Source organism: Motacilla alba, chromosome 3, assembly GCF_015832195.1.
Source record: "Motacilla alba alba isolate MOTALB_02 chromosome 3, Motacilla_alba_V1.0_pri, whole genome shotgun sequence".
NCBI classification, from domain to species: domain Eukaryota; kingdom Metazoa; phylum Chordata; class Aves; order Passeriformes; family Motacillidae; genus Motacilla; species Motacilla alba.
The window spans coordinates 1219513-1325999 of record NC_052018.1 but is presented as its reverse complement, the minus strand read 5'-3'; the positions used below and the strand labels follow the sequence as shown (position 1 = coordinate 1325999).

Sequence of the window (106487 nt, the reverse complement as noted above, 5' to 3'; positions counted from 1 at the left end):
TGGGAATCAATCTGGGAATCTGGGAATCTGCTCTTGTGCCTGGCAAATTTTACCGTGAAAGAGACAAATCCCTCGGGAATTCTGCTCTGGCTTTCCTTGGAAACTTCCTTGGAAATTATAATTTATGGTAATTAGAGCTTATTGCATATTCATGAACCTTTACGGGAATCCCGTCCCATCCCGAGGATCGGCATTCCCACCTGGGAATCCATGGGATTTGGGATTGTTTGGATATCCCTGGGCATTCCCAGCTGTGAATTTTTGGGATTTGGGCTTTTTTAGGAATTGTGCCCCATCCCAGGACACACCTGGGTATTCCCAGCTGTGAATCCATGGGATTTGTGTCTTTTTTGGGAATTCCTCCCCATTCCACATTCCCACCTGTGAATCCATGGGATTTGGGCTTTTTTGGGAATTCCAGGACACAAGTGGGCATTCCCAGCTGTGAATCCATGGGATTTGTGTCTTTTTTGGGAATTCCTCCCCATTCCACATTCCCACTTTTGAATCCATGGGATTTGGGCTTTTTAGGGAATTCCGGGACACAAGTGGGCATTCCCAGCTGTGAATCCATGGGATTTTTTGGGAATTCCTCCCCATCTCATGTTCCTACCTGTGAATCCGCGGGATTTGGGATTTTTTGGGAATCCTGGGACACACCTGGGCATTCCCACCTGTGAATCTATGAGATTTAGGATTTTTCAGGAATCCCAGCCCCCCAAAAATGAGGTCAAATGCCAAAAGAAAACCCCAAAATCAGGAAAATTCCCCCCAAAATCACCCCCAATTTGGGGTCCATCCAAAGTTCCCCCCCCCCGGATGTGCTGGGAAACAGCAGGAAAAAATGAGGAAAAAGGGGAAAATTGAGGGAAAGGGGGGAAAGTGGGAGGGAAAAGCAGGAAAATGGGGGAAAAACAAGGAAAAGGGGAGAAGGGGGAGAAAAGAAGGGAAAGTTGGGGTGAAAAGGCAACAAAACGGGAAAAACCGGAAAATTAAAATTTTAAAAAGGAAGAAAAACTTGGGAAAAAAAGCAGGGGGGAGGAGGAAAAGAAAGGAAAACGCAGGATCTGGAATTCTTTGGGATCCTCAATGGGCATGGTGGGATCTCAGGGCTTCCCTTGCACCCGGAAATGATCCCGAGGCTCCTTCTCGGCTTCGGGGATGTTCCCACCTGGAATGGGCGATCCCAAATCCTCCTTTGGGCCTGGACCCACTCCCAGTTCAAATCTGAGGCTCCGAGGGAGGAATTTTTCCCGCTTTTCCATGGATTTTCCCCCTGCCGGGATCGCTCCGCGGCTCCTCCCGATCCAGTCCTTTAGAGGGCACCAAGAGCTCGGGAATCGCATCCCTGGGAGCTCCAGAGGGAGGAATTCCTGCCCTAAATCCCACCCGGCCCTGCCCGCTGGCGCGGGGCTCCATTCCCGGCGTGCCGGCATTCCAGGATTCCTCGCTCGGGTGGGATTTGAGATCCCGGGGAAAGGGCGAGGCTGGAATGTCGGGATGGAGCGGGGATTGTGGGGGGGAAATCATGGAAAGGAGGTGTTTTAAAGGGAAAAGTTTGGGATTTTGGGAAGGAATTCCTGGCTGGGCTGGAATTCCCAGAGAATCCCTGGCAGTGTCCATGGAAAATTTCCCTCCCGCCTCCCTGGGATGGTGGGAGAGGTCCCCCCCGCCCATGGAATGGGGGTGGAGCTGGAAGATCCTGGAATCCTCTTCCCACAAAAACCATCCCTGGATCTTTGGATCATCCTGCGATCACCCTACAAGGAACGTCCCCCCCATTCCTGTTCCCTGGATCCTCCCGTTCCTTCCGTTCCTGGGAGACTCCCATTGTCCATGAAATCATGGAATTGTGGAGCCCGGAAAAGCCCCCGGAGCCCTCGGATCCAACCATTCCCAGCCCTGATCCCCGTTCCCCCAAATCCGAGGGATTCCAATCCCTCCAGGAATGGGAACTCCACCCTGCCCCGGGCAGGGGAAAGGCTGGAAAACCTTTCCAGGTGGGAATTGTTCCCAAAATCCAACGGAACCTCCCTCGGTGCAACAGCCAGGGCCCGAATTCCACCTGGAAATTCCACCTGGAAATTCCACCTGGAAATTCCACCAGGAAATTCCACCTGGAAATTCCTGGGAATGCCGGCGCAGCGCCTGCCTGGAGGCTTTCCATAAAAATTCCAGCCCGGAGGCAGGATTGAGCTCAGAGAGCGATTTCCTGAAGGAAAACGCCACTGGGAAAACCTTGGAAAGGGAAATTCCTCATGGAAATTCCTCATGGAATTGTCTCCACGGGTGGGAATGAGGAAATCCAACCCCATCCCAAGGGCTGGGATCCTTCCCTGATCCCAGGCTGATCCAGCCCGGCCTGGGACATTCCAGGGATCCTGGGATCGGGAGGATTTGGGATTTGCTCCCAGGTCTGATCCAGCTTCTCCCGCCTGGGATCCGGAGGGTTCGGGATCAGCTCTGGGGCTCTGGGTGTCTTTTCCCGCCCCACATTCCCGAATAAACGGCTCGGATCCACCGCTGCTCCCACGTGGTTGGAGCTCCTCGGCTCCGAGGGCTTTTCCCACCTCGGCCATTCCAGAATTCCATGGAATGGTTTGAGCTGCGATGACACCAAAAGCATTCCCAGCCCCGGAGCAGTTTTTATTCCATATTAATCGTTTAAAATCCTTTTTTTCCTCCCTTATCCCATTTTTCCAGCAGAACCCAGAGGAGCAAGGCTGGAATCCAACCTGGAGCCACTGTGGGACAAATCCAGGGATGGAAAACAAGGAATTCCACCGGAATCTCCCAAAATCCAGGGAAACGTTCCCAAATTCAGCCTTTCCTGGAGAAAATATTTCCCTTCATCCCAGATTGTCATTCCCTGCTCCCACAGAGCCAAGGCCGAAAGGTTTGGGATCATCCCAGACATTCCCCTCTGGCGCTCCGTGCCTCAGTTTCCCTGGGGATGCAGCGGGGTTTTGGGATTTCCTGCTGGCCGGGAATAGGGAATGGAAGGATGGAAATCCCCTGGAGCTGGGACACGGATCCGCCTCCTTCCCTCCGGGCAGGAATTCCAGGGAAAACTCCGCCCTTTTCCAAGGAGAGAATTTGAGGGGACGCTCCTGGGGACATCCCAGCCCCAGCTTCCCTCGGGAATATTCTAGCCCTGATTCCCCTCTCTCCATTTCCCGGGAATATTCCAGCCCCAATTCCTCCCTCTCTCCATTTCCCGGGAATATTCCAGCCCCAATTCCTCCTCTCTCCATTTCCCGGGAATATTCCAGCCCCAATTCCTCCTCTCTCCATTTCCCGGGAATATTCCAGCCCCAATTCCTCCTCTCTCCATTTCCCGGGAATATTCCAGCCCTGATTCCCTCTCTCCATTTCCCGGGAATATTCCAGCCCCGATTCCGCTTATCCATGACCGGATTTCCCGGGGGATGCTCCTGTCCCGGTTCCCCCTGTCCTGTTTTTCCCGGGAGATGCTCCCATCCAGGTTTTCCCTATCCCGGTACCCCTGGGAGATGCTTCTGTCCCGGTTCCCCCCTGTCCCGGTCCCCCTGTCCCGGTATCACCGGGAAATTCTCCTGTCCCCGTTCCCCCTGTCCCGGCTCCCCCTGTCCTGGTATCACCGGGAGTTTCTCCTGTCCCGGTCCCCTTATCCCGGTCCCACCGGGAGTTGTTCCAGCCCCGTTTTTCCCGGAGGACGCTCCACTCCCAGTTCCCTCCTCCCCTGCCCGTTTTTCCCGGTCCGCTTGTCCCGATTCCCTTGTCCCGGTCCCACCGGGGGATTCTCCTGTCCCGGTCCCCCTGTCCCGGTCCCCCCCCTGTCCTGGTTCCCCTGTCCCGCTACCCTCATGAGATTCTCCTGTCCCGGTTCCTCCTGTCCCGGTCCCACAGGGAGATTCCCCTGTCCCGGTCCCCCCGTCCCGGTCCCACCGGGAGATTCCTCTGTCCCGGTCCCCCTGTCCCGGTTCCTCCTGTCCCGGTCCCCCCAGGAGATTCCCCTGTCCCGGTCCCCCTGTCCCGGTCCCACCGGGAGATTCCCCTGTCCCGGTCCCCCTGTCCCGGTCCCACCGGGAGTTTTCCAGCCCCGTTGTTCCCGGAGGACGCTCCGCTTCCCGTTCCCTCCCGCCCAGCCCCTCTCCCGGCCCGGGGCGGGCTCGGAGCGGCGGGGGCGGCCCCGGTGGGCGGGAGGGGGCGCGGGGAGCCCGGCCCCGCTCCCGTTCCGCCTACAAAAGGCTCCGGCCGGGCGGGCCCCGCTCACAGCCCCGGGACCCCGCACCCATGGGCGGCTGCCGGGCCCCGCCGCGGCCCGGGGGGGCCCCTCGCCGTCCTCGGCCCCCGGTACCGGCCAGCGCCGGCGGGGCACAGCCCGGGGACTGAGGGAAATCCCGGGAAGAGGCCACGGGAAGCTCGGGAGATCCCGCGGGTGAGCGGGGACGGGGGGGACGCCGAGCACCGGGAGGGGAGCGGGGTGGGGGAGCCCCCGAGCGCCGGGGCGGCGGAGAGGGAGAAGCTCCGGTTCTCCGGGGATGCTCCAGTCCCGAATTCCTGTCCCGGTTCCCCCGGGATGCTCCAGTCCCGAATCCCTCTGTCCCAGTTCCCCCTGTCCCAGTGGCCCCGGTTCCTATCCCGGTTCTCCCTGTCCCCATTTCCCTGGGGGAAGTTCCTGCCCCAAATCCCTGCGGGGGATTTTTGCCCCGGCATTCCCAGGGGATGCTCTGGTCCCGGTTCCTATCCCAGTTTCTGTCTCGGATCCCCCTGTCCCGGATCCCCTATCCCGGTTCCTGTCCTGTATCCCCTGTCCTGGATCCCCTGTCCTGGTTCCTATCCCGGTTCCTGTCCTGGTTCCTATCCCAGATCCCCTATCACAGTTCCTATCCTGGATCCCCCTGTCCTGGTTCCTGTCCTGGATCCCCTATCCCGGTTCCTGTCCCGGATCCCCTATCCCAGTTCCTATCCCAGAACCCCCTGTCCCGGTTCCTGTCCTGGATCCCCTATCCCGGTTCCTATCCCAGATCCCCTATCCCAGTTCCTATCCTGGATCCCCCTGTCCCGGTTCCTGTCCTGGATCCCCTATCCCGGTTCCTATCCCAGATCCCCTATCCCAGTTCCTATCCCAGATCCCCCTGTCCCAGTTCCTGTCCTGGATCCCCTATCCCGGCTCCTATCCCAGATCCCCTATCCAGTTCCTATCCCAGATCCCCCTGTCCCAGTTCCTGTCCTGGATCCCCTATCCCGGCTCCTATCCCAGTTCCCATCCCGGTTCCTATCCCGGTTCTCCCTATCCCGGTTCCTATCCCGGATCCCCTATCCCGGTTCCTATCCCAGATCCCCTATCCTGGTTCCTATCCCAGATCCCCTATCCCAGTTCCCATCCCGGTTCCTATCCCGGATCTCCTATCCCAGTTCCTATCCCAGATCCCCTATCCCACTTCCTATCCCGGATCCTCCTGTCCCAGTTCCTGTCCTGGATCCCCTATCCTGGCTCCTAACCCAGTTCCTATCCCGGTTCCTATCCCGGATCCTCCTGTCCCGGTTCCTGTCCTGGATCCCCTATCCCGGTTCCTGTCCCGGGTCGCCTGTCCCAGTGTCCCGGGTCAATCTGCACCTGGAGTTTCTCCGTATCCCGCTTCCCCCGGGATGCTCCTGCCCCCACTCCCCATTCCCGTTCCTGCAGGGATCTGAGACACCCCTCTGGAATTCCTGGATGGATTTTCCCCCTTGGAAGTGGGACTGGAGCTGGGAGCGCTGCTGGGCTGTACCTGGGGTGGGGGTGACAAAGTCCCAGTGGCACCAAATTCCCAGGGAAAGCAGAATCCCTGGATCTGTGCCTGCCCCAAACCCCGTCCAGCCAGCCTTGGACACTGCCAGGGATCCAGGGATTCTCTGGGAATTCCAGCCCAGCCGGGAATTCCTTCCCAAGATCCCAAAATCCCAAGCTCCCCTTTCCCACTGGAAGCCATTCCCTGCCTCCTGGCCCTCCAGCCCTTCCCCAAATTCCACCTCTCTCCTTTCCCTCTGGAAAAGGCTCCAAGGATTCCCTGGATCCTTCCCTGATCCAGCTGCACATTCCCAGCTCCCCCAGCCCTGGAGCAGCTCTGTGCTCTCCTCTCCAGCTCCGTGTCCCGCTGATTTTGGGATCCTGGAGCTGCAGGTGGGCTCTCACCTGCCCCATCCCAATGCCGGAGCCGGGATTGGGATTGGGATTGGGACTGGGATGTGCCGAGGCCCAGCCCCGTGGGACATTCCCGCTTTTCTCCAGCAGGATGGAGAACAAGGCCGTGGATCTCCACACCTTCTCCGAGCGGGAGAACGGATCCGTCCTGGAGGAGCCCTTCGAGGGACGGAGCCTTTCCAAGCTGAACCTCTGCGAGGATGGTGAGGGCGGATCCGCCTCCGGATCCACTCGGGATCCACCTCGGGATCCACTCCTGCATCAGCCTCTGGCTCTGCCCCGGGATCCGCCTCTGGATCCACCTCCAGATCCCCCCCTCCACCCCAGGATCTATCTCCGGATCCACCTCAGGATCTACCTCGGGATCCATCCCTGGATCTGCCTCCAGATCCCACCGATCCACCTCGGGATCCACCCTTGGATCCACCTTGGGACCCACCCCTGGATCCACTTTTGGATCCACCTCTGGATCTGCCTCCAGATCCACCCCAGGATCCACCCCAGGATCCACCCCTGGATCCACCCTGAGAGATTTTGATGGAATTTGGGGATGGAAAAGGGAAGGGAGACCCTTCCTGGAGTCCCGAACTCCCAGGGAAAACCCCTGGATCCCGAAATTCCTTCTCCAGGAGGAGTCAGGATGGGGCTGGATCTGATGGCAGGCTGGGAGAGCTGGGAATGTGCAGCTGGAGCAGGGAAGGGTCCAGGGAATCCTTGGAGCCGCTTCCCCATCCCAAAGGGGCTCCGGGAGAGCTGGGATTTGGGGAAGGGCTGGAGGGCCAGGAGGCAGGGAATGGCTTCCAGTGGGGAAGGGGAGCTTGGGATTGTGGGATCTTGGGAAGGAATTCCCAGCTGGGAGTGTGGGAAGGGCCTGGCTGAGCTGGGAATATCCAGCTCCAGATAAATTCCTCCTGGGAATGCTGGAAGGGGCTCGTGGAGCTGATTCCAAGGGGGCCTGTGGGGGTAGGGACAGCTTTGGATCCGGAGGGAGAATTCCCCATCCAGGAGATCCTTGAGTGTTGATCCCATTCCCAAAATCCCTGCTCCTGCCTCTTCCCAGCTTCCCGATCCCACTGTTCCCATCCCTTCCCACCGGGAAACAGCTGGAAAAGCCAGAGCCCCCCAGGACTGATCCCGGAATTCCTGGCAATCCCTTGCCCTGGGAAAGGCTGGGAGTGCCTCCCTGGCTTCAGGGTTTTGATGGAACTCCACCTGGAATTCTCGGGGCTCATCCCAAGGCGGGGCTGGCCCTCCAGGGAACCCCATTCCCACGGGAGAGGTCTCTGGAGCGGGATTTCTGGGAAGGGGCAGGAGCAAAGTCACCCCTGAGGGTGCGACCACCCGGATCCCGCCCGAATTCATGGAAAACTCCCGCCGGGGGTGCCGAGGATCCATCGGGAGCGGGATCCAAACCTTCTGCCGGCCCAGGAACAGCATCCCCGGATCTTTTCCAGGGTTTCAGGGACCCCAAATCCCCGAATCCCGGTTGTTTTCCTCCGCCCGCTCCCTGGAGCCTGGGCAGGGGCAGGAAATGCTCGCTTTTCCTTGGATGCCGGCCCTTTCCACGGGCAAACGCTGCCGGCCGCGCTTCCAAGGGCCGGGAATGGGAGTGGGTGGATCGGGGCGCGCCGCCAGCTCCTCCCGGGGTGTCCCGGGAGCCGCTGGAAGTGCGAAATGTCAGGAAAACATCGGCGCCCTCCTCATGCCGCGGCTCCATCCCAGGAATTCTGGGCGGGGGGCGGGGGATGGGATCCAGCTGGAGCATCCCGGGTCCCACCTGAGCCGCGTTCCCCCGGGATCGCCCCTGGATCCGCGCCGGGGCTCAGTCCCGAGCTCCCAAAGCCGGGCTGAGTTTCGGGATCCGCCCTCCGTAACCCTTTCCCGGCCGGAGGCTTTTCCAGCCATCCCTGTTTTCCCGGGAGGGACACACGGGGACAAGGACGAGGATGCCGTGGGGAAGAGTCCCTGGAATTCTGGGATGCCCCCACCCATGGGTTCCGTCGCCGGAATTCCAGGGAGCAGCAAGATCCCACTGGGACGGGGCAAGATCCCACCTGGGCATTGCCCGGCACGGATGGGCCGGGATGGAGATGGGAATTGCCGTGGGATGGGATCCCAAATCCCAGAAGGAATGGGATCCCAAATCCCAGTGGGAATGTCCCCGATTGGAGCTGGGAATTGTTCCTGGCCATGGGATGGGATCCCAAATCCCAGCGGGGATGGGATCCTGAATCCCTGCAGGAATGGGCCAGGCTGGAGGTGGGAATTGCCATGGGATGGGATCACCAGGGATGGGATCCCAAATCCCAGCAGGAATGGGACCCCAAATCCCACCAGGGATGAGATCCCAAATCCCACCAGGGATGGGATCCCAAATCCCAGAAGGGATGGCCAAGGTGGAAGTGGGAATCACTCTGACAGGGAATAAGATCCCAAATCCCAGCAGGGATAGGCCAGGCTGGAGCTGGGAACTGCCATGGGATGGGATCCCAAATCCCAGCAGGAATGGCCCAGGCTGGAGCTGGGAATTGTTCCTGGCCATGGGATGGGATCCCAAATCCCAGCAGGAATTGCCCGGGCTGGATCCGGCCATGGATCAGTGCTGTCTCCATCCAGGCGATCTGGATTTGGGGTTCCCCTCTCCTGTGGGATGAGGGGCTCTGGATCGGAGCCCCGGATCTCGGAGTAGCACAAAACACCCGGATGGAGGCTCCAGGTGGGAATTCTGGGCTTTTCCTCCATCTTCTGTTGGTGTCTCCTCGGGGAAACTCAGATCTGGGAAAGGGCGGATCCGGGCGGTGCTGCTGGAGCGGGAATGGGAGTGCTGGGAAAAGCTGCTCCCAGAAACCCGGTGTTCCTGCCAGGATCCTACAGGGAATGCTTTGGGTGGGAAGAGACCTTCAAGCTCATCCCGTTCCATGGGCAGGGACACTTCCCACCATCCCGGGGTGATCCAAGCCCATCCAAACTTTCCTTGGACACTGCCAGAGATCCAGGGATTCTCTGGGAATTCCAGCCCAGCCGGGAATTCCTTCCCAAGATCCCACAATCCCAAGCTCCCCTTTCCCACTGGAAGCCATTCCCTGCCTCCTGGCCCTCCAGCCCTTCCCCAAATCCCAGCTCTCCTGGAGCCCCTTTGGGCTCGGGAAGCGGCTCCAAGGATTCCCTGGAGCTCAGGGATTTCCTTGGAGCTGCATCCCACGGGATTTGCCTGCTGGGAACCCCAGCCTGGATCCATCCCAGCAGCTCCAGGGAATCCTGGAATGGTTTGGGTGGGAAGGGACCTCCAATCCCACCCCATCCCAACCTCCCCCTATCCCAGGTGGTTCCAATCCCATCCAACCTTTCCTTGGACACCTCCAGGGATGGAGCCCCTTGCTGCTCCTCGGGGATGATCCCAACCGTTCCCGCGGCATTCCAAGGCCCCCGCGAACCCCGTGTCCCGCTCCATCCCGCAGATCCCGGCCGGAGGATGAGGCCCCCGGGGTGCTGCGGCCGGATGGGCTCCGTGGCGGCGCTGAAATATTCCGTGGTGGGACTTTACCTCCTGGTGCTCCTCATCCTGGTGGGAATCTTCATCCTGGCAGGTGAGGCTGGCCCGGATCCTCCCGGGGTGATCCCGGGACTTCCAGGATCTTCCATGGCCTTGGAATCCTTGCCCGGGAGGGGTTTTTGGGTCGTCCAGGGGAGGGGAGGTTGGGATGCAGCAGAAAAATAAAAGAAAAAAAACAAAGGAACAACAAAAAAAACCACCCCAAACCCAGAAACCCATGGAAAAAACCCATTAAAAATCCCAAAGGACTAAAAAAAAAAATCCCCAAAGAAGAAAAAAATAACAAAAACCCATAAAAGACCCCAAAGAATTTGAAAAAAATCCCCCCAAAAACTCATACAAAACCCTAAAGAATTCTTTAAAAATCGCCCCCCAAAAAACCTCAAAAAACCCCAAAACCCCATGAAAAACCATTAAAAACCCCAAAGAATTCCAAAAATATTCCACAAAAACCCCCAAAGAACCCCAAAAACCCATTAAAAACGCCAAAGAATTCAAAAAAATCCCCAAAAATCCCAAAGAAATTGAAAAAAAAAAAAACAAAAACTCATACAAAACCCTAAAGAATTCCTAAAAATCCCCTCAAAAAAACCTCAAAGAACCCCAAAACCCCATAAAAAAACCATAAAAACCCCAAAGAATTATAAAAATATCCCACAGAAAAACCCCAAAGAATCCCAAAAATCTCATAAAAACACCAAGGAACTCCAAAAAATCCCCCCAAAAATTCCCAAAAAACCCAAAAAACCCCAAAGAATTTGAAAAAAAATCCCCCCAAAAATCCAAAAAACCCCAAAAACCGATGAAAAAATCCCAAAGAGTTTTTTAAAAATCCTCCAAAAAAACCCCAAAAAATATTAAAAACCCAAAAAACACCTCCAAGAATTAAAAAAAAACCCCCCACAAAAAAAACCCCAAAACCCCCAAACCCCATCACTCCCGCCCAGCTGGGTTTTCCTGGGATGAGGACGATGGGATGCAGGCAGGGCGTTATCCCGGCACATTCCAGGGCTCCTGGAGGAAATTTGGGAAATTCCTGCTTTAATCCCCAATCCCAGGAAACACCCCCTCCATGGATCCGTCCCTCCTTCCCGGAGTTGATCCCGTTTTTCATGGTGGGAAGGGATGTGAGCCCCGCCTTTTCCATCCCCGAGTCCCCCCCAGCTGCTCTCCAAGGGCTGGGAAAGGCCGGAGAAGATTTTCCCGGAATTTCGGGGCCTCTCCCGCCGAGCGTTGTTTGGATGTTGCTGTTGGCCGGCGGATCCCGGAGCGAGGGATGCGATGGATCCGGGACAAGCTCCGGTCCAGGAATAACAACAACAACAACCTCCGGCACCGGGAGTCTCCCGATTCCCACCTCCCGGAGCGGCGGGACTGGCGGGATTCCAGGAAAACCCCGGGAAAACCATTCCAGGTTGTCACCCGGAATCTTGGAACAGGGGAGCAGAGGGAAATCAGGGAAATCGTCTCCGTGGCGGTGGCCTTCAAATTCTAAATTCAGATTTCTTTCCAAGTTTTAAGATTTTGGGATTTTAAGCCGAGCCTCTGGATTTGGACACGGCCAAGTGCTGGAATTTTGAGCTGGGGATGTCCAGAGGGTTTATCCCAGCTGGGAAACCACGGGATGGGGTGGGATAAAGGGGTCACATCCAGCCATGGGGAGATGGGGAGACAGCCCCAGCTCCGGGGGCTGGAGCTGCTGGAAAACCGGGAATGTTCATGGACGCCTCTCATGCCGGAGGGCTCGGCTTTCCCGTGGAAAATCCCTTCCCGGGCTCCTGGAGACAGGAATTCCTCTCCAGCTCCATCTCCCATCTGAGGGGAAGGGGAATGGAGAAATGTGCGGAATCACGGAATGGTTCTGGTGGGAAGGGACGTGGAAGGGTCTCAAATTCCATAGGGAAAATTCCCAAGCTGCTCCCAGCCCCGTCCAACTTGTGCTGGAATGTTTTGGGGTGGGTTTGGCCGGGAATTGTTTGGGATCCAGCTGGGCCACGTGACTTTCCTTGGAAAAGAGGTTGGGAAGAGGGTCAGCGGCACAAATCCAAGGAAACGCCTCAGGATCCAGCAGGAAAAACAAAACAAAACAAAACAAAAACCCATTAAAAATTCATTAAAAACCCACTAAAAACCCCAAATAATTAAAAAAATCCCCCCCAAAAACCCATAAAAAACCCCAAATAATTTTTTAAAAAATCCCCAGCGGGAATGGGATATTTTCCTCTCCGGAGCTGGAGTTTCCCATGTGGATCTCGGGCAGTTTGGTGGCCCCTGGGAATTCCCATTCCCAGTATCCCTACCCCCGGTCCCCCAAATCCACTAAAAAGCCTCTGAGCCTGCGGCTGAGGCTCCGATCTCCGACTTTTTCATGGAATCGTGGAATCGTTGAGGTTGGAAAACTTCTTGGACGCCCTGGAGTCCAACCACTGCCCTGATCCATGTCCCCCGGTGCCGCCCCCACACGGATTTAAATCCCTACAGGAATTATCCCAAATTACCCAAAATTTGGTGATGGCAAAGCCCCTTGGGAATGCCTGGAATTCCCACCCAACCCCTGCACAACCTTTTCCGTGAGGGAATCGTTCCTAATTCCAACCTGAACTTTCCCCGGCAAAACTTGGGGCTGTTCCACTCTGGCGACTCATGAATCGCAACAGAATCCCAAATATCCCCAAGTTTTTCCTCGGGGAATGCTTTTTCCCTGCAGTTTTCCATCCTCCCTATGGGATCTGCTCCACCTGAGTCCCCCCAATCCCTCAGGTCCTTCCCAGGGGTGCCAGGGCCAAACTGGGATGAGCGGAGGGGACCGAACCTCACCCTGTCCCGGGAGGAGAATCCCGGTCGGAATTCCGGGACAAACTGTGGGATTCGGGAACAGGGATTGGGAAGATGCCTGGAAGAGCCTGATTCCAGCTTGGAGAGGGCTTGGAGGGACGCGGGAGGTGTCGGGGTTGGAATGGGATGGGATTGAAGGTCCCTTCCCACCCAAAGCGTTCCAGGATTCCCTGGAGCTGCCGGGATGGATCCAGGCTGGGGTTGTGTGTCCCAGCAGGCAAATCCTGTGGGATGCAGCTCCGAGGGATCCAAGGAAAGTCCTGAGCCCCAGGGAATCCTTAGAGCCGCTTCCCGACCCCAAAGGGTCTCTGGGAGAGTTGGGATTTGGGAAAGGGCTGGAGGGCCAGGAGGCAGGGAATGGCTTCCAGTGGGAAAGGGGAGCTTGGGATTGTGGGATCTTGGGAAGGAATTCCTGGCTGGGCTGGAATTCCCAGAGAATCCCTGGATCCCTGGCAGTGTCCCAGGAAATGTTGGATGGGCTTGGAGCAGCCTGGGACTGTGGGGGGTGTTGGGGATTCTGTGATCAAGGACACTCAGGATCCATCCCGAGGGATTTTGATGGAATGTGGGGATGGAAAAGGGAAGGGAGACCCTTCCTGGAGTCCCAAATTCCCAGGGAAGCCCCTGGATCCTGAAATTCCTTCTCCAGAGAGGAGTCGGGATGGGGCTGGATCCAATGGCAGGCTGGGAGAGCTGGGAATGTGCAGCTGGAGTAGGGAAGGATCCAGGGAATCCTTGGAGCCGCTTCCCCATCCCAAAGGGGCTCCGGGAGAGCTGGGATTTGGGAAAGGGCTGGAGGGCCAGGAGGCAGGGAATGGCTTCCAGTGGGAAAGGGGAGCTTGGGATTGTGGGATCTTGGGCAGGAATTCCCAGCTGGGCTGGAATTCCCAGAGAATCCCTGGATCCCCGGCAGTGTCCCAGGGTGGCTTGGAGCACCCTGGGATGGTGGGAAGTGTCCCTGTCCAGGTGGAACGGGATGAGCTTTACGGTTCCTCCCCACCCAAACCATTCCGGGATCCTCCAGCCCTTCTCCAGCACCCAACCTCCTTCTCCAGCCTTGGATTCCAGGAGGGGCTGATGGAGGGAACCCTCTGGGCTGGGAATTTCCTCTCCATCCAGGCACCGAGGAACCGGGAATGTCCCCGGGAGGACACCCCAGGGTTCCTCCTGACCTCCCGCCGCTCTCCTCCACCGCAGCGTCCCGGCCCCAGGCGTCCCCCGAGGACCTGAAGGCGCTGCTGGGGAACGTCCAGCGGCTCAACGAGACCTTCCGCGACCTGCAGCTGCAGCTGCTGCGCCCCCCGCCCCAGGGCGACCTCCTGGAGCACATCTGGAGGCTGCAGGACCTCCTGCAGAACCACTCGGACTCGCTGTTCCTGCTGTCGGGCTCGCTCCGGAGGCTGCAGGGGCTCCTGTGGAGCCTGCAGAGCCAGGCCGGCCAGACGGAGCGATCGGTGGCCCGGCTGCGGGACTCGCTGGGCCAGCAGAGCGACGCGGCCCAGCTGGAGCTGTCGCGGCTCTCCGTGGACGCCAACAGCAGCCGGCTGCTCCTGGAGCACCACCAGCACCTCCTGGGCCACCTGGGCGGGCGGCTGGAGGCCCTGGGCGAGCAGGTGGCCCAGCTGGGCGGGGCGGTGGATTCCATGAACCGCAGCTTCTCCTACGACGTCCGCGTGCAGCATTCCCGGCTCCGGGACCTGCAGGGGCTCCTGGGCAACGCCAGCGCGGACGCGCGGGGGATGCGGGCGGCGCACGCGGCCATGGAGCGGCAGCTGAGGCTGGAGCTGGCCCTGCTCAACAACGTCACCGAGGAGCTGCGCATGAAGGACTGGGAGCATTCCGTGGCGCTCCGGAACATCTCCGTGATCCGGGGTGAGTGGTGGGAGCGGGAATGGACCCCGCGGTCCTGTGGGGGGGTCAGTCCGTCAGGGATTGGAGAATCCCTGGATTCTCCAGCTGGAGAACAGCTCCAGCGGAGTTGTTGAGGTTGGAAAAGCTCTCTGAGGTCATGGAGTCCGGCTGATCGCCACCATTGATCCATGTCCCCCCAAATCCATGTGGGTTTTAATCCTGCCAGGGATGGGGACTCCAAACCACCCCGGGCCTGTTCCAAGCCTTCACAGCGCTTTCCATGAAGGAATTGTTCCCAATATCCAACCAAAGCTTCCCTGGCGCAGCCTGAGGCCGTTTCCTCATCCTGTTTCGTGTTTCCCAGGAGCAGGTCACAGCTCCCACCTGGCTCCAACTTTTCATGGAGTTCTGGAAAGGGGAAAGGTCCCCCCTGGGGCTCCTTTTCTCCAGGCTGAGCCCCTTCCCAGCTCCCTCAGCCCCTCCTGGGGCTCCATTCCCTCCCCAGCTCCGTTCCCTTCCCTGGACACGCTCCAGCCCCTCCAGGTCTCTCCAGTCGGGAAGGTCCCAGATCCATCCCCACTCAGGTGTCTCCATCCCCTTGGACTCTCCAAATATTCCCCATCCATGGTTCGGAACCCAGCTGCCAAGGTTCCCTCAAAGCTGCCAGGAAAAACCAACCTCCCCCATCCCATCTTCTCCTCCTTTTCCAACCTCAGCCCTTCCCAAATCCTGGAATTGTTTGGGTGAGAAGGGCCCTTAAATCCCATCCTGTTCCAACTCCAACACCTTCCCCTGTCCCACCTGCTCCCAGCCCTGCCCAGCCTGGCCTTGGGCGCTTCCAGGGATCCAGGGGCAGCCATGGCTGCTCTGGGAATGCTGTGCCAGGGAGAGGAAACCAGGAGAGCCCGGTGGGAGCTCCAGGGTGGAGCAGGAGGTTGGGAGCCACTCCTGTCCCATTTTCCGCCTGTTGCACCTGCGGAGACCCCACGGGCTGTCGCTCATTCCCGATGCTTCCAGCTGGAATTCCAAGGTCCCACTCTGGATCCTACTCCGGATCCTACTCCAGATCCTACTCCAGATCCCACTCTGGATCCCACGGATTCCTACAGAGCATTCCTAGATCCCGATTCCCGATCCATTAAAACACATCCCTGCTCTCCCTGCCCCTTTTCCAGCACCCCGAGCCCTGGCTGGATCTTCCCGAGTTCCCGGCTTTTAGGATTTCTCGGCAAACAGTTCCCAATCCTGGCCCTGGATGGGTGGGAATGACCCTTCCCGGCCTCTCCCTGCCCTGTTTTCTCTCATCCCAAAAATATTTTTTCCCTCCCTATTATTTTTCTCTTCAAATTCCTTCCTCGCATTTGTCTCCCGAATATTTTCAGCTTTTGGGATTTGACCCTTTGCAGCATGAGGGATACATTTTGCCGGAATTCCAGCTGGAATTCCAAGGCCGGGGCTGGTGCCAAGGCACTTGTTCCCCTTTTCCAGCTGCTGAGCTGGAGGGCACAGGTGGTCCCCAGGAGATCCAGGAGATCCATCCCCCTGGAATAGCAGCAGCTCCTGGGGTGCTTTCCCTCATCCCTGGGGGACCTTGGCTCCCGATCCCTGTTTTTGGGATGCTGGGATCACCCTGCCCCAATTGCTTTGATATTTCCCTATTTCCCCATCCTCGGATCCCTCTCTTCCCTCCCCATCCATGGGAATGACGTCACCCTCTCTGGGATGAAGCCACCGAGGGTGGGACCCGTCACTGAGCCCTGGAATCGCGTTATCCCAAAACAAACCCCTTCCCAAGGGCCGGCACTGGATTTATCAGCCCTGACACATTCCTGGCATCCCAAACTTCCCTCTCCTCCCATCCCATGGATAATTCCTGGGGCCTCGTGCCCAGCTGGATTCATCCCAGCTCCAGATGTCCTTGGGTGAGTCCCTCCTGTTCCCGGCTGGATTTGGCCGAGCCATTCCCTGCCTGCCTGGGGGGGTCCTTTTCCTTCTCCCCAAATCCTCGGCTATCCCGAGCTCCGGATCCTGGATCCTGGATCCTGGAATTGGGCGGTGGCGGCTTGGGAAGGTCCCCAGGCTCCTCTGCAGCATCCAAGGATCGCTCCGAGCACCTCCCGTGGCTCAGGAAGGACAACACGGAGGAGTTTTGGGTCTCGGGAGTCGCCATGAGGGAGAATTCCCGGGATCCGCTCTGTGGATCCCTGGGTGGGATGTGCTGGATCCCAGCAGGTCCCAAAGGTGACGGGACGGTACCATCCCTCAGGAAATGCCTCATTCCTCTGGGATTGGAGGGTGGGAAGCAGGAATGGGATTTCCCAGGTGCGACCCTCAGGAACTGTGGGGTGGGAAGAGATGGGAATGCTCCGGACTCTCTCCCAGCCGGCATTCCCGGTTTTCTTCCAGCCCAGGTGCTCCGTGTCCTGTCCCAAGGGCTGCTCCTGGCATGGGACCGTCCACGGGAGCATTCCAGAAAATCTGTGGCTGCCCCATCCCTGGAAGTGCCCTTCCCAAGGGTCTGGGATCCATTCCAAGGATCCAGAGTCCATCCCCAGGATCCAGGGTCCATCCCTGGGATCCAGAGTCCATTCCCAGGATCCAGGGTCCATCCCTGAGATCCAGAGTGCATCCTTGTGATCTGGAGTGTATTCCCAGGATCCAGGGTCCATTCCCAGGATCCGGGGTCCATCCCTGGGATCTGAGGTCCATTCCCAGGATCTGGAGTCCATTCCTCATCCCCTCAGCCCCCGGAGCTGTTCATTCCCTGGGGAAGAGCCAGCCAGGGCCAGTAATTCCCTATTTCCCATCATCCTTTCCGATCCCAAAACGTCTCCAGCTTGGGATGTTTCCCAACCTTGACGTGGTTCAGGATCTCAATCAGGACCCCACTCTGGATCCCACTCCAGATCCCACTCCAGATCCCTCTCCGGATCCCACGGATTCCTACAGAGCATTCCCAGATCCCGATTCCTGATCCATTAAAACACATCCCTGCTCTCCCTGCCCCTTTTCCAGCACCCCGAGCCCTGGCTGGATCTCAGCTTCCCGAGTTCCCAGCTTTTAGGATTTCTCAGCAAACAGTTCCCAATCCTGGCCCTGGATGGGTGGGAATGACCCTTCCCGGCCTCTCCCTGCCCTGTTTTCTCTCATCCCAGGAATATTTTTTTCCCCCGTTATTTTTCTCTTCAAATCCCTTCTTCCCGTTTTTTTTTGTCTCCTGATTATTTTCAGCTTTTGGGATTTGACCCTTTGCAGGATAAGGGATAAATCCTGGGATTGGGATTTTCTGCGTGTTCCTGGGATTTTACCAAAATCCTGCTGCCAATCCTCTCCTCAAGGATCATCCCCAGAATTCCCAGAGGATCATCCCAGCTGGACAAATGGAAAGTGTCCCTGCCCCTGGATGATCCTTAAAATCCTTTCCAACCCCCAAAATTCCAGGGTTCTATGAACATTCCCAAAATGCGTATTTTCCCTGATTTCTTGCAATGGTTTCACTGGGAATGTCCCAGCTTTTGGTCCAAAGGAAAATTCCCAGAGTCACGCTCAAGCTGGAGCTTCCAGGTGAATTCTCCTGGCACTTGGAGCAGGTTGGTAGAATCCAGCTTGGAATTCAAAATCATGGAAAACTGCTTTGTCCCGGCTTTGTTCCCATGTTTCTCGGTGATCCCGGATCTCCTGGAGCTCCTTCTGCACATTCCCGACTCCAGGACGTGATTCCCGCCCTCCCGTTGTGTTCCAGGGCCACCGGGACCCAAAGGAGACCGAGGCACGGAAGGAATGGAGGGAGAGCCCGGCCTTCCCGGCCTTCCCGGGCTCCGAGGTAAGGAAAACATTCCCGGTGTCCCCAAAGCCCCCCCAGATCCCATCCGGAAATAACCCGGCTGATCCAAGCCCAGTTGGACGACTCCCGGTGATTCACCACCCACCCCTTGGCGTGTCCCGGCTCCTGACAGACACGAGGATGGATCTGCTCTCCCAGATCCTGGAACACCCATCCTGGGGGGAAAAGCGTCATGGCCCGCCGGCTCCAGGAAATCCATGCTGATATTCCCAGATTTCCAGGGTGTCCCAGCCAGGCTGGAGCAGGAATTGGCCATCCCATTCCCAAACGGAGCCTTCCCAGGCGCCAGGGCTGGAATTGCTGCTGGATCCCTCCGGCAAATCCCGGGAACCCGGCAGAGGGGCCTTGGCTCCGAGATTTTCCAGAATTTTCTTTTTCCAATGTCAGCAATGCCAATTTTCCCACACCCCCCTTCCTAATTCCATTGTTTTTGGGAGGAATTCCATTGGAAACCACCCGAGGACATTCCCACCCTGAGGAAGACTTGGCTCCAGCTGTTTCTGATTTGAAGGAAACCTGGGAATGCTGGCTCTGCTTCCAAGGGCTGGGAATGGCACGGAGCTGGGGCAGGGGACAGCTCTGTCCCGTGGAGGTGACAGGATCCATCCTGCTGGGAGCAGGGATCCACCGGGATCCCGCAGGATGGAGCTCCAGCGCCAGGACCAGGACCAGATCCAGGTTTGGAGTCATATCCAGGTCCAGGAGCAGGTCCAGGTCCAGATCCAGATGTGGATCCAGACCCAGGTCAAGGTCCAGGTCCTGATCCAGATCCAGATCTGTACTCATACCCAGGTTAAAGTCTGGGTCCAGGTTCAGCTCCAGGTCTAAGCCCAGGTTCAGGTCCAAGTCCAGGCCCAGATGTCAATCCAGATCCGTGTCAAGTTCAATGTCCAGGACCTGGTCAAGATCCAGAACAGAATCAGGTCCCGATTCAGATCTGGATCCACATCCAGGTTCAAGACCAGGTCCACATCCAGGACCAGTCTCAGGATCAGGCCCAGGTCCAGGATCAGGTCCAGGCCCAGGTCCAGGATCAGGTCCAGACCAATCCCTGTTATCTCCCGCTCCAAACCCACCCCGCAGGACTCTGGATGTCAGAGGCAGGTCCAGACCCAGATCCAGACCCAGACCCGGATCTGGATCCAGACCCAGACCCAGATCCAGATCCAGATCCAGACCCAGCCTCAGGTCCAGACCCAGATCCAGATCCAGATCTGGATCCAGACCCAGATCCAGACCCAGACCCAAACCCAGATCTGGACCCAGACCCAGATCCAGACTGAGACTCTGACACAGACCCAGACCCAGATCCAGACCCAGACCCAAACCCAGATCTGGACCCAGACCCAGATCCAGACTGAGACTCTGACACAGACCCAGACCCAGATCCAGACCCAGACCCAAACCCAGATCTGGACCCAGACCCAGATCCAGACCGAGACTCTGACCCAGACCCAAACCCAGATCCACATCTAGATCCAGACCCAGACCCAGATCCAGACTGAGACTCTGACACAGACCCAGACCCAGATACAGATCCAGATCTGGATCCAGACCCAGATCCAGACCCAGACCCAAACCCAGATCTGGACCCAGACCCAGACCCAGATCCAGATCCAGATCCAGATCCAGACTGAGACTCTGACACAGACCCAGGTTCAGGTCCAGATCCAGATCCAGATCCAGATCGAGACTCTGACCCAGATCCAGACCCAGATCCACATCTAGATCCAGACCCAGATCCAGATCCAGATCCAGTCTGAGATTCTGACCGAGATCCAGACCCAGACCCAGATCCAGATCTGGATCCAGACCCGGATCCAGATCCAGATCCAGACCGAGACTCTGACCCAGATCCAGACCCAGATCTACATCTAGATCCAGACCCAGACCCAGATCCAGATCCAGACTGAGACTCTGACACAGACCCAGACCCAGACTCAGATCCACATCTAGATCCAGACCCAGACCCAGACTCAGATCCACATCTAGATCCAGACCCAGACCCAGATCCAGATCCAGTCTGAGATTCTGACCGAGATCCAGACCCAGACCCAGATCCAGACCCAGATCCAGACCCAGACCCAGACCCAGATCCACATCTAGATCCAGACCCAGACCCAGATCCAGATCCAGATCCAGTCTGAGATTCTGACCGAGATCCAGACCCAGACCCAGATCCAGATCCAGTTCCAGCTCCAGATCCATGCCTGGAATCCTCTGCTCCAAGGATTCTTGGAGGCACCGTGGCCTTTGCTGGGACTGCTTTGGGCTGAAACCCTGGGATTTTGGGATCGCTCCTTCCCAGGCCCAGCCCAGCGAGGCAGAGCCAGCCTGGAAATCCGATCTCCCTCAGCCAGGCCCTCCAGCTGCCCGTGTTCCTTCTCCCTCCAGCTGGAATTTCTGGCACTGACGGACTCGTGGCTGTTTTTCTTGGGTGTAACAACCCTCGGAATTATATTGGCTCTTTTCCTTGGTTTTCCTTTTTTCCCCCCATTTTTTTCCTTGTTCAAACAGAAAAACAAAGCAATCCCAGGGGGGGTCACCTTCAGGAAGAGTTGTGGGAAGAGCCACGATTTTTTAGGTCTTTTCCAGGAGTTTTTTGGGATGCAGGCACCACCCTTTGGATCTGAGAAGGTCGGGTTCAGGTGTATCCCTGGAAAAATCCCCTTTTCCATGGAAAATCCACCCTCCTGCCCCCGCCCCGCAGGAAGCCAGGTCCTGATCCCTCCTCGGGATGGACACAGACGGGAAAGATCGGAGCTGGGGACAATCCCCGCTGGAGCTGGGGCTGGAATTCCCCCTGGAGGATTTTTATCCCCGTAAACCGGAGGAAAATCGTGACTAAGTTTGGAGAAGCCCGGCCCAGGAAGGGCGGGAGCAGCGGTGCCCGGGGAATCCAGGGCTCCCTCCACACGGACAGAGCCAGGCTTAAATCCTGGTGGATCTTCGGATCCGAGCCCGGCTCAGGCTCGGGATGAGTCCCAGCTGGATTGATCCCGTGGGATCATCCCAGATGAGTCCCAGCTGGATTGATCCCGTGGGATCATCCCAGGGTCCCCGCAGATCCCGTCTCCAGCACAGGGTCCCTCCCTCCACCCCGGAGCCAGAGCTGGATCCAGGTCCAGATCCCAGCTGGAATCCCGGACCAGATGCAGACCCAGGTCCAGATCCAAGCCCAGATGCAGACCAGGTCCAGACCCAGACCAAGGTCCAGACCCAAATTCAGGACCAGAACCAGGTCCAGGACCAGATCCACAACTGGATTCAGGTCCCGGTCAAGGGTCAAGATCAGGAGTAGATCCAGTTCCAGGACCAGGATCACGTCCATGACCAGATCCAGGTCCAGGCCCAGGTCCAGGCCCAGGAGCAGATCCTGATCCAGATCCAGGTCCAGGTGCAGGTGCAGGTCCAGGCCCAGGCCCAGGAGCAGATCTAGATCCAGGTCCAGATCCCGGAGCAGGACCAGGAGCAGATCCAGATCTGGGTCCAGGCCTAGGTCCAGGACCAGGAGCAAATCCAGGAGCAGGTCCAGGTCCAGGTCCAGGTCCAGGTCCAGGTCCTGGCCCAGGTCCAGGCCCAGGAGCAGATCCTGATCCAGATCCAGGCCCAGGTCCAGGCCCAGGAGCAGATCCTGATCCAGATCCAGGCCCAGGTCCAGGCCCAGGAGCAGATCCTGATCCAGATCCAGGCCCAGGTCCAGGCACAGGAGCAGATCCTGATCCAGATCCAGGTCCAGGTCCAGGTCCTGGCCCAGGTCCAGGCCCAGGATCAGATCCTGATCCAGATCCAGGGCCAGGTCCAGGCCCAGGTCCAGGCCCAGGAGCAGATCCTGATCCAGATCCAGGGCCAGGTCCAGGTGCAGGTCCCACATGGACGGATGTCACCTCCAAGGTTCGGATGTGTCCCTTCTGAGGGAATTCCCAAACTCCAGCCCCTATTCCCACCTTTGGAGGTGGGGAATGCTCACACCAGGGCGTTCCATCCCCCTCCTTCTCCAGCCTGGAGACCTGGGGCTCCCGGGGGACACATCCCGATTCCTTGGGATGGATCCTGGTTTTCCTTCCTTGATCTCCAGCCTTGGAGCCCAATTTAGGGTCCATCCCAGCCTAAGGATGCTCGGGAATTCCTTAGCACACGGATAAATCCATCCTGGATCCCAGGGAAGCACAGGGGAAGGATGGGCCGGACTCTCTGGGAGCTCCCGGTGTTCCCAGGCACGTCGGGATTGTGGAATTCTGCCGGAACCGGCTCATTTTGTGTCCTGGTCCTCATTCCAGGGTTTCCCGGGGAGCGGGGACTGCCCGGCCCGCGCGGATTGAAGGGGGACCAGGGAGAGCTCGGCCCTCGCGGCCCCGCGGGAATGCGCGGATTCAAAGGTACGGACGCGGATCCCGGCGGGGATCCGGGAGCAGATGGGCTCTGGAGATCCCGGGATGAGGGGCGGAGCCCTGGAAGGGAGACTGGGGGATCCTCTGGCTCGGGATCTCCTGGAGGAACGGGAATCCCAACAATTCCTGCACCAACGCCGCTCCACCGCGGAGGGAATGGATGGATTTGGGATATGCTCCCATTCCATGGCGTTCCGTGAGGGCCTCCAGAGCTGTGCTCCCGCTCCTGGCTCCGGCAGGGATTTGGGAATAATCTCCCGGGGTTTTCTGTTTGCTGCCGTCCCGGGAAAACTGTGGGAGTAGGAAGTCAGAGTTTAGCGGGACACGGCTGTCCCTGGACACCTGGGATGGGAAATTCCCAGCTGCAACCAAAACCAGGATGGAAAACCCAAAAATGCCCTTTGTGTCCCAAAATTCCTGCTGGGGAGGAGGGAAGGGAAAACACCCCGGGAAGAGCTGGGAGTTGTAGGGAACAGAAACATGCAGGGGTTTGGGATTGGGACTGGGATTGAGATTGGGATTGGGATTGGGATTGGGACTGGGACTGGGATTGGGATTGGGATTGGGATTGGGATTGGGATTGGGATTGGGATTGGGATTGGGACTGCGACTGGGATTGGGATTGGGACTGGGATTGGGTGGGAAAGGATCTTAAAGATCCTTGAATTCCACGCCCTTCCATATCTTCCACTATCCCAGGTTGCTCCAGGAGGTTGGGAAACCCCTGGATACATCCCCAGAGCACCAGGAAGGTCAGGATTTTCTCACTGGCTCATGCCGAAAGCTCCCTAAATCCAGAAAATTATCCCAAAATTCCCCGGCTGGTTGGGTTGGGATTCACCGGCCCGATGCCGGATTTGCTCAGCAAGGAATCATGGAATTGTTGAGGCTGGAAAAGTTCTCAGAGTCCAACCATTCCCACTCCGATCCACATCTCCGACCGCCACATTCCCATGGATTTGGATCCCTCGGGAATGGGGGCTCCACCTCTGGTCTCGATGGTCCCTGAGGGCTTTTCCAACCTCAACAATTCCATGAAAACCCCAAAGCCGTTCCCAGATCCCGTCCCCGTCCCAGGGATCCCTGGTGTCCCACATGGATGGGGGTCACTCCCCGGGCTCCGATGTGTCCCCCCAAAAATCCATCCCCACCTCCCTCCCCCTGGAGTTCGGGAATGTCGGATCCGGGGGTTCATCTGACCCCTTTTCCAGCAGAATTCCAGCCCCTCTGGCAGCGCTCTGGCAGTTTATGGGATTCTCTGGAATTTATGGGAACCAGAGCCGGGCCCGGGCACGGATCCAAAGCCAGGCTTTGCCCTAAACCCCGGATTTCTGCAGGACCCTTCTCCAGGGACTTCCTGCCGAGCACAGGAGCCCTCGGTTCCTCGGGAATTGCATCCCAGGAATCCTGGCGTGGGGGCTTTAGGCGTGGAGGAGCCTCCTCATGGAAAATTCCAGGTTTAAACCTCTCCCCAAGTGGCTCTGGCCTGGCAGAGGAAAGGCAAATTCCCGAGTCCTTTTCCTCGTCGGTATTGTCCTGTTTTCGATGGATTCTTCCTCAAAATGACCCCAGTGGAGGATTTTTTTCCCTCACTTCCAAATGGGAATAATTATCCTGGGAAGCGAGGACAGGTCCGCCCTCCCCACTTTTCCGTGGAAAAGGTCGTGAGGGGAATAGTCTCAGGAGGAAAAAGCAGGAAAAATCCAAGCTGGGATCGGGATTTAGGGATAAATTCAGGGGGATAAGAGAAAATTCCCTCCGGAACATGCCGAGGGTGGAGTTTTTGGGAATGTTCCTGGAGGCAGAACCTGATTCTACCCAGAAAAATGGGATTGGCGGATTCTCCTGGGGCTTTTCCGAAGATTTTGGGATCCATCCATCCCAGCAGATCCGTGGGAAGAGCTGAGGGTCTCTGTCACCGTGTCTGGGCCCACATTTTGTGCCCAATCCCAAAAAAAAAAAAGCTGGGAAAACGGCCTGGAATGCTTTGATGGTGGCTGGGGGAAGGCACCGGGCAGGATGGAACGGGAGAGGCTTCTCCCAAATTCCCGGCTCTGTCCCAGCCCCGAGGCTCCATCCAGGCTCTCAGGGGATTGGATCCCATTTTCGGGATCTTCTCCAGCCCCAACACCTCAGGAGCTGCAGTCACCGAGTTATTCCCACCAGAAAATTCCTGGGAAGAGAGGAGAGGTGGGAAAAGGGGGAGAGAGGGAGACAGAGAAGCCGTGGCAGCCCCTGGATCCCTGGGAGTGTCCCAGGAAAGGTTGGAGCACCCTGGGAAGAGCAGGAGGTGTCAGGGTTGGAATGGGATGGGATTGAAGGTCCCTTCCCACCCAAACCGTTCCGGGATTCCCGGATTGCTGCTGCTCTCGGAGCGGTGATGGAAACCGGGACAAGCTGGGGATTTGGGATTTTAGGATGGGAATCCTCTTCCACATTGCACCATCCCAGGGATGATCCAAATCCACCCTTGGACACTGCCAGGGATCCAGGAGCTTCCCTGGGAATTCGGGACTCCAGGAAGGGTCTCCCTTCCCTTCTCCATCCCCACATTCCATCAAAATCCCTCGGGATGGATCCTGAGTGTCCTTGATCCCAGAATCCCGGAATGGTTTGGGATGGGATCCATGGACCTTCAATCCCATCCCAGGGACACTTCCCGTGATCCCAGGGTGCTCCAAATCCACCCTGGGACACTGCCAGGGATCCAGGGATTCTCTGGGAATTCCAGCCCAGCCGGGAATTCCTTCCCAAGATCCCACAATCCCAAGCTCCCCTTCAACACTGGAAGCCATTCCCTGCCTAGCTCCAGCCCTTCCCCAAATTCCAGCTCTCCCGGAGCCCCTTTGGGATGGGGAAGCGGCTCCAAGGATTCCCTGGATCCTTCCCTGCTCCAGCTGCACATTCCCAGCTCTCCCAGCCTGGCTCCAGGACATCTCCATGGGCTCCTCTGGAATTTCTCCTTCCGGAGTCTCACCTGCGTGGGTCCATCCCCCTTCTCCTGCCACCTTAATTTCGGGATCATCCCAGGACGAGTCCGTTTCCCGGGATCACTCCAACCTCTCCTCAGCCCCGTTTTGGGAATGAACCCACCAAGCGCGGAACTGTCGCTTCCCAATCCCGATTTCTGGGCGTGCGGAGCAGGGGCTGCATCCCTGGCCCCATTCCCGGGAGTTTCCATCTGGATCCCATCAGCTCCATCCCTTTCCCCCATCCCACACAGCCCGCGGGACCAATCCCGCTCTCCCGCAGCCTCCCAGGGAAAGGGCCGGAATTTCCTGCCCAGCTCGGCCTTTTTTGGGATTGGTTCACATCCGATGTTTTCCTTTCTCCCGGATTTTCGGGGGTTGTTTGTTGTTTCTGGAGGCCGGAGCATCCCCGAGCCTTTCCTTGGGATCGGGCCAGGCTTGGCCGAGCCGGGATCAGCAAATCAGGGCCGGGAAAAGCTGGGAATGAGGGAGGAGGAGGCTCCGGGAGAGCCAAGGAATGTCCGAGCTCGTTAGTGAGCTCATTAACGGAGTACTGAAAAATAATTGGGATATGGAATCATTCCCGGGATATGGAATCATTCCCAGGATATGGAATCGTTCCCGGGATATTAAACCATGATTGGGATATGGAATCATTCCCGGGATATGGAATCATTCCCGGGATATGGAATCGTTCCCGGGATATTAAACCATGATTGGGATATGGAATCATTCCCGGGATATGGAATCATTCCCGGGATATTAAACCACGATTGGGATATGGAATCATTCCCAGGATATTAAACTACAATTGGGATATGGAATCATTCCCGGGATATTAAACCATGATTGGGATATGGAATCATTCCCGGGATATGGAATCATTCCCGGGATATTAAACCACGATTGGGATATGGAATCATTCCCAGGATATTAAACTACAATTGGGATATGGAATCATTCCCGGGATATTAAACCATGATTGGGATATGGAATCATTCCCGGGATATGGAATCATTCCCGGGATATTAAACCATGATTGGGATATGGAATCATTCCCGGGATATGGAATCATTCCCGGGATATTAAACCACGATTGGGATATGGAATCATTCCCAGGATATTAAACTACAATTGGGATATGGAATCATTCCCGGGATATTAAACCATGATTGGGATATGGAATCATTCCCGGGATATGGAATCATTCCCGGGATATTAAACCACGATTGGGATATGGAATCATTCCCAGGATATTAAACTACAATTGGGATATGGAATCATTCCCGGGATATTAAACCATGATTGGGATATGGAATCATTCCCGGGATATGGAATCATTCCCGGGATATCAAACCATGATTGGGATATGGAATCATTCCCGGGATATTAAACCATGATTGGGATATGGAATCATTCCCGGGATATTAAGCCATGATTGCGATATGGAATATGGAATCATTCCCAGGATATGGAGTCATTCCCGGGATATTAAACCATGATTGGGATATGGAATCATTCCCGGGATATGGAATCATTCTTGGGATATTAAACCATGATTGGGATATGGAATCATGACTGGGATATGGAATCATTCCCAGGATATGGAATCATTCCCGGGATATCAAACCATGATTGGGATATTGAATATGGAATCATTCCTGGGATTTTAAACCACGATTGGGATACGGAATCATTCCCAGGATATGGAATAATTCCCAGGATATTAAACCACGATTGGGATATGGAATCATTCCCAGGATATGGAATCATTCCCGGGATATCAAACCACGATTGGGATATGGAATCATTCCCGGGTTACGGAATCATTCCCGGGATATCAAACGGGTGGGAATGTTTATCCAGCTGCTCCGACCCCCTGGCATGGCCCTTTCCCACAGATAGCATTCCATGATTTCCTGGCGCTTCCTCAGGGATTGGGGAATCCCCACCCCTGACCCCCAGATGAGGCGTTTTTAGCCCCAAGCGGAGTTTCCCACCCCCAAGTCGGGAATTTCATCCCAAAATCCAGCGGATTTGTTGCCCTTTACGGGATCTGCAGCCAGGAATTCCAGGAGCGCCCGGCCTTCGTCCTCCCTCCGCCCCGGGACGCGTTCCCGGAGGGGTTTTGGGATTTCCCATTTCTGGGGGCAGGGATGGGGATTGGGATATTAGGAGCGATGGTGGCTCGGGGGGTCAAGGGGGGATGGGGATTTCTGGGAATTTCTGGGAATTTCTGGGAATTTCTGGGAATTTCTGGGAATTTCTGGGAATTTATGGGGATTTCTGGGGGTCCAGGGACATCATAGAGGGATGGGGATTTCTGGGAATTTCTGGGAATTTCTGGGAATTTCTGGGGATTTCTGGGGATTTCTGGGAATTTCTGGGGATTTCTGGGAATTTCTGGGAATGTCTGGGGGTCCAGGGGCATCAAAGAGGGACAGGGATTTCTGGGAATTTCTGGGGATTTCTGGGAATGTCTGGGGGTCCAGGGCCATCAAAGAGGAATGGGGATTTCTGGGAATTTCTGGGGATTTCTGGGAATTCCTGGGGATTTCTGGGAATTTCTGGGGATTTCTGGGGGTCCAGGGCCATCAAAGAGGGACAGGGATTCCTGGGGATTTCTGGGAATTTCTGGGAATTTCTGGGAATTTCTGGGAATTTCTGGGGATTTCTGGGAATGTCTGGGGGTCCAGGGCCATCAAAGAGGGATGGGAATTTCTGGGGATTTCTGGGAATTTCTGGGGATTTCTGGGAATTTCTGGGGATTTCTGGGAATGTCTGGGGGTCCAGGGCTGTCAAAGAGGGATGGGGATTTCTGGGGATTTCTGGGAATTTCTGGGAATGTCTGGGGGTCCAGGGGCGTCAAAGAGGGACGGGGATTCCTGGGGTCTGGGGGCTGTGGGGGGCTCAACGATCCCCAAAAATTCCGTCTCCTCTCTTCCCAGGCGAGCGCGGCCCCAAGGGGGACAAGGGGGACAAGGGGGACCGAGGAGCCGCTGGTGGCACCGGTGAGTTCCCGGCGCGCCCCACGGAGATCCCGGCGCGGAATTTGGGGAGATTTTTGGGAATTGGGAGCCCGGGGAGGGGAAACCCCCGATGAAAAGAGGAATTCCCGATGCTGGGAAAACCATCCCGGGGTTCTCCTGCCCGGGCGAGGAGGAGCCGGAGCCGGGGGAGGTGGGAGGGGAAGGGAAAGGACCAGGAATGCCGGAGGGGGGAGGTTGGGAATGCCGGCGGTGTCCTCCAGGTGTGGGACACCCTTCCTGCCACCCCAAGGACATCCCAGCCTGGGGACATTCCCCCTGGAATCCCAGGGACATCCCATGGAATTCCAGGGATGTCGCTCCTTGGGGACATTCCCCATGGAATTTCAGGGACCTCCCATCCTGGGGACATTCCCCATGGAATTCCAGGGACATCCCAGCCTGGGGACATTCCCCCCGGAATTCCAGGGACATCCCAGCCTGGAGACATTCCCCATGAAACTCCAGGGATGTCGCTCCTTGGGGACATTCCCCATGGAATTCCAGGGATGTCGCTCCTTGGGGACATTCCCCATGGAATTTCAGGGACATCCCAGCCTGGGGACATTCCCCCTGGAATCCCAGGGACATCCCAGCCTGGGGACACCAACCCTGGAGATGCCACCATGGATGACGTCGCCATGGATGACATCCCAATGGCTGCTGTCCCCACGGCTGGTGACTCCATGGATGACATCCACATGGACACTGTCCCCATGACTACGTCCCCATGGCTGCTGTCCCCATGGCCGTGGCTGCTGTCCCCACCATGGCTACTGTCCCCACGGCTGCTGTGCCCACGGCCACTGTCCCCATGGATTACATCCCCATGGTTAATGTCCCCACGGCCGCTGTCCCCACGGCCGCTGTCCCCGTGTGCGGTGTCCCCGTGTCTGGTGTCCCCGTGGCCGCTGTCCCCGTGTCCGGTGTCCCTGTGTTCGCTGTCCCCGTGGCCGCTGTCCCCGTGTCCGGTGTCCCCACGGCCGCTGTCCCCGTGTGCGCTGTCCCCGTGTCCGCTGTCCCCATGGTTAATGTCCCCGTGTCCGGTGTCCCTGTGTTCGCTGTCCCTGTGGCCGCTGTCCCCGTGTCCGCTGTCCCCGTGGCCGCTGTCCCCGTGTGCGGTGTCCCCACGTCCGCTGTCCCCGTGTGCGGTGTCCCCGTGTCCGGTGTCCCCATGGTTAATGTCCCCGTGTCCGGTGTCCCTGTGTTCGCTGTCCCCGTGGCCGCTGTCCCCGTGTCCGCTGTCCCTGTGGCCGCTGTCCCCGTGTGCGGTGTCCCCGTGTCCGGTGTCCCTGTGTTCGCTGTCCCCGTGGCCGCTGTCCCCGTGTCCGGTGTCCCCACGGCCGCTGTCCCCGTGTGCGGTGTCCCCGTGTCCGCTGTCCCCGTGTCCGGTGTCCCCACGGCCGCTGTCCCCGTGTCCGGTGTCCCCACGGCCGCTGTCCCCGTGTCCGGTGTCCCCGTGTCCACTGTCCCCATGGTTAATGTCCCCGTGGCCGCTGTCCCCGTGTGCGGTGTCCCCGTGTCCGGTGTCGGCGGTGTCTGACGGCGGTGGCGCAGCTCCGGCCGAGGGCGCGGTGCGGCTGGTGAACGGCTCCGGGGCGCACGAGGGGCGCCTGGAGATCTTCCACGAGCGCCGCTGGGGCTCGGTCTGCGACGACGGCTGGGACGGGCGCGACGGCGACGTGGCGTGCCGCATGCTGGGCTTCCCCGGCGCCGCCGACGTCTTCCGCATGGCGCGCTTCGGACAAGGTGCGCCGCCCCGGGATCCGGAACGGGACTCGGGATTGGGGACGGGATTCGGGATTGGGAACGCGATTCGGGATTGGGAACGGGATTCGGGATTGGGAACGGGATTCGGGATTGGGAACGGGATTTGGGATTGGGAATGGCTCCTCGGGATTGGGAACGGGATTCGGGATCCGGAACAGCTCCTCAGGATTGGGAACGGCTCCTCAGGATTGAGAACGGGATTCAGGATCGGGAACGGGATTCGGGATTTGGGAACGGGATTCGGGATTGGGAACGGGATTCGGGATTGGGAACGGGATTCGGGATTGGGAATGGCTCCTCAGGATTGGGAACGGGATTCGGGATCCGGAACGGGATTCGGGATCCGGAACGGCTCCTCAGGATTGGGAACGGGATTCAGAATCAGGAATGGTTCCTTGGGATTTGGAATGGTATTTGGGATCCGGAACGGGATTGGGGAACGGGATTTGGGATTGGGAATGGCTCCTTGGGATTGGGAACGTGATTCGGGATCTGGAACACGATTCGGGATTTGGGAATGGGTCCTCAGGATTGGGAACGGGATTCGGAATCCGGAACGGCGCCTCGGGATTTGGGAATGCAATTCGGGATCAGGAACGGGATTCAGGATCCAGAACGCAATTCAGGATTTGGGAACAGCATTTGGGATCGGAAATGGTTCCTTGGGATTGGGAACGGGATTCGGGATTGGGAATGGGATTCAGGATTTAGGAACGGGATTCAGGATCGGGAATGGTTCCTTGGGATTGGGAACGGGATTCGGGATCCAGAACGGCTCCTCAGGATTGAGAACGGCTCCTCAGGACTGAGAACGGGATTCAGGATCGAGAACAGGATTTGGGATTGGGAACGCGATTTGGGATCCCGAATGCGATTTGGGATTTGGGAATGGGATTTGGGATCAGGAACAGGATTCGGGATCCGGAACGGCTCCTCGGGATTGGGAACGGCTCCTCAGGACTGAGAACGGGATTCAGGATCGAGAACGGGATTTGGGATTGGGAACGTGATTCGGGATCCAGAATGCGATTCGGGATTTGGGAATGGGATTTGGGATCGGGAACGAGATTCGGAATCTGGAACGGCTCCTCAGGATTTGGGAACCGGATTTGGGATTTGGGAATGGGATTCGGGATTGGGAACGGGATTCAGGATTTGGGAATGGCTCCTCGGGATTTGGGAACGGAATTTGGGATTAGGAATGGGATTTGGGATTGGGAACGGGATTCGGGATTGGGAACGGGATTCGGGATTTGGGACTGGGATTCGGGATCCGGAATGGCTCTTTGGGATTGGGAACAGGATTTGGGATTGGGAATGGCTCCTGTGGGATCGAGAACGGGATTCGGGATTGGGAACGAGATTTGGGTTTGGGAATGGCTCCTCGGGATTGGGAACGGCTCCTGTGGGATCGGGAATGGGATTTGGGATTGGGAACAGCTCCTTGGGATTGGGAATGGCTCCTCAAGATTGGGAACAGGTCGTTGGGATTGGGAACAGGATTTGGGATTGGGAACGGCTCCTTGGGATCCCAGGGAACACTCCTGTGGAATTTGGGAACCGCTCCTCGGGATTGGGAACAGCTCCTGTGGGATTCAGGAATGGCTCCTGTGGGATTCAGGAACGGCTCCTCAGGATTCTGGATCGGCTCCTCGGGGAACCACAACCTTCCTGGCCCCGCTGGAGCTCCAGGATCCTTTGGGAGATGTTCCCTAGGACAGGGATTTGGGGGATCTGGGATCTGGGGGATCTGGGATTTGGGCTTTGGGAGATCTCGGATATGGGATTTGGGATCTGGGTGGGATTCAGAGTGAGATCGATGATCCTGGGGATCCCTTCCCGGGCTGGAGATTCCCTAATTCCTTTGGGCTCCCTGAGCGGCCTCTGCAGGCTCTCGGAGCCGGTGGATCCGGGAAAAGCCGCTCCGGGAGCGCAGCCGGAACCTTCCGGAGCTGCTGCCCCTCATTCCCGCCCCAGGAGACCTCGGGATGTCTCCTCCCACCATGGCTCCATCCATCCCACCTTTCCGGGGACACTGCCAGGGATCCAGGGATTCTCTGGGAATTCCAGCCCAGCCGAGAATTCCTGCCCAAGATCCCACAATCCCAAGTTCCCCTTTCTCAGGGAATTCCCCCCATTCCCAGCTCTCCCAGCCTGCCATTGGATCCAGCCCCATCCCGATTCCTCCTGGAGAGGGAATTTCAGGATCCAGGGGCTTCCCTGGGAATTCGGGACTCCAGGAAGGGTCTCCCTTCCCTTCTCCATCCCCACATTCCATCAAAATCCCTCGGGATGGATCCTGAGCGTCCTTGATCCCAGAATCCCAGAATGGTTTGGGATGGGATCCATGGACCTTCAATCCCATCCCAGGGACCTTTCCCATGATCCCAGGCTGATCCAAATCCACCCTGGGACACTGCCAGGGATCCAGGGATTCTCTGGGAATTCCAGCCCAGCCGGGAATTCCTTCCCAAGATCCCACAATCCCAAGCTCCCCTTTCCCACTGGAAGCCATTCCCTGCCTCCTGGCCCTCCAGCCCATTCCCAAATCCCAAATCCCAGCTCTCCCGGAGCCCCTTTGGGACCGGGAAGTGGCTCCAAGGATTCCCTGGATCCTTCCCTGCTCCAGCTGCAGATTCCCAGCTCTCCCAGCCCTGGAGCAGCTCCGGGGTGTCCAGGGCCGGATGGATCTGTGGATATTCTGTGGATATTCCATCCTTGTGGGATCCCCGGAACTTGTCCTTCATGGATGCCTGGAGTTCTGTCCCTGGAGGATCCCCGGAATTCGATCCTTGAGGGATCCCCAGATCCCCAGCTGTGTGGGATCCATGGAATTCCGGCCCTGTGGGATCCCTGTAGTTCCGTCCTTGAGGATCCCTGGAATTCCATCCTTGTGGGATCCCCAGAATTCCATCCTTGGGGGATCCCTGGAATTCCAGCCGTGAGGAATTCATGGAGTTCCATCCTTGAGGGATCCCCGGAATTCCAGCTGTGAGGGATCCATGGAGTTCCATCCTTGGGGGATCCCCAGAATTCCAGCTGTGAGGGATCCCTGGAATTCCAGCCGTGAGGAATCCATGGAGTTCCATCCTTGGGGGATCCCCAGAATTCCAGCTGTGAGGGATCCCTGGAATTCCAGCCGTGAGGGATCCCTGGAGTTCCATCCTTGGGGGATCCCCGGAATTCCAGCCGTGAGGGATCCCTGGAGTTCCATCCTTGGGGGATCTCCGGAATTCTGTCCATGAGGGTTCCCCGGAATTCCGTCCCTGGGGGATCCCCGGCATCCCGCGGTGTCCGTGTGTCTGCAGGCTCGGGGAAGATCTGGATGGACGACGTGTCCTGCACGGGCACCGAGGAGTCCCTGGAGCTCTGCAGCTTCTCGGGATGGGGCCGGACCAACTGCGGCCACGCCGAGGACGCCGGCGTGCGCTGCCGGACAGACTGACCCCGGACACACGGCTGACCCCAAACACATCCCACGGGAATGACCCCGGACACATCCCACGGGACTGACCCCGGACACACGGCTGACCCCGGACACATCCCACGGGACTGACCCCGGAGCCACACGACTGACCCCAAACACATCCCACGGGACTGACCCCGGACACATCCCATGGGACTGACCCCAAACACATCCCACGGGACTGACCCCGGACACATCCCATGGGACTGACCCCAAACACATCCCATGGGACTGACCCCGGACACATCCCATGGGACTGACCCCAAACACATCCCATGGGACTGACCCCGGACACACGCCACGGGACTGACCCCGGACACATCCCATGGGACTGACCCCAAACACATCCCATGGGACTGACCCCGGACACATCCCATGGGACTGACCCCAAACAGATCCCATGGGACTGACCCCGGACACACGCCACGACTGACCCCGGACACACACCACGACTGACCCCAAACACATCCCACGGGACTGACCCCGGACACATCCCACGGGACTGACCCCAGACCCACACCAAGGGACTGACCCCGGACACATCCCACGGGACTGACCCCGGACACATCCCATGGGACTGACCCCGGACACACGGCTGACCCCGGACACATCCCATGGGACTGACCCCGGACACATCCCGTGGGACTGACCCCGGACACACGCCACGGGACTGACCCCGGACACATCCCACGGGACTGACCCCAAACACATCCCATGGGACTGACCCCGGACACATCCCATGGGACTGACCCCGGACACATCCCATGGGACTGACCCCGGACACACGCCACGACTGACCCCAAACACATCCCATGGGACTGACCCCAAACACATCCCATGGGACTGACCCTGGACACACGGCTGACCCCAAACACATCCCGTGGGACTGACCCCGGACACATCCCGTGGGACTGACCCCGGACACATCCCGTGGGACTGACCCTGGACACACGCCACGGGACTGACCCCAAAGACATCCCATGGGATTGACCCCGGAGCCACAGGACTGACCCCAAAGACATCCCATGGGACTGACCCCGGACACACGGCTGACCCTAAACACATCCCATGGGACTGACCCCGGACACACGACTGACCCCGGACACATCCCATGGGACTGACCCCGGACACACGCCACGACTGACCCCAAACACATCCCATGGGACTGACCCTGCACACACGACTGACCCCGGACACATCCCATGGGACTGACCCCGGAGCCACACGACTGACCCCGGACACACAGCTGACCCTAAACACATCCCATGGGACTGACCCCGGACACATGGCTGACCCCAAACACATCCCGTGGGACTGACCCCGGAGCCACACAACTGACCCCAAACCCATCCCATGGGACTGACCCCAAACCCATCCCATGGGACTGACCCCAGACCCATCCCATAGAGGGACTGACCCCGGACACATCCCACGACTGACCCCAAACCCATCCCATGGGACTGACCCCAGACCCACACCAAGGGACTGACCCCAAACCTGCCCTATAGAGGGACTGACCCCAAAGACATCCCATGGGACTGACCCTGAATCTGGCCACACGGGGAATGACCCCAAACCCATCCCAAAGGGACTGACCCCAAACCCATCCCACAGAGGGACTGACCCCAAACCCGCCCCACACAGGGACTGACCCCAAATCCATCCCAAAGCGAAACCCCAAAGACATCCCGAAGGACCGACTCCAAGCCCTCCTCAAGGGAGTGACCCCAAATCCACCCCAAAGGGCCAGGAAATGACCCCAAACCCGCCCCAAAAGGAAACCCCAAACGTATCCCGAAGGAGAAATCCCAAACCCGCCCCGAGGGACTGAGCCCAAATCCATCCCAAAGGAAAAATCCCAAATGCATCCCAAAGGGGAAAGCCCCAAACGCATCCCAATGAGACCGGGGTGAAAACCCCAAATCCGTCCCAAAGGAGAAATCCCAAATCCGTCCCAAAGGGGCTGGGGATGATCCCAAAAGGGACGACCCCAAATCCACCCCAAATCCCCAGCCCAGCCCGGATCCCAGGGAATGGGATCGTTCCCAGAGAAATAAAGGATTTGTTCTTCTCCGGGGGGGTTTTATGGGATTTTATGAGGTTTATGGGGTTTATGGGATTTTATGGGGTTTATGCGGTTTATGGGATTTTATGCGGTTTATGGGGTTTATGGGATTTTATGGGGTTTATGGGATTTTATGCAGTTTATGGGGTTTATGGGATTTTATGCAGTTTATGGGATTTTATGCAGTTTATGGGGTTTATGGGATTTTATGGGGTTTATGGGGTTTATGGTGTTTAATGGAGGCTTATGGGTTTATGGAGTTCAATGGAGGTTTATGGGGTTTTATGGGATTTATGGGATTTATGGGATTTATGGGGCTTATGGGGTTTTTATAGGGTTTATGGGATTTATGGGGTTTATGGGGTTTTATGGGGTTATGAGGTTTATGGGATTTATGGGGTTTATGGGGTTTTATGGGGTTATGAGGTTTATGGGGATTATGGGGTTATGGGGTTTATGGGATTTTATGGAGTTTATGGGATTTATGAGGTTTATGGGATTTATGGGGTTTATGGTGTTTATGGGGTTTTACGGGGTTTATGAGGTTAATAGGATTTATGGGGTTTATGGGATTTTATGGGGTTTTATGGGATTTATGAAGTTTATGGGATTTATGGGGTTCATGGGGTTTTATGGTGTTTTATGGGATTCTATGGGGTTATGAGGTTCATGGGGTTTTATGGGATTTATGTGGCTTATGGGCTTTTTATAGGGTTTATGGGATTTATGGTGTTTATGGGGTTTTATGGGGTTTATGGGGTTATGGGGTTCATAGTGTTTTATGGGATTTATGGGGTTTATGGGGTTTTTATAGGGTTTATGGGGTTATGGGGTTCATAGTGTTTTATGGGATTTATGGGGTTTATGGGATTTATGGGGTTTATGGGGTTATGGGGTTTATGGTGTTTATGGGGTTTTAAGGAGTTTATGGAGGTTTATGGGGTTATGGAAGTTGATGGGGTTTATGGGATTTATGGGGTTGATGGGGTTTATGGGGTTGATGAATTTTATGGGGTTCATCAAGATTTGTGGGGGTTTATGGGGTTTATGGGGTTTATGGGATTTATGGGATTTACGGAGCTTATGGGGTTTGATAGAATTTATGGGGTATATGGGGTTATGAGGTTTATGGGTTTTTTTTGTTTTATGGAGGTTTATGGGGTTTTATGTGGATTTTTTGGGGGGTTTATGGGATTTTTGAGGATTTTATGGGGGTTTATGAGCATCGGGGGTTTATGTGGGTATATGGGGGTTTTGGGTTTTTATGGGGTTTTATAGGACATATGGGGTTTAGGGGGTTTATAGGGGTTTTATAGGGTTTATTTGGATTGTGGCATTTTATGGGGGTTTATGGGGTTTTTATGGTTTGTGGAGTTTAGGGGGTTTATGGGGTTTATGGGGTTTATGGGGTTTGTGGGGTCTATGGGGTTTTATGGGGTTTATGGGGTTTGTGGGGTTTTATGGGGTTTTATGGGGGTTTTATGGGGTTTATGGGGGTTTTAGGGAGATTTATTAGGTTTTATGTGGGTTTTGGGGGTTTTATGGGAGTTTATTTGGTTTGGGGGGATTTTTGGGGTTTTATGGGGGTTCAGGGCATTTATGGCTTTCCACGGACCCCACAGCGTCTCCCCAAATTCCTGGGGACCCCTTCCCGCCTCCGTAACCCTTCCGAGCCCCCCAAATCCGCCCCCGGGGCGCCCCAAATCCGCCCCCGCTGTTTTTGGGGCCGCCCCAAAACCCCGGGATCGCCCCAGGCCACGCCCACTCCGCCTTGGCCACGCCCCTACACACCGCGTGCCGCTTACGTCACCCCGCCAGCGCTAGGCCACGCCCCCTGGAAGTGACCACGCCCCCGCGCCTTCCCGCGCGGCGCTGGCCACGCCCATGTCTCCGCCCCCACTCGCCATATTTGGCGCTTTGGCCACGCCCCCTGGAAGGGGCGGGGCCGGCGCGCGCGCGCGCGCGGGATTCGAACGCGGCGCCCGAAAACGGCCGGAAAAGGCGGGAAAAGGATCCCGAGGTTCCCCGGGAATACCCCGGGATCGGCACCGGGAAAAGCATCCCGAGATTCCCCGGGAATACCCCGGGATCGGCACCGGGAAAAGCATCCCGAGGTTCCCCGGGAATACCCCGGGATCGGCACCGGGAAAAGCATCCCGAGATTCCCCGGGAGTTCCCTGGGATCGGCACCGGGAAAAGGATCCCGAGATTCCCGGGATCGGCACCGGGAAAAGGATCCCGAAATTCCGTGGGATCGGCACCGGGACCGGGAAAAGTATCCCGAGATTCCCCGGGAGTTCCCCGGGATCGGCGCCGGGAAGGGGATCCCGGAGCTCGCCGTGACCGGCGCCCGCAGCCAGCGGACCGCGGACCGAGGTGGGACCTGCCGCTCTTCCTGGGAACCCCCGGAGCTGGGATCGCCCCCCCGAATCCTGGGATTCCCCCCCAATTCCCGAATCCCAGCCCTGGATCCCCATCCCGCGTCTGGGATCCTCCCCCGCTCCACAATTCCCAAACCTGGGACCAGCCCAGTTCCCGGGTCCGGGATTTTGGGGATCCCCCCGCCCCAGTTCCCGGGGCTGGGACTCCCCCATTCCCTGGTTTGGGATTTCCTCCCTCCCCCCCCGGGATCCCCTCCTCCATCCTTCAGTTTGGGATCCCTCCACTCCGGAACCCCCAAATTCCCGAATCTGGGACCTCCCAAATCACGGGACTCCCCAGATTCCCAAACCTGGGAGCACCCCCCCCCCCCCCAAAATTCCCAAATTTGGGACTTCCCCAATTCCCCAGTTTGGGACACCCCCCCCCCCCAGTTCCCAAATAAAGGCCCTCCCAATTCCCAAATCCAGGATATTCCCAATCCCTGACATTTCCCCCAATTCCCAAATCCAGGCCCCCCCAGTTCCCAAATCCAAGCTCCCCCAATCCCCAAATTCCTAAAATTTCCCCCAATTCCCAAATCCAGGGCCCCCCCAATTCCCAAATCCGGGATTTCCCCAGTCCCCAAATCCAGGATTTCCCTAATTCCCAGAATTTCCCCCAGTTCCCAAATCCAGGACCCCCCCCCCCCCCCCAGTTCCCATATCCGGGATTTCCCCAATTCCCAGAATTTCCCCCAGTTCCCAAATCTGGGATTTCCCCAATTCCCAAATCCAGGCTTTCTCCAGTTCCCAAATCCAGCGCTCCCCAGTTCCCAAATCCAGGACCCCCCCCCCCAGTTCCCATATCTGGGATTTCCCCATTCCCCAACATTTCCCCCAATTCCCAAATCCAGGATTTCCCCAATTCCCCAATCTGGGATTTTTCCAATCCCCAAATCCAGGATTTCCCCATTCCCCAACATTTCCCCCGGTTCCCAAATCCAGGATTTCCCCCCAATTCCCAACCCCCACCCCCCCCCCCAGTGCCACTGGGGTCCCTCCATGTCCCCTCGTGCCCCGCAGGATCGGGATCGGGATCGGGATCGGCTCCATGGACACCTTCCAGTCCCCCGTGCCCTCGTCCCGCCGGGACAAAGCGGGTGAGGAACAGCGGCACCATCCCGGCCTGATCCCAGAGGGATCGGGATGATCCCAGAGGGGTCGGGATGATCCCAAAAGGGATCGGGATGATCCCAGAGGGGTCAGGATGGTCCCAGAGGGATCGAGATGATCCCAGAGGAGTCAAGATGGTCCCAGAGGGATCGGGATGATCCCAGAGGGAGCGGGATGGTCCCAGAGGGATCGGGATGATCCCAGAGGGGTCGGGATGATCCCAGAGGAGTCGGGATGATCCCAGAGGGAGCGGGATGGTCCCAAAGGGATCGGGATGGTCCCAGAGGGAGCGGGATGATCCCAGAGGGAGCGGGATGGTCCCAGAGGGAGCGGGATGGTCCCAGAGGGAGCGGGATGGTCCCAGAGGGAGCGGGATGATCCCAGAGGGATCGAGATGGGCCCAAAAGGGATTGGGCTGCTTGATCCCAGTGTTCCCAAAGGGATCGGGATGGTTCCAGAAGGGGTGGGGATATTCCCAAAGGGATCAGGATGGTCCCAAAAGGGATCGGGATGGTCCCAGAGGAGTCGGGATGATCCCAGAGGGAGCGGGATGATCCCAGAGGGGTCAGGATGGTCCCAGAGGGATCGGGATGGTCCCAAAGGGATCAGGATGGTCCCAGAGGGATCGGGATGATCCCAGAGGAGTCGAGATGGTCCCAGAGGGAGCGGGATGGTCCCAGAGGGATCGGGATGGTCCCAAAGGGATCGGGATGGTCCCAGAGGGAGCGGGATGGTCCCAGAGGGAGCGGGATGGTCCCAGAGGGAGCGGGATGGTCCCAGAGGGATCGAGATGGGCCCAAAAGGGATTGGGCTGCTTGATCCCAGTGTTCCCAAAGGGATCGGGATGGTTCCAAAAGGGGTGGGGATATTCCCAAAGGGATCAGGATGGTCCCAAAAGGGATCAGGATGGTCCCAGAGGGAGCGGGATGGTCCCAGAGGGGTCGGGATGGTCCCAGAGGGAGCGGGATGATCCCAGAGGGATCGGGATGGTCCCAGAGGGATCGGGATGGTCCCGAAGGGAGTGGGATGGTCCCAGAGGGATTGGGCTGCTTGATCCCAGTGTTCCCAAAGGGATCGGGATGGTCCCAAAGGGATCGGGATGGTCCCAGAGGGGTCGAGTGATCCCAGAGGAATCGAGATGTTCCCAAAAGGGATTGGGCTGCTTGATCCCAGTGTTCCCAAAGGGATCGGGATGGTCCCAAAAGGATCAGGATGGTCCCAAAAGGGATCGGAATGGTCCCAAAGGGATTCAGATGATCCCAGAGGGATCGGGATGGTCCCAAAAGGGATTGGGCTGCTTGATCCCAGTGTTCCCAAAGGGATCAGGATGGTCCCAAAAGGGGTCGGGATGGTCCCAGAGGGAGCGGGATGGTCCCAGAGGGATTGGGCTGTTTGATCCCAGTGTTCCCAAAGGGATCGGGATGGTCCCGAAGGGGTTGAGATATTTCCAAAAGGATCGCTGGATCCCAGAACCTGTTCCTCATCCCAATCCCGGGATCACGAACGGGAAAGGCCTTGGATGGATCCCCGGGATGAATTCCAGAGGCTGCTCCAAGCCCCGTCTGATATTTCCTGGGAAAACTCTGCCGGTCCTTCCCCCTTCCTCCTCCTCCTCCTCCTCCCGGTTTTATCCCTGAGCACATCAGGGTGGGAAATCCCTGGGATCAGCTGGGATCGGTTTTCCATCCCATTTCCCATCCCCAGTTTCCATTCCCGTTCCCATTTCCCATCCCCATTCCCTGTTCCCATCCCCGTTTCCCATCCCAGCTCCCTGCGCTCCCCAGAATTCCCCTCTGGAATTGGGGTGGATCTGCGGGATCTCCGTTTTTTAGGGAACAAACCCCTCCAGGGAACGGAGCCGGAATTTGGGAAAACACTGGGGGGGTTGGAAGGAGCTTTCCCAAAAATCTGGGTCAGGAATGGCTTCGGAGCATCCCGTGGGAATCGTGGAATATTTCGGGCCGGGAATTCCGACCATTCCCGGCTCTGCTGAGGATCCGTGACCCCGAAATCCCCTGGGATTTAAATTCCAACCGAAATGGGGACTCCAGGGCTGGGAATTCCCGGCAGGAATTGTTCCCAAAATCCAACTGAACGTTCCCTGGCGGCTCGAGGCCGTTCCCTCCCATCCCGTTGGTGATTCCCGAGGAGCAGATCCGGGATTTCCTGTGGGATCAGCCGATCCGATCCCAGCGGGATTTCCCGTGGGATCACCGGGAATTGTCCCCGCAGAGCCCGGCCCCGTGTCCGTGACCATCCCGGCCTCTCCCTTCATGCAGAAGTTGGGATTCGGCACCGGAGTCAGCGTCTACCTGATGAAAAGGTTGGGAATTTGGGAATGGCCTCGGGAATCCTGGGAAATCCCGGAGACGATCCCGGTTCTCCTCCCCACAGATACGGAGCCGAGGGAGGGAGTTGGGATTTGTGGAGCCGGGAAGGAGCGCAGTGTTGTGGGATAACCCTGTCCCAGCTGGAATTCCGGGATTTGGGCTCCATTATTTTGGGATAACCCTGTCCCGGCTGGAATTCCGGGATTTGGGCTCCATTATTTTGGGATAACCCTGTCCCGGCTGGAATTCCGGGATTTGGGCTCCAGCATTTTGGGATAACCCTGTCCTGGCTGGAATTCAGGAATTTTTGGCTCCACTCCTGGGAATTCTGGGATTTGGGCTCCATTATTTTGGCATAACCCTTTCTCAGCTGGAATTCCGGGATTTTGGGCTCTGTTATTTTGGGATAACCCCATTGGTCTTTCCTTGGATGGAATTCAGGGATTTGGGGTCATTCCTGGGATAAACCCTCGCTGGAATCCAGGGATTTGGGCTCTATTATTCTGGGATAACCTTGTCCCAGCTGGAATCCAGAGATTTGGGCTCCTTTCCTGGGAATTCTGGCATTTGGGCTCTATTATTTTGGGATAATCCTGTTCCAGCTGGAATTCCAGGATTTTGGGCTCCATTCCCAGGAATCCCGGGATTTTGGGCTCCATTATTTTGGGATAACCCTTTCCCGGCTGGAATTCCAGGGATTTTGAGCTCCATTATTCTGGGATAACCCTTTCCCGGCTGGAATCCCAGGGATTTTGGGCTCCATTATTTTGGGATAACCCTGTCCCGGCTGGAATTCCAGGGATTTTGAGCTCCATTATTTTGGGATAACCCTGTCCCGGCTGGAATCCCAGGGATTTTGGGCTCCATTCCCAGGAATCCCGGGATTTTGGGCTCCATTATTTTGGGGTAACCCTTTCCCAGCTGGAAATCCTGGGATTTTGGGCTCCATTATTTTGGGATAACCCTTTCCCGGCTGGAATCCCAGGATTTTGGGCTCCATTATTTTGGGATAACCCTGTCCCAGCTGGAATTCCAGGATTTTGGGCTCCATTATTTTGGGAGACCCTTGTCCTGGCTGGAATTCAGGGATTTTGGGCTCCATTCCCAGGAATCCTGGGATCTGGGCTCCATTATTTTGGGATAACCCTTTCCCGGCTGGAATCCCAGGGATTTTGGGCTCCATTCCTTCCCACCACCAGCTCCATCTGGAAACGGGAACGGATAAGAAATTCCCTCTCCCTGAAAATTCCCCGGAGGGATTCGCGGCGTTCCTGTCCCACGGTGGGGGGGGGGGGCGTGGGGTCCTTTCCCCGCGGGAATGCCGTGGGAATTCCCGGTTTTCCGCGGGCAGGTCCCCGCGGGGGATGCCGCGCTCGCCGTGGGCCGTGAAGAAAATCAACTCCGGCTGCTCCCAGAGCCAGCGCAGCCTCTTCCAGAGGAGACTCCGGGAGGAGGCCCGGACCCTCCGGAACCTGCAGCACCCCAACATCGTCGGTGGGAATCCGCCGGGAACGGAGCGGGGACCCCTGGGAATGGGGGGGTGGATCCATTGGGAATGGGGCTGGATCCGTGGGAATGGGGGTGGATCCATTGGGAATTGAGCTGGATCCATTTGGAATGGAGGGATGGATCCATTGGGAGTGGGGGTGGATCCGTGGGAATGGGGCTGGAGGCTGGATCTGTTGGGAATGGAGGTGGATGCATTGGGAATGGGGGTAGATGCTTTGGGAATGGGGGGTGGATCCATTGGGAATGGGGGTGGATCCATTGGGAATGGGGGTGGATCCATTGGGAATGGGGGTGGATCTGTGGGAATGGGGGTGGATCTGTTGGGAATGGAGGTGGATGCATTGGGAATGGGGGTAGATGCTTTGGGAATGGGGGGTGGATCCATTGGGAATGTGGGTGGATCCATTGGGAATGGGGGATGGATCCATTGGGAATGGGGGATGGATCCATTGGGAATGGGGGTGGATCTGTTGGGAATTGAGCTGGATCCATCTGGAATGGAGGGATGGATCCATAGGGAGTGGGGGTGGATCCGTGGTAGTGGGGGTGGATCCATTGGGAATGGGGGTGGATCTGTGGGAATGGGGGTAGATGCTTTGGGAATGGGGGGTGGATCCATTGGGAATGTGGGTGGATCAGTTGGGAATGGGGGATGGATCCATTGGGAGTGGGGTTGGATCCATGGGAATGGAGGGGTTGGATGCATTGGGAATGGGGGTGGATCCATCGGGAATGGGGGTGGATCCATTGGGAATGGGGGTGGATGCTTTGGGAATAGGAGATGGATCCATTGGGAATGGGGGATGGATCCATGGGAATGGGGGTGGATGCATTGGGAATTGAGGGTTGGATGCATTGGGAATGTGGGTGGATCTGTGGGAATGGGGGTGGATCCGTGGGAATAGGGGTGGATCCATTGGGAATAGGGGTGGATACATTGGGAATGGGGGTAGATACATTGGGAATGGGGTTGGATCCATGGGAATGGGGAGGGATCCATGGGAATGGGGTGGGATCCATGGGAATCGGTTGGATGCATTGGGAATGGGGATGGATCCATGAGAATGGAGGGGTTGGATCCCTGGGAATGGAGGGATGGATCCCTGGGAATGGGGTTGGATCCATTTGGAACGGAGGGACTGGATCTGTTGGGAATCAAGGGGTTGGAACTAATTCCAGGGGGAGATGAGGGGGATTTGGGAATTCCAGACCTCCCAGTGCCTCTGGAATTCCCAGGGAAGCTGGGGCTGCCCCAGATCCCTGGGAGTGTCCAGGGATGGATTTGGAGCTCCCTGAGATCGTGGGAGGGCTCGGGGATGGATTGGGATGGGATCGAAATCCATGAATCCCATCCGGAACATTCCATGATTGTGGCTGCTCCCCCATTCCCATCCCACGGATGCCATTCCCGTCCCATTCCATGGATCCCATCCCATCCCAATCCCATGGATTCCATTCTCATCCCCATTCCCATTGTCAGGGATCCAGTTCTCATGGATCCCATTCCCACGGATCCCATTCCCACAGCTCTCACTCCCTTTCCCATGGATCCCATCCCACGGATCCCATTCCCATCCTGTGGTTCCCATGGCTCCCACAGCTCCCATTCCCATGGATCCCATCCCATTCCCACAGCTCCCATTCCCATGGCTACCACAGATCCCATCCCCATGGATTCCATTCCCACAAATCCCATTCCCACGGACCCCACGGCTCCCATTCCTACAGATCCCATGGATCCCACAGCTCCCATTCCCACGGCTGCCATTCCCATTCCCATGGATCCCATGGATCCCATTCCCATGGATCCCATGGATCCCAGTCCCATGGATCCCATTCCCACGGATCCCATGGATCCCAGTCCCATGGATCCCATTCCCACGGATCCCATGGATCCCAGTCCCATGGATCCCATTCCCACGGCTCTCATGGATCCCATTCCCATGGCTCTCATGAATCCCAATCCCACGGATCCTATGGATCCCAGTCCCACGGATCCCATTCCCACAGATCCCACGGCTCCCATGGATCCCATTCCCACAGATCCCACGGCTCCCATTCCCAATCCCATGGATCTCATTCCCACGGATCCCATGGCTCCCAATCCCACGGATCCCAATCCCACGGCTCCCATTCCCATTCCAGGGTACCGGGCGCTGACCAAGGCTCCGGACGGGAGCCTTTGCCTGGCCATGGAATTCGGGGGGGAGAAATCCCTGAACGACCTCATCGAGGAGCGCCGGGAGCAGGGCCTGGGAATGTTCCCGGCTGCCACCATCCTGCACGTGGCCCTGAGCATGGCCAGGGGCCTCGAGGTACCGGGAATTCCGGGGAAACCCCGGGAATTCCGGGAAAAGCCCGGGAATTCTGGGAGAACCCTGGGATTCCAGGAAAATCCCAGGATTCTGGGGTAAAGAGGAGCCAAGGGGGCTTTGCAGCTGCTGGGGGCGTTGGGATGGGGATGGGTGGGATCTTGGGAAGGAATTCCTGGCTGGGCTGGAATTCCCAGAGAATCCCTGGGAGGGTCCAAGGAAAGGTTGGAGCAGCCTGGGATCGGGGTGGGAATGGGAAGGGATTGAAGGTCCATGGATCCCATCCCAAAGCATTCTGGGATTCTGGGATCAAGGACACTCAGGGTCCATCCCAAGGGATTTTGATGGAATTTGGGGATGGAAAAGGGAAGGGAGACCTTTCCTGGAGTCCCCAATTCCCAGGGAATTCCCAAAATTCCTTCCCGGAGAGGAGTCAGGATGGGGATGGATCCAACCCCAGGCTGAGAGAGCTGGGAGTGGAGGGAACTCCCTGGAAAGGGGAGCTTGGGGTGGGATTTGGGAAGGAATTCCCAGAGAATCCCTGGCAGTGCCCAAGGAGCGGCCGCAGGATTTGGGGCTGATCCATGAGGTCCCCCCCATCCACGGATTCCGAGCAGCACCTGGAAGTTTCGAGGCTGGATCGGGGATTTCCCCTCGGTCCCCCCGATCCGACGGCTCTCCCCGGGATTCCCGGGATTCCTGGGATTCCCGGGATTCCCCCCGCAGTACCTGCACACGGAGCAGCGGCTGCTCCACGGCGACATCAAATCCCCCAACGTCGTCGTGCGCGGCGCCTTCGAGGCCGTCAAGATCTGCGACGTCGGCGTCTCCCTGCCCCTGGATGAGAACCTGACAGGTGGGATTCCCGGGAATTCCCGGGAATGTGGGGTTCCTGGCAATGCAGGATCCCCAGGAACTGGGATGGAATGTGGGACTCCCATTGGGACGGGATTCCCAGGAATGTGGGGTTCTCATCCCATTTGATCCCGTTGCAGTGAGCGATCCCATTCCCAGTCCCATCCCTGATCCCATTCCCAATCCCCATATCCCTTCGATCTCTGTGATCCCATTGCTCCCGTTACAGTGAGCGATCCCTATCCCGATATCCCAATATCCTGGCTTCCCCCGGCAGTGAGCGATCCCTATCCCGATGTCCCATTCCCGATATCCCGGTTTTCCCCCGGCAGTGAGCGATCCCATTCCCAATATCCCATTCCCAATATCCCACTCCCGATATCCCGATATCCATTTCCCTCGTGGCAGTGAGCGATCCCACTCCAATATCCCACTCCCGATATCCCTATCCCGATATCCCATTCCTGATATCCCGGTATCCCGGTTTTCCCCTGCGGCAGTGAGCGATCCCACTCCGATATCCCATTCCCGATATCCCACTCCCGATATCCCACTCCAATATCCCATTCCCAGTATCCCGATGTCCCGGTATCCCGGTTTCCCCTGCGGCAGTGAGCAATCCCTATCCCGATATCCCATTCCTGATATCCCGGTATCCCGGTTTTCCCCTGGCAGTGAGCGATCCCACTCCAATATCCCACTCCCGATATCCCACTCCAGTATCCCGATATCCCGATATCCCGTTATCCCGTTATCCCCCCCGGCAGTGAGCGACCCCTCGCGCAGCTACGTGGGCACGGAGCCCTGGGCGCCGCCCGAGGCGCTGCAGCCGGGCGGGGCCATCTCCGACCGCGCCGACGTCTTCGCCTTCGGCCTCACGCTCTGGGAGATGCTGGCGCTGAGCGTGCCCCACCTGCCCCTGCCCTCCGACGGTACGGAATGCCGGGAATGCCGGGAACCCCCGACCGGGAAAGGGATCCGGGGAACGCTCGGGCGGGAAAGGGGTTCTGGGGTTTGGGAAAGGGGCGGAGGGACGGGAGCGGGATGCGATGGGATTCCGGCTGGGAAAGGGGAGCTCGGGGTTGTGGGGCCTTGGGGAGGGATTCCCGGCTGGGCTGGGATTCCCAGAGAATCCCTGGATCCCTGGCAGTGTCCAAGGGTGGGTTTGGAGCACCCTGGGATCGTGGGAAGTGTCCCTGGGATGGGATTGAAGGTCCATGGATCCCATCCCAAACCATTCTGGGATTCTGGGATCAAGGACGCTCAGGATCCATCCCGAGGGATTTTGATGGAATGTGGGGATGGGAAAGGACAGGGAGACCCTTCATGGAGTCCCGAATTCCCAGTGAAGTTCCTGGATCCCGAAATTCCTTCTCCAGGAGGAATCGGGATGGGGATGGATCCAATCCAGAAGAGCTGGAGAGGGATTTGGGAAAAGGGCCTGGAATGGCAGGACAGGGAATGGCTCCGACTGCCCTTCCAGAGGGTCGGGATTGTGGGATTTTGGGACCTTGGGAAAGAATTCCTGGCTGGGAAGGTGGTGAGGGGCTGGACTGGAGTTCCCTGAGAATCCCGGATCCCTGGGAGTGTCCAAGGAAAGGTTGGGATCACCCTGGGAAGATCGGGAAGCACCGCCGGGCTGGGATCCGGGTTCGGGATTCCCGGGATCCGCTGCCGATGGCTGCTCCCTGCTGCCATTCCACAGGGTTGGGATTTTGGGATCTTGGGGTTTTGGGATCTTGGGATTCTGGGATATCAGGAAGGAGCTCCTGGCTGGGAGGGTGAGGAGGGGCTGGGCTGGAACTCCCAGTGGATCCCCGGGAGCATCGGGATCACCCTGGGAAGATCAGGAAGTGTCACCGGGCTGGGATCGGGGCCGGGATTTCTGGGATCCTCTCCAGACAGCCGCTCTCTCCCGCCATTCCAGAGGCTTGGGATTTTGGGATGTTGGGGTTTTGGGATCAAGGGATTTTGGGATGTTGGGGTTTTGGGATCATGGGATTTTGGGATGGAATTCCTGGCTAGAAGAGTAGGGGGGGGGGCGCTGGGCTGGAACTCCCAGTGGATCCCCGGGAGCGTCAGGATCACCCTGGGGAGTGTTGGGATCACCCTGGGGAGATCAGGAAGTGCCGCCGGGCTGGGATCGGGGCAGGATTCCCGGGATCCACTGCCGACAGCTACTCTCTCCTGCCATTCCAGCGGCTTGGGATTTTGGGATGTTGGGGTTTTGGGATCAAGGGATTTTGGGATGGAATTCCTGGCTAGAAGAGTAGGGGGACGGCGCTGGGCTGGAACTCCCAGTGGATCCCTGGGAGCGTCGGGATCGCCCCGGGGAGATCGGGAAGTGTCACCGGGCTGGAGTGCAGGTGTGGGATTCCCGGGATCCGATGCCGATGGCTGCTCCCTGCTGCCATTCCACAGGGTTGGGATTTTGGGATCTTGGGGTTTTGGGATCATGGGGCTTTGGGATGGAATTCCTGGCTAGAAGAGTGGGTGGGGGGGTGCTGGGCTGGAATTCCCAGTGGATCACCCTGGGGAGATGGGGAAGCGCCACCGGGCTGGGATCGGGGTGGGATTCCCGGGATCTGCCCCTGACAGCCGCTCTCTCCTGCCATTCCTGAGGCTTGGGATTTTGGGATCATGGGGTTTTGGGGTTTTGGGATGGAATTCCTGGCTGGGAGGGTGAGGAGGGGCTGGGCTGGAATTCTCAGTGAATCCCCAGGAGTGTTGGGATCACCCTGGGGAGATCAGGAAGTGTCACCGGGCTGGGATTGGGGCCGGGATTTCTGGGATCCGCTCCAGACAGCCGCTCTCTCCCGCCATTCCTGAGGCTTGGGATTTTGGGATCTTGGGGTTTTGGGATCAAGGGATTTTGGGATCTTGGGGTTTTGGGATCATGGGATTTTGGGATGGAATTCCTGGCTAGAAGAGTAGGGGGGGGGCGCTGGGCTGGAACTCCCAGTGGATCCCTGGGAGCGTCGGGATCACCCTGGGGAGTGTTGGGATCACCCTGGGGAGATCAGGAAGTGCCGCCGGGCTGGGATCGGGGCAGGATTCCCGGGATCCACTGCCGACAGCTACTCTCTCCCGCCATTCCAGTGGCTTGGGATTTTGGGATCATGGGGTTTTGGGGTTTGGGATGGAATTCCTGGCTGGGAGGGTGAGGAGGGGCTGGGCTGGAATTCCCAGAGGATCCCCGGGAGCGTCGGGATCACCCCGGGGAGATGGGGAAGCGCCGCCGGGCTGGGATCAGGGTGGGATTCCCGGGATCCGCCCCTGACAGCCGCTCTCTCCCGCCATTCCAGAGGCTTGGGATTTTGGGATGTTGGGGTTTTGGGATCAAGGGGTTTTGGGATCATGGGGATTTGGGATGGAATTCCTGGCTAGAAGAGTAGGGGAGGGGCGCTGGGCTGGAACTCCCAGTGGATCCCCGGGAGCGTCGGGATCACCCCGGGGAGATGGGGAAGCACCGCCGGGCTGGGATCAGGGTGGGATTCCCGGGATCTGCCCCTGACAGCCACCTCTCTCCTGCCATTCCTGAGGCTTGGGATTTTGGGATCATGGGATTTTGGGATGGAATTCCTGGCTGGGAGGGTGAGGAGGGGCTGGGCTGGAACTCCCAGAGGATCCCCGGGAGCATCGGGATCACCCTGGGAAGATGGGGAAGTGTCACCGGGCTGGGATCGGGGCCGGGATTCCCGGGATCCTCTCCAGACAGCCGCTCTCTCCCGCCATTCCAGAGGCTTGGGATTTTGGGATCATGGGGTTTTGGGATCAAGGGATTTTGGGATCTTGGGGTTTTGGGATCATGGGATTTTGGGATGGAATTCCTGGCTAGAAGAGTAGGGGGGGGCGCTGGGCTGGAACTCCCAGAGGATCCCTGGCAGCGTCGGGATCACCCTGGGGAGATCAGGAAGTGCCGCCGGGCTGGGATCGGGGCAGGATTCCCGGGATCCACTGCCGACAGCTACTCTCTCCCACCATTCCTGAGGCTTGGGATTTTGGGATGTTGAGGTTTTGGGATGTTGGGGTTTTGGGATCAAGGGATTTTGGGATGGAATTCCTGGCTAGAAGAGTAGGGGGAGGGCACTGGGCTGGAACTCCCAGTGGATCCCCGGGAGCATCGGGATCACCCCGGGGAGATGGGGAAGCGCCGCCGGGCTGGGATCGGGGTGGGATTCCCGGGATCTGCCCCTGACAGCCGCTCTCTCCCACCATTCCTGAGGCTTGGGATTTTGGGATCATGGGGTTTTGGGGTTTTGGGATGGAATTCCTGGCTGGGAGGGTGAGGAGGGGCTGGGCTGGAATTCCCAGTGGATCCCCAGGAGTGTTGGGATCACCCTGGGAAGATCAGGAAGTGTCACCGGGCTGGGATTGGGGCCGGGATTTCTGGGATCCGCTCCAGACAGCCGCTCTCTCCTGCCATTCCAGAGGCTTGGGATTTTGGGATCATGGGGTTTTGGGATCAAGGGATTTTGGGATCTTGGGGTTTTGGGATCATGGGATTTTGGGATGGAATTCCTGGCTAGAAGAGTAGGGGGGGGCGCTGGGCTGGAACTCCCAGTGGATCCCTGGGAGCGTCGGGATCACCCTGGGGAGTGTTGGGATCACCCTGGGGAGATCAGGAAGTGCCGCCGGGCTGGGATTGGGGCAGGATTCCCGGGATCCACTGCCGACAGCTACTCTCTCCCGCCATTCCAGCGGCTTGGGATTTTGGGATGTTGGGGTTTTGGGATCAAGGGATTTTGGGATGGAATTCCTGGCTAGAAGAGTAGGGGGAGGGCGCTGGGCTGGAACTCCCAGTGGATCCCTGGGAGCGTTGGGATCACCCCGGGGAGATCGGGAAGTGTCACCGGGCTGGGGTGCAGGTGCGGGATTCCCGGGATCCGATGCCGATGACTGCTCCCTGCTGCCATTCCACAGGGTTGGGATTTTGGGATCTTGGGGTTTTGGGATCAAGGGATTTTGGGATCAAGGGATTTTGGGATGGAATTCCTGACTAGAAGAGTAAAGAGAGGGCGCTGGGCTGGAACTCCCAGTGGATCACCCTGGGGAGATGGGGAAGTGCCGCCGGGCTGGGATCAGGGTGGGATTCCCGGGATCTGCCCCTGACAGCCGCTCTCTCCTGCCATTCCTGAGGCTTGGGATTTTGGGATGTTCGGATTCTGGGATATCGGGAAGGAGCTCCTGGCTGGGAGGGTGAGGAGGGGCTGGGCTGGAATTCCCAGAGGATCCCTGGGAGCGTCGGGATCGCCCTGGGGAGTGTTGGGATCACCCTGGGAAGATCAGGAAGTGCCAGGTTGGGATCGGGGCAGGATTCCCGGGATCCACCGCCGACAGCTACTTTCTCCCGCCATTCCAGTGGCTTGGGATTTTGGGATCATGGGGTTTTGGGGTTTTGGGATGGAATTCCTGGCTGGGAGGGTGAGGAGGGGCTGGGCTGGAACTCCCAGAGGATCCCTGGGAGCATCGGGATGACCCTGGGAAGATCAGGAAGTGTCACCGGGCTGGGATCGGGGCCAGGATTTCTGGGATCCACTCCAGACAGCCGCTCTCTCCCGCCATTCCAGAGGCTTGGGATTTTGGGATCTTGGGGTTTTGGGATCAAGGGATTTTGGGATCTTGGGGTTTTGGGATCATGGGGTTTTGGCATGGAATTCCTGGCTAGAAGAGTAGGGGGAGGGCGCTGGGCTGGAACTCCCAGTGGATCCCCGGGAGCATCGGGATCACCCTGGGGAGTGTTGGGATCACCCTGGGGAGATCAGGAAGTGCCGCCGGGCTGGGATCGGGGCAGGATTCCCGGGATCCACTGCCGACAGCTACTCTCTCCTGCCATTCCAGCGGCTTGGGATTTTGGGATGTTGGGGTTTTGGGATCAAGGGATTTTGGGATCTTGGGGTTTTGGGATCAAGGGATTTTGGGATGGAATTCCTGGCTAGAAGAGTAGGGGGGGGATGCTGGGCTGGAACTCCCAGTGGATCCCCGGGAGCATCGGGATCACCCTGGGGAGATGGGGAAGCGCTGCCGGGCTGGGATCAGGGTGGGATTCCCGGGATCTGCCCCTGACAGCCGCTCTCTCCTGCCATTCCTGAGGCTTGGGATTTTGGGATGTTGGGATTCTGGGATATCGGGAAGGAGCTCCTGGCTGGGAGGGTGAGGAGGGGCTGGGCTGGAATTCCCAGAGGATCCCTGGGAGCGTCGGGATCGCCCTGGGGAGTGTTGGGATCACCCTGGGAAGATCAGGAAGTGCCAGGTTGGGATCGGGGCAGGATTCCCGGGATCCACCGCCGACAGCTACTTTATCCCGCCATTCCTGAGGCTTGGGATTTTGGGATCATGGGGTTTTGGGGTTTTGGGATTGAATTCCTGTCTGGGAGGGTGAGGAGGGGCTGGGCTGGAATTCCCAGAGGATGCCCGGGAGCATCGGGATGACCCTGGGAAGATCAGGAAGTGTCACCGGGCTGGGATTGGGGCTGGGATTCCCGGGATCCGGTCCCAACAGCCGCTCTCTCCTGCCATTCCAGAGGCTTGGGATTTTGGGATCTTGGGGTTTTGGGATCAAGGGATTTTGGGATGGAATTCCTGGCTAGAAGAGTAGGGGGAGGGCGCTGGGCTGGAACTCCCAGTGGATCCCCGGGAGCGTTGGGATCACCCCGGGGAGATCAGGAAGTGTCACCGGGCTGGGGTGCAGGTGCGGGATTCCCGGGATCCGATGCCGATGGCTGCTTCCTGCTGCCATTCCACAGGGTTGGGATTTTGGGATCTTGGGGTTTTGGGATCTTGGGGTTTTGGGATCATGGGGTTTTGGGATGGAATTCCTGGCTAGAAGAGTGGGTGGGGGGCTGCTGGGCTGGAATTCCCAGTGGATCACCCTGGGGAGATGGGGAAGCGTCACCGGGCTGGGATCGGGGTGGGATTCCCGGGATCTGCCCCTGACAGCTGCTCTCTCCCACCATTCCTGAGGCTTGGGATTTTGGGATCATGGGGTTTTGGGGTTTTGGGATGGAATTCCTGGCTGGGAGGGTGAGGAGGGGCTGGTCTGGAATTCTCAGTGGATCCCCGGGAGCATCGGGATGACCCTGGGGAGATCAGGAAGTGTCACCGGGCTGGGATCAGGGCCGGGATTTCTGGGATCCTCTCCAGACAGCCGCTCTCTCCCGCCATTCCAGAGGCTTGGGATTTTGGGATGTTGGGGTTTTGGGATCAAGGGATTTTGGGATCTTGGGGTTTTGGGATCATGGGGTTTTGGGATGGAATTCCTGGCTAGAAGAGTAGGGGGGGGGCGCTGGGCTGGAACTCCCAGTGGATCCCCGGGAGCATCGGGATCACCCCGGGGAGATGGGGAAGCGCCGCCGGGCTGGGATCAGGGTGGGATTCCTGGGATCTGCCCCTGACAGCCGCTCTCTCCTGCCATTCCTGAGGCTTGGGATGTTGGGGTTTTGGGGTTTTGGGATATCCAGAAGGAGCTCCTGGCTGGGAGGGTGAGGAGGGGCTGGGCTGGAACTCCCAGAGGATCCCCGGGAGCGTCGGGATCACCCCGGGGAGATGGGGAAGCGCCGCCGGGCCGCGGCGCGGGCTTCCCGGGATTCCCGGGATTCCCGGGACGCGCTGCCGACGTTGCCGGGTGCCGTCGCAGAGGAGTCGTGCTCCGAGGATTCCTGGGACGAGGAGCGGTACCTGGCGGCGCTGGGCTCGCGGCCGCCGCTGCCGCCCGAGGCGCTGGCCCAGCCGGCCCAGGGCCCCGTGCGGGAGCTCTTCGCAGCCTGCACCGAGAGCGCCGCCCCGCGGAGACCGCCCGCAGCGCGCATCGTCCGCGCCCTGGAGACACGGGAACAGCGGGAACAGCAGCGGGATAACCATGGAACCACGGGAACGGCAACGGGAACAGCAACGGGATAACCACACGGGAACGTCAGCGGGAACAGCAACGGGATAACCATGGAACCACGGGAACAGCAACGGGAACAGCAACGGGAACAGCAACGGGATAACGACACCGGAACAGCGACGGGATAACCACGGAACCACGGGATAACTATGGAGACACGGGAACGGCAGCAGTGGGATAACCACACGGGAACAACGGGATAACCAGGGAACAACGGGATAATCACGGGATAACCACAGAACCACGGGAACAGCAACGGGATAACCACAGAGACACGGGAACAGCGGCAGCGGGATAACGACACCGGAACAGCAACGGGATAACCACGGGATAACCACGGAGACACGGGAACGGCAGCAACGGGATAACGACACGGGAACAACGGGATAACCACGGAACAACGGGAACAGCAACGGGATAACGACACGGGAACGGCAGCAGCGGGATAACGACACTGGAACGATGGGATAACGATGGAACGACGGGAACGACGGGATAACCACGGAATGACGGGAACAACGGAGAGGGAACGACAGGATAACCACGGAGAGGGAATGACAGGATAACGACGGAGAGGGAACGACGGGATAACAACAGAGCGGGAATGCCAGGAAAACAGCAAGGGAATATCGAGATAACAACAGAGCGGGAATTCCGGGAAAACGGCGAGGGAATGCCAGGATAACAGCAAGGGAATTACGGGATACCGGAGAGGGAGTGCTGGGATAATGGAGAGGGAATATAGGGATAACAACAGAGCGGGAATGCCAGGATAACAGCAAGGGAATTCGGGGATAACAGCGAGGGAGTTCTGGGATAACACAGCCCTGAGGGACACGAATAATAGCGGCCAGGGAACGGGAATGCCGGGATAACGGAGAGGGAGTTCCGGGATAACGGCAAGGGAATATCGGGATAACAACAGAGCGGGAATTCCGGGAAAACAGCGAGGGAATATTGGGATAAAACAGCCCTGAGGGACACGGATAGAGACCGGGGAGCAGGAATTCCAGGATAACAACAGAATGGGAATTCCAGGATAACAGTGGCTGGGGAGCAGGAATTTTGGGATAACACAGCCCTGAGGGACACGGATGGAGACCGGGGAGCAGGAATTCCGGGATAACAGTGAGGGAATTCTGGGATAACAACAGAGTGGGAATTCCAGAGCCCTGAACCACACTGATAACAGCAGCCGGGCAGCGGGAATTGCGGGATAACGGCGAGGGAATTCCAGGATAACAGCGAGGGAATTCTGGGATAACGCAGCCCTGAGGGACATGCATAGTGGCCAGGGAGCGGGAATTCCGGGATAACAACAGGGCGGGAATTCTGGGATAACACCACAGCCCTGAGAGACAGAGCTAAGGGAGCAGAAATTCTGGGATAACGGAGAGGGAATTCCCAGCGTTATGGAGCCCTGGCCCGCCCAGAATTCCAGAGCCTGGCATTCCTGGAATTTCAGAGCCTCCCTGTCCCAGAGCTCTGACATTCCCGCTTTTCCAGAGCCCTGCCAGCCCTGGAATTCCAGAGGCTGGCATCCTGGAATTCCAGAACATGACATTCCTGAGATTCCAGATGCGGCATTCCCAGATTTCCAGAGTGCTGACATTCCCAGGATTCCAGAGCCTTACACTCCCAGAGCCCTGACATTCCCGCTTTTCCAGAGCCTGATATTCCCAGATTTCCAGGATGTGGCTCTGGAGCCTGACATTCCTGCTTTGCCAGTGGGACATGGCTCCCAATCCCTGACATTCCCAGAATTCCAGAGCCCTGACGTTCCTGGAATTCCAAAGTCTCATAGTTCCGGAGCCCTGACATTCCCACTTTTCCAGAGCCTGACATCCCCGGAATTCCAGAGCCCTGACATTCCCAAGATTCCAGAGCCCCGACATTCCCGGAATTCCAGAGCCCAGAACTCCTGGAATTCCAGAGCCCTGCCATTCCCAGATTTCATTTTTTGCTGGATTTTCCCTCTCTTAGGTCAACTTTTCCCGCCTTTCCCAGTTGGATTTTCCCTCTTTTCCAGGTCAGAGTTTCCCAAGTTTCCAAGTTGAATTCTCCCAATCTTTGGGGTTGGATTTCCCTCTTTTCTGGGCTGGAATTCCCAATTTTTTGGGGTTGGATTTTGCCAGGATTTTGGGACGGATTCTCCCTTTGCGGTTGGATTTTCCCAAGTTTCGAGTTTAGATTTTCCCAAGTTTTTTCAGTTGGATTTTCCCAACTTTTTTGGGCTGGAGTTTCCCAAGTTTTCCCAATTTTCCTGGAATTTCCCTCTTTTAGGTCAGATTTCCCCTCTTTTTTCCAGTTGGATTTTCCCACTCTTTGGGGTTTGGATTTTCCCTCTTTTCCAGGTCAGAGTTTCCCAAGTTTCCAGGTTGAATTCCCAATTTTTGGGGTTGGATTTCCCCCCTTTTTTGGCCTGGAATTCCCAAGTTTTCCCCTCGGATTTTCCCTCAGGAATGTTCCCAATAAATGGATTTGTTTTCTCTCTGGGATTGCTGGATTTTTCCTTGGGATTTGGCTTTTCCGGAGGGGCGGGAGCTTCGATGGGATTGGGGCGCTCTGAGGGGGGAAATCCCAAAAAAACCCTGGAATATCCCCCCAAAAAACCTGGAATATCCTCCCAAAAAACCCTGGAATATTCCCCAAAAAATCCCCAAAATTCCCAGAAAACCTTGGAAAATTCTCAGAAAATCGTGGAATACCAGAAAATCCTGGAATGTCCCCAAAAACCTGGAATATTCCCATAAACCCTTGGAATATCCCCCAAAAAACTCCAAAAATTCCCAGAAAACCTGGAATATTCCCATAAAACCTTGGAATAGTCCCATAAAATAATGAATATCCCCCAAAAAATCCCAGAATATTCCCATAAAATCTTGGAATATCCCCAAAGTTCCCCGGAATATTCCCATAAAATCATGGAATATCCTCACAAAATCATGGGATACCATAAACCCCCAGAATATTCCCATAAAACCCTGGAATATTCCAAAAAAACCCTGGAATATTCCCATAAAACCTTGGAATATCCTCATAAAATCATGGAATATCCTGATAAAACTTTGGAATATTCCCAAAAAAACTGGAATATCCCAAAAAAAATCTCCAAATATTTGCATAAAACCTGGAATATTCCCATAAAATCTTGGAATATCCCCACAAAATCATGGAATGCCATAAACCCCCAGAATATTCCCATAAAACCCCTGGAATATTCCCATAAAACCTTGGAATATCCCCACAAAATTCCCCGGAATATTCTCATAAAATCATGGAATATCCTGATAAAACCTGGAATATTCCCAAAAAACCTCCAAATATTTCCATAAATCCTTGGAATAACCTCATAAAATCATGAGTAGCCCCCAAAAAACCCCAGAGTATTCCCATAAAACCTTGGAATATCCCAAAAAACCCTGGAATATTCCCATAAAACCTTGGAATATCCTCAGAAAACCGTGGAATACCATAAAACCCTGGAATATTTCCATTTAAAAAATGAAAGGACAGAAAACCTTGGGATATTGTCAGAAATTTATGGAATAACTTCAGAAAACCTTGGGATATTTCCGGAAAACCTTGGAACAGCGCGACAAAACCTTGGGATACTGACAGAAACTGATGGAATAACTCCAGAAAATCTTGGAATATTCACAGAAACTGATGGGATAACTCCAGAAAACCTGGGAATATTCACAGAAATTGATGGAATATCTTCAGGAAACCTGGGAATATTGTCAGAAATTGATGGAATATCTTCAGGAAACCTGGGAATATTCCCACAAAGCCCTGGAATTCCCTGCCTGGGAGGCTCCAGGTCGGGCAGAATTCCAAGGGAACCACGGGAAAAGCCGATTTCCGTTAAGGAAGCCCCGAGCCCGATGAACTTAAATCCCAAAAAAACCCCAAAAAGCCGGGAAAAGGCGGGAATTTGGGGGGATCCCGGAGGATTCCGGGATTTCCAGTGGAATGCAGCAGCAGCTGGGCAGGGACGGGGAGGGGATCCCGGGGAGATTCCCAGGGGAATCGGGGATCCCGAGGGAATGAGGGATCCAGAGGGAAAGGAGAATTCCCAAGGGAATCAGGGATGCCAAGGGAATGAGGGATCCCAAGGAAATCAGGGATTCCAGAGGGGATGAGGGATTCCAGAGGGAAAGGAGAATTCCAAAGGGAATGAGGGATCCCAAAGGAATGAGGGATCCAGAGGGAATCAGGGGTTCCAGAAAGGAGAATTCCCAAAAGAATCGGGGATCCCAGAGGGAAGAATTCCCAAGGGAACGAGGGATGCCAAGGGAATGAAGGGATCCAGAGGGAATGAGGGATCCAAAGGGGAAGGACAATTCCCAAAGAGAAGGAGAATTCCCAAAGGGAATGAGGGATCCCAAGGGAATGAAAGGATCCAGAAGGAATCAGGGATTCCAGAGGGAAGGAGAATTCCCAAGGGAATGAGGGATCCCAAGGGAATGAAAGGATCCAGAGGGAATGAGACATTCCAGAGGGAAGGAGAATTCCCAAGGGAATCAGGGATGCCAAGGGAATGAGTGATCCCAAGGAAATCAGGGATTCCAGAGGGGATGAGGGATTCCAGAGGGAAAGGAGAATTCCCAAGGGAATGAGGGATCCCAAAGGGAATGAAGGGATCCAGAGAGAAAGGAGAATTCCCAAGGGAATGAGGGATCCCAAGGGAATGAAGTGATCCCAAAGGAATGAGGGATTCCAGAGAGAAAGGAGAATTCCCAAGGGAAGGATTCCCAAGGGAAGGGAAGGGAGCTCAGGATTCCCAAAGGAATGAAGGATTTCGGGAAGGGATTCTGGGAAGGATTCCCAAAGAAGGGAAGGGGATGAGGGATTCCCAGGAGAAGGAAAAGATTCCCAAGGGAGGGATTCCCAAGGGAATGAGGGATTTGGAAGGGATTCTGGGAAAGATTCCCAAGGGAAGGGAAGGGGAGGGAAGAATTCCAAAGGGAGGCATTCCCAAGGGAATGAAGGATTTGGGAGGGATTTCAGGAGGAACTCCCAAGGGAATGAGGGAATCCTTCCCACGGGAGGGAAGGAAGGAAGGATTCCCAAGGGAGCTCAGCATTCCCAAGGGAATGAAGGATTTGGGAGGGAAGGGATGCAGGGAAGGATTCCCAAGGGAAGGATTCCCATGGAAAGGGCAGGGAAGGACTCCAGGAAGGGAAGAATTCCCAAGGGAGGGAATGATTCCAAAGGGAACGAAGGATTCCGAAGGGATTTAGGGAATGGATTCCCAAGGGAAGAGAAGGGAAAGATTCCCAAAGAAAGGGAGGGAAGGGTGGATTTGGAAGGGATGGGATCTGGGGAAGGATTCCCAAGGGAAGGATCCCCATGGAAAGGGAAGGGAAGGATTTCAGGAAGGGAAGAATTCCCAAGGGAAGGAAGGAAGGAAGGAAAATATTCCCAAAGAAAGGAAGGGAATGAGGGATTCCCAAGGGAAGGAGAATTCCCATGGGAATGAGGGATCCCAAGGGAATGAGGGATCCCAAAGGGAGTGAGGGATTCCCAAGGGAAGGAGAATTCCCAAGAGAATGAGGGATTTGGAAAGATTGGGAAGGGATCCAGGGAAGGATTCCCAAGGGACCTCAGCATTCCCAAGGGAATGAAGAATTCAGAAGGGATTTAGGGAAGGATTCCCAAGGAAGGGAAGGGAAAGATTCCCAAAGAAAGGAAGGGAGTGAGGGATGCCCAAGGGAAGGGAAGGATTTGCTTGGAAGGGATTTAGGGAAGGATTCCCAAGGGAATGAGGGATTCCAGAGGGAAGGGATGCAGGGAAGGATTCCCACGGGAGCTCCCAATTCCCTTGGGATCTCAGCAGGACCCCCTGGATCAATCCCGGCTTTTCCAGCCCCTGGGGAACTCAGGCCAGGACCGAGAACCCCGATCCCGATGATCCTGACCCCAGTCCTGCTGATCCCCCTGATCCTGCTGATCCCGATCCCGGTGATCTCGATGTCAACCCCAGTCCTGCTGATCCCAATTTCGATTCCAACGATCCTGATCCCACTGATCCTGCTGATCCCGATCCCAATCCCTGTGTGGATCCCGGTGATCCCAGTGTGGATCCTGGTGTGGATCCTGGTGCTGATCCTGCTGATCCCGCTGCAGATGCCGCTGCAGATCCTGGTGCGGATCCCGGTGCCGATCCCGATGCCAATCCCGGGGCGGCGGATCCCAGTGATCCCGGTGCGGATCCCGGTGCGGATCCCGGTGATCTCTGTGTAGATCCCGGTGATCCCGGTGCGGATCCCGGTGATCCCGCTGCAGATGCCAGCGCGGATCCCAGTGCGGATTCCGATGATCCCGGTGCGGATCCCGGTGCTCCCGGTGCGGATCCCGGCGCGGATCCCGGTGCGGATCCCGATGATCCCGGTGCGGATCCCGGTGATCCTGGTGCGGATCCCGGCACGGATCCCGGCGCGGATCCCGGCACGGATCCCGATGATCCCGGCGCGGATCCCGGTGATCCCGGCGCGGCGGGAGCCAGGGGGCTGTAGACGAGGAAGTCGGGGCGGCCGCAGTAGCGCGCGGCGAAGCCTCTCCCGTCGGCCGTGGGGTCGGAAAAGGCCAAATCCCGGGAGCTCAGCACCGCCCCGAACACGAACGTGCGCCTGGAACGCCGGGAACGCTCAGCGCCGGGAATGGGGAACGCCGGGAAATCCCAGCTCCCATCCTCAATCCCGGTTCCCATCCCCAATCCCGGCTCCCAGCCTCAATCCCCCTTTTCCACCCGCATTCCAGGTTTCCCACCTGAGTGCGTCCAGCATTTCCAGACCTGACAATCCCAGTTTTCCATGTTCTCCCTCCCCAATCCCAGTTCCCCATCCCCAATCCCAGTTCCCATCCCAATCCCATTTTTCCCCTCCCCAATCCCATTTTTCCCATCCCCAATCCCATTTTCCCATCCCCAATCCCATTTTTCCCCTCCCCAATCCCATTTTTCCCCTCCCCATCCCCGTTTCCCCTCCCCAATCCCCGTTTCCCATCCCCAATCCCATTTTTCCCATCCCCAGTCCAAGTTTCCCATCCCCAATCCCATTTTTCCCATCCCCAATCCCATTTTTCTCATCGCCAATCCCATTTTTCCCATCCCCAATCCCATTTTCCCATCCCCAATCCCAGCTCCCCTTCCCAATCCCATTTTTCCCATCCCCAATCCCCGTTTCCCATCCCCAATCCCCGTTTCCCATCCCCAATCCCATTTTTCCCATCCCCAATCCCAGTTTCCTATCGTAAATCCCAGTTTCCCATCCCCAGTCCCTATCTCCTACCCCAAATCCCAGTTCCCCATCCCCGATCCCAGTTCCCCTCCCCAATCCCATTTTTCCCTTCCCCAATCCCGGATCCCTTCCCCAATCCCAGTTCCCCATCCCCAATCCCAGCTCCCCATCCCCAATCCCATTTTTCCCATCCCCAGTCCCTATCTCCTACCCCAAATCCCATTTTTCCCCTCCCCAATCCCATTTTTCCCATCCCCAATCCCATTTTTCTCATCGCCAATCCCATTTTTCCCCTCCCCAATCCCATTTTTCCCCTCCCCAATCCCATTCTTCCCCTCCCCAACCCCCGTTTCCCCTCCCCAATCCCCATTTCCCATCCCCAATCCCATTTTTCCCCTCCCCAACCCCCGTTTCCCCTCCCCAATCCCATTTTTCCCCTCCCCAATCCCATTTTTCCCATCCCCAGTCCCATTTTCCCATCCCCAATCCCATTTTTCCCCTCCCCAATCCCCGTTTCCCCTCCCCAATCCCATTTTTCCCATCCCCAGTTCCATTTTCCCATCCCCAATCCCATTTTCCCATCCCCAATCCCATTTTCCCATCCCCAATCCCATTTTTCCCATCCCCAATCCCATTTTTCCCCTCCCCAACCCCCGTTTCCCCTCCCCAATCCCATATTTCCCCCCCCCAATCCCGGTTTCCCGCGGCATTCCGGGTTTCCCACCGGAGCGCGTCCAGCATCCTGCGGGCGATGCCGCGGCGCCGGCGCGCGCCCAGCACCCAGAGCCGGCTGATGCCGCAGGCGGCCGGCTCCGGGCACGGCCCGCAGCGCCAGGCGCGCTCCCACGCCGCCCGGCATTCCCGGGAATCACCGCCGGGATCACCCGGCAACGGCGCCAGGCCCGGCTCTGGCAGCACCCGGAACGCCTGCGGGAATGGGGATGGAAACGTGGGAATGGGAACTGGGAATGTGGGAATGGGGACTGGGAATGGGAAACTGGGAATGGGGAACTGGGAATCTGGGAAACTGGGAATCTGGGAAACTGGGAATCTGGGAAACTGGGAATCTGGGAATCTGGGAACTGGTATCTGGGAGTGGGAACTGGTATCTGGGAGTGGGAATGGAAATGGGAACTGAGAATGGAGAACTGGGAATGGGGATGGGAACTGGGAATGGGGAACTGGGAATGGGGATGGGAACTGGGAATGGGAAACTGGGAATGGGAAACTGGGAATCTGGGAAACTGGGAATCGGGAATGGGAGCGGGGGATGGGAATGGGAACTGGGAATGGGAACTGGGAATGGGAATAGGAAATGTAAATGGGAAACTGGGAATGGGGATGGAAAACTGGGAATGGGAAACCGGGAATGGGGATGGGAAACTGGGAATGGGGATGGGAAACTGGCAATGGGAATCTGGGAAATGGCAATGGGAATCTGGGAATGGGAAACTGGGAATTGGGAATGGGAATCTGGGAATGGGAAACTGGGAATTGGCAATGGGAAACTGGGAATGGGAAACTGGGATTGGGAAACTGGGAATCTGGGAAACTGGGAATCTGGGAAACTGGGAATCGGGAATGGGAGCGGGGGATGGGAATGGGAACTGGGAATGGGCAATGGGAATCTGGGAATGGGAACTGGTATCTGGGAGTGAGAATGGAAATGGCAATGGAGAACTAGGAATGGGGATGGGAACTGGGAATGGGGATGGAAAACTGGGAATGGGGATGGAAAACTGGGAATGGGAAACTGGGAATGGGAAACTGGTATCTGGGAGTGGGAATGCGAATGGCGAACTAGGGATGGGGATGGGAACTGGGAATGGGAAACTGGGAATGGGAAACTGGGAATGGGAATGGGGATGGGAATCTGGGAATGGAAATTGGGAACTGGGAATGGGGAACTGGAGATGACAATCTGGGGATGGGAATGGGGAACTCAGAATGGGAATGGAAAAGTGAGATTGGGAAGTGGGAATGGGAACTGGGAATGGGGATGGGGAACTGGGAATGGGAAACTGGGAACAGGAACTGGGAATGGGGGATGGAAATATGGGAATGGGGATGGAAATGTGGGAATGGGGATGGAAACGTGGGAATGGGAACTGGGAATGGGGAACTGGGAAACTGGGAACTGGAGATGACAGTCTAGGGATGGGAATGGGGAACTGGGAACGGGGATGGAAAAGCGAGATTGGGAAGTGGGAATGGGGATGGGAATGGGGACTGGGAATGGGAGGTGGGAATGGGGATGGGGAACTGGGAATGGGAAACTGGGAATGGGGATGGGGAACTGGGAATGGGAAACTGGGAACAGGAACTGGGAATGGCAACTGGGAATGGGGATGGAAATGTGGGAATGGGGATGGAAATGTGGGAATGGGGATGGAAATGTGGGAATGGGGATGGAAACGTGGGAATGGGGAACTGGGAATGGGGAACTGGGAAACTGGGAACTGGAGATGACAATCTGGGGATGGGAATGGGGAACTGGGAACGGGGATGGAAAAGCGAGATTGGGAAGCGGGAATGCGAGGTGGGAATGGGAATGGGAATGGGTACTGGGAATGGAAAAGTGGGAAAAGTGGGAATGGGGACGGGAATGGCTGCCCGCGTGGCGCGCCGCACCTGGCTGATGGGCTGGGCCACCAGGCAGCCCAGCACGCACTTCCCGGCGCTGACGAACAGGTACACCCGGGAATGCTGCGGGAAAACCCCGGAACGCCGCGCGGAACTCCGGCAACGCTCCGGGGAAAGCCGGGAATCCTGCGGGAAGATCTGGGACTGCTCCGGGAAGCCCAGCTCGGAATCCACGATGGCCAAAACCTCCTCGGCCTGGGGGGAAACAGAGCGGGAATTCCAGGAAAACGGGGTGGGAATTCCTGGGGAAACGGGGTGGGAATTCCAGGAAAACGGGGTGGGAATTCCTGGGGAAAAGGGGTGGGAATTCCAGGGAAACGGGGTGGGAATTCCTGGGGAAACGGGGCGGGAATTCCCGGGGAAACGGGGTGGGAATTCCTGGGGAAATGGGGCGGGAATTCCTGGGGAAACGGGGCGGGAATTCCTGGGGAAACGGGGTGGAAATTCCAGGAGAAACGGGGGGGAATTCCAGGAAAACGGGACGGGAATTCCAGGAGAAACGGGGTGGGAATTCCTGGGGAAACGGGGTGGGAATTCCTGGGGAAACGGGGTGGGAATTCCTGGGGAAACGGGTGGGAATTCCAGGGGAAAAGGGGATGCGAATTCCCGGGGAAACCAGATGGGAGCTCCAGGAAAATGGGATGGGAATTCCTGGAAAAACAGGATTTGTTCCCAAGATAGGTGGGGTTTGCACAGGGATTCAGGGATCGGGGTGGGATGGGAATCAGGAATCGGGTCCTGCTGGGATTTAGGATTTAGGGATCAGATCCCCTTGGGGTTTCGGAATCAGATCCTGTTGGGATTTGGGAATTTGGGATCAGCTTCTGGTGGGATTTAGGAATCGGATCCCACTGGGATTTCAGGATCAGCTCCTGGTGGGATTTGGGATTTCAGGATCAGACCCCATTGGGATTTGGGGATCAGCTCCCATTGGGATTTGGGATTTTGGGATCAGCCCCCGCTGGGATTTGGGATTCCAGCTCCCAGGAATTGCCCGTACCTTCCTGAGGGCGTATTTGGGATCCTCGGGAAGGATCAGGAGGATTTTCCCATCCCAGAATTCCGCCACCACGCGCTCCTGCTTCCAGCCCTGCCGGAGGGAATCCCGGGAATCACCTCAGGACTGGGGGATCCCGGGATTCCGGGATTGGGGGATCCCAGGATTCCAGGAGCTGCCGGAACGGGAAGTGCTCCAGGTTTGGGGACTGGGATCAATCCCAGCTCTTCCCTGAGAGCCCAGATAGGGCTGGAATTCCAGGAGGGAATCCCAGGATGGAATTCCAGAAAGTAATTCCAGGGAAGAATCCCAAGAAGGAATCCCAGGAAGGAATCCCGGGCAGGAATTCCAGGTGGAATTCTCGGAGGGAATCCAGGCAGGGATTTATCCAGCTATTCCCAGCATTCCCACATTCCTGCCATCCTCCCATTCCCAGGATTCCAGCCATTCCCACATTCCCATTCCCAGCATTCCCCCGTTCTCGTTATTCCCACATTCCCATTCCCATCATTCCCCCATTTCCCTATTCCCATTCCTCATTCCCAAATTCCCATCCCCATTCCCGGCATTCCCAAATTCCAGCCATTCCTGCCATTCCCATTCCCAGCATTCCCCCGTTCCCACCATCCCCACATTCCCAGAATTCTGACATTCCCAGATTCCCATCATGCCCCCAATCTCAGCATTCCTCGTATTCCTGCAACTCCCAGAATTCCCATCATTCCCCATTCCCATCCCCATTCCCCATCCCAGATTCCAAATTCCCCATTCCCATCATTCCTGCCATTCCCCATTCCCAATTCTCATTCCCCATCATTGCCATATTCCCATTCCCACTCCCCTGGAATTCCCCTATTCCCATTCCCAATTCCCATCATTCCCATTCTCCTGGAATTCCTGGAATTCCCCCATCCCCATTCCCAAATTCCTGTCATTCCCGTTCCCATCATTCCCACATTCCCAACATCCCCGCATTCCCAGAATTCCCTTCATTCCCCATTCTCATCATTCCCTATTCCCATTTTCCCATTCCCGCTCTTCCCATCATTCCCCTATTCCCAGAATTCCCCCATTCCCACACCCCCTCTTCCCCCATTCCCAGAATCCCTGCAGTTCCCCCATTCCTGTTCCCATTCCCAAATTCCCATTCCTCTGGAATTCCTGGAATTCCACTCTCATTCCCACTCCCATTCCCCTGGAATTCCCAGAATTCTCGCTCCCAATCCCCTGGAATTTCCACTCCCATCCTCACTGCCATGGAATTCCCAGTCCCATTCCCATCATTCCCATGGAATTCCCGCTCCCATTCCCTCGGAATTCCTGAAATTGCTGCTCCCATTCCCATCATTCCCCTGGAACTCCTGGAATTTCCGCTCCCATCCCCATTCCCCTGGAATTCCCGCTCCCATTCCCATGGAATTCCCGCTCCCATTCCCATGGAATTCCCCTGGAATTCCTAGAATTCCCCCTCCCATCCCACTCCCCTGGAATTCCTGGAATTCCCAGAATTCCCACTCCCATTCCCATGGGATTTCTGCTGCCATTCCCCTGGAATCCCAGGAATTCCCCCTCCCATTCCCACTCCCGTGGAATTCCCTCTCCCATTCCCATGGAATTCCTGGCATTCCTGCTGCCATTTCTGGCATTCCCGCTGCCATTCCCCCAGCATTCCTGCTGCCATTCCCATGACTCCCGCTGCCATTCCCAGCATTCCCGCTGCCATTCCCCCGGCATTCCTGGCATTCCCGCTGCCATTCCCATGGAATTCCCACTATTCCTGCTGCCGTTCCTCCGGCATCCCTGGCATTCCCGCTGCCATTCCCCCGGCATTCCCAGCGTTCCCGCTGCCATTCCCAGCATTCCCGCTGCCATTCCCAGCATTCCCGCTGCCATTTCCCCGGCATTCCCGCTGCCATTCCCCCGGCATTCCCGCTGCCATTCCCATGATATTCCCGGCATTCCCGCTGCCATTCCCAGCGTTCCCACTGCCATTCCCCCAGCATTCCTGGCATTCCCACTGCCATTCCCATGGAATTCCCACTATTCCTGCTGCCATTCCCCCGGCATTCCCGGCATTCCCGCTGCCATTCCCCCGGCATTCCCGCTGCCATTCCCATGATATTCCCGGCATTCCCGCTGCCATTCCCAGCGTTCCCGCTGCCATTCCCCTCAGCATTCCCGGCATTCCCGCTGCCACTTCCACTGCCATTCCCCCCGGCATTCCGGGTACTCCCGCTGCCATTCCCCCGGCATTCCCAGCGTTCCCGCTGCCATTCCCCCCAGCATTCCCAGCATTCCCGCTGCCATTCCCACTGCCATTCCCCCGGCATTCGTGGTACTCCTGCTGCCATTCCCCCCAGCATTCCGGGTACTCCCGCTGCCATTCCCGCTGCCATTCCCCCCAGCATTCCCGGCATTCCCGCTGCCGTTCCCGGCGTTCCCGGCGTTCCCACCGTGTGCGTGAGCGCCTGGCGCAGCCTCCGGTGGTGCCGCAGGTGCTGGAGCCGATCCTCGGCAACGCCGGGAGCGAAGAGCATCCCGCAGGATCCGCACTGCCGCGCGCCCAGCCCCCGCTGCCCCGCGTCCTGGAAAACCGGGAATGCCGGGAATGAGCATCCCGCAGGATCCGCACTGCCGCGCGCCCAGCCCCCGCTGCCCCGCGTCCTGGAAAACCGGGAATAACGGGAATGAGCATCCCGCAGGATCCGCACTGCCGCGCGCCCAGCCCCCGCTGCCCCGCGTCCTGAGAGGGGAAAATCGGGAATTCTGGGAATGGGGGAATGCCGGGAATGAACACCGGGAATTCTGGGAATGGGAGAGTGCAGGGAACGAGCACCGGGAATGCCGGGAATGGGGAAGGGCCGAGCCCGGGGAGGATCCCAAAACCCGGGAACGATCCCAAAGCTCTGCGAGGATTCCCAAAGATCCCAGAATTCCCATTCCCAGCCGGGAATTCCCACTCCCAGAATTCCCAGAATTCCCACTGGGATTTTGCCACCCTCTCCCAGCGATCCCCGGGATTCTCCCTGGGCCCTTCCCGGGGAATTCCCAAATTCCCCTTCCAGGGAGCATTCCCAAAAATTCCCCAATTCCCGGATTTCCCAGCCCAGGAACATTTCCCAGGGAATTCCCAATTCCCCCTCCCATGGAAGGTTCTGGAATTCCCAGATTTCCTTTCCCAGGGAATTCCCGGGATTCCCGGCCCATGCAAGGTTCCGGAATTCCTGGAATTCCCAAATTCCCCTCCTAGAGAACATTCCCAGGGAATTCCCAGATTTCCCAGCCCAGGGAAGCTTCTGGAATTTACGGAATTCCTGGATTTCCCCTCCCATGGAAGGTTCTGGAATTCCCGGAATTCCCCAATTCCCAGCCCAGGGAAGATTCCAGAACCTCGGAATTCCCAATTTCTCCTCCCAGGGACATTTCCCAGGGAATTCCCGGGTTTCCCGGCCCATGGAAGGTTCCGGAATTCCCAGAATTCCTGGATTTCCCTTCTCAGGGACCATTCCCAGGGAATTCCCAGATTTCCCAGCCCAGGGAAGATTCCAGAACCTCGGAATTCCCAATTTCTCCTCCCAGGGACATTTCCCAGGGAATTCCCGGGATTGCCCTCCAATGGAAGGTTCTGGAATTCCCAGAATTCCCCCCCCAGGGAATTCCCGGCATCCCGGGTTCCCGGCGCGGCTCACGATGACGAGCTGATCCCACGAGGATTCCCGGGATTTCCTGGGAGCTTTTCCAGAGGGAAGGAACGGAGCCGGCAGCTCCTGCAGCGGCCTGCCCCGGAAAACGGGAATGAGAGACGGGAAAACGGGAAAAACGGGATGAAATACGGGAAAAATGGGAATGAAATGGGGGGAAATGGGGAAAAATGGGATAAAAATGGGATAAAAATGGGATAAAAATGGGATGAAATATGGGAAAAATGTGGGGAAAAATATGGGGAAAATGGGGAAAAAACGAGGAAAAAATGGGAAAAAATATGGGATAAAAGATGGGATAAAAGATGGGGAAAATGGGATGAAATACGGGAAAAATGGGATAAAAATGGGGAAAAATGGGGAAATATGGGGAAAATCAGAATTACGGGAATAAAATGGGATAAAAATGGGGAGAAAATATGGGAAGAAAATATGGGGGAAAATATGGGGAAAATGGGAAGAAAATGGGAAAAAATGGGAAAAAATGGGAAAAAATGGGAAAAAATGGGAAAAAATGGGAAAAAGATGGGATAAAAGATGGGATAAAAGATGGGATAAAAGATAGGGGAAATGGGATGAAATACGGGAAAAATGGGATAAAAATGGGGAAAAATGGGATAAAAATGGGGAAAAATATGGGATGAAATATGGGAAAAAGATAGGAAATATGGGGAAAAATGGAGAAAATCAGAATTACGGGAATAAAATGGGATAAAAACGGGAAGAAAATATGGGAAAAAACAATATGGGGAAAATATGGGAAAAATATGGGGAAAAATGGGAATACAATGGGAATACAACGGGGAAAATGGGAAAAGGAATGGGGAAAATGGGAATAATATGGGAAAAATTGGGGGATAAATGGGGAAAAGAAATGGGAAAAAAGAGGGAAAATTGGGAAAAATTGGGGAAAACTGGGAGAAAGTGGGGAAAATAGAAAAAATGGGAAAAATGGGAATAAAATAAGGGAAAATGGGATAAATGGGGGAAAAAATGGGGAAAAAGGGGAAAAAAGGGGAAAAAAGGGGAAAAAATTGGAAAAAAAGGGGAAAAAAATGGGAAAGAAATATGGGAAAAATAAATATGGGAAAATTGGGAGAGATGGGAAAAATGGGATAAAAATGGGATTAATAGGGAAAATGGAGTAAAATATGGGAAAAAGAAATGAGAGAAAATGGGAATAAAATGGGAAAAAATGGGGAAAAATGGGAATACAGTGGGAATACAATGGGATAAAAATAATGGGATAAAAATGGGAAAAGAAATGGGAAAAGAAATGGGAAAAGAAATGGGAAAAGAAATGGGAAAAGAAATGGGGATACAGTGGGATAAAAATAATGGGATAAAAATAATAGGAAAAGAAATGGGATAAAAATAATGGGAAAAGAAATGGGAAAAAGAAATGGGAAAAAGAAATGGGAAAATGGGGAAAAAAGGGGAAAAAGGGGAAAAAATGGGGAAAAAAATGGGGAAAAAATGGGGAAAAAAATGGGGAAAAAGGGGGAAAAAGGGGGAAAAAGGGGGAAAAAGGGGGAAAAATATGGGAAAAAATATGGGAAAAAATATGGGAAAAAATATGGGAAAAAATATGGGAAAAAATATGGGAAAAAATATGGGAAAATGGGAATAAAATAGGGAAAGATGGGATAAATGGGATAAAAATGGGAATAAAATGGGAAAAAATGGGCAAAAATGGAAAAATGGGGGAAAGAAATGGGAAAAAGAATGGGAAAAACGGGAGAAAAAGGGGAATAAGGTGGAAAAATTTGGGAAAAGGGGAATGGGGCCTCACCTCCTCCTGCTGGGCAGGAAAATGGGGAAGAGCCCGGCCGGGCACGGAGAGCCTGGAAAACACAAACACAGGATGGAAGGAAATCAGGGAATGCAGGAAAAACCCTGGAGCAACCCAAAATCCCGGAAAACACCGGGAACTGCAGAGAAACGGGAAACCCCAAAACACAGGGAAATCCTGGAAAAAACAGGAAAATCCCAGGAAAATCCCAAAGAAACCCAGGGAAAGCCCAGAAATAACCAGGGAAGTCCAGGGAAATCCAGGGAAATCCAGGAAAATCTAGGAAAATCCCAGAAAGAAAAAAAGCAGGAACATCCCAGGAAAAAACAGGGAAAATCCAGGAAATCGAGGAAAATCTCAGAAAAAAACCAGGAAAATCTCTGGAAAAACCAGGAAAATACCAGAAAATCCAGAAAAATCCCAGGGAAAATCCAGGAAAATCCCAGGAAAAAAAAAACCAGGAAAGACCAGGAAAATCCCTAGAAAAAGCAGGGAAAATCCAGGAAAAAATGGGAAAATTCAGGAAAATCCCAGGAAAAAACAGGAAAATCCCAGAAAAAAAACAAGGAAAATCCCAGGAAATTCAGGAAAAACCCAGGAAAATCCCCAAAAAACCTCCCAGAAAATCCCAGAAAAATCTCAGGAAAAAGACCAGGAAAATCTCTGGAAAGACCAGGAAAATCCCAGGAAATCCAGGAAATTCCAGGAAATCCAGGAAAATCCCAGGAAAAAACAGGAAAATCCCAGGAAAAAACAGGAAAGTCCCTGGAAAAAACAGGAAGTGGGAAAATCCCAGGAAAATCCCAGGGAAAAAAAAAACCACAGGAAAATCCCAGAAAAAAAAAATCAGGAAAATTCCAGGAAATCCACAAAAAATCCAGGAAAATCCCCAAAAAACCCCCCCAGAAAATCCAGGAAAACCTCAGGAAAAACCGGGAAAACCCAGAGAATCCCAGCAAGAGCAGAAATTCCCGGAAGCCCCGGAGCAGCAGCAGGGACAGGCGCAGCTCTCACCCGGCTCCCGCCCGCCCGCGGCGTCCCCCGAGCGCGGCAGCGCCTCCGAGCGGCCCTGGCAACGGCACGGCGGGAAAACGGGAATGCGGCGGCAATCCCGGAAACACGAAACCCAGCCCCACCGTTCCCAGGAATTCCCAATGATCCCAACAGCTCCCAACAGCTCCCAATGATCCCAACAGCTCCCAACCATTCCCAATGATTCCCAACCATTCCCAACAGTTCCCAGCCATTCCCAACAGCTCCCAACCATTCCAACGGTTCCCAACAGCTCCCAACAGTTCCCAATGATTCCCAACCATTCCAACCGTTCCCAACGATCCCAACAGCTCCAAACCATTCCAACAATTCCCAACAATTCCCAACAATCCCCAACACTTCCCAACCATTCCAACAGTTCCCAACCATTCCCAATGATTCCCAACCATTCCAACCATTCCCAATGATTCCCAACAGCTCCCAATCATTCCAACAATTCCCAACCATTTACAACAGTTCCCCAAAACTCCCAATAATTCCCAACAGTTCCCAGAAATTCCCAACAGTTCCCAGAAATTCCCAACAGTTCCCAAAATTCCCAACAGTTCCCAAAATTCCCAACAATTCCCCAAAATCCCCAACAATTCCCCAAAATTCCAAAAAATTCCCAACAATTCCCAACAGTTCCCAAAGAATTCCCAGAAATTCCCAACAGCTCCCAACAATTCCCAAGGAATTCCCAACAATTCCCAACAATCCCCAAGGAATTCCCAGAAAATCCCAACAATCCCCAAAATTTCTCAAGAATTCCCAAAAATTCCCAATAAATTCCCAGAAATTCCCAAAAAAATTCCCAAAACTCCCAACAATTCCCCCAAATCCCCAACAATTCCCAATGATTCCAAATGATCCCCAACAATTCCCCAAAATTCCCAACAGTTCCCAAAGAATTCCCAGAAATTCCCAACCATTCCCAACAATTCCCAAGGGATTCCCAACCATTCCCAACAATCCCCAAGGAATTCCCAGAAAACCCCAACAATCCCCAACAATTCCCCAAAATTTCCCAAGAATTCCCAAGAAATTCCCAAAATCCCCCGGGATCCCCGTTGCCGTGGCGGCGGTGCCGCTCACCTGCCGGGGCCGGCATTTCCCGGGGCTCTCCCGGTTTTCCCGGCCGTCGCTCGCGGCTTCCGGAAGGTTCCGCGCGGCTCCCGGCGGGGGCGGGGCCGGCGCTTCCCGCGGCGTTCCCGGTTTTTTCCGGGATCGGCTCCCGCCGCGGAAGAAGGCGCAGCCCCCGCGGAGACGCAGGCGCGGCCGCGCCCCCGACAGCAGCACCCGGGAAAGCCCGGAGCGCCCGGAATTCCCAAGGCCGGAATTCCCGGAATTCCCAGAATTCCCAAGGCCGGAATTCCCGGAACTCCCAGAATTCCCAAGGCCGGAATGCCTGGAATTCTTGACCTCGGAATTCCCAACTACCCCAGAAATCTGGGAATTCTCAACATCGGAAATCTGGGAATTCTTGAGCTCAGAAACCTGGGAATTCCCAGCAATCCCAGAATTCAGGGAATTCTCAGCTTTGGAAATCTGGGAATCCTTGAGCTCAGAAATCTGGGAACTCCCAACATTGGAATTCTGGGAATTCCTGAGCTTGGAATCTCGGGAATTCCCAATGCCAGAACTTTGGGAGTTCTTGAGCTCAGAAATCCGGGAATTCCCAATCCCAGAATTCCAGGAATTCTCAATGTTGGAAATCCGGGAATTCCCACCAATCCCGGAATTCAGGGAATGCCCGAGCTTGGATGTCCGGGAATTCCCAATGCTAGAATTCCGGGAATTCCCGATCCCAGATTTCTGGGAATTCCCAATCCCGGCGTTCCGGGAATTCCCGCTGCCTTTCCCCTTGGCACCGCCTTTGCCTTTGGAGCTCTGATTCTTCCTGGAATTCCTGCTGGAATTCCCGGATTTCCCGGCCAATCTCCCGGATCCCGAATTCCCGGCGTTCCCGGGTTTTTCCGGGACGCGCCCCTCCCCCAGCAGCTCCCGCAGCCGCTTCCTCTGCAGGGGATCCAGGTAATCCCGGCGCCCGTAGAAAACCCCCACGGAAACCGCGGCATTCCCGGGAACGCCGGCAGCTCCCGACGCAATTCCCGAATTTCCCGACGCAATTCCTGAACTTCCTGCCGGAACTCCCGAATTTCTCGCCGGAATTCCTGACTTTTCAGATGGAATTCCCGAATTTCCCGCCGGAATTCCCAGGTTTCCTGCCGGAATTCCCGAATTTCCCGCCGGAATTCCCAGATTTTCTGCTGGGATTCCCGGGTTTCCCTCCGGCAGCCGCAGCCTGCGGGACGGCGCCGCTCTCTCCGGGGTTTCGGGGCCGAGGGAATTCCGGGATTTTGGGGAATTCTGGGAATTCTGGGCTGCGGCTCCCGGAGCAGCGCGGGGCCGTTTGCTCAGTGGGGTCCGGAATTCCCAACAGGAGCTGCAAAAAAAACGGGAATGAGGGAAAGGGAACGGCCGGGAAATCCGGGAATTGGGGAATTTTGGGAATTTCTTGGGGATATTTTGGGGATTTTTTGGGGGGGATTTTTAGGGAGTTTTTTAGGATTTTGGGGGATTTTTTTGCGATTTTTAGGGGGATTTTTTTGGGACGTTTTTGAGTTTTGGAGGATTTTTGGGGGGATTTTTTTGAGGATTTTTGGGATTTTTTGGGGGGATTTTTGGGGTTTTAAGGGAGTTTTTTAGGATTTTCTGGGATTTTTTTGAGGATTTTTTTGGGATCTTTGGGGATTTTTTGGGAGTTTTTGAGTTTTTCTGGAGGATTCTTGATAATTTTTGGGATTCTTTGGGGAGTTTTTTGGGATTTCCTGGGATTTTTGGGAGTTTTTTGGGGGATTTTTTTTTTTTTGGAGATTTTTATTAGGACTTTTTTGGGGGATTTTTTGTCTTTTTTGGGGGGGAACTTTTGGGATTTTTTTTTTTTTTTGTGGATTTTTGGGGGAATTTTTTGGGGAATTTTTGGGGATTTTCAGAAATTTTGGGGGATTTTTCCAGGCATTTGGGGGGTTTTGGGACTTTGGGGGATGTTTTGGGGGTATTTTGGGGATTTTTTTGGAGTTTTTGGGAGTTTTGGGAATTTTTGGGATATTTGGGATTCTGGGGGGATTTTAGGGGATTTTGGGGTTCTGACTCTCACCCGTCGGGCTCCCGGCTCCGTTTCCGGGGCGTTCCGCAGCTGCTGCAAAACCAGGAGGGAGTTCAGGGCTTGGGAGGGAATTCCAGGGGAACCCAAACCCCAAAACCCCAAATCCCAAAGCCCCAAACCCCCAAATCCCTGAAACACCCCAAACCCCCAACCCCCAAATCCCAAAAACCCCAAACCCCCAACCCCCAAATCCCAAAAACCCCAAATCCCAAAAATCCCAAAACCCCAAAACTCACCCCCAAAAAAACCCAACCCCCCAAAAAACAAACCCCAAATCCCAAAAAAAACCCCAAAACTCCAACCCCCAAATCCCCGGCTGGGGGCTCCAGGTCTCCTCAGAGCCCCAAATCCCAGCCCGGAGCCCTCAGAGCTCCTTGGAGCCCCCTCGGAGCTCCTTGGAGCCCCCTCGGAGCTCCATCAGAGCCCCCTCGGAGCTCCATCAGAGCCCCCTCGGAGCTCCTGAGAGCTCCCGGAGCTCCATCACAGCCCCCTCAGAGCTCCATCAGAGCCCCCTCGGAGCTCCATCACAGCCCCCTCGGAGCTCCATCACAGCCCCCTCGGAGCTCCATCAGAGCCCCCTTAGAGCTCCATCACAGCCCCCTCGGAGCTCCATCACAGCCCCCTCGGAGCACCAAATGCTGGCCTGGAAACCTCAGAGCCCCCCAGAGCTCCTCAGGGTTCTCTCAGACCCCTCTCGGAGCCCCCACAGAGCTCCCTCAGAGCCCCATAGAGCTCCTCCCTCAGAGCCCCTTGGAGCTCCCTCGGAGCTCTCTCTGATCCTTCTCAGAGCTCCCCGGAGCCTTCTCAGTTCCAGCACAGCCCCCTCGGAGCTCCCTCAGAGCCCCCTCAGAGCCCCTCTGATCCTCCTCAGAGCTCCCTCGGAGCACTCTCTGAACTCCATTAGAATTAGATCTCCATTAGAGGCCCTTGAGTGCTCCTCAGAGCCCCTCACAGCTGCCCCAGAGCCCCTCAGGGCGCCCTCAGAGCTCCTCAGTGCTCCAGCACAGCCCCTTGGAGCTCCCTCGGATCCTCCTCGTAGCCCCCATCAGAGCTCCTCGGAGCTCCCAGAGACCGCCCTCAGAGCCCCCTCAGAGTTCCCGCAAAGCCCTCTCGGAGTTCCCATAGAGCCCCGTCAGATCCCCCTCTCTGAACCCCTCTGATCCTCCTTAGAGCCCCTCGGAGCCCGCTCAGTTCCCGCAAAGCCCCCTCGGAGCTGCCTCAGACCTCCCTCAGAGCTCCTCTGATCCTCCTCAGAGCCTCCTCCGTTCCCCCCCTCCTCCGTTCCCCCCTCAAAGCCCCCTCGGAGCTGCCTCAGAGCTCCTCAGAGCCCCTTGGAGCTCCCTGTGATCCTCCTTAGAGCCTCCTCAGCTCCCGCAAAGCCCCCTCGGAGCTGCCTCGGAGCTCCTCAGAGTCCCTCGGAGCCCGCTCAGATCCCCTCAGAGCTTCTTCGGAGCTCTCCCAGACCTCGCTCGGAGCCCCTCTGATTCTCCTGAGATCCCCTCAAAACTCCCTCAGAGCCCCTCGGAGCTCTCTCTGAGCCCCTCCGGTTCTCCGCAGAGCTCCTCGGAGCCCCCTCAGAGCCTCCTCAGTTCCCGCACAGCCCCCTCGGAGCTCTCCCAGACCTCCCTCAGAGCTCATTCAGAGCCCCTCGGAGCTCCCTCAGAGCCCTCTCTGAGCCGCTCTGATCCTCCTCAGAGCCCCCTCAGAGTTCCCGCAGAGCCCCCTCGGGGCTCCCTCAGAGCTCATTCCGAGTCCCTCAGAGCTCCCCCGGAGCCGCCTCAGATCTCCATTAGAAGCCCCTGAGTGCTCCCTCAGAGCCCCTCAGAGCCCCTCAGAGCTGCCCCAGAGCCCCTCAGGGCGCCCTCAGAGCTCCTCAGTGCTCCAGCACAGCCCCTTGGAGCTCCCTCGGATCCTCCTCGTGGCCCCCATCAGAGCTCCTCGGAGCTCCCAGAGACCGCCCTCAGAGCCTCCTCAGAGTTCCCTCAGAGCCCTCTCGGAGTCCCCTCAGAGCCCCTCAGAGCCCCGTCAGATCTCCCTCAGAGCCTCCTCACAGATCCTTCGGAGCCCCTCCGAGCTCCCACCCTCAGAGCTCCCTCAGAAAGCCCCCTTGGAGCTCCCCCAGAGACCCCTCAGAGCGTCCTCACAGCTCCATCAGCGCCTCTTCACAGCCCCCTCAGAGCCCCCTCGGAGCCGCTTCCTCACCTCAGCGCCACCTCCGCCATGGCTGCTTCCCGCCTTCAGCCTCGCGCCTTCGAACCGCCCGCCCTGCGCTCCCATTGGCCGAGCGCCGCGTCAATCATCTATGCCCATCGCCATTGGTTGAACAGCGCGCGGCTCCGGGTTGTACCCGCCCCTGCCGCTTTGCAGCCAATCAGAGAGCGCGGCTCGCCGCGCGGGCCGGCAATTGGACTACAACTCCCAGCGTGCCGTGCGAGAATAGAGCGGCGCTGCCGCGCTCTGCGGCGCGCGAGGGCTGATGGGAGTTGTAGTCTCGCTGCCGCGCGTCGGGGGCGCGGGAGATTCTGAGGGGAGGGAAGGAACGGGGAGGGGTTGGGCGTTAATGGGCGGGGAACGAGGCGCTAATTAAGGATTTTTGTGTTAATTAGGGCACCGGGGAGCTGCTGAGGGTCGGGATCGCTTCCACTGCCCCAGGGCGCTCCGAGCCCCAATGGCCAGCCTGGGAAAAGGGAAAATAAACGGGAAAAAGGGGAAAAGGCGGCTGTCGAGGGGATGTTTGACGTTTTATCCACCAAAATCCCAAAGAGATTCTCCTTCGTTGCTCTGAAATGGCCCAGCTGAGAGGGCTTGGTTCCCTGCTGGTGATCGATCCCTTGCCTGGGAGGTTCATTCGGTTCTAATCGTTCTTCTTCTGGTTTTTCCCGCAATTTTGGAGCTAAAAAAAGAGGAAAATAGGGGAGAGGAAAGAGGAAAGAAAAGGGTGAAAATGGGAAGGGAAAAAGGGAATGAGATGAGATAAAGCGGGAAGGAAGAAAAAAAAAAACAAAAAAAAAAAAGAGAAGAAGAAAGAAAAATGGGGAAGGAAAAAAATTGAAGGGGCAAAAGAGAGGAAGGGGGGGGAGGAAAAGGAAAGGGAAAAAGGGGAGGCAAGGAAGGAAAAAGAGCAAAAACCAAGGCGAGAAAAAAATAGAAATAAAAGGAAAACAGAAAAGGAGACTTTGCCCACGGCAATGCGCATGCGCAGTTTTCTGCGGCGCGCTATCACGGCTGATTTGCGCGTGCGCATTAAGATTTTCCGTACGATATCATGGCGGCCCTCTCACGCGCGGTTCCCTTTTCCGTACGATATCATGGCCGCCCTCATTACGCAGTTACGTTTGCCGTACAGCGTCATGGCGGCTATGCGCATACGCAATGAGGTTTCCGTAGAGCGCATGCGCAGTAACATTTCCGTACGGTGTCATGGCCGCCCGCACACGCGCAGCTCCCGTTACCTACCGGACCATAGCCGCTCTACGCATGCGCACTGTCCCCACGCAGCCCTGACGTCATCACGCAGGGCCCCTTGCCGGCCGGGCCTTCCCTGCGGAGGAGGCGGCGGAGCCCCGGGACGGGCCCGGGAAAAAGCGGGAAAAAAACGGGAAAAAAGCGGGAAAAACGGGATAAAATCGGGATAACCGGGAGCGCCGGGAGCCGCGGGAACAGCGCAGCGCCCGCGCCGCCGCAGCCATGGTGTTCTACTTCACCTCCAACGGTGAGAGAGGGAATTCCCGGGGATTCCCGGGGAATTCCCGCCCGGCTCCCCTTTTCCCGCCAAATCCCGCTTCAATTCCCGCCCTTCTCCAGAATTCCCGCCCTTTCCCCGCATCCCCTCTGGAATCTCCGCAATTCCCGGCGTTCCTGCTTTGCCCGGGGTTTTCCCTCGGGATTTTTCCCGCGAGTTCCGCAATTCCCGCGGGAAAACAAATCCCGGGAATGTTCCCGCCAGCAACTCCCGGCAAAAAGCGGGAATGGCTCCCCAGAATCCGGGAGTTCTCCCGGAATTCCCAATTTTCCAGGATTTTCCCAGGGGCCGTTTTTTGTCAGATTTTTCCCGGATTTTTCCTGACTTTTCCAGGTTTTTTCCAGGATTTTTCCAGGTTTTTTTTCCCCCACGTTGTTCCTGGGTTTTTCCAAGGTATTTTCCAGATTTTTACAGGATTTCTTTCCAATATTTTTGCAGGATTTTTCCCCAGATTTTTTCTGGAATTTTCCCGGATTTTCCCAGGATTTTTCCTTGATTTTTTTCTTGGATTTTCCCCACATTTTTCCCGCATTTTTCCCGCATTTCCCCTCCCAACCCTGGACTATTTTCCATTCCCGCTTTCCCGTGAAGATTTTCTGGGATTTTCGGGAATTTTATGACGCAAATATTCCAGAAGAAACACCGGAGTGGGGAGAAAGTTTGGAATTTTCAGAGAAATCTGGGAATTTTGGGAGGAATTTGGGAATTTTGAGAATTCGTGGTAATTCCCGAATTTGGGAATTCCCCAATTTCCCTGGAAAAGCCCCGGGAGGGAATTTGGGCTCCCAAAAAACCCAGGAAAAAAATTCCCTCGATCCCCCGGGAGGCAAAAGGGGCAATTCCAGGAATTCCCAGATTTTGGGGGCTTTTTCCAAGGTTTTCCACGGATCCTTTCCCAGATTTTCCCCATTTTTCCATGAATCCATTCCCAGCTTTCCACGGATCCATTCCCAGTTTTCCATTGCTCCATTCCCACATTTTCCCCGGTGTCCCATGGATCCATTCCTGGTTTTTCCTGGGTTTCCCATGGATCCATTCCCGATTTTAACAGATCCATTCCCAGTTTTCCCTGGATCCGTTCTCAGTTTTCCCTGGATTCATTCCCAGATTTCCCCCGGTTTTCCCTGGATCCATTCCCCGGTTATTCCCAGTTTTCCCTGGATCCATTCCCAGTTTTCCATGGATTTCCCTGGCTCATTACCATTTTTAGTGGATCCATTCCCATTTTTCCCTGGCTCATTCCCGTTTTCCCCGGCTCATTCCCGTTTCCAACGGCTCCGTTCCCAGTTTTCCATGGATTTCCCTGGCTCATTCCCGTTTTTAACGGCTCTGTTCCCATTTTTAACAGATCCATTCCCATTTTCCCCCGCTCATTCCCGTTTTTCCCGTGGCTCATTCCCGTTTTCCCGGCTCATTCCCATTTTTCCGTTCCTCATTCCTGTTTTCCCCTGCATCCATTCCCGTTTTTCCCCGGCTCATTCCCGTTTCCAACGGCTCCATTCCCAGTTTTCCATGGATTTCCCTGGCTCATTCCCGTATTTAACAGATCCTTTCCCATTTTTCCCTGGCTCATTCCCATTTTTCCGTGGCTCATTCCCGTTTTTCTCGGCTCCATTCCTGTTTTCCCCGGCTCATTCTCATTTTTAACGGATCCGTTCCCGTTTTTAACGGCTCATTCCTGTTTCTAACGGATCAGTTCCCAGTTTTCCATGGATTTCCCTGGCTCATTCCCGTTTTTAACGGATCCTTTCCCATTTTTTAACGGATCCGTTCCCGTTTTCCCCAGCTCATTCCTGTTTCTAACGGATCGGTTCCCAGTTTTCCATGGATTTCCCTGGCCCATTCCCGTTTTCCCCGGCTTATTCCCGTTTTCCCGTGCCTCATTCCCGTTTTCCCGTGGCTCATTCCCATTTTCCCCGGCTCATTCCCGTTTCTAACGGCTCATTCCCATTTTTCTGTGGCTCATTCCCGTTTTCCCCGGCTCATTCCCATTTTTCCGTGCCTCATTCCCATTTTCCCCTGGATCCATTCCCATTTTTCCGTGGCTCATTCCAATTTTCCCTGGCTCATTCCCGTTTTTCCCCGGCTCATTCCCGTTTCCAACGGCTCCGTTCCCAGTTTTCCATGGATTTCCCTGGCTCATTCCCGTATTTAACGGATCCTTTCCCATTTTTCTGTGCCTCATTCCCGTTTTCCCCGGCTCCATTCCCGTTTTTCCGTGGCTCATTCCCATTTTTCCCGGCCCATTCCCGTTTCCCCGGCTTATTCCCGTTTTCCCCGGCTCATTCCCATTTTTCTGTGGCTCATTCCCGTTTTCCCCGGCTCCATTCCCGTTTTTCCGTGGCTCATTCCCGTTTTCCCCGGCTCCATTCCCATTTTTCCGTGGCTCATTCCCATTTTTCCCGGCCCATTCCCGTTTTTCCCGTGGCTCATTCCCGTTTTTCCGGCCCGTTCCCGTTTTCCCGCAGCGGCGGCGGCGGTGTACACCATCTACATGGGCAAGGACAAGTACGAGAGTGAGCGACCGCCCGGAACTCCGGGATTTCCTTGGGAATTCTGGGGAACTTGGGAATCATTTCGGGAATTTCAGGAATTCTTGGGGTTTTTTTTTAAATTTTGTGGGGAAATTCGGGGATTTCTCGGGAAATTCTTGGAGAATTTTGGGAGTTTTGGGAATAATTTGGGAGATTTTTTTTTTTTTTGGGAATTTCCAGGTTTGGGGTTTCTTTTTTTGGGAATTCCTGGAGTTACTTTGGGAATTTCGGGGATCGCTTCCAGAATTTTGGGGGATTTTTTTGCGGGAAATTGGGGCGGGAATTTTGGGGTTTGGGGTGAAAATCCCAGGATTTGGGGCAGGAATTCTGGGATTTTTGGGCTGGATTTGGGGCTGGAATCCGGGATTTTGGGGGGGAAATCTGGGATTTGGGGCAGGAATCTGGGAATTGGGGCAGGAATTCTGGGATTTGGGATGGGAGCTGCGTGCTTTGGGGCAGGAATTCCAGGATTTGGGATGGGAGCCGCGGGCTTTGGGGTGGGATTTGGGGTGGGAATTCTGGGCTTTGGGGCAGGAATTCCGGGATTTGGGGTGGAACTCTGGGATTTGGGGCAGGAATTCTGGGATTTGGGGTGGGAGCCGCGTGCTTTGGGGCTGGATTTGGGGCAGGAATCTGGGATTGGGGGTGGGAATTCCGGGATTCAGGGCTGGATTTGCGTGTTCTGGGGCTGGGATTTGGGGCAGGAATCCGGGATTCAGGGCTGGATTTGGGGTTGGAATTCTGGGATTCGGGGCGGGCATTGCGTGCTCTGGGGCTGGGTTTGGGGCGGGAATCCGGGATTCGGGGCGGGAATTCCGGGATTTGGGGCGGGAGCCGCGTGCTCTGGGGCTGGGTTTGGGGCTGGAATTCCGGGATTTGGGGTGGAGCTGTGTGCTTTGGGGCTGGATTTGGGGCGGGAATTCCGGGCTTTGGGGCAGGAATCCAGGATTTGGGGCGGGAATTCCGGGATTCGGGGCGGGCGCTGCGTGCTTTGGGGCTGGGTTTGGGGCAGGAATCCGGGATTCAGGGCTGGATTTGGGGCTGGAATTCCAGGATTTGGGGCAGGAATCCGGGATTTGGGGCTGGAATTCCGGGATTCGGGGCGGGAGCCGCATGCTCTGGGGCTGGATTTGGGGTTGGAATTCCAGGATCCGGGGCGGGAGCCACGTGCTTTGGGGCTGGATTTGGGGCAGGAATCTGGGATTTGGGGTGGGAATTCCGGGATTGGGGGCGGGAATTCCGGGATTGGGGGCGGGAATTCCGGGATTCGGGGCGGGCGCTGCGTGCTTTGGGGCTGGGTTTGGGGCAGGAATTCCGGGATTTGGGGCAGGAATCCGGGATTTGGGGTTGGAATTCCAGGATTCGGGGCGGGAGCCGCGTGCTTTGGGGCTGGATTTGGGGCAGGAATCCGGGATTTGGGGCTGGAATTCCGGGATTCGGGGCGGGAGCCGCGTGCTCTGGGGCTGGGTTTGGGGCGGGAATTCTGGGATTGGGGGCGGGAATTCTGGGATTGGGGGCGGGAATTCCGGGATTGGGGGCGGGAATTCCGGGATTCGGGGCAGGCGCTGCGTGCTTTGGGGCTGGGTTTGGGGCAGGAATCCGGGATTCAGGGCTGGATTTGGGGCTGGAATTCCGGGATTTGGGGCAGGAATCCGGGATTTGGGGTTGGAATTCCGGGATTTGGGGCTGGAATTCCGGGATTGGGGGCGGGCATTGCGTGCTCTGGGGCTGGGTTTGGGGCGGGAATTCCGGGATTGGGGGCGGGAATTCCGGGATTGGGGTTGGAATTCCGGGATTGGGGGCGGGAGCCGCTGCCCGTGGGCGCTGCCTCCCGCAGACGAGGACCTGATCAAGTACGGCTGGCCCGAGGACGTCTGGTGAGCGCCGGAACGCCGCGGGAGCCGGGATTGGGAATGGGATCCCGCATTCCCATGGGGCCCGTCGGGATCCCGATGATTCCCCTGATCCCGTTTGGGTCCCGTTTGTCCCTCTGGATCCCGTTGGATTATCCCTGGGCCCTGGATTCCCCTGGATCCCATTTGGATCCTGGATCCCGGATTCCCCCAGATCCCGTTTGTTCTCTGGGTCCTCTTTGGATCCCGTTGGTTTCCCCTGATCCCGTTTGGATCCCTGGTTCTGTTTGGAGCCCGTTTGGATCCCGTTTATTCCCCTGATCCCACTGGATTCCCCTGATCCCGCTTGGATCCCGTTTGTTCCCATGGATCCCGTTGGATTCCCCCAATCCCGTTTGGATCCTGGATCCCGTTTGTTGCCCTGATCCCATTGGATTCTCCTGGATCCCATTTGGCTCTCGTTTGTTTACCGGAATCCCGTTGGATCCCGTTGGATCCCCCTGGATCCCGTTTGTCCCTGTGGATCCCAGATTCCCTCGGATCCCGTTTGTTCTCTGGATCTCATTTGGATCCCATTGGATTCCCTTGATCCCGTTGGTTTCCCCCGATCCCGTTTGGATCCCGTTCGTTCCCGTGGATCCCGTTGGATTCCCCTGATCCCGTTTGGATCCCATTTGTCCCTCTGGATCCCGTTGGATTATCCCTGGCTCCTGGATTCCCCTGGATCCCGTTTGGATCCTGGAACCCGTTGGATTCCCCTGATCCCGTTTGGATCCCATCTGGATCCTGAATCCCGTTTGTTCCCATGGATCCCAGATTCCCCCAGATCCCGTTTGTTCTCTGGGTCCTCTTTGGATCCCGTTGGTTCCCCTGATCCCGTTTGGATCCCGTTGGATCTCCCAGGATCCCGCATTCCCCTGGATCCCATTTGGATCCCATTTTTCCCTGGAATTCCCAGGACTCCCCGCTCAGCATTCCCAGGTTGGAATTCCCAGAATTCTGGTGCTGGCTCTGGCTCAGAATTCCCGGAATTCCTGAATTTCCCAGCTCAGCAATCCCAGAATTCCCAGAATTCCTGGCACCGCATTCCCAGAATTCTCAAATTCCCAGAATTCCCAAAATTCCCTACTCAGCATTCCCAGAATTCCCGGAATTCCCAGCACAGCATTCCCGGGTTGGAATTCCCAGAATTCTGGGGCTGACTCTGAGTTGGAATTCCCAGAGTTCCCAGTTCAGCATTCCCAAAATTCCTGGAATTCCCGGCTCAGCATTCGCAGATTTCCCAGAGTTCCCGGATTTCCCAGCTCAGCATTCCCAGAATTCCCGGAATTCCTGGCTCAGCATTCCTGGATTTCCCAGAGTTCCCAGCTCAGTATTCCCAGAATTCCCAAAATTCCCAGCTCAGCATTCCCAGATTTCCCAGAATTCCCGGATTTCCCGGCTGAGCATTCCCAGAATTCCCAGAATTCCTGGCTCAGCATTCCCAGAATTCTGGGGCTGGCTCTGAGTCGGAATTCCTGGAGTTCCCAGCTCAGAATTCCCGGAATTCCCGGCTGAGCATTCCCAGAATTCCCAGAACTCCCAGATTTTCCAGCTCAGCATTCCCAGAATTCCCGGCATTCCCGGCTTTCCCGCAGGTTCCACGTGGACAAGCTCTCCTCGGCTCACGTCTACCTGAGGCTGCACCAGGTACTGCCGGCAAATCCCGGGAAAAACTCGGGAAAATCTTGGGAAAAATTTGGGAAAAACTCAGGAAAAATTTGGGGAAAATCCGCGAGAAATTTGGGAAAATTTTGGGAAAAAAACGCACTGGGAGTAACACCAAGAAAGCCAGGATGTGCCCTGGGAAACCTCGGGAAAAACTCGGGAAGAAACTCAAGGAAATCGGGAAAAATCTTGGGAAAAATTTGGGAGAATCTTGGGGAAAAGGCGGGGGGGGGGAAATTCCAGGAAAAACCTGGGGAAAATCTTGGGGAAAATCTCAGAAAAACCTCGGGAAAAGCAGCAGGAAAATGGGAAAAACCTTGGGAAAATCGGGATATTGCCTGGGAAACCTCGGGAAAAACTTGAGAAGAAACTTAAGAAAATCGGGAAAAATCTTGGGAAAAATCTGGGAGAATCTTGGGGAAAATTCCAGGAAAAGCCTCGGGAAAATATCGGGAGAAACTCTGGAAAACCTGGGGAAAAACAGGAGGCGAGAATTGGGAAAAACTTGGGAAAAAACTCCGAAAAATCGGGAAAAGCCTTGGGAAAATCGGGATATTCCCTGGGAAACCTTGGGAAAAAGCTGGGAAGAAACCCAAGAAAATCGGGAAAAACCCTCAGGAAAAATTTGGGAAAAACTCGGGAGAATCTTGGGAAAAATTCCAGGAAAAACCTTGGGAAAATCCTTGGGGAAAATCTTGGGAAAAACTCAGGGAAAATGGGGAAAAATCTCAGGAAAATCAGGGGAAAAAAGTGGGAAAAATCTCAGGAAAAACCTCGGGAAAACTTCGGGAAAATCGGGATATTCCCTGGAAAACCTCGGGAAAAATGGGAAAAACCTTGGGAAAAGTGGGATATTCTCTGGAAATTGTGGGAAAAATCGGGATATTCCTTGGGAAAAACCCTGGAAAATCAGGAAAAACCTTGGGAAAGTTGGAAAAAACCTTGGGAAAATCAGAATATCACTGGGAAACCTTGGGAAAATTGGGATATTCTCTGGAAATCGTGGGGAAATCGGGAAAACCCTTGGGAAAATTGGGATGTTCCTGGGAAACCTCAGGAAAATTGGAAGAAATTTTGGGAAAATCGGGATATTCCTTGGAAAACCTTGGGAAAATCAGAATAGCCCTGGGAAATCTTTGGAAAAACCTTGGGAAAATTGGGATATTCCTTGGGAAAACACGGGAAAAGTGGGATATCCCTTGGAAAAGTGGGAAAACCTTGGGAAAATTGGGATAGTCTCTGGAAAACCTCAGGAAAAGTGGGAAAAACCTTGGGAAAATTAGAATATCACTGGGAAATCTTGGGAAAAACCTTGGGAAAATGGGGATATTCCTTGGAAAACCATGGGAAAATGAGGATATCCCTGGGAAACCTCATGAAAAGTGGGAAAACCTTGGGAAAAATTGGGATATTCCAGGAAAACCTTGAGAAAACCTTGGGGAAATCAGGACATTCCCAGAAAAACTTGGGAAAAACCTTGGGAATATCGGGATATTCCTTTAGAAAGTTGGGATATCTCTGTGAAATTTTGGGAAAAACCTTGGGGAAATGGGGATATTCCTGGAAGACTTTAGGAAAACCTTGGGAAGATTGGGATGTTCTCTGGAAATTGTGGGGAAAATCGGGAAAACCCTTGGGAAAAACCCCGGGAAATCAGAAAAAACCTTGGGAAAATTGGGATGTTCCAGGAAAACCTTGGGAAAAATGGGATATCCCCTGGGAAACCTCAGGAAAATTGGGCGAAATTTTGGGAAAATTGGGATATTCCTTGGAAAACCTTGGGAAAATCGGGACATTCCTTGGGAAAAACCCTGGAAAGTCAGGAAGAACCTTGGGAAAATCGGGATATCCCTGGGAAACCTCGGGAAAAACCTTGGGAAGAGTGGGATGTTCCTGGGAAACCTCGGGGAAAATTGGGAAAACCTTGGGAAGATTGGGATATTCCTTGGGAAATCGTGGGGAAATCGGGAAAACCCTTGGGAAAAACCCCAGAAAATCAGGAAAAACCTTGGGAAAATCAGAAGATCACTGGGGAATCTTGGGAAAAACCTTTGGAAAATTGGGATATTCCTTGGGAAATCGTGAGGAAATCAGGAAAACCCTTGGAAAAATCGGGAAAAACCTTGGGAAAAACCCCGGGAAATCGGGAAAAACCTTGGGAAAAACCCCGGGAAATCGGGAAAAACCTTGGGAAGATTGGGATAGTCTCTGGAAGACCTCGGGAAAAGTGGAAAAAACCTTGGGAAAATCAGAATATCACTGGGAAACCTCGGGAAAAACCTTGGGAAAATCGGGATATCCCCTGGAAAACCCGGGGAATCGTCGGGAAGAGGGGAAATCCTGCGGGCTGGGTTGGGAATTTGGGAATTCTTGGGGGCTGCGGCAGGGCCAGACCATGGACGACATCCCCAAGGAGGTGCTGAGCGACTGCGCCCACCTGGTCAAGGCCAACAGCATCCAAGGTACCCGACCCCCCTTCTCCCCCTTTCCCTTCTTTTCCCCCTTTTCCCCCTTTCCCCGTTCCTCCCGCATTTTCCTTTCCATCTTTTTTCCCATTTTTCCCACATTTTTCCCCCATTTTTCCCCCATTTTCTCCCACTTTTCCCCCATTTTTCCCCATTTTTCCCCATTTTTTCTCCCATTTTTCTCCAATTTTTCTCCCATTTTCCCCCCCTTTTTCCCCCTTTTTCCCCCTTTTTCCCCCTTTTTTCCCGTTTTTCCCCCGTTTTTTCCCCATTTTTCCTCATTTTTCCCCCTATTTTCCCCACTTTTCCCCCACTTTTCCCCATTTCCCCCCCATTTTTTCCCTTCTTTTCCCCCTTTTCCCCTTTTCCCGTTCCTCCCGCATTTTCCTTTCCTTCTTTTTTCCCATTTTCCCCACCTTTTTCTGAATTTTCCCCCATTTATCTCCCATTTTCCCCCGTTTTTCTCCCGTTTTCCCCCCATTTCCCCACACTTTTCTCCCAATTTTTCCCTGTTTCCCTCATTTTTCCCCACTTTTTTCCATTCTCCCCTCTTTTTTCCCGACTTTTCCCCCATTTTCCCCCCATTTTCCCCCATTTTTTCCTCATTTTTTCCTCATTTTTCCCCATTTTTCCCCATTTTTTCCCCATTTTTTCCCCATTTTCCCCCCATTTTCCCCCCATTTCCCCCATTTTTCCCCATTTTCCCCCCATTTTTCCTCATTTTTCCCCGTTTCCCTCATTTTTCCCCACTTTTTCCCGTTCTCCCCACTTTTTTCCTGTTCTTCCCACATTTTCTGTAACGTTTCCCCAATTATTTCCCCATTCTTTCCCCTCTTTTCCCCATGTTTTTCCCACTTCTTTCCCCTTTTCCCACTTTTTCCCCATTTTCTCCCATTTCCCCCCCATTTTCTCACTTTATTTCCATTTTCCCCCATGTTTACCCCGTTTTTGCCCGTTTTTGCCTGTATTTAGGCTGTCAGCTCAGCTCGGTGTCGGTGCTGTACCCTGTTTTACCCATTTTAACCCATTTTAACCATTTTTTTCCCATTTTTGCCCATTTTCACCCCATTCCAGGCTGTAAGCTCAGCTCGGTGTCGGTGGTGTACCCTGGTTTACCCATTTTTGCCCATTTTATCCCGTTTTTGCCTGTTTTTTCCCGTTTTCGCCCCGTTTCAGGGTGTAAATTGGCCTCGGTGTCGGTGGTGTACCCTGTTTTACCCATTTTATCCCGTTTTTGCCTGTTTTTGCCCGTTTTTCCCCCATTTCAGGGTGTAAACTGGCCTCGGTGTCGGTGGTGTACCCTGGTTTTGCCCGTTTTAACCCATTTTAACCTGTTTTTGCCCATTTTTTCCCATTTTTCCCCCATTTCAGGCTGTAAATTGGCCTCAGTGTCAGTGGTGTGCCCTGTTTTATCCATTTTAACCCTTTTTTGCCCATTTTTGCCCGTTTTTCCCCCATTTCCAGGCTGTAAACTGGCCTCGGTGTCGGTGGTGTGCCCTGTTTTACCCGTTTTTTCCCGTTTTTGCCCATTTTTGCCCGTTTTCACCCCGTTTCAGGCTGTAAGCTGGCCTCAGTGTCAGTGGTGTGCCCTGTTTTACCCTGTTTTACCCGTTTTTGCCCATTTTTTCCCATTTTCACCCATTTTAGGGTGTAAGCTGGCCTCGGTATCAGTGGTGTGCCCTGTTTTACCCGTTTTAACCCGTTTTTGCCCATTTTAACCCGTTTTTGCCCGTTTTCACCCCGTTTCAGGCTGTAAGCTGGCCTCGGTGTCGGTGGTGTGCCCTGTTTTACCCGTTTTAACCCGTTTTTGCCCATTTTAACCCGTTTTTTCCCGTTTTTCCCCCGTTTTAGGGTGTAAACTGGCCTCGGTGTCGGTGGTGTACACGCCCTGGAGCAACCTGCGCAAGACGCCCGACATGGACGTGGGGCAGATCGGCTTCCACCGCAGCAAGGACGTGAGTGGGAATCGGGAATGGGATTGGGAATGGGATTGGGAATGGGATCGGATCGGCTTCCACCGCAGCAAGGACGTGAGTGGGAATCGGGAATAAACCTGGGAATGTGGGAATGTGGGAATGTGGGATTGGGAATGGGATCGGCTTCCACCGCAGCAAGGACGTGAGTGGGATAAACCCAGGAATGTGGGATTGGAATGGGAATGTGGGATTGGGAATGGGAATGGGATCGGCTTCCACCGCAGCAAGGACGTGAGTGGGAATCGGGAATAAACCTGGGAATTTGGGAATCAATCTGGGAATCTGGGAATGTGAGAATGGGATCGGATCGGCTTCCACCGCAGCAAGGACGTGAGTGGGAATCGGGAATAAACCCGGGAATTTGGGAATGTGGGAATGGGATTGGGAATGGGATCGGAGCGGCTTCCACCGCAGCAAGGATGTGAGTGAGATAAACCCGGGAATGTGGGATTGGAATGGGAATGTGGGATTGGGAATGGGATCGGCTTCCACCGCAGCAAGGACGTGAGTGAGAATCGGGAATGTGGGAATAAACCCGGGAATGTGGGACTGGGAATGGGATCGGAGCGGCTTCCACCGCAGCAAGGACGTGAGTGACGGGCAGGAATAAAAAATCTGGGAATGTGGGAATGGGAATGGGATTGGGAGTGGGATTGGATCGGCTTCCACCGCAGCAAGGACGTGAGTGAGAGACGGGAGAAATCCGGGAATAAACCCAGGAATTTTGGAATTTGGGAATTTGGGATTGGGAATGGGATCGGGTCGGCTTCCACCACAGCAAGGACGTGAGTGAGATACGGGAATCCGGGAATGTGGGAATGGGATTGGGAATGGGATCAGATCAGCTTCCACCGCAGCAAGGACGTGAGTGAGGGGCACGGGAATCTGGGAATAAACCTGGGAATATGGGAATGGGATTGGGAATGGGATCGGATCGGCTTCCACCGCAGCAAGGACGTGAGTGAGGGGCACGGGAATGTGGGAATGAATCCGGGAATCTGGGAATTTGGGAATGGGAATGGGATCAGATCGGCTTCCACCACAGCAAGGATGGGAGTGACACGGGGGAATAAAAAATCTGGGAATTTGGGAATCAATATGGGAATGAGTCTGGGAATTTGGGAATGAATCTGGGAATGTGGGAATGGGGAATGGGAACAATGGGAATGTGGGAACGGGAACAATTGGAATGGGAATGGGAACAATGGGAATTGGGAATGGGAGCCTCAGGAATGCAGGAATGGGAACACCGGGAGCATTCCCCATTCCCGGTTTTCCCGCAATTCCCAACACAAACCAGGGACGTTTTTCCCATTGGGACATTCCCCATTCCCGGTTTTCCCGCAATTCCCACTGTCGCCAGCAGAGAGCAGCACCGGGATGCACCTCCCGTTGGGAGCAGCCCCATTCCCGGTTTAATTCCCAGTTTAACTCCCGGTTTAATTCCCGGTTTAACTCCCGGTTTAATTCCCAGTTTAACTCCCGGTTTAACTCCTGGTTTAATTCGCGTTTCCCGGGTGCGCTCCGTGATGGCAGAGCAGCGCACTCCCAATTCCCAGTTTAATCCCAGTTTAACTCCTGGTTCTCCCAGTTTAATTCCTGGTTTAATTCCCGGTTCAGTCCCGGTTTAAGCCGGGTTTATCCCGGTGTCCCAGGTGTGCTTGGTGATGGTGGAGCGGCGCGCGGCGGAGCAGCGCACTCCCGTTAATCCTGGTTTAATCCCAGTTTAACCCCAGTTTAATTCCCAGTTTAGTCCTGGTTTAGTCCCGGTTCAGTCCCGGTTTAAGCCGGGTTTATCCCGGTTTATCCCCAGGTGCGCTCGGTGACGGTGGAGCGGCGCGCGGCGGAGCAGCGCACTCCCAATTCCCAGTTTAATTCCCAGTTTAACCCCGGCTTAACCCTGGTTTCAGCCCAGTTTCAGCTCTGTTTAGTCCCAGTTTAAGCGCGGTTTAAGCCGGGTTTATCCCGGTTTATGCCCAGGTGCGCTCAGTGACGGTGGAGCGCCGCGCGGCGGAGCAGCGCACTCCCAATTCCCAGTTTAATTCCTGTTTCTCCCAGTATAATTCCCAGTTTAGTTCCCGGTTTAGTTCCCGGTTCAGTCCCGGTTCAGTCCCGGTTTAAGCCGGGTTTATCCCGGTGTCCCAGGTGCGCTCGGTGACGGTGGAGCGTCGCGCGGCGGAGCAGCGCACTCCCAATTCCCAGTTTAACCCCAGTTTAATTCCCAGTTTAATTCCCTGTTTAGTCCCAGTTTAAGCCCGGTTTAAGCCGGGTTTATCCCGTTCCAGGTGCGCTCGGTGACGGTGGAGCGTCGCGCGGCGGAGCAGCTGCGGCGGCTGGAGCGGACGCGCGTGGAGCGCTTCCCGGACCTGGCGGCGGAGCGGGAATGCCGGGACCGCGAGGAGCGCGGGCGGCGCCGGCTGGAGCTGCAGGAGCAGCGCCGGCAGCAGCGCGAGGAGCAGCGCCGGAAGCGGGAGATGGACGAGCTCCGGTGGGAATGAGGGCCGGGAATGAGTGCTGGGAATGCCGGGAATGTTTGGTGGGAATGTCGGGAATGTCTGGTGGGAATGTTTGGTGGTGGCGCCGGCTGGAGCTGCAGGAGCAGCGCCGGCAGCAGCGCGAGGAGCAGCGCCGGAAAAAGGAGATGGACGAGCTGCGGTGGGAATGCCTGCCGGGAATGCTGGGAATGCCGGGAATGAGTGCTGGGAATGTTTGGTGGGAATGTCGGGAATGCTTGGTGGGAATGTCGGGAATATTTGGTGGCAGCGCCGGCTGGAGCTGCAGGAGCAGCGCGAGGAGATGCGCCGCAAGGAAATGGAAGAGCTCTGGTGGGAGTGCCGGGAATGCCGGGAATGTCTGGTGGGAATGAGTGGTGGGAATGTTGGGAATGTTTGGTGGGAATGTCGGGAATGTCTGGTGGGAATGTTTGGTGGTGGCGCCGGCTGGAGCTGCAGGAGCAGCGCCGGCAGCAGCGCGAGGAGCAGCGCCGGAAGCGGGAGATGGACGAGCTCCGGTGGGAATGCCGGCCGGGAATGTCTGCTGGGAATGCTGGGAATGCCGGGAATGAGTGCCGGGAATACCGGGAATGCTTGGTGGGAATGTCGGGAATGTTTGGTGGCGGCGCCGGCTGGAGCTGCAGGAGCAGCGCGAGGAGATGCGCCGCGAGAGGGAGATGGAGGAGCTCTGGTGGGAATGCCTGCCGGGAATGTCTGCCGGGAATGCCGGGAATGAGTGCTGGGAATGCCGGGAATGAGTGCTGGGAATGTTTGGTGGCGGCGCCGGCTGGAGCTGCAGGAGCAGCGCGAGGAGCAGCGCCGGAAGCGGGAGATGGAGGAGCTACGGTGGGAATGAGTGCCGGGAATGTCTGCCGGGAATGCCGGGAATGAGTGCTGGGAATGCTGGGAATGAGTGCTGGGAATGCCGGGAATGAGTGTTGGGAATGTTGGGAATGTTTGGTGGTGGCGCCGGCTGGAGCTGCAGGAGCAGCGCCGCCAGCAGCGCGAGGAGCAGTGCCGGAAAAAGCAGATGGAGGAGCTCCGGTGGGAATGAGGGCCGGGAATGCTGGGAATGCCGGGAATGTCTGGTGGGAATGCCAGGAATGTTTGGTGGGAATGTTTGGTGCTGGCGCCGGCTGGAGCTGCAGGAGCAGCGCGAGGAGCAGCGCCGGAAGCGGGAGATGGAGGAGCTCCGGTGGGAATGAGGGCCGGGAATGAGTGCCGGGAATGCCGGGAATGAGTGCTGGGAATGTTCGGAACGTTTGGCGAGAATGTGTTGGTGGGAATGCTTGACGGAAATGCCAGGAATGTCTGGTGGGAATGTTGGGAATGTTTGGCGGGGAAGTTTGCTGAGAATTCCGGGAATGTTTGGCAGGAACGTTGGGAACGTCTGGTGGGAACGTTTGGCGGGAATGCCGGGAATGTTTGGCAGGAATGTGGAGAACGTTTGGCGGGAATGCCGGGAATGTTTGGCAGGAATGTGGAGAATGTTTGGCGGGAATGCCGGGAATGTTTGGTGGGAATTCCCTGAATGTTTTGTGGGAATGTTGGCAGTGTCTGGTGGGAATTCTGGGAATGCTTGGGGGGAATTCTGGGAATGTTTGGTGGGAATTCTGGGAATGTTTGGTGGCGGCGCCGGCTGGAGCTGCAGGAGCAGCGCGAGGAGCAGCGCCGGAAACGGGAGATGGAGGAGCTCCAGTGGGAATGAGTGCCGGGAATGAGTGCTGGGAAGGCCGGGAATGTCTGCCGGGAATGAGTGGTGGGAATGAGTGCCAGGAATACCGGGAATGAGTGGTGGGAATGTTCAGAACATTTGGCGAGAATGTGTTGGTGGGAATGCTTGACGGAAATGCCAGGAATGTCTGGTGGGAATGTTGGGAATGTCTGGTGGGAACGTCTGGTGGGAATGTTGGGAATGTTTGGCGGGGAAGTTTGCTGAGAATTCCGGGAATGTTTGGCAGGAACGTTGGGAACACCTGGTGGGAACGTTTGGCGGGAATGCCGGGAATGTTTGGCAGGAATGTGGAGAATGTTTGGCGGGAATGCCGGGAATGTTTGGTGGGAACGTTGGGAATGTCTGGTGGGAATGTTTAGCGGGAATGTTGGGAATGTCTGGCGGAAATGTGGAGAATGTTTGGTGGGAATGTTTGGTAGGAACATTGGGAATGTGTGGTGGGAATGTTTGGTGGGAATTCCCTGAATGTTTTGTGGGAATGTTTGGTGGGAATTCCCTGAATGTTTTGTGGGAATGTTGGCAGTGTCTGGTAGGAATGTTTGGTGGGAATTCTGGGAACGTCTGGTGGGAATGTTGGGAATGTTTGGCGGGGAAGTTTGCTGAGAATTCTGGGAATGTTTGGCAGGAACGTTGGGAACGTCTGGTGGGAATGTTTGGCGGGAATGTTTCACGGGAATGTCTGGTGGGAATTCCCTGAATGTTTCGTGGGAACGTTGGCAGTGTTTGGTAGGAACGTTTGGTAGGAACATTGGGAATGCTTGGTGGGAATGTCAGGAATGCTTGTTGGGAATGTTTGTTTGGAATTCCAGGAATGTTTGTTGGGAGTGTTTAATGGGAATGTCGGGAACGCCTGGTGTGAATTCTGGGAACGTCTGGTGGGAACATTGGGAATGTCTGATGGGAATGTTGGCAATGTCTGGCGGGAATGTTGGGAATATTTGCTGGGAATGTCTGGTGGGAGTTCTGGGAATGTTTGGTGGGAATTCCGGGAATGTTTGTTGGAAATGTTGGGAATGTTGGGGATTCCAGGAATGTTTGCTGGGAATGCTGGGAATGTCTGGTGGGAACATTGGGAATGTTTGGTGGAATGTTTGCTGGGAATTCCGGCAATGTTTGGTGGGAACGTTGGGAATGTTTGTTGGGAATGCCGGGATCGGAGCTCCTGGGGGTTTTCCAAGGAGAATCCCGGCTTTGGTCAGGGAGTGGGGACTGGGAGGGCTGGAATTGCCCCTGGAACTGCCCCAGTGTCCTCTGGAATTCCCTCTGGAATTCCCTCCGTTGCCTCTGGAATTGCTCCTGGAATTCCCTCTGGAACTTTTCCTGGAATTGCCCCTGGAATTCCCTTTGGGATTGTCCTGGATTTGCCCTGGAATTCCCTCTGGAATCGCCCCTGGCGATTCCGGAGCTTTCCCAGGATTCCTGCTGCTCCCCCCTGGGATTCCGGATCCCGGATAACCGGGAATGAGGGGCCGGGATGTGCCGGGAATTCCTCCCGAGGGATTTGGAAATCTGGGATTTGGGATTCCCAGGATTCCCTCGGGAGCTTCCCCGAGCTCCGCAAAAACCGGGATTGAAGGAAATCTGGGAATTTCCTGGGATCCAGGCTGGGAAAGCCGGGATTGGGATCCCAAAGCTGGGAATTCCCAGCTGGGAGATCCCGGAGGAAAACCTCGGGAAGGAGGAATTGCGGGATAACCGGCGCGGGGCGGAATTCCAGAGGGAGAATCCTGGGGAATTCCGGGGTCCGCCCCGGGTTTCCAGTGGGGATTGCCCCGGAATTCCGGGATAATTGTGGGAATTCTCCCTGCAGGAGCTACTCGTCCCTGATGAAGGCGGAGAACATGTCCTCCAACCAGGTGAGGAACGCCGGGAACTCCTCGGGAATAACGGGAAAAACGGGGATAACGGGAGTGATGGGAATGGGATTGGGAATAACGGGATTGATGGGAACAGTGGGAGTGATGGGAATGATGGGAATCCCCGGAGCTCCAGACCCCGAAGTGTCCCATGGCAATTCCCAGATTCCCAATTCCCACATTCCCAAATTCCCCCATTCCCAAATTTCCCCGTTCCCAAATCCCACGTGCCCAATTCCTACGTTCCCATTCCCAAATTCCCAGTCCCCACAATTCATTCCCCAAATCCCACATTCCCAAATTCCCAATTCTCATTCCCGCATTCCCAATTCCCAGTTCCCATTCCCAATGCAACATTCCCAAATCCCAGTTCCCCGTTCTCAAATCCCCAATTCCCAAATCCCAAATTCCCAAATCCCAAAATCCCAATTCCCCCATTCCCAAAATTCCAAATTCCCAATTCCCAAATCCCAAATTCCCAAATCCCAAATTCCCATTCCCCCACTCCCAATTTCCCAATTCCCACATTCGCAATCGTCCATTCCCAAATTCCCATTCCCATGTTCCCAAATTCCCAAATTCCCAAATCCCCCATTCCCGATCCCCCAATCCCCATTCCCAGAATCCCAAATCTCACATTCCCAATTCCCAAATCCCAATTCCCAGTTCTCAAGTTCCCATTCCCACATTCCCAAATTCCCAAATCCCAAATTCCCAAATCCCCATTCCCAGAATCCCAAATCCCGAATTCCCAAATTCCCAAATCCCGAATTCCCAATCTCACATTCCCAATCCTTCATTCCCAAATCCCGATTCCCAGTTCCCAGTTCTCAAATTCCCAAATCCCAAATTCCCATTCTCACATTCCCACATTCCCAAATCCCAAATTCCCAAATCCCAAAATCCCAAATCCCACACTCCCCATTCCCACATTCCCAAATTCTCAAATCCCACATTCCCAATCCTCCATTCCCATTCCCAAAATCCCAAATTCCAAAATCCCAAATCCCACACTCCCAATTCCCAAATCCCAAATTTCCAATTCCCTCATTCCCAAAATCCCAAATCCCACATTCCCAATTTTCTATTGCCAAATGCCAATTCCCAGTTCTCAAATTCCCAAATCCCAAAATCCCAAATCCCACACTCCCAATTCCCAAAATCCCCATTCCCAAAATCCCGAATCCCCCATTCCCAAATTCCCAAAATCCCAGTTCCCACATTCCCAATTCCCCCATTCCCAAAATCCCAAATCCCAGTCCCCGATTCCCCAGATCCCAAATTCCCATTCCCCCATTCCCAGTCCTCCATTCCCATTCCCAAATTCCCAATTCCCGGTTCTCAAATTCCCGAAATCCCAAATCCCCAGTCTCACATTCCCAATCCCAATTCCCCTAATCCCCCATTCCCAAATCCCAAAATGCCAAATCCCCCATTCCCAAATTCCCAAAATCCCACATTCCCAGTTCCCAATTCCCAATTTCCACATTCCCAATCCTCCATTCCCAAATCCCAATTCCCAGTTCCCAGTTTTCAAATTCCCAATTCCCAAATTCCCAAATCCCACATTCCCAAATTCCCTTTCCCGCGTTCCCAAATCCCCAAATCCAATTCCCAATTCTCAAATTTCCAATCCCCAAATCCCCATTCCCAAAATCCCAAATCCCGCATTCCCAGTTCCCAAATCCCAATTTCCCAATTCCCATATTCCCAATTCCCCCAAATCCCAATTCCCAGTTCCCCCATTCCCAAATCCCAGATTCCCATTCTCACATTCCCAAATTCCCAAATCCCACATTCCCAACCCTCCATTCCCGTTTCCAAATTCCCAAATCCCAAAATCCCCATTCCCGAAATCCCAAATCCCCCATTCCCAAATCCCAAAATCCCAAATTCCCAATCTCACATTCTAAATCCTCTATTCCCAATTCCCCCATTCCCAAATTCCCGAATCCGCCATTCCGAGATTCCCAATTCCCCCATTCCCAAATTCCCAAAATCCCAATTCCCACATTCCCAAAATCCCAAATTCCCAATCTCACATTCCAAATCCTCCGTTCCCAATTCCCCCCATTCCCAAATCCCCAAGTTCCCGAATCCGCCATTCCCAGATTCCCAATTCCCCCATTCCCAAATCCCCAAGTTCCCGAATCCACCATTCCCCCATTCCCGAATCCGCCATTCCCAGATTCCCAATTCCCCCATTCCCAAATTCCCAAATTCCCGGATCCGCCATTCCCAGATTCCCAAATCCCAAATTCCCAAGTTCCCGGATCCGCCATTCCCGATTCCCGTTGTCCCCGCAGGACGGGAACGACTCGGACGATTTCATGTGAGGATCCCGCTCGGGAATTCCCAGGAAAAGGAACTCGGGGAGCCCGGGAACGCTCCCGGCCCCTCTGCCGGACTTTGGGGGGAATTCCCGGGAATGTCGGAGCCAACAAAGCCTGGCATCGTCCGGGGCCGCCTCTGGAATTCTTCCCCCGGGAATTCGGGAACAGGGAGGGGGTGGGGTTTGGGATTTCTGGGATTTTCCGTCGGGATCGCGCGGAATTCCCGATGGGCCCTGGGGAGCTGCCGGGAGAGGGGGGGATCGGGGAAAAAACTGGGAAAGTGGGGGGGAAAAGTGGGAAAAACCAGGGAAGGACCGGGAAAAATGGGGGAAAACTGGGGGAAACTGGGAAAAAAAAAAACAGGAAAAAGGGGGAAAAAAAAGAGGGAAAAGTGGGAAGAAAAAAAGAGGAAATATGGGAAAAAAAATCAGGGAAAAGTGGGAAAAAAACCAGGAAAGAGTGGGAAAAAAACCAGGAAAAAGTGGGAAGAAAAAACAGGGAAAAGGGGGGAAAAAATCAGGGAAAAGTGGGAAAAAAACCAGGAAAAAGTGGGAAGAAAAAGGAGGAAAAAGTGGGAAGAAAAAATAAGGAAAAGTGAGAAAAAAACAGGAAAATGTGGGAAAAACCAGGAAAAAGTGGGAAAAAAACAGGAAAAAGTGGGAAAAAACAGAGAAGAACTGGGGAAAAATAGGAAAAACCTGGAAAAGTTGGGGAAAAATGTGGGGAAAGGTGGGAAAGTAGGGGAAACGGGAAAAAACCAGGGAAAACCAGGAGAAAAGGGGAAAACCTGAGAGAAATTGGGAAAAAGCAGGAAAATTGGGGGGAAAAATGGGAGAAAAACCAGGAAAGAGTGGGAAAAATGGGGAAAGGGAAGAGCTCCCTCTGGAGCTCGGCAGAAATCTGGGAATATTCCCAGGAAAAGGGGATTCCCGGGGTTCCCAGCCCAGATTCCCGCTGTTCCCAAATCCCAGGGATCGGGAACGGGACTGGGAATGGGATCAGGAACGGGATCGGGATCCAGGAGCTCTCCTGGATCCATGGGATTCCTGGAATCCCCAGTGTTCTGGTATCCCAGGGATCAGGAGTGGGATCGGGATTGGGATCCAGGAGCTCTCCCGGATCTGTGGGAATCCTGGAATTCCCACTGTTCCCACATTCCAAGGATCGGGAATGGGATCAGGACTGGGATCAGGATTGGGGTCGGGAATGGGATCGGGATTGGGATCGGGAATGGGATCCAGGAGCTCTCCCGGATCCCTGGGAAGCAGCAGCAGCTCCGGAGCCTGGGATGGCTCCGATTTTTGGGATGTGGGAAAGGGGGAGCGACGGGAAAACAGGGGCTGCTCCGCTGGGAATGTCGGGATGTTTGGGAATGTTTGGGATATTTGGGAATGTGGGCGGGAGCCCTCCTGGTGCTCCATCCACCGCTCCGATCGGGAGCATTCCTGGAGCTTTTCCCGGCCTTTTCCGGAATGTTTGGGGTGTTCCTGGCCCCATTCCCACACTCAGGAATGTTTGGGGACCCTTTTCCCACGCTCAGGAATGTTTGGGATCCCCAATTCCCACACTCAGGAATGTTTGGGATCCCCAATTCCCACGCTCGGGAATGTTTGGGGTGCCCAATTCCCACCCTCGGGAATGTTTGGGGTGCCCATTCCCACCCTCGGGAATGTTTGGGGTCCCTTTTCCCACGCTCGGGAATGTTTGGGATCCCCAATTCCCACCCTCGGGAATGTTTGGGGTCCCCATTCCCACCCTCGGGAATGTTTGGGGTCCCTTTTCCCACACTCGGGAATGTTTGGGGTCCCCCATTCCCACGCTCGGGAATGTTTGGGGACCCTTTTCCCACCCTCGGGAATGTTTGGGGTGCCCAATTCCCACACTCGGGAATGTTTGGGGTCTCCAATTCCCACACTCTGGAATGTTTGGGGTGCCCAATTCCCACCCTCGGGAATGTTTGGGGTCCCCGTTCCCACACTCGGGAATGTTTGGGGACCCTTTTCCCACACTCAGGAATGTTTGGGGTGCCCAATTCCCACACTCGGGAATGTTTGGGGTCCCTTTTCCCACGCTCGGGAATGTTTGGGGTCCCCAATTCCCACGCTCGGGAATGTTTGGGATCCCCAATTCCCACCCTCGGGAATGTTTGGGATCCCCAATTCCCACCCTCGGGAATGTTTGGGGTCCCCATTCCCACCCTCGGGAATGTTTGGGGTCCCCAATTCCCACGCTCGGGAATGTTTGGGGTTCCCAAGTTCCCGTTCCCAAAGGTCCAGCGGATCCAGGGTCTCCGTTTCCGCCGTTCCCAAACTCAGGAAGGTTTTGGGGTCTCCACCCAGCCCAGGGGGGATTTTGGGGTGTCCCCCCCACCACCCCCCATCCCTTTCGGGATCGCCCCAAATCCCATCGGGATGATCCCAACCCTTCCCGGGGCTCAGCCCCCCCAAATCCTCCCCAAATTCCCCCCAAACTTCCCCAAATCCCATCGGGATGATCCCAACCCTTCCCGGGGCTCAGCCACCCCAAATTCCCCCAAATCCCATCCAAATTCCCCCCAGATCCCATCGGGATGATCCCGGCACTTCCTGGGGGCTCAGTTCCCCCAAAATCCCCCCTAAATTCCCTCAAATCCCGTCGGGATGATCCCAACCCTTCCCGGGGCTCAGCCCCCCCAAATCCTCCCCAAATTCCCCCAAAATTCCTCCAAATCCCATCGGGATGATCCCAACCCTTCCCAGGGCTCAGCCGCCCCAAAATCTCCCCCAAATTCCCACCAAACTTCCCCAAATCCCATCGGGATGATCCCAACCCTTCCCGGGGCTCAGTTCCCCCAAATTCCCCAAAATCCCATCCAAATTCCCCCCAAATCCCATCGGGATGATCCCGGCACTTCCTGGGGGCTCAGTCCCGCCCAAATTCCCACAAATTTCCCCCAAATCCCATCGGGATGATCCCAACCCTTCCTGGGGCTCAGTCCCCCCAAATTCCCGAAAATCCCCCCCAAAATCCTCCCCAAATTCCCTCGAAATTCTTCCAAATCCCATCGGGATGATCCCAACCCTTCCTGGGGCTCAGCCACCCCCCCCAAAATCCTCCCCAAATTCCCCCAAATCCCCCCCAATTTCCCCCAAATCCCGTCGGGATGATCCCAACCCTTCCCGGAGGCTCAGCCCCCCCAGAATCCCCCCCAATTCCCCCAATCCCATCGGGATGATCCCAGCCCGGTCCCATCCCTGCAAGGAGTTCCCGCTCTCAGCCCCCTCAAATCCTCCCCCCAAATTCCCGGAAATCCCTCCCCAAAAAATCCCACAACCTCCGAATTCCCAAAACCCCCCCAAATCCTCAAAAATCCCCAAAATCCTCACCCAGAATTCCCAAAACCCCCCAAATTCCCAACAATTCCCACCCAGATTCCCAAAAAAAAACCCAAATTCCCTCCAGAATTCCAAAAAATCCCAAAATTGTTTGAATTCCGAAATTCTCCCAATCGTCCCGAGAACCCCCAATCCCCCCCAAATTCCCAAAAATCCCGAAAATTCCCGAAAATCCCAAATCCCCCCCCCCCCCGCTGTTTTCCCAGCGGCCACGCCCAGATTTTGGGATCCCCTAAAACCGGAATTGGGGATCCCTCAAAACCGGGATTTGGGATCCCCTAAAGCCGGGGTTTGGGATTCAAGTCTGGGGTTTGGGAAGGGGAATGGGATCCCAAATCCCTTAAAACGGGGATTTGGGATCCCCTAAATCTGGATTTTGGAATCCCCTAAAGCCGGGGTTTGGGATCTCCTAAAACCGGGATTGGAGATCCCTAAAGGCCAAGGTTTGGGATCCCCGAAAACTGGGATTTGGGATCCGGATCCAGGGTGAGGGAAAGGGGAATGGGAACCCCTAAATTTGGGATTTGGGATCCTCCAAAGCCGGGATTTGGGATCTGGGATGAGGGAAGGGGGGATGGGATCCCCTAAAGCCGGGGTTTGGGATCCCCCATAACCGGGATTTGGGATCCGGGATGGTTTGGGATCCAAAGCCGGGATTTGGGATCCAGGATGATTTGGGATCCCCTAAAGCCGGGATTTGGCATCCAGGATGGTTTGGGATCCCCCATAACCGGGATTTGGGATCCAGGATGGTTTGGGATCCCCTAAAGCCGGGATTTGGGATCCGGGATGGTTTGGGATCCCCTAAAGCCGGGATTTGGGATCCAGGATGGTTTGGGATCCCCCAAAGCCGGGATTTGGGATCCAGGATGGTTTGGGATCCCCCAAAGCCGGGATTTGGGATCCGGGATGGTTTGGGATCCCCTAAAGCCGGGATTTGGGATCCAGGATGGTTTGGGATCCCCTAAAGCCGGGATTTGGGATCCGGGATGGTTTGGGATCCCCTAAAGCCGGGATTTGGGATCCGGGATGATTTGGGATCCCCCATAACCGGGATTTGGGATCCGGGGCTCGGCGCGTTCCCAGTTCCCGCTGGGCGTTCCCGGAATTCCCGGAATTCCCAGTTCCGAAGGCACCGGGGACCTTTATTGAGCCGCGACACCTCGGGGACACCCCGGGGACACCTCGGGGACCCCCCAAGGCCCAGCCGGGACCCCCCCGGTTCCCGAAAAATTCCCAAAACATTCCCAAGGAATTCCCGGGGGCGGGGAGCGGCCCCTGGCCCCGAGCTGGGAGCGCTGGCAGGGACGGCGACACCGCGGCGACACCGCGGGTGGCACTGGGGTCCCTGCCCCGGGGGTGACATTGGGGACCCCCTGTCCCTCCCGGTTCCTGTCCGTGGCCCCGTGTCCCCGTCCCGGGGGTGGCACTGCCGTCCCCCTGTCCCTTGTCCTTGTCCCCCTGGCCGTGTCGCTGTCCCCGTGTCCCCGTCCCGGGGGTGGCACTGCCGTCCCCCTGTCCCTTGTCCTTGTCCCCCTGGCCGTGTCGCTGTCCCCGTGTCACCGTCCCGGGGGTGGCACTGCCGTCCCCCTGTCCCTTGTCCTTGTCCCCCTGGCCGTGTCGCTGTCCCTGTCCTGCAGGTGGCACTGGTGTCCCCCTGTCCCTGTCCCGGGTGTGGCGCTGCTGGCCCCCTGTCCCCTGTCGCTGTCCCCATCCCCTCCTCCTGGCCGTGTCCCTGTCGCTGTCCCCGTCCCGGAGGTGGCACTGCTGTCCCCTGTCCCGTGTCGCTGTCCCTGTCCTGCAGGTGGCACTGCTGTCCCCCTGTCCGTGTCGCTGTCCCGGTCAGGGTCCCGGGGGTGGCACTGCTGTCCCCCTGTCCTGTGTCGCTGTCCCGGTCAGGGTCCCGGGGGTGGCACTGCTGTCCCCCTGTCCCCTGTCGCTGTCCCGGTCAGGGTCCCGGGGCTGGCACTGCTGTCCCCCTGTCCCCTGTCCGTGTCGCTGTCCCGGTCAGGGTCCCGCGTGTCCGGGCGGTCCCGGGGGTCCGAGTGTCGCGGTTGTCCCCTCTCTCCGGGCTCTCCAGGTGTCCCCTGTCGCTGTCCCCTGTCCCTGTCCCCTGTTGCTGTCCCCTGTCCTTGTCGCTGTCCCGGTCATGGTCCCGGTGGCCCGGGCGGTCCGGGTGTCCCCGTGTCTCCGGGCTCTCCGGCTGTCCCTGTCGCTGTCCCCTGTCCCTGTCGCTGTCCCCTGTCCCTGTCGCTGTCCCGCTCATGCTCCCGGTGTCCCCGTGTCTTCGGGCTCTCCGGGTGTCGCTGTCCCCTGTCCCTGTCGCTGTCCCCTGTACCCTGTCGCTGTCCCCTGTGGCTGTCCCCTGTACCCTGTCGCTGTCCCCTGTCCCTGTGGCTGTCCCGCTCATGCTCCCGGTGGCCCTGGCAGTCCGGGCGGTCCCGGTGTCCCCGTGTCTCCGGGCTCTCCGGGTGTCCCCGCTGTCCCCTGTCGCTGTCCCCTGTGGCTGTCCCTGTCGCTGTCCCCTGTCCCTGTCGCTGTCCTGCTCATGGTCCCGGTGTCCCCGTGTCTCCGGGCTCTCCGGGTGTCCCCGCTGTCCCCTGTCCCCTGTCGCTGTCCTCTGCTGCTGTCCCCTGTCCCTGTGGCTGTCCCGCTCATGCTCCCGGTGGCCCTGGCAGTCCGGGCGGTCCGGGTGTCCCCGTGTCTTCGGGCTCTCCGGGTGTCCCCGCTGTCCCCTGTCCTGTGTCGCTGTCCTCTGTTGCTGTCCCCTGTCCCTGTGGCTGTCCCGCTCATGCTCCCGGTGTCCCCGTGTCTTCGGGCTCTCCGGGTGTCGCTGTCCCCTGTCCCCTGTCCTTGTCGCTGTCCCGCTCATGCTCCCGGTGGCCCGGGCGGTCCCGGTGGCCCGGGCGGTCCGGGTGTCCCCGCGTCTCCGGGCTCTCCGGGTGTCCCCGCTGTCCCCCGGCTGCCGGCGGCCCCGCTTCCCCCGCGGCCCCGGCGGTGCTCCCGGTGCTCCCGCCGCTCCCGGTGCTCCCGGTGCTCCCGGCGCTCCCGCCGCTCCCGCCGCTCCCGGCGGTGCTCCCGGTGCTCCCGGCGCTCCCGAATCCCCGGGGCCGCCCCTGGGGCCCGGAGCGCCCGGCGCGCCCCCGGATCCGGTGTCGCCCTGGAGGCCGCGCGGCCCCGGGAGCCCCGGAACGCCTGGAACGACAGAGGGGATCCGGGATATGGGAATGCTCCCGGGAGAACCGGGAATTCCGGCCGGGAAATGGGAATGCTCCCGGGAGAACCGGGAATTCCGGCCGGGAAATGGGAATGCTCCCGGGAGAACCGGGAATTCCAGCTGGGGAACGGGAATGCTCCCGGGAGAACCGGGAATTCCAGCCGGGGAATGGGAATGCTCCCGGGAGAACCGGGAATTCCAGCTGGGGAACGGGAATGCTCCCGGGAGAACCGGGAATTCCAGCCGGGGAATGGGAATGCTCCCGGCAGAACCGGGAATTCCACCCGGGGGGGTCGGGAAGAGCTGCTGGCTCCGTGCTGGGGGGACTGGGAGTGACACCGGAGGGAGTCGGGACGTTCCCAAATCCCAAAATCCCGCCTCATCCCGAGGGGGCAGCGCCCTCTGACCCGGGGACAGCCCCACATCCATGAAACCGGTGCCATCCCAAACTTTTGGGTTTGGATCCTCCTGCAGCTGATTTGGGATCAGGATTCCCAGAATCCCACCCCATCCCAGGAACAGTCACCTCCCTGCCGTCCTTGGGATCCACATCCACAGGATGATCCCGGTGCCATCCCAGACCTCCGAGTGGGGCTTTGAAACCTCCTCCATGTTCCTCGGGATCAGGATTCCCAGAATCCCACCCCATTCCAGGGAAGGATCACCTCTCCCTGGGACAGCCCCACATCCATGGGATGATCCTGGTGCCATCCCTGACCTCAGAGCGGGGGTTTGGATCCTCCTCCAGCTCATCTGGGATCAGGATTCCCAGAATCCCACCCCATTCCAGGAGGAGTCACCTCCCTGCTATCCTGGGATCCACATCCACAGGATGATCCCGGTGCCATCCCAGACCTCCGAGTGGGGCTTTGAAACCTCCTCCACATTCCTTGGGATCAGGATTCCCAGAATCCCACCCAATCCAGGAGGAGTCACCTCCCTGCCGTCCCTGGGATCCGCATCCACGGGATGATCCCGGCCCATCCCAGACTTTAGCAGGGATCGTTCAGCCCCTTCTCTCTGTTCCTCGGGATCAGGATTCCCAAAATCTCACCCCATTCCAGGGAAGGGTCACCTCTCCCTGGGACACCCCAAACCCATGGAATCATCCCGGTGCCATCCCAGACCTCAGAGCAGGGGTTTGGATCCTCCTCCAGCTCATTCAGGATCGGGTTTCCCAGAATCCCACCCCATTCCAGGGAAGGGTCACCTCTCCCTGGGACACCCCAAACCCATGGAATGATCCTGGTACCATCCCTGACCTCCGAGTGGGGCTTTGAAACCTCCTCCACATTCCTTGGGATCAGGATTCCCAGAATCCCACCCCATCCCAAGAAGAGTCGCCTCCCTGCCGTCCCTGGGATCCGCATCCATGGGATGATCCTGGTCCCATCCTTGACCTCCGAGTGGGGGTTTGGATCCTCCTCCAGGTGATTTGGGATCAGGATTCCCAGAATCCCACCCATTCCAGGAAGAGTCACCTCTCCCTGGGACAGCCCCACATCCACGGGATGATCCCGGTGCCATCCCTGACCTCAGAGCGGGGGTTTGGATCCTCCTCCAGCTGATTTGGGATCAGGATTCCCAGAATCCCACCCCATTCCAGGAGGAGTCACCTCTCCCTGCTGTCCTGGGATTGGGACATCCACAGGATGATCCCGGTGCCATCCCAGACCTCAGGGTGGGGCTTGGAAACTTCCTCCACATTCCTTGGGATCAGGATTCCCAGAATCCCACCCCATTCCAGGAACAGTCACCTCCCTGCCGTCCTTGGGATCCACACCCACGGGATGATCCCAGCGCATCCCAAACCTCATCCAGGATCGCTCCTGTGGATCAGGTCCCCCCCCAATCCCGCCCCACCCCGGGAATCCCCGCGTTCCCTCATTCCCGCTGACCTCGGAGCGCGGCCACGTTCCGGAGCAGATCCGCGTTCCGGGAGCGGGCGGCGCGGAGCGTCCCGAGGAGCCGCGTCAGCTTCTGCCGCTCGCCCGCCGCCGTCCGCAGCGCCGCCGTCCCCCGGAGCTCCCGGAGCCGCCGGGAATTCTGCGCCAGGCTGGAATTCAGCCGCTCCGCCGTCGCTCCGGCCTCGGAGCGCCGCCGGGCCAGGTCCCGCAGGGAATCCTGCGGGCGGGCGGTGACCCCCGGCAGCCCCCGGCGCGCTCCCGCAGCCGCGCCGGGCCCCGGCCGACGCCGCCGAGGGGCGCGGAGCAGCTCTCCAGCCCCCGGAGATGGAGGAGCCGGCGCTGGCCCGGCGCG

The 106487-nt window shown here is 56.2% G+C and overlaps 5 protein-coding genes across 7 annotated transcripts; 3 read left to right on the top strand and 2 right to left on the bottom strand.

Moving 5' to 3' along the window:
• Nucleotides 1-4246: 4246 nt before the first annotated feature.
• Nucleotides 4247-33853, top strand: SCARA5 (scavenger receptor class A member 5). 2 transcript variants are annotated; one of them, XM_038133822.1, is made up of 9 exons: nucleotides 4247-4420; nucleotides 6260-6372; nucleotides 9628-9756; nucleotides 13755-14429; nucleotides 18151-18231; nucleotides 22533-22631; nucleotides 28561-28623; nucleotides 30196-30387; nucleotides 33717-33853. In XM_038133822.1, exons 2-9 carry the CDS (start codon nucleotides 6261-6263, stop codon nucleotides 33851-33853), a joined length of 1488 nt encoding a protein of 495 aa, XP_037989750.1. In that variant the 5' UTR covers nucleotides 4247-4420; nucleotide 6260. The 2 variants fall into 2 exon arrangements, with proteins under 2 accessions (XP_037989750.1, XP_037989751.1); XM_038133823.1 differs by having other exon boundaries at nucleotides 6257-6372.
• Nucleotides 33854-39386: 5533 nt separating this feature from the next.
• Nucleotides 39387-54597, top strand: PBK (PDZ binding kinase). Its single transcript, XM_038132093.1, has 7 exons — nucleotides 39387-39459; nucleotides 41705-41795; nucleotides 43154-43296; nucleotides 45457-45626; nucleotides 46350-46479; nucleotides 47246-47410; nucleotides 54115-54597. Exons 1-7 carry the CDS (start codon nucleotides 39411-39413, stop codon nucleotides 54375-54377), a joined length of 1011 nt encoding a protein of 336 aa, XP_037988021.1. The 5' UTR covers nucleotides 39387-39410; the 3' UTR covers nucleotides 54378-54597.
• Nucleotides 54598-54898: 301 nt separating this feature from the next.
• LOC119699081 lies at nucleotides 54899-56457 on the bottom strand. The gene is made up of 2 exons (XM_038132097.1): nucleotides 55745-56457; nucleotides 54899-55502 (listed from the first exon to the last, which is right to left on the bottom strand). Exons 1-2 carry the CDS (start codon nucleotides 56259-56261, stop codon nucleotides 55063-55065), a joined length of 957 nt encoding a protein of 318 aa, XP_037988025.1. The 5' UTR covers nucleotides 56262-56457; the 3' UTR covers nucleotides 54899-55062.
• A 1463-nt stretch (nucleotides 56458-57920) lies between these two features.
• On the bottom strand, nucleotides 57921-77166 carry ESCO2 (establishment of sister chromatid cohesion N-acetyltransferase 2). Its single transcript, XM_038130505.1, has 12 exons — nucleotides 77147-77166; nucleotides 72871-74221; nucleotides 71758-71812; nucleotides 70744-70795; nucleotides 68940-69027; nucleotides 67704-67835; nucleotides 65254-65343; nucleotides 64242-64448; nucleotides 62335-62537; nucleotides 60822-61001; nucleotides 60291-60780; nucleotides 57921-57950 (listed from the first exon to the last, which is right to left on the bottom strand). The coding sequence occupies exons 1-12, from the start codon at nucleotides 77164-77166 to the stop codon at nucleotides 57921-57923; spliced, it is 2898 nt and encodes a 965-aa protein (XP_037986433.1).
• A 1279-nt stretch (nucleotides 77167-78445) lies between these two features.
• Nucleotides 78446-97766, top strand: CCDC25 (coiled-coil domain containing 25). Of its 2 annotated transcripts, XM_038132098.1 has the most exons (9): nucleotides 78447-78656; nucleotides 81155-81202; nucleotides 83058-83097; nucleotides 84711-84762; nucleotides 87167-87242; nucleotides 89097-89200; nucleotides 91507-91709; nucleotides 95259-95304; nucleotides 97611-97766. In XM_038132098.1, the coding sequence occupies exons 1-9, from the start codon at nucleotides 78632-78634 to the stop codon at nucleotides 97638-97640; spliced, it is 624 nt and encodes a 207-aa protein (XP_037988026.1). In that variant the 5' UTR covers nucleotides 78447-78631; the 3' UTR covers nucleotides 97641-97766. The 2 variants fall into 2 exon arrangements, with proteins under 2 accessions (XP_037988027.1, XP_037988026.1); XM_038132099.1 differs by lacking the exon at nucleotides 83058-83097 and having other exon boundaries at nucleotides 78446-78656.
• Nucleotides 97767-106487: the final 8721 nt, after the last annotated feature.

Bases quoted from the DNA above. Each gene is read 5' to 3' on its own strand.
- SCARA5 (XM_038133822.1), top strand. From the start codon at position 6,261: ATGGAGAACAAGGCCGTGGATCTCCACACCTTCTCCGAGCGGGAGAAC. The intron at 9,757-13,754 runs GTGAGGCTGGCC...CCTCCACCGCAG, and splicing joins GGGAATCTTCATCCTGGCAG to CGTCCCGGCCCCAGGCGTCC. The intron at 22,632-28,560 runs GTACGGACGCGG...CTCTCTTCCCAG, and splicing joins GGGAATGCGCGGATTCAAAG to GCGAGCGCGGCCCCAAGGGG.
- PBK (XM_038132093.1), top strand. From the start codon at position 39,411: ATGGACACCTTCCAGTCCCCCGTGCCCTCGTCCCGCCGGGACAAAGCG. The intron at 41,796-43,153 runs GTTGGGAATTTG...TTCCGCGGGCAG, and splicing joins AGCGTCTACCTGATGAAAAG to GTCCCCGCGGGGGATGCCGC. The intron at 43,297-45,456 runs GTGGGAATCCGC...TTCCCATTCCAG, and splicing joins GCAGCACCCCAACATCGTCG to GGTACCGGGCGCTGACCAAG.
- LOC119699081 (XM_038132097.1), bottom strand. From the start codon at position 56,261: ATGTCGGGGCTCTGGAATCTTGGGAATGTCAGGGCTCTGGAATTCCGG. The intron at 55,503-55,744 runs TTCTGCTCCCTT...TTATCCCAGAAT, and splicing joins CCTCTCCGTTATCCCAGAAT to TCCCTCACTGTTATCCCGGA.
- ESCO2 (XM_038130505.1), bottom strand. From the start codon at position 77,166: ATGGCGGAGGTGGCGCTGAG. The intron at 65,344-67,703 runs GTGGGAACGCCG...TCCCTCCGGCAG, and splicing joins GCCAGGCGCTCACGCACACG to GGCTGGAAGCAGGAGCGCGT. The intron at 62,538-64,241 runs GTGCGGCGCGCC...CCATTCCCGCAG, and splicing joins TGGCCCAGCCCATCAGCCAG to GCGTTCCGGGTGCTGCCAGA.
- CCDC25 (XM_038132098.1), top strand. From the start codon at position 78,632: ATGGTGTTCTACTTCACCTCCAACG. The intron at 81,203-83,057 runs GTGAGCGACCGC...TGCCTCCCGCAG, and splicing joins GGGCAAGGACAAGTACGAGA to ACGAGGACCTGATCAAGTAC. The intron at 83,098-84,710 runs GTGAGCGCCGGA...GCTTTCCCGCAG, and splicing joins GGCTGGCCCGAGGACGTCTG to GTTCCACGTGGACAAGCTCT.